This window comes from Mustela lutreola, chromosome 3 (genome assembly GCF_030435805.1).
Source record: "Mustela lutreola isolate mMusLut2 chromosome 3, mMusLut2.pri, whole genome shotgun sequence".
Classification (NCBI taxonomy): domain Eukaryota; kingdom Metazoa; phylum Chordata; class Mammalia; order Carnivora; family Mustelidae; genus Mustela; species Mustela lutreola.
In genome coordinates this window covers 126,707,506-126,851,684 of record NC_081292.1, presented here as the reverse complement: position 1 = coordinate 126,851,684, position 144,179 = coordinate 126,707,506, and the positions used below count along the sequence as shown (strand labels likewise).

Here is a 144,179-nt window from a genome sequence, read left to right as displayed (position 1 = left end):
GTGTGTATAAATATATATTATATATATAACATATATATTATATTTATACACAAGTTAACATCAAGTTAAATATATATAATATATATATAACTTGATCATGAGCCAGACATTGCTAGAAACAAAATGATGTATCATACATAACAACAATGATTTTTTTACATGCATAAGTTATTTTGTACTAATGATGCAAATGAAACAAAAGGGTTTGTGTGTGTGTGTGTGTGTGTGTGTGTGTGTGTGTTTTCCACAAATATGAAAAGCAATTAAAGAACTTTTTTTTTTTTTTCAAATTCTTTTGTCCCTTGAATTTTTCTTAAGTTCATCTAGGGTCTAAACATCATAGTAGCTTTAATGGTCTTACGTGGCCACACATAGGTACTCCTCTATATCCAATTAGACACAAAATAACCCAATAGATTAAAGGGGAATGGACTTTTCAATTTTAAAATGTGGAATATATATGAAGTACTCACTACAGTTGAATTAAATTCATAAATTGTCATAGTCAACAAAGATAATTTAAATATTCACATGAGTGGTTCTGAAGTTTCTGTTGTATAGCAACACTACATAGAACTTTTATATAAAAGGAGATTATTCAACCCCATCCTGAGATTTTCCAAATCAGAGATTTTGAGGCTTGTCCGAGATCCTGAATTTTTCACAGGCTCCCAAGGTTATTATGAGTTGGCACATGACCAAATCTGAAATATTCCTTTTGGTTTTCAACTTTTGTTTTAAAATTATTTGATGTAGACTCACTGTAAACTTTATTAATATTGACAACAATGGTTTGTTTGTTCACATATACAGATCGAGGGCTAGTATATGCTCTTTTTTTGTTTAATGAATTAAGTAAGGCTCATTTACCTCTGAAGTTCTCAGAAGGCAGATAATTTTTGGGTGTGTGACTTTCCTATGCATTTTCCCATTTTGCTTTCCATAGGTAAGCCTCACACACAAACTATCTCAATGGAACAAAAGTGTGGCTTAATATCAGAAAACATTAACTTGAAAAGCAAAAGCGGGCGCCTGGGTGGCTCAGTGGGTTAAGCCGCTGCCTTCGGCTCAGGTCATGATCTCAGGGTCCTGGGATCAAGTTCCATATCGGGCTCTCTGTTCAGAAGGGAGCCTGCTTCCCTTCCTCTCTCTCTGCCTGCCTCTCTGTCTGCCTCTCTGCCTACTTGTGATCTCTCTCTGTCAAATAAATAAATAAAAATCTTAAAAAAAAAGAAAAGAAAAGCAAAAGCAACATTTTGTGGGTGACAATTGCTGCAAATATTGATCCCTATAAATGTATTTATTCTTTGAATGTAAAATAAAAGGAAATGATATCTTAGGTATATTTATGGGAACATCACAATTTTAAGTTTGTTTTTACTATTTTTATTTTTTGATTGAAGTTGATAAAACTGTAAACTCATTTTTGCATTTTTAAGGAATTATACAGCAAGATCCTGGATATGCTTTATCCCTTACTGGCAACTTCTTATAAAATTATAGCAACATATTACAATCAGAAATTTGATACTGGTATTCGGATTTCCCTAATTTGTGTCAGTGTCATTGTATTTTTTAAAGATATATATATATATATCTATAAAAAATACATATATATATATATATATTTATGGTACTTTGGCACTTCATATTCTCTATCTTTTGGCACTTTGTACTACTTCTCTTTTATTTGTATTAAAATTAGAGAAGAGAATATAAGCTAACTTAACAGAACATGAGTACCCACCACTCATCTCTAATAATAAGGTCGAAATCCATTTATATATCTCACGTATTCATGCCCCTTTCTCTCCTCTCAGAGGTAAACATCATGCCATATTCAATATTTTAATATTGTCCTACATATATAGTGAGGAAAAAGTAATATGTGTTAAAGTTTTGCAAGTTTCAAACCTAAATAAGGTGTCATAAAAGCACCTATAGTATTCTGTATGTAAGCATAACTTATGTATGTACCTTGTTTGAGATTTGAAGTTATTTCCATTTTACTGTGACTACAGCAGAGGATGCAGTAGACACTCTCATACACAGGTAGATGTCAGAGAGTTTCTCTGAATGTATGAATAGTGGTGAAATTATCACATAATAGAGTAGGTACATCTTCAGCTTTCCTGAATATTATTAAATAGTTCTCTATATTAGCTGTGCATTTATACTCAAGAGAAGTATATTTGAGTTCCTGTTTGTCTACATCATTTCATTGTCTAACTTCTAAATTCTTTACCAATCAAATAGGCTCTGTAGTCATGCATTAAAAACCTTAAATTTCCACCTTTGTGAAATGAAAGAGGGATAAACGATTTCACAAGTTGTAATTAGGCTTAAGTGTGGAAATCCATGTGAAAGCACTTAGCAGTGTCTCACACTCAAAATGAATTCAAATGTTTTATATCAAAATGTGAAAAATGCAAAGTGTTCTGCTCTAAACAGGTAGATAAGGATATCTTGTTAGGTGATGTCATTGATGCTGCATAATTGTAGCTTCTTGCATTGGGGTTGATGGTCAAACATAGTATTTTAATAACAGTAAACTCCAGAAATACAGCACTGATTCTGACTGATCTGGGATCCTAACCAAACAGTACTCTTTCAATATCCCCCAGCCACCAAATTCACCAAAACAAAACAAACCTGTGATTTAGTTCTACCTTAGGAGACTTGAGACTACCAGGAGTATAAAAATGTAAAGATCTTGTGAGCACCTAGGAAAGCTGGTGTGCTAACAGAAACCGCACTCAGATGATGGGAAGACCAGGATGGGTGACTGAGTTATGATGCTACCCTGCTATTCTACAATCCTCCCACATCCAGAGAACATGCTAAGGACTTATTTTCTGGGGTACAAGCTAGGATCGATCTACAGTGACCTTAACGGCTATCTAGGATTGCCTTTAGTGTCCCCAGCAGAGTCTATGTCCTTTGAAGAGAGACATGAACTTCTAACAGAATAGATGTCTGGCTTTGAACATAAGGTTGGTGACTATTTGATTATAGCGCAAACGAGTAGAATGATTAGGAATTTCATGTATTTTCAAAGATGAGCAATAATGTCTTTGCTCAGAAATTAGCAGACGACTTCTGAAAACATTTACCTGGAGGTAGTCAGCAGACACAAGTGTAGGCTGGCAATATACAATTACTGTTAAGAGAATGGCCTCTGAAATCAGAAAGCTTTGCTAGCTGAGTACTGTGTGGTCTTGGGAAAGTTATGTATCCTCCCCTCTGAGCTTTCTCATCCTTAACAGTATTTACAAAATTAGTTTATTATGAGGATCAAGTAAGATATTTTACCAAAACAAAACTTACACATGCTAAATTGTAACATATCTGCTGGAAGGTTGTCTCTGAAGGGCAATGTCTACACTGTACTACAATTTCAGTCCATACTACATAATTCTGTGGTGACTTGAAAGTGACAAAAACTGGGAAGGAATCCCACCAAGCCCCATTAGAGTTCAAAATAACTTGGCCAGTTGTGAGAGACTAAGTAAGGGAGAATCGGTAAAGTGTAATTTTATGAATTCAAAATGTAAAGGCCTCAGAAAGAATGTAACAAAGGGAACATTCTGCCAGCTATCCCCATCGTCATGTCCCATTCATCATGAAGTGACCAGTCAGATTCTTGAAAGGAAATTAAAAGTATCCAGAACAGGGGTTTTAAGGAGATTATTGAAAGTATGAGTATTGTTAAAGGAATCCACAGAGAATGGGGAAACAGGAACTCAGGGAATAATGAGAATGAGAAGCTGTTATTTGGTTATCACCGGCTAGAACTGGCGGGGCAGGGTCTGGGGAGAGCTAGAACCCTGAAACAGGAAAGCCAGACAGGTGCTGTTGCTGCATAACAGTTTCTCAGAACTCCATTTGTACAAAAGTCACCTTGAGTACTCTTAGAGGGCAGATCCTAATTCTGCTCTGCGGTGGGGCCCAGATCCTAGAGTTTTAACAAAACCTCAGGTGATTTCGATGCTGTCTATCACATCCTTAGGCCATGTTGTAAGAAGCAAGGGCATTGAGAAATTTAGTCACTGCCACATCTAGGACATCCAAGCAAAGAAGTGTCTGAAAAAGAAGTACCCCTTAGTTTCCTTGGGTAAATTGGATTCAGAGTATTAGATTGAAAGTTCTTTTTCTTTATATAATGTATATTCTAAGACTCATTAAACTAAAACTAAAATAACATTTAAGAAAGCAAGCAGTACATAAAGAAAAAAGATGATTTCAAATCAGACTTGGGCGATTAGATGAGCTTCCTTTTTTCAAGACTCACTACAATTAGACTTACAGAAAGAATGGGAAATATATGCAACACAATACTGTACTGTCTATTTCTGGATAATGGAACATAAGTGATTTTTATTTTCTTCTTGTTTAGATTATTTTCTACTGTTTTTGTACTCAGCACGTATTGTAATTATTGCAGAAACTATGTAAAATACAAAAATGGACAAAGTATATGATAATGTTTAAATTCAAAAGTAACTTCCTGCTTATAGTTCTGTAAGTTGACAGAGAGATAACCTATAATATTTCAAGGGAAATATTTAAAACATAAACCACTCTATCAGCTGTATGTGTAAAACTTTTTTAGTGTCATAGTAAAATAAACTTTTGTATTATCAGATAAATCGTTGAAGCTGAGACTGAAAGCTTCAATAGCACTTCTCAGAGTTGTCAATAAAATTAGTACTTCAGAGAAAATGATCTGCTGGATAAACAAATACAATGTACCTCTAGTTACAGAGGATTTTTTTTTACCTAATCAGGCAAACGTGGATGATATTTATCTACATGGTAGAGAAAGAAAAGATTATCAGCTATTAACACATGTACCACGGAAAAGCTCTTTTCTCTCCAGCTGTGGGATTGTCTCAAGATTCAACATTTTGCACTCTGCTCTTCTCACCCCTTCACTTAAGCAAGGCAGCACTTATTATTGACTTAAGTCACTCCCGTACAACTGACATCTAGAACTCTAACTTTTGCTTTGATGTAACTTCCAAGTGTCATTACATTTCAGAGAAGTTTTATATTGTTCTTCTGCTAATGTCTACTGTTGAAAAAGAGAGGGTTTGAGGGATGGCTAAATAAATAAATAAATAAATAAAAATTCCTCAAAGAAAGATGCAAATTTATCTACTACTTTTCTAGATCTTATATTGGGAAATAAATATAAGTGAGATTAAAGCTGTATAAATGCACAAGAATCAGAGAATAATTCTCAATGGCAATATCTTCAAAGTCTTTAGAGAAAATGATTTTAAACTTAGGATGTTGTATTTAATCAAACTAATATTAAATGGCACAGCAAAGCAGACATTTCCAGAAATGTGAAGACTCAGATAATTCTGTTGTATGAGGCCACACCTGAAAGAAAATCTAAAGGTGGTACTTGGACAAAATAATAAAAATAATAATTAAAAAGTATAGAAAGCACAAGAAAGGTTGAAGAAAAAAAACTAGAAATGATTAAATATATAACTAAGACTAATTTTTTTGGTGCATAATGATAAAATGATTAATTTTCTAAAAGTAAAACTCTTTGATTAAATATAGGTGGTAGTAAGTGGAGGAAGGAAAATGAAAATAGGTTAATGAGGTTATTACATTATGGGAAGAGAGACTGTAAGGAAAAGATAAAGATAGTGAATAATTTAGATGCTGGTAAGTTCCTTGTTCTTGCTACTCTTGATCATTGTTTTGGAAGTTCAACATCAAGAAGACAAATTAGGATAAGAAAGTGATAAAGGAAAATGACACCATCATTATTTCTGGATAATATAGTAATATTTCTAGATGCTATAGCAAATCCCCTAGATACTGAGATAATTAACATGAAAACAGCTGGGAGGGATGAGGATGTTCAAGAAGATATTCGATACAAGGTCAAAGTTAAAATTAGTAGCTTTCCTAAACACCAAGAATGTGCAGATAGAAAATACTAAAGGAAAAGTGAGTTCATATACAAAGAAATAGCAAAACCAAAAAAAAAAAAAAAAAAAAACCCAAATCTATAAAAAAGCTAAGTGTATAAAAAATATGAAAACAAACATGCAAATTCTCAATTTAAAAAATGACAAAATATCCTTAAAGTTTTAAAAGAAAACAGAATAAATGGGGGAATACATTATGGTCCTAGGTAGGAACTTAAGTTAGTATGGAAATGCCTTTTTTTTGTAAAAGCAAATATCTTCTTCAGATTTCTCTCAGTCAATAAAAACAGGCACTAATGTCAGTCTTTCATAAAAGTGAAGTGGTGTGAGGCAAATTTTCAGAAAGTGAGGAAATACTCTCCATTTTCTGACATTTTTGCTACAAAACGTTTCATAGGAACTCTACTTTCAAACGGAGGAGGAAACCTGTAATGTGAACCAACTAAGCAGGTTATTTTTCAAGATTGTCAGCTTACACATAAGTACCCAGATATCTGTGTCTTCGATCCAAAGCTCTCATGTCAAAAACTCTGACAGGGGTGCCTGGGTGGCTCAGTGGGTTACGTAAGCCTCTACCTTCGGCTCAGGCCATGATCTTAGGATCCTGGGATCGAATCCCACATCTGGCTCTCTTATCCCCAAATCTCCAGGATCTCAGTTTGATGATTGTTTTCATTTTGTGTTATTTCTAAGAATTTCTCCACAAGATGGTGTGATTCCATGCCAGGTATTAGTTGAGAAGAAATTATAAGTTAAGACAGCATGGTGTCAGGCATCCATGAACATATGTTTTTGTTCTTGTTTTTTCTTTTCCTTTGATGGCAAAAGATAGCTTAACAGTTATACCTGCAGATACCCCAGCCTGAGGAAATAATAGGATGAGTGTTGGAGTCAACCATACTATTTGTCAGATTGCCCCCACCCCACCCCCGAGTCTCCACCCAATATATAGGAACTCTGGAAGTTGTAATTGTCTCTAAATTAATTGTTGGATGTCCATAGGGACCTCATGTGTTACTCCAGGAACTGCTCTTTCTTGTCAGCATATGGATTTTTTTTTTTTTCTTTTTTCCTCTACTGGCCCATTGTGACAATGCTTCCATTAATTGCCAGTAACTAAAGGCATCACATCAGTATCTGCATATGTTTTCACTGCTGCTGCTTAAGCTCATAGAAGCCAGATGAAGGCTGCTATTGCCTGAGGCCCAGATCATGGATACCTTGGCCAATAGCACACATTTTTTGTCCTGAAGAGATTATGCCATCTCCAGATGAGCTGCTACCAGGCAGGGATACTGTTGTCATAATCTGGATCTCACTTATTTGCCATTGCCAACTTTGCTTCAGCCATTAGCCCTTCTACAATGTTGAGACAGCACTGTCTGTGTTCATGGGAATTCTGGAGAAATGAGTCTTATTCATTTATTCTACTTCTCTTCAAAGGTCAGGCCTAAGTTCTCAGGAGATGGGTCAGGGGAGAGAGGGGTGAGCCACATCATTACTGTACTCTGAGTCACTCTCGAAGGACACAGCTATTGTTTTGGGGCTGACTCTACTCTCTTTTCCTTTAAGGGTGTTCCCTGTCCTAATACTCACATATCCAACAGTCCATCCACACTGACTAGAATGAACTCATTTGATCTGGTCTTCAGATAAATGTAGATATTCTTGAATTCTAGAATTACATAATATTCAAGCTGATTTCTCTATTTAAAAAAAAGAGGGGAAAGTAAATTTAGAAAACCACTGTGTTATATCTTTGTATCTGCTTTGTATTTCAGAAAATGATTTCCAGTAAGTCCTAAAAGAAAAAGAAAAAAAGAGAGAGAGAGAGAGGAAGAAACATGCATACACAAATACTAGCATCATGCTGAAAATAGTTTAAAAAAATGATGATTGTACATATATCAGTTTTATAGCAGAATTTACAAAATGGTGAGAAAAAAGCAGCAACAAGCCCCTCTGCCAGCGGGCTGCACAGCATTGACTTCTGCAGTGCTGGCGGCTCTGTACAGCAAAGCCCTGGGAAAGAGAATGGTGGGGTCTAATGTTAGCAGTGGTGGAGCAGCCCCCTAGGGAAGACCTATATGGATAACACAATAATAACTGCAGGGTGGACACAAGAGGTTACATGGCTGTTAGCTGCGTTCGAGAAATCAATTAGGTAGGCCACAGAGAAGTTTAAACTGGAAGAAGAGTTGTTTGATATTTTAGTAGATAAACTCACTAGGAAACTTGAAGTTGAGACTTAAAGAAAAGTGCTATTAAAAATTCTGGGAGGAACTGAGTCAGATGTTGAAAGGCATTTATAGTTTCTGTAAAAAGGGGTTGAGGAATGCTGTGTGGTTTTTTTTTTTTTTTTTTAATAGTAAAAATAGTGAATTAGAAATTAGGAATAGGCGGAGATATGAAACCAAATTTTCTTTCTTTGGGAGCGGTCATTCTCTGGTTTTTGGAAGTGCAATTCTTGAATAAGAATTTCTCTAAGCTGGGTCTGGGGAGGGTGGAGAAGTGCTTCTGAGGATCATTGGCAATCCCTAGCCTTCATTTTGAAAAGCATATAGATGGATGGCATTGGAGTCTGAGAATTTAGAACTGACTTAGAGTTTTGGCTTCCCTTGAGTTTTTATTTCTTCATCTATAAAGGAGCACCTAACTTTCAAATTTGTCATGGAAGTAAACAATGTATAAAATCACCTGACACTGATTTTTATTTAAAAACAACTATGCACCAAAAACATAATGGGTTTTTAATTATTTTATTTTCCTAAGTTAGTACTCAACACATTTTAAACTTACTAATATGTAAACTCTTCACCAGAATTCTTCAGTTATTATCATTTTTGGCACATGGAGCTTCCTTTCCCGCTATCGCATCATCCCAAAATACCTTAACGTACATCTCCTCAGAACAAGAATATTCTTCTACATAACCACGTATATTAAAATAGGAAATTTACCATTAATTCGATTATGTTTTCTAAGATGCATTCCATACTCAGTTTCCTCCCAGGATCTAATCATGTCCTTTGTAATAGGTTTTGCTGTTTCTTTGTATTTTGAATTTTTTGTCTTGTTTTTATGCAAAGATACAGTTGAGAATCACATATTAGATTTACTGATTCTCAGCATTTTCTAAATTAATAACATATATATTTCAAGACTCCAAACCTAATATCTCTCAGTTTGGATTTAGTCTGATTGTCTATAACATTTAAGACAAGCAAGGTGAGGGCACCTGGGTGGCTCAGTGGGTTAAAGCCTCTGCCTTCGGCTTGGGTCATGATCCCAGAGTCCTGGGATCGAGCCCTGCATCTGGCTCTCTGCTCGGCGGGGAGCCTGCTTCCCTTCCTCTCTCTCTCTGCCTGCTTGTGATCTCTGTCTGTCAAATAAATAAAACATCTTTAAAAAAAAAAAGAAAAGACAAGCAAGGTGAATTTGTAAATATTATGAGAATATCTCGTCTACATTTAGAACAAACAAGGTAGATTTGTTTATGTTCCCTACCCTCTGTTTAATCTTATGTATAACATTTCTCCACATCTGGGATTTCTATGAGCCTGGCTCCATAACCCCATACCTGTCCCTCTCTACCCAGCCTCTCCTGTCCCTTACTCAGAGGTACTAGAAACTGGAATGAAAATATTTTCTACAAATGGAGAATGAAATCATGCTCAAGATTTATCTTTCTAAAATAAATACATCTGTGAATTCTTCAGTATTTTTAATAATGATTCAAAGTGTTGGTGGTAGAGGTGAGTGAAGCTGCCAGCTGCATTCCTGTTTCAGGCTCCTTTGTGATGGGTAATGCTGTGTTCACCACTCAAAATCACAGCTTTCCCTACCCTACTCTTTTTGATTATGGGAAAATTGAGACTGTTTTATATTTCCATGACTGACTGAAGTCCCACTAATGTCAACTCTATATCTGCACTCAATTCCCTCATCTCTCTCTCTCTCTTTCTTTTTTTTTTTTTAAAGATTTTATTTATTTATTAGAGAGAGCGAGAATGAGAAAGAAGGTACGAGAGGAGAGAGGTTAGTGGGAGAAGCAGACTCCCTGCAGAGCAGGGAGCCCGATATGGGACTGGATCTGGGGACTCCAGGCTCATGACTTGAGCCAAAGACAGTTGCCCGACCAACTGAGCCACACAGGTGCCCTGCCTCATATCTCTCTCTCTCTCTCTCTCTCTCTCTCTCTCTCTCACACACACACACACACATGCACATACATGCCTTAGAAAATAATAAGACAGGGCGTCTGGGTTGTGTAGTGGGTTAAGTGTCAGACTCTTGGTTTTGGCTCAGGGCTGTGAGGTGAGTCCGCTTGGGTTTCTCTCTCCCTCTGCCTCTCCCCTCCCCTCAATCTCTCTCACTTTCTCAAAAATAAATAAATAAATCTTTAAAAAAAAAGAAAATAATAAGACAATTCATATCATTTCTTTATTTTGATAAATTTGTGTATTTTCTGATGGTTGATGGAAGATCTCATAAATGCCACAGTCATTTTTCTTAAAAAAAAAAAAAAAAAAAAAAAAAAAAAAAGGCCAGGCACCTGGGTGGCTCAGTGCTTGAGCCTCTGACTCTTGATCTCAGCTCAGGTCTCCATCTCAGGGTTGTGAATTCAAGCCCAGCATTGGGCTCTGTGCTGGGCATGGAGCCTACTTTAAAAATCAAATAACGAAAATCAAACCAATAAATACTCCTTGTCATTGGTAATTTTCCAGTTGTTTTTTATCTCTTTCTCCTGTCCCTTCTCTGTCAAACAAACTAATATTAAGTCAAATGCACAGCTAAAAATAAACTAAATATTGTATATTTATATGTATTTATATATATTTGAAATTATAGAATATTCCTCATTTATCAGTGGGCTATTTTGTAAAGAAAATTTGAGTATATAATATCAAAACTAGAAAAATTAATAATTAATGGATAATTTTAAGTTTTTTAACTGATGTATCATTGACTTAAACATTATATTAATTTAAGGTGTACCACATAATAATTAAATATTTGTACATTTTATGAAATGATTACCACAGTAAGACTAGTTAACATCCATTATCCTACATAGTTAAAATATTTTTTGATGAGAACTTTTAAAATATACTCTCTTAAAAACTTTCAAATATATAATGCAGTATTATTAAATACAGTTACCATACTGTACATTATATCCACATGAGTTATTTATTTTATAACTGGAAGTTTGTATCATTTAACCACCAATTTGCCCACCCCCCATTATCTATGGGTATATAATATTCCATTGCTTATACGTACCACATTTCCTTTGTCATTTCATCCATTGATTGATATTTAGGTTTTTTCCATGTCTTAGTCAATTGTTTTCTTTAGAAATATCTCTCAAATTAATCCATTTCTCTCCATCTCCACTACCACCACTTTTTTTCAAACTTCTGTAATATCTGACTTATTCACTAGCTGCCTGCTTCTACAGTCTCCTCTCCAGTCTATTTTCCATAGTACAGGCCATCTTTTTGAAATCAAATCTAATTATTTAAAAATCTATCTCCCCATGTTCACTGTAGAGCAATTTAATGGATTTATCTCATTTCTTTTGAGATAAAAATATAAATTCTTAAACAGGGCCTGTAGTTCTCAACATTTTAGGATCCTGCCTAACCCCTCTCCAGCGTTATCTCATACAGTGTGTCCCAAGTATCCGCCCTTCTTCCAGTTTCTTGAATTAGATCTTTCTCCTGCTATAAGGGTTTTACACACATTATTTTATCTTCTGAAAATACACTCCATTCCCTCCTGTCTTCCACTATCATCTGGATAAATGATCTCTGAAATTGTTTTTTATTTTTTAATGGTTGCTTCTTTAATGTTTAATTTAATTAATTAGTGAGGGAGTTAGTAAGATATAACTAGTTCAAAAGGGATTTCAATGAATACATTACACACATACACATACATGAATATACTTGTGTGTTGAGGAGTGCTGAAATGAATTTACCAATTGATGTAAATCTAATCATTATCTACAGGGCAACAATTGATTCTACTCCACTGGATGAAATCTGTTCGTCTTTCTATGGATATGAGTTATTTGTGTTACTATTGGTTTTCTACAATTTACCAAATGATGAAACGACTCAAACACAATGAAAGATGGACATAATCTGGAATTGTGCTCTAAACATGATTTCCAGTGAATTTTTATGCCTCTTTCAAAGTCTCATGAGTTTTCTTGACCAATTCCCCTATTCTAATCATAAGCTCTCAAAGATTATTCCTTGAGGTAATAAAATTAAGATGCCGAGATTACTAAATCCATTACTAATCCTAATTACTAATCCTGGAAGTTTTAATCCAGAATTTAATTAATCCAGGAAGAATTAATAATCCTACTAATCCAATTACTAATCCTGGAAGTTTTTATAAGGAATATCACATTTTTAAAGACCTGTGTAATTTTCTCTCCCAAGTCAAGAATACTAAGCCCAAGAAATCCCACTAGATTTTACCAGGTACACTTTAAATTTGGATGGATGCCTCCCTTTGAAATGGCTCCATATTTGCTAATATTCATGGTTTACCATGAAGTGACTTCCCCACCCCCCCAATCTCTATAAGTCTGGGTCCATTTCAGACCAAGTACCAAGTAAATCATGTACCAGGTCAGGTTCCCTGAAAGGACTTTGTTGGCATTGGCTGCAAACATAAACTAATCTTACCTTCTTAAAAGTGCATTGTCCTGGGGCACCTCGGTGGCTCAATCCTTTAAGCATCTGACTCTTGATCTCAGCTCAGGTGTTGATCTCAGGGTCCTGAATTCTATCCCCGCATTGGGCTCCATAGCTGGGCATGGAGACTACTTAAGAAAAAATTAAATGAGCATAATTCTCAAATAAGAAATTCCAGATAGGGTCTTGGTTGTACAATTATGTGCTGGTAAATGCAGGACAGATTCTTATTGACACTAAACAAATAACTATATTGTCAATATAATAAAAAGTAAGAGGATTTAGTAAGAAATTCTGGATCTCAGTGAGAATCAGATATAATTTTAAAATATTTTTATTTATGAAAGCATAGCTGTGGGTTCAAGATCATTTAAGTAGAAAGAGAAAAGGTATTCTTTTATATCCAGAAAAAGATGGCATTAAAAGATCAATAATATTCCAGGCAGATAATCACAATAAAATGTCTCTCATCAGCTTGTTCACTCAGGTACTTGAGCCTTCATCTGATGGATCTTTGGTTAGTAGTGTCTGCTTCTGTACTAAAATGAGTTCTGAAAAGTGTCAGTCCCCTGATACAGTGTAAAAGTTTTATTGCTGATGTCAGCTCAGAAGTCTTTTTTGGAGAATTTATTCTTTGAGGTATTAAAAGTTTGAAGTGCCTGATACAGTGATTTCCCAAAAGCTCTGAGGCTATCCTTGTTTGAAGACACAACTCTAACCTAAAGCATCTACCAGATGGGGCGTCTGGGTGGCTCAGTAGGTTAAGCTTCTGCCTTCAGCTCAGGTTGTGATCCCAGGCTCCTGGGACAGAGCCCTGTATCAGGATCCCTGCTCAGTGGAAAGCCTGCTTCTCCCTCTCCCTCTGCTTGCCTCTCTGCCTACTGTGTGCTCTATCTCTCTGTCAAACAAATAAATAACATCATTAAAAAAAAATAAAGCATCTCTAGTATTTGCCTTCATGCAAATACTAAAATAATATTTCATTGTAGATTACAGAGATTTAATTTCTGTGAGATTTGTTAGTGTAATCCAAAATACCAGAATGGTGGAGATGATGGTTCTCTTTCAAGGTAGAGCATATTTTAGAAGAATTTTGATTTGTATTTATTCAGGAAAACAGAGGATAGTCAACAATAACGCGGACACATCTCCACAGAATTTTAGGAATTTATGAAATATGTACAGTTTGTAAAACATGTGTATTAACAATTATACACAAATTTAACATAGACAAATTGCTGGTCTCTACTGATTTGACAGATTTTCCCATTTAACACTTGAACAATAGTAGCACAGTAAACAAACCTAATTACTGCTAGCATTTCTCTTTTTTACAAGGTGAAAGAATAAATACTTTGCAATTTTCCAGTGGACTCTTTGGTAAACTTCAAAGAAAAATGTAGGCATTGAAGTTATGCTGAAGCTTTTATATTTTAATTGTAATTATTATTATTATTATTATTGTTATTATTTAGTAGAGGGAGAGGCAGATGCAGATAGCAAATTTTCAACAGGCTCCATGCCCAGCACAGAGCCTGAAACAGGGCTTGAGTTCACAAGCCTAAGATCATGACCTAAGCCAAAATCAAGAATCAGATGCTTAACCAAGTGAGCCACCCAGGCACCCCCAAAACTATTAGTGTTTTTCCATATTTAAGATTGAGATTTAAGATTTAATGACTTGAGGAAGACAAACTCAAAATATTTGTCAGAAGATATCTGGACACTTACTAAGACAGTATCGTCAGTACCTGAAGAAGAGAGTAGTGGCTATCTACTTAATCATATTGATAAGAAAACATTTAACAAAATAAACATGGATGGTAATGTGATTATAAAGAGCCCTAGATCTTTCATAAGTAGGGAAACTTTTTTCTTTAATAACCAAGGACATGATTAATCCAACATAAAGCACATAAAATTATTCAGATAAAATATGGGATCTTTGCTTTTGAGGCAGATTAGGTAAAGGAGGTAAAAATAATATTTCACATAGTAGTTAATGAAATTAATCAGTAAACCAAGGATGTAAACTGGTAAGATTAAGTGACCTTTGACAAAATTTTAACATCTTTGTCACTTTTTTATTTAGTAGGTATTTTATACCAAGGCACATAAAATTTTTTTTCCAAGCATTCGCTTTCATTAGTCTCTTTCATAATCTAAACTAAACTGACATTTTACTTGTGAGGACAGTGGTTCTTGCTCTGGAGTCTGAGAGTTGAAAATTATTTGCAAAACAATACCAAGATGTTTTATGTTAACAGTGCATTCATCATTGTTATTTACAATGATTCAGTAAATATAGATTTTAATAATTTTCCAGTTTTAGTATCTAATAAATTAAATGTTGAAAGTTATAATTCCCATAAATGGAAGCTCTTTGGAATCCTTAAAAAGTTTTAAGAATTTTGGTTCAATTTTAGCCCAGTTTTAGGATGAAACTATTCTTTCTCTTTATAAAACAAAAGTGCACACACAGAGTTTGATTTCTTGGTCATTACTGCTGTTAGTATAGCTTCAACCACTTTTATTAATTACTACTTTTAACTGATATAAATAACTGCTAATTCACAATCAGGGCACAGGTACTTGAGCATGTGTGGCAAGTGACAGCATTTTAGCAAACCAACAGAGATCTTGAGGACAAACATCATGCCTTTCTACAGCTAAGCACATTAAGTTCTCCTGCTAGAAGTGTTAAATATGAGCCCTCGCATTATCCTGAACAAAACCTACAGCTTCTCTATAGCATATGAAAGTAAAAAAGCAAAATATTATATAAACTTAAAATTATGGCTAGGGATCAATGTAGAAGTATTCTATCTTAGAAATTATTTAGCTGTTTAGGTAACTTAGTTAAAAGAATATACTCAGGAAATCCACTTAACTGGATGTGTATTTACAATTCACTGAAAGTGAATCAATGAATGTAGTTTCTCTGTTAACTTTATTATGTGTGCAAGTGCCATAAAACAAGATCCAGAAAACCTGATACAAGCCTAGGGCCAATGTCATTGATTAGGGCATGTTCTCGAGTTTGGGCTTTAGAGAAAAATGACTGAGGATCATATCCCTGTTCTACCACTTAGTAGCATAAGAGAAATGATGCTAAGTTTTCCAATCTATAAAATAGTAGTTGTGCTTATTAAAGGAGTTAATTTTGCAAAATTGCTTAGAACAGTATTTGACCCATAGTAAATGCTCAGTGAAGGTTAGTTTTCATCATTCTCATCATCTTTAGCAGCATCAGCAGCAATATCCAAATTATCAATAGCAATAATAGATATTTTAGGAGAAAAAACTCTAAAGAACAAGTCCATAGTCTCTTAGAAATGAATTAAACCATTTTAAGGATGAAAACATGAAAATCAGAAGAATTAAATAAATCTCCCATAATTATAGAACTTGCTATACAGTGCATGGCCATCTGGGCTGTGTGGCACAAGTTTAGGAGGAAGATTCTTCAAGGTAGTTTTCTTTCCTCTTTCCTTTCCTTTCCTTTCCCTCGTTCTCTATCTTTCTTTCTTAGTTTAATAAAAAAAGAAAACAGTCATTGGAAAACATTTGTAAAATGCAAGAGGATCTGTAAAGAACAATTTAAAGATAATCCAGTTTATAATCTTCCAACCTTGAGATAACCACTCCAAAAATGTCAGTGTTGTTTTATTTATCTATCCCTTGATTATTACTATTTTTTCACAAAACTATTATTAGAGAATTCATAGTCCACTTATTTAATAAGCAGAAGAGTTGGAGGAGAATACCTAGCTATTTTGTTTAATACTAAACTCTTGGCGTTTTCAGTTGAGTTTCTCATATTTCAAATGTGATAAGCTGACTTTGCTTTTTTAGCTTTCTTTAGGGCATAATGGCCAACAGTTTGTCTTTTGATTCTTTATTTTTTACTTTACCATTGCAATTACCTTGGCTTTATAGAGTTTATACCTCTTTTCATTGAAATACATCACCCCATACACAAATACATTTTATTTTTTAACGTAAATTGTAGGTTTAGCTTGTCAAGATCCACAAATAGGCTCATTAAGGCTATAGTTTCTATCACATTGAACCTACAAATCTTGAGAATTATTATTTTTATATATTTATTTTTTCTAAGATTTAGAAAAATCTGGATTCTATTTTCTATTAAAATATACATGTTGGTATCTTCACAAAAGGTGGTTGCTTATGAAAACATATTGGTCCTATGGAAACATTATTAAAATTACTCTGGAAATAGTTTTATTTATTAAATTTTGCTACTCTAACTTCATTTTTTTTTTCCTGCTGTTACCACCTAACTAGTTACTTTTGATATGAGAAAAGTTACTAAAAAACCCACAAGTTTTCATCATTGTTACAATATTTCTACCTCTTATTTACATTTCATGATTTGTTCCCATGATCAGAATTTCCAAATCATAGATCTGGTTTTGGTTTTAGAGTTTCACTGATCAGTAGAGTGTAGGCTATGGATTTCAGATAGAACTTATGCCCAGTATTTCGTAGTGTTTCTTTAGTTGTTAAGATTTTATTTTTGATTTCTCCTTATATTTATTATATATATATACATATATATATATATATGTATATATATATGTATATATATATGTATATATATATTAGAGAGAGAGAGAAAAGGAGGGAGAGAGAGAACATGTGCACAAACTGGGATAAGAGCAGAGGGAGAGGAAGAGAGAATCTTAAGTAGGCTCCACACCAAGCACAGAGCCCTACAACCTGATCCCACAACTGCAAGACTGACCTGAGCAGAAATCTAGAGTCAGAAGCCCAAGTGAATGAGCTACCCAGGTGCCCCATCATAGTGTTGCTTTTTTCAACATTGGTATTAAATTTTATAATATTTTAAATATATATTAATATGTGCTTGTTGTAATGTATAATTAGGGATCAATTTCTTATTAAAATTCTGTTGTTCCTGGAATACATTCACTTTAATTGTTATGGATGATGAGAAATAAGTGATAGAAAGGAGGAATCTTTGAAAACTTTATGAGTTAACACAGTTTTTGTTGTTGTTGTTGTTGTTGTTGTTGTTGTTGTTTTAAAGGGAAGCACATCTTTCCAATGTAGTTTCACGGAGGAAAGATTTTATGCTAGGAGTATTGTTTCCTAATGGTCGGATTCTCTGACTCTTGGGACATAGCCAGATGTGGAAGCCTAATTGCTATAACCACAAAACCCACAAAAATGATTTTAGGCAGATAGTGAAGACTTTGGTGTATGAAGTCAATGCCGAGCATTTGTCACTGAATTATTTAAAGTGCTTTGGAAGCCAAAAATATTAGTAGTTGTGACTCAAGAATAATAAATGCATATTTGTTACTGAAGAAGAAATAGACTATAAAAGAACTTTTAAACTCTTGTTTTTTTCCCTGTTCATCTACACACAATTTTGCAGAAAGTAGGTTATCAAAATGAAACATTTAAAAATAAGTGAATATAATTAAATGAATCTTTCATTTGCCTTTTTAACTATACCCACATTTATCTATTTGATCTAATGTTCTTTAATTCATATTATTTCTCAGTCACTGCCAGCAGTAGAAACAGATTATATAGTAGCTCAGACAGAAATACAATGAGAGCATTCTAATTAGGTTTGGTGGTTGTGGTGGCATGTTTGGGCCAGAGTGGAGTGGGAGGCAGGTGGGGAGGAGGGTAATGGTATTCTAATCTTAATACAAAGAGTTCTGGACATGATAACCCTTTTACTTTTCTTCTTTCCCCCCCTTACTCTCTCCAAGACAAGAAAATCTCTTTAATATACCTACTAATATTTTTTAAGACATACTTTAGTAATAGCCCACTTCTGAGTTTTAGTTAAGAGTAATACTTTAAATTTTATAGCAAAAATTGTTTATATAACTTAAAGCATACACTATTCTTGTTTCTTAGATCTATAAGTTAGATTTTAAGAAAGTATGCAGGCTTACTTTCTTAAGCAATGTTTTGTAATTTATGGAATATCTTCATTAGATTTAGAGCTAAAAAGTATCAAGTATTTAGAGATTTAAAAAATGTTTAGAGATCATCTAGTCCAACTTTACCTGTGTTCCCACAGCAAAAAGAAGCAGAATTGAGGTACCCTGCTCTGTATGTGGAACTTTTAACCATCTCATTCATATGTATTTTGTCTTGTGCCACGTGCTGATGTAATTTCACCACAAACAAATAACGTGTTATGTTTACTTACATTGATGAAGTCTGATGCACACAGCAAAGATTAATAATTATAAATGTTAACCCCCTCACCTAAAATACTATGTTCCTGTCTCTTACAGGTATTTGAGAAAGAGGTCTCTGCTACTCTATCAGTACTAAGTAGTACGAGTTGTTTTAGGAATTGTTACAGGCATCTAGGTTCAGTACCTATTAAGGATAGAAATGAATTTGATGATGTATTTTAATTTCTTAAAAATTAAAGTATGTGGAAAAAACATACTTTAAGGATCCCCTCAAGCTCAATCAGATTGTGACATATATTATAATAGTTGCAATCTTCTTATTTAGATGTATATTTTTCTAAGTCTATTAAAGAAGACTTTAAGAGTATAACATGATCTAATGTATATAAAATGTTAACTTAAATAAGGCATTCAAAAAATAGGTTTTCCATCCTTGTTTTCCTAGTTTAATTACTATTAATATTAATTTACACACTAAATGTTAAACTTTTAGTAAGATATTTCTCCTTTTTTACCTGAAATGAGGAATTAGAAAAGATTGAGGTTTTTCTTTTCATAGAGAATTTAAGGTCGATTCTGCAATTTTCTTGAAATAGCCAGGAATTTAAAATCTTCAAGTGCTATGTTTAGGATACTCAAAGAATTTGGAATTTCTTCCTCTTTGGGGCGGCTCGTTGGTCTACTGGGATGATTCTCGCTTTGGAATTTCTTCCTCTTTTATAGACTGAAGGGCAGGGGGTTGGTGTGGGAGAATTTACTATCAGAACTCTAGAAGACTTTATAGAGAGATACGTTTCCATTATTTGGTAAACATAATCAATTATGCCACTGGGGGAAAAACAGCTTTTTTGATACATTTAATGGGCTAGTTCTTCAATTCAGAATGCATTATGTCTTCTACCAGCGACAACACCTTAAGGAAGGAATATCCATCCCTCTTTCTTGCAACGAGGCTTTACAGTGTACAGAGTAAAGGTGAGAATGGACATAACTGTCTTATTCCTGACAGTAAAGAAACACTCTGTTTTTGTCCCCTTGAGGATGGAGGAGTTTCATATATGGCCTTTATGATGTTGAGTCATATTTCCTTTATCCCTACATTGTTGAGGGTTTTTATCAAGAATGGATACTGCTCTTTGTCCAAAGCTTTTTCTGCATCTATCAAAGAGGATCATATGGTTCTTATCCCTTCTTTTACTGATGTAGTGTATCACATTGATTGATTTATGAATATTGAACCATCCTTGCAGCGTAAGAATAAATTCCACTTGATCGTGATGAATATGTCTTAATATGATCTTAATGTACCATTGGATTTCATTTGTTATTATTTTATTGAGAATTTTCACATCCATGTCCATCAGAGATATTTATTATCTCTAATAATAAACCTGATGGACAGGTTTATTATTCTCCTATTGGTCTATTATTCTCCACTAAAAAGTTGGTTTTTGGAGTCAAGGTAATTCTGGGCTCATAGGAGTTTGGAGGTTTTCCTTCCATTTCTATTTTCGGGGACAGTTTAGGAAGAAAAGGTATTAACTCTTTAAATGTTTGGTAGAATTCTCTTGGGAAGCCATCTGCCCTGGACTTTTGTTTATTGGGAGATCTTTTATTATTGATTCAATTTCTTTGCTGGATATCAGTCTGTTTGAAATTTCTATTTTTTCTTATTTCAGTTTTGGTAGTTTATGTGTTTTTAGGAATTTTTCTATTTCTTCCAGATTGCTCAATTTGTTGGCGTATAAGTTTTCTTAATACTCTCATTGTTTTTTACATTTATGTCGTGGTGTGATCTCTACTCTCTCATTCACGATTTTATTTATTTGGGTCCTTTCCCTTTTCTTTTTGATAAAAAAAGAAATGAGTGTATCAGTTATATTAATTCTTTCAAAAACCAGCTCGTAATTTCATTGATCTATTCTAGTAGGGTTTTTTTTGTTTGTTTGTTTTTTGTATCATTTATTTCAGCTCTAATCTTTATTATTTCCCTCCTTTCTGGTTTTGGGCTTCATTTGCTGTTCTTTTTCTACATCGTTTAGGTGTAAGGTTAGCATGTATTTTTGAGGTTTTTCTTGCTTCTTGAGATAGGCCCATGTTGCTATAAGCATCCCCCTTTCTCTGAATCCTCACCAACATATGTCATTTCCTGACTTGCTAGTTTTAGCCATTCTGAATGGTGTGAGGTGGTACCTCACTGTAGTTTTGATTTGTATTCCCTGATGCCAAGTGATGTCGAGCACTTTTTCATGTGTCTGTTGGCCATTTGGATGTCTTCTTTGCAGAAATGTCTGTTCATGTCTTCTGCCCATTTCTTGATTGAATTATTTGTTTTTTGGATGTTGAGTTGGATAAGTTCTTTATAGATTTTGGATACTAGCCCTTTATCTGATATATCATTTGCAAGTATCTTCTCCCATTCTGTCAGTTTTCTTTGGTTTTATTGGTTGTTTCTTTTGCTGTACAAAAGCTTTTGATCTTGAAGAAGTCCCAGTAGTTCATTTTTGCCCTTGCTTCCCTTGTTTTTTGGCAATATCTCTAGGAAGAAGTTGCTGTGGTGGAGGTAAAAAATGTTGCTGTATTCTCCTCAAGGATTTTGATGCATACTTGTCTCACATTGAGGTCTTTCATCCATTTTGAATCTATTTTCTTGTGTGGTGTAAGGAAATGGTTCAATTTCATTGTTCTGCATGTGGCTGTCCAATTTTCCTAACATAATTTGTTGAAGAGACTGTCTTTTTCCATTGGACATTCTTTCCTGCTTTGTTGAAGATCAGTTGACTATAGAGTTGAGGGTCCATTTCTGGGTTCTCTATTTTGTTCCATTGATCTATGTGTCTGTTTTTGTGCCAATACCATACTGTCCTGATGATTACAGCTTTGTAGCAGAGTTTGTTTAAAGTCTGGGATTGTGATGCTGCCAACTTTGGTTTTCTTTATTCATTCCTTTGGCTATTTGGGGTCTTTTCTGTTTCCATACAAATTTTAGGATTATTTGTAATATTTCTTTGAAAAAAAGTTGATGATATTTTGATAAGGATTGCATTAAATGTGTAGATTGCGTTAGGTAGCATAGACATTTTCACAATATTTGTTCTTCCAATCCATGAGCATGGAACATTTTTCCATTTCTTTATGTCTTCCTCAATTTCTTTCATGAGTACTTTGTAGTTTTCTGAGTAAAGATTCTTTGCCTCTTTGGTTAGGTTTATTCCTAGGTATCTTATGGCTCTGGGTGCAGTTGTAAGTGGGATCAACTCCTTAATTTCTCTTTTTTCTGTCTTGCTGTTGGTGTATAGAAATGCAACTGATTTCCATCCATCGATTTTATATCCTGACACTTTACTGAATTCCTGTATGAGTTCTAGCAGTTTTGGAGTGAAGTCTTTTAGGTTTCCATGTGAAATATCATATCATCTGCAAAGAGTGAGAGTTTGACTTTGCCTATTTTGTTGCCTTTTATTTCTTTTTCTTGTCTGATTGCTTAGGCTAGGACTTCTAGCCTGCCATGTTCCTAATCTTAGTGGAAAAGCTCTGTTTTTCCCCACTGAGGATTATATTTGCTTTGGGTTTTTCATGGATAGCTTTGATGATATTGAGGTATGTACACTCTATCCCTACGCTGTGAATGGTTTTAATCAAGAAAGGATGTTGTATTTTGTCGAATGCTTTTTCAGCATCTGTTGAGAGTATCATATGGTTCTTGTTCTTTATTTTATTAATGTATTGTATCACATTGATTAATTTGTGGATGTTGAACCAACCATGCAGCCTAGGAATAAATCCCACTTGGTCGTGGTGAAAAATCCTTTTAATGTTGTTGGATCCTATTGGCCAGTATTTTGATAAGAAGTTTTGCATCTGTGTTCATCAAGGTTATTGGTCTGTAATTCTCCTTTTTAGTGGGATCTTTGTCTGGTTTTGGGATCAAGGTAATGCTGGCCTCATAAAATGAGTTTGGAAGTTTTCTTTCCATTTCTGTTTTTTGGAACAGTTACCGGAAATAGGTATTAATTCTTTTTTAAATGTTTGGTAGAACTCCCCTGGGAAGCCGTCTGGCCCTGAGCTCTTTTTCTTTGGGAGATTTTTGATGATTGCTTCAATCTCCTTACTGGGTATGAGTCTGTTCAGGTTTCCTATTTCTTCCTGGTTTAGTTTTGGCAGTTTATTTAATTATTTATTTATTTTTAAAGATTTTATTTATTTATTTGACAGACAGAGATCACAAGTAGGCAGAAAGGCCGGCAGAGAGAGAGGAAAGCAGGCTCCCTGCTGAGCAGAGAGCCTGATGAAAGACTCAATCCCAGGATCCTGAGATCAGGACCTGAGCTGAAGGCAGTGGCTTAACCCACTGAGCCACCCAGGCACCCAGTTTTGGGGGTTTATTATATGTCTCTAGGAATGCATTTATTTCTTCCAGTTTTTCAAATTTGCTGGTGTATGTGTCTTATAATTGTTTGTACTTCTATGGTGTTGGTTGTGATCTCTCCTCTTTCATTCATGATTTTATTAATTTGGGTCCTTTCTCTTTTCTTTTTGATAAGTTGGCCTGGGGTTTATCAATCTTATTAATTCTTTGAAAGAACCAGCTCCTAGTTTTGTTGATTTTGTTCTACTGTGCTTTTGGTTTCTATTTCATTGATTTCTGCTCTTTATTATTTCTCTTCTCCTGCTGGATTTAACCTTTCTTTGCTGTTCTTTCTTCAGCTCCTTTAGGTGTCGAGTTAAGTTGTGTACTTGAGACCTTTCTTATTTCTTGAGAAAGGCTTATATTGTTATATACTTTCCTCTTAGGACTGCCTTTGCTGTATCCCAAGGATTTTGGATGGGTGCGTTTTCATTTTCATTTGTTGCCATAAATTTTTAAAATTCTTCTTTAATTTCCTGGTTGACCCATTCATTTTTTAGTAGGATGCTCTTTAGTCTCCATGTATTTGCATTCTTTCCAACCTTCCTCTTGTGGTTGAGTTCTAGTTTCAAGGCATTGTGGTCTGTAAATACACATGGAATGATCCCAATCTTTTGGTACCAGTTGAGACCTGATTTGTGACCCAGAATGTGATCTATTCTGGAGAATGTTCCATGTGCACTAAAGAAGAATGTGTATTCTGTTGTTTGGGGATGGAATGTTCTAAATATATCTGTGATGTCCATCTGGTCCAGTGTATCATTTAAAGCCTACATTTCTGGGCACCTGGGTGGCTCAGTGGGTTAAGCCTCTGCCTTCAGCTCAGGACATGAAAGCAGGGTCCTGAGTGGAACTCCACATTGGGCTCTCTGCTCAGCAGGGAGCCTGCTCTCCCCAACCCCTTCTGCCTGCCTCTCTGCCTAATTGTGATCTCTCTCTCTGTCAAATAAATAAATCAAATATTTTAAAAAATTAAAAAAAATAATAAAGCCTTTATTTCCTTGATCTTTTGCTTAGATGATTTGTCCATTTCGGAAGGGAGGTATTAAAGTCTCCTACTATTATTTTATTATTATTGATATGTCTTTGATTTTTTTATTAATTGGTTTATATGATTGGCTGCCCCCATGTTAGGGACATTTAACATTTAAAATTCTTAGATCTTCTTGTTGGACAGACCCTTGAAGTATGATATAGTGTCTTTCCTCATCTCTTATTATAGTCTTTGGCTTAAAATCTGTTTGATTTGATGTAAGGATTGCCACCCAGCTTTCTTTTGATGTCCATTAGCATGTAAATTGTTTTCCATCTCTTCACTTTAAATCTGGAGGTATTTTGGGGTCCAAAATGAGTTTCTTGTAGACAGCATATTGATGGGTCTTGTTTTTTATCCATTCTGAGACTCTGTGTCTTTTTTGGGGGCACTTAGCCCATTTACAGTCAGGGTAACTATCTAAAGATATGAATTTGTGCCATTGTATTGCCTATAAAGTAACCTTTTTGTATATTGTCTCTGTTCCTTTCTGGTTTGTTACTTTCACATCTCTCTTTGCTTAGAGGAACCCTTTCAATATCTCCTCTAGGGCTGGTTTGGTGCTTTCAAATTCTTCTTGTTTTTGTTTGTCTTGAAGCTTTTTATCTCTCCTTCTATTTTCACTGACACCCCAGCTGGATATTGTATTCTTGGTTGCATATTTTTGTCATTTAGTGCTCTGAGTATATCATGCCAGTCCTTTCTGGCCTGCCAGGTCTCTGTGGTTAGGTCGGCTGTCAATCTAATATTTCTACTGTTGTATGTAACAGACCTCTTGTCCTGAACTGCTTTCAGGATTTCCTCTTTGTCACTGAGACTTGTAAGTTTTACTATTATAGGACAGGGTACGGATTTACTTTTATTGATTTTGGGGGGGGTTTCTGTGCCACCTGGACTTTGATGCTTGTTCCCTTTGCCATATTAGGGAAATTCTCTGGTATAATTTGCTCCAATATCTTCTGTCCCTCTCTCTTTCTTCTTCTGGAATCCCAATTATTCTAATACTGTTTCATCTCATGGGATCACTCACCTCTTGAATTCTCTCTTTGTGGTCCAGTAGTTGTCTCTTTTGCTCAGCTTCTTTATTCTCTGTCATTTGGTCTTCTATATCACTAATTCTCTCTTCTGCCTCATTTATTCTAGCAGTAAGAGCCTCTATTTTTTATGGCACCTCATTAATAGCTTTTTTTATTTCAACTTGGTTAGATGTTAGTTCTTTTATTTCTCCAGAAAGGGATTTTATTTCTCCAGAAAGGGATTCTATAATATCTTCCATGCTTTTTTCGAGCTCAGCTAGCACCTTGATAATCATCATTCTGCACTCTAGTTTTGACACATTACCAATGTCCATATTGATTAGGTCTCTAGCCATTGTTACTGCCTTGTTTTTTGTTTGTTTGTTTGTTTGTTTGTTTTGTTTTTTGTTTTTTTTTGTGGTGAGTTTTCCTGCTTTGTCATTTTAAATGCAGATAAGAATAGATGAATGAGAGAACAAAATACTATATTTCCACCCCCCTCTCTTCCCTTCCCTAATATATATATATTTATATCATATATATATATATATATGAAAACCACACTGTCCCCGTGAGGGCTCCATCCCCCACTTAGCCTCTGGAGCAACTTCCCTCAGTGAAGGAGACTCCTGAAAGGTCTGATTTTGTGGTCCACTGTTCTATCCTTGCCGTGATCCAGCCCCTCCCCCTGTAGTCTATCTTCCCAAATGTTGCCTCGGATTCACTTTTCCGCAGGTCCTTTCCTCTGGAAAGTGGTCAATTTTCTGTTCCTAGAATTGCTTCTCTTCTCTTCTCTTTCCTGTTGAGTTTGTAGCTATTCAAAATGGTTTGATAAGTATCTAGCTGAACCCCTGAGACCTGACCCTGATGATATTTAGCTCTCTAACTCCTCCACCATCTTGCTCCTTCCTCTAGTAGGATGTTTTTTAACCTCCATGTATTTGTGGTCTTTCCAAGATTTTCTTGTGGTTGACTTCAAATTTCATAGTGTTGTGGTTGGAAAATATGAATGGTATGATCTCAGTCTTTTTCGGTTCATTGAGGCCAAGTTTGTGACCAAGTATGTGATTTATTCTAGTAAAATTCTCATCTGCACATTCAAAAACAATGTGTATTCTGCTGCTTTAGGATGAAATGTTCTGAATATATCTGTTAAGTTCATCTGACCCAGTGTTTTATTCAAAGTTATTGTTTCCTTTTTGATTTTCTGCTTGGATGATCTGTCCATTGCTGTAAATGGGGGTTAAAGTCACCTACTATTATTGTATTATTATCACTGAGTTTCTTTATGTTTGTTATTAACTGTTTTATTTATTTGGGGTCTAGACAGAGTTAGAGAGTATTATACTAAGTGAAATAGGTCAGTAAGAGAAAGACAAATACCATATAATTTCACTCACATGTGGAATTTATGAAATAAAACAGATAAATATAGGGGAAGGGAAAAAGAGGGGGATTCAAGCAATAAGAGACTCTTAACTATAGAGAATAAACTGAGGGTTGATGGAGGGGAGATGGGAGGGGATGGACTAAATGGGTGGTAGGTGTTCTATGTAAGTGATTAATTGCTGAATTTTACCCCTGAAACTAATATTACCCTATTTGTTAACTAGCTATAATTTAAATAAAAACCTGAAAGATAAAAACAGTGAAAATGTTTAACAGTGTATTGATTCTGCTTCCATTTAATTTTTAACCTGTTAATTAATCTTTGTGTCTTTGTTATTTAGTAGAGAGCATGCAATATTATGATCACTCAAATAGATTAGTTAAACTGAACAGAGACTCTATGTGTGGTCAGAGTATCTAAATGGACTTTCCTTTTAATAAAAAGCCAATATTTATATTCAAAAAAATGAACACAAAATGAAAATGAACATGTTTGTATCTGAATTGCTACAGAGGTAGAATGATCCTGATTGAATTGTAAATAATTGCCAATATTTCATAAAAGTTTTCAAGCTTTTTTTTCCAAATTACATATTTGTGTCTTTGAGACAGTTGCCATTTGTATTAATTTTCCTCCTGTTATTTTATGTGCAGTCATATTTTTATTTAAAATGTGGTATGTTTTTATTTGTTACTAAAGATAAGCAAGGAAAAAAGAAGGAACTTAAAATATCCTGATTGTTGTTATCCTCCTTCTACCTGAAACACATGAATTAAGGTGTCTCACAATTATTTTTCTGAGGTCTATGATTAAAAAGACCTACATTTTAATCTTTTCACATCAGTAAGCACTATTTTTCAAATTTCTCATCATTTCTCTCTTTCTCTTAAAATTAAAAAAATATTGCTAGTAACTGGAAATAGGGCACAGATATCCAGGAAATGTAATTTGGCAATAAATGCTGTTTTGAAGTACACTGCATGGTTTGTGGATAAATATTTCTTTAATGCGTGTAATTACTGGATCAGCAGAATAAATGTGGTCATGTCCTTGTAATTAATACATTGTCAAAAGTTCATTTAAGTATAATAATTTTACTGGGAAAATGCTGTCTATGTGTTTCCTGCAATAATTTGTTAAATTAAGTGCAATAAATATAAAATTACTCTTAGAAATATATTTATTCTTTTCAAGTTCTTTTTCTCTAGGTGTCACATAATGCTTTAAGAAACCCTTCCATACATCCCATTTATCTTAGCCCTTACCTCATAAATTACAAATTCTCAAGAAAGAGTATAGATTGATACTAAATATCACAATTAATTTTTTAAAATTAATTTCAGCTTTAAAATATTGTAACATACCATGTATTAGAGCTTAGATTGAAAATATTTCACCACTAATTATGCAAACTGCCAAATGGTCTTGCCCTTAATAGAGAAAACTAGTAAAGCATGGCCATTTCCTTCTTCACTCAGTGAACATTTATCTGTGGAGGATGGAGTCACAGCAACACAGAATTCTAGAGCTGGAATGATTCTTAGTGATCACACCATGCAACTGTTTCATTTTATAGTCTTGTCACATTTTCCAAGCCCTCCACAGAAGGATCCTGGGCTCTGCTAAGTGAAACAGCTATGGGCACTCAAGGAGGACATGATAAATTAAAGGTGCTTTCTTTATAATGTTATGGCCAAGGGGATGCAGGGAAATATGGTTTACATTGCCTGACATTTTACCTGTATTGGGCATGTAGCTGAAAATTCTATAAATAAAGGGCAGTGAGGAAACAAGAGATATTCAACAGGGTTGGCAATAGAATGTGCTGTGAGGGAGATACTGCTTTGAGTGGTATATAGCTAGCACTTTTATTTTTTTCCTGCTTTACTAAGCTAATTGATGTAAGAGAGACAAAAGACACACAATTTTAAATGTGTGGTAGAGGGTGGAGTAGGTGGAAGAGAGAATGGACATTTGCTATATCAGCATGTATTGATAAAATTTGCCCACTTGAAAAATATGCAGAAACTATTGTTCTATATCAGAATTTAAAATACTATACAGTTTTGATCAGTTTTCCTATGGATTACTATCAGCCTTTTAATAACCTTACTAATCCAAAATCTACTCCACTTCAGAGAATGCAGCACCTTTGCAATTAAATCCAGCTCTTCCTATTTTAATGATCTACCTTTCCCTAGCACAGACTACCCATGCTCAATAATTCTTCCAAAGTACCACCAACTCAAATTTACCATGTATACTTGATGTTGACTAAAGAATGTTTAGTAGAATAGAGTTATAGGAACTTAGTGAAGTAAAAAAATATCCTTAAAATCCAATATTAGGCACTGTGATATTTAGAAATATATTACAGTTTCCTATCTTGGAAAACATCTCACTGATTATATCTTTTTTTTATAACTCTGGCTTCTTCACACAAAACTTGGGTTCTTCATTCTCATTCAGTGCTTCTGTATCTCTTCCTTTGCCCTTACTCCCTTTTTATCCTGAGGTGCTTCTGGATATTCTTCTCCTCTGGAAATTCTTCTCCTATGATGATGTAGAATTATTCAATTCTCTCTTCATATTTTCCTCTTCTCCAAGATCACATGCTATTGGGCTCATATTACACACTGAAGAGATATCCAGCAAGTTGCCTAAACAAGAAGCTGTATGTTTTATATAAATTATGTTGCTTTCTAATTATACAAAACCAGCATACTATTTTCTTGTATAATTTTTTTTTCCTTCTTATCACTGAAGTTTTTTTATTTGAGTACCCATAGGAAACATAAAATGAGGGCAAGAGGGGAACCTTCACAATTATTTGGAGGAATTTAAAATCTAGTTGTGAAAAAACATGGACAGATAGATAATAGATGATAGATAGATACCTAACTGAGAAAGAGAAAATAACCAGACTTGTAATTATAAACAAATAAGCATGATGTAATGTATTACAATATGAATATATGAATGTTCAAAGAATAAGGAATTCAGAATTCGCAGACTAAGTTGGTAGAACTTTTTTGGAGGATTTGGGGCATATTCTCAACCCTTGGCCTTGGGCCAGGAGTGTTGTTTTTAAATAGATCCACTGAACTGAGGTAGTTTAACCTCAAATCCTGGTATGGGATATGATAGTGGCATGGGCAATGTGCTATGGTCATTTATTTGCATACATGGTCAAAACATTACAAAAGTAGTGTATTTTAACTCTTATTTGTTAAAACTGCTGTCTATTCCTTCTCCCATGTCCTCTCCATTTTATTTCTCCTTCATCCAGTGGTGGTGAAGGAGCCGTAGGCCATTTGGAGATTTTGCTCTGGGGAAGTTTGTTTGAAGGTACATTAATTGGGGTTTAGTGGGTTATGTTCATGTTTCAAAGATGTGTTTCTGTAAGGTTGTCAGATAAAATTCAGGACATTAGTTAAATTTGAATTTTAGAATAATAACAGATTAAGGTTTTAATGTATGTCCAAAAAACATCTGTTGTTCATACGAAATTTAAGCTATCTTGTCATTCTGTATTTTGCCTTCTAAATTTTGCTATCATACACTTCTATGTTTGGTTTCTGCTAATCATTCTGGTGCAGAAATGCCATCAGATATGCTCTTCATCCACTGTGCCTACTCTGCATGCCTCAGGTGACATTGCAAAATGATCAAGTGTTGTGCTTTCCTTACCCTGAAAGAATACAGGTAATGGAAGAGAAACAAGAATTTCCAGAATTTCCAAAATCAGAAGCTATTCCATGGATATTTTTCCCCCAAATCTACAGTTCATATTTTAAAAAAATATATATATATCTGACAGAAAATTCCCCAAATTTGACAACAGCCCTAGGAGTTCACATGCTCTTCCCAATAATGAGATGCGATTCTGAAAGTAAGTTTTCTAAACTGTTAATTTAAAAAAAGTCAAATAAAAGAAGAAAAATATAATTATCTCTTCATTGTATAAAAAATTAGAATAATTAAGAAATTATAGTTATATAAAGGGATGATTCAAGAAAGTACCAGTCAAAAATATAGGGGAAAATTATCACAATTATGGGCCAGAAGTTAATTGGTAAAAGTATTATTTTTCAAAATGTTGTGTAATTACTATATTCAACATCTTTTTGAAAATGGCATTTTGGTATGCTTTTTCTTTCTAAATAAATATTTACATATTTGGGGCACCTGGGTGGCTCAGTGGGTTAAGCCTCGGGTCGTGATCTCAGGGTCCTGGGATCAAGCCCCACATGGGCTCTCTGCTCAGCAGGGAGCCTGCTTCCCTCCTCTCTCTCTGCCTACTTCTCTGCCTATTTGTGATCTCTCTCTCTCTCTCTGTAAAATAAATAAATAAAATATTTAAAAAATTTTACATATTCATAATTTTGTGCCTTTTTTCTTAAAGAGGGTTCCCCAAACTCTGAAGCTTCGTGTGATGTCTTGAGACTCATCCAGAGGGTCATAGAGTTATTTTCATACTGTATTTATTTGGCCTGTTTTCTAGGCCTTGATTCTTCCAGTTTTAAGAAAATGAGCAACTGTGATTTTGAGTCAGATATCAGCTACTGTGGGAATGATGATTGGGAATTATTTATAGAGTCAGATTACCTGTTTTCAATCCAAGCCCTTTCTTCATTTCACTTTTATGACCTCAGGTAAATTGCTTAGCTCCTTCTGCCTCAGTGGAATAAATAAGATTATGCTAGGACTAAGTGAAAGGATACATCTGATACCCTTAGGGGAATAGTTGACACATAGCTTAATGTTTCATTAAATTGTGAACAATATTATTACTGTTATTATCAGTGTTATCATTAGGCCAAAAATTCACCTGATTTAATTCATTAAAAGGCAATAGGTATAAATGGGAGAATATTAGGCTCCCAGTCTCATGGATCATTTAAAAGTTATTTTATGAGGGGATGCCTGGGTGGCCTAGTCTAAGCATCTGGCTCTTGATTTTTGCTCAGGTCACGATCTCAGGGGTCTGGGATCAAGCCCCGTGTTGGCCTCTGTGCTTAGTGCTGAGTCTGCTTGTTCCTCTCCCTCTACTCCTCCATCCACTCACACTCCCTCTCTCTCCCCCCAAAATAAGGAAAATCTTTAAAAATAAACAAATCAATCAATCAATTAATTTTAAAAAGTTATTTTATGAAAGCATCTACCTAATGATAGACAGGCTTTAATAATGTAACAAAAAGAAAAATGTGTGACCTCAAGTGTCCCCACCATGGGGCACCAAATAAGAACCATCCTGAAATTTATAGGGTTATGTTCATATGTATTTGGTCTGTCATCTGGATTTGGAGTTCTTCAAGTTTTAGAAAAAAGAGAAGCCATGATTTTGAAGTTGTTGCCAAGTACTTATGTTCAAAAGGTAGAAGTTTTGTAAAGAAGAGTTTCTTCTCAATATAAGGGAGAAAAAAATCAGCATTTGATTCTTTCATAGTGTCAAAGTGATTCAAAATAAAATAATAACATTGAAAATTGCATTTGTTCAAATCCCACTAACATCACATCCACAATTGGGCCATATAATCAACTTGATTTTCACAAGGAGAAGATGGAAATTGTCCACCAATCCAGATAATCTTGGGTATGTTCTGCAGTTATGGGAAATGAAATACTTGCTAACTCTGAATGCTGCTCATAAACTTCTCTTACATCCATTAGTTCAGTGTCATGATTTGAGGATAAGCATTCAACACAGAATCAAGTGTATACTTGAAGCAAATGAAAAGTAGTAACTTTACATATAAGGAAACTATCATAGATATTGAATAAAAACACAATAGGTTTGTGTGAGATCAAGTACATGTTACAGACTGAATGTGTCTACCTGAAATTCCTGTGTCCAACCCCTAACTGCCAGTATGGTGGAGATGGGGTCTTTGGGAGGTAATTAGATGAGGTCATGAGGGGGGGGGGGGTCCTCCTATAAAAAGATGTATATGAAAACACAGTGAGAAGTTGGCCATCTGCAAGCCAGAGAGAGGGCCCACACCAGGGAACCAGATGAGCCAGCACCTTGATCTTGGACTTCCCAGCCTCTAGATCTGTAAAATATAAAGTCTGTTCTTTAAATCATCTAGTGTTATTATAGCAGTCTGAGATGACCTGGGAAGTATGCATTGAAAATTATCCACTACTAATTTAGGAGATGGTTTCATTAAACTCTGATATGTTATCATTCTTTGTGTTGATGACCTGTGCTAGATTTCCCTGCAGTGCTAGATTTCCCTGCGGTGTGCTCTCTTCCATCATGTTGCTCCTGATATGCTCTTCCCCTTAGTGTAGAATTTGTCCAAGTCAAATGTAATTACAGAATCTCTCATCCCACTGGATTCTGAGATCTTTTAGGTCCCAATTTCTCTGAGTCCCTTGTGCCTACTACATGTTTTGCACAAATTATGCTTTTAATAATGTTTAAAAGAATGAGATGGAATATATATGTTTTACTTTCCTAACATTTCATTTGGCTACTTTCTTATCTTTTGGACTGCCAATAATAGTTACATTATAGTTATACAAATAATTCACACTGGACCTTTCCACTGTTATTTAAAGTCCTCAATCCCATTTTGAATAACTCATGTTTACGGTTTTACAGAATGCATATCTAATACCTAAGCATACCAAATAAAGATGCAATGCATGTGAGGCACAACTAAACATTAGGCAAGGAAGAACACAATAGATCCTTGATCTCAGAATATGTTTCCAAATTTCCAGTGAAGTTATGGAGAGTGGAATGTTACCAGGAAAGAGTATTTCCCCTTCAAGTCTATATTTCACTTTTCTAAGTGTTTACTGCCCTGGATCACCACCATTCTCAAACACATATTGAAGGAGCACAGAGTTCTTTACTGAATCCCAAACATCGTCAGCACACGGACAAATGCTTAACTAAGGCTCACATCTATCATTCTGCTTGGTACATATGGTAATTTTCTCTAAATTGGCTGGTTTTCTCAAGCTACTGTATCATCCTGAGATATTAAGTTTTTAAATTGGCTCTTCCCACCTCTTTTAAAGTTAGATGGCTGATTGCTGTCACATAATTTAATGATCTAGTCCAATCTATACAATGACTGTGTAACATGGGCAAGATAATTGTAGATGAATTGCATGCCATTAATCAGTTGGCTTTTTGTTCTTACATGTTCCATTGCTTATCATTCAAGGAAGAAAATTGTCTTTTGACAGGAGTCCCATTGCAGCCTTTTTACTGTCCAATAACATCAAGGCTGAGATTTCAAAAGATAAATGAGAATGATCTAAGTGGGGCGGGCAAGGACTTAGTTTAAATACCTGTTTATCTAGAAATTATTTTTGGAGAAATTAAAAATTTGCCTGTACTGTTTGGGGATAGGTTGTATAAGGCCTGTATATTTTGAAACATAGAAACAGCTTAAGTAAAGTAGATTTTCTCATTTGAGATTCATCAATTTATGCAAGAGACTAGCCTTTGTTGGGAGACAGATAGCACCAAAATTCAAACTCTTGGTAAGCATCCCCATTCCTCCTACCCCCAATAAACAATGACTGTATTGGCAGTGGAACTCTATCTTAAGTGATAGGTCCCGCTATCTGTCGTCATTCTACTTTACCCCCTCACAGGTGGGAAACATGCCTTTTCAATCATTGTACTCCCACAGCTTACCTCAATTATCTAGAATTTATTAGATGCTCAATTAATGTTTCTTCAACTAACCCAATCTATTTTTGATCTGCTACTGGGGAGATAAATGAACATGAGCTGTCTGGTAGGGAGAGTCAATACAGTGAAGAACATAGTGACATTTCTAATTGTATAGAAGATGTCATTAGCCATGTGAATGCAAAGTAAAGTTCTATCATGTAATGGTTAGCATCCTGGACTCAGAGTGCAAAGTAAAGGGCCCAGTTACACTCAACATGTGTTATGGAGTTTTAATTAAATTTTATTTAATCTTTAAGGGTAACATCAAAATCAAGTAAGATTTCAAATAATCTTTTATTAAACATTATATCTATGTCATTCCATTTACATACATGTGTTTATTAGTTATATAAGCAAATATATGGTTTTTTTTTTTAATCTTTTTAGTTAACCCTAGACTTTATCAGTTAAATTCCTAATTGAACCACTTGTAGTAAATTACTCCTCTGACACATCTCAGTGTAGGGACCAGGAAAGGAGATGGACTTTGCTTGTCTCATAGACAGATTTTCTTGATGTTGTACCAGATGTTCTTAAATGTACTCTCTGTTCTTCTTCTTTAAATGTTTCCTCTTGTATCCTCTGGGGTAAAGATGTTTCTATGGGAATGACTCTCAGGAAAGTGTGCTTCTTGATGATAACTTGAAGGCAAACTCTGTTGTGAGGAGACTGATGGCCCTAACATTTATGGAAGCAAAGTTAAAAATCTAGAGGAAAACATTGTTACAAGGTTATTTCAGCGTCAATAAAATATTTATTTCTTTTAAACAGAAAATATGTGAACAAAGAATATTTTCCACATGGTATTTATTTTATTAAAGTCATTAATTAAAAATTTAGGCAGAAACAAATGCAAATAAATAAATCAATAAATAAAACAATTTCTCCAGTCTTTTCTAGCTGCGTCTTCACCTATACAAATCTTTGCTTATTCATAACTCCTATTGCTTTCTCTTCAAACTTTCATTTTCGTATAAGCTATAAGATGGCACCCCTTGATGAAAACCAGATGTTTTTTTGTTGCTTCTTTTTCCTTTTAAGAGTGTTTGGATTTTTTCAGTACAAGGCATAACGCTCTTTTTAATAAGCAAGAACATGGCTATGACACTTAAGTGAAAACAGGGCAGAGAGGCTGGCAGTCATATAAGGAGAGCTTCATCAAACACCAGGACATATGAATGTGTAAGAATGAATGATCAGAAGTGGGTTTTAAATCAATTTTATCTTCACCATTTTAACATCAAGAAGAGTTGTTAGTTGTAAACCAATTGTTATGCAACTTAATGAACTAATTAGGAAAATCAGTTGCAATAATAGTATTGGTACAAACTGATCTGAATATAAAAAGTAGAATTAGAATTCTAACACAAAAGTTTTCCAAGTAGAGAGACTATATAATACTGCTGATAAGATCTGTTTTTTGTAAAATTAATCATAGGCAGTTCTTCATTTACTGCATTTGATTTCAATAATCCATTCTTCTCTAATTGTGATACACCACGTTTTTTACTTGTGTGTATCTGCTATGTGTATATGTCTTGTGGTCTGCCAGGATTGTCTACTTAATTTCTTAAATGACATTGCATAAACTGGCTCCAGTATTATTTTTCCTATTCCTTTGCATCCTTTAATAAACGAATGGCTGTCATCCAGAGATATAAAATATCAAGACCTCTGCTCAAAAACCATACTTGGACTGGTAATAGTGCTAAAGCTGCCTGTTTGAATCACAAAACTAGAACATTCTGGAGCAAATTCACAAATTTGTGAATTTGTGAACAGAAGAGAGTCATATGAATATTGCTTAGACCATTTTTAATATGGGACTTTCCAAAGATGGAATCATAAACTCCAGAAGATATATGTCAGTTGTCATTCCTATCTTTGTTCCCTACATTGTGCATTTTGGATATAAACAAAATATTTTCCTCAGAGGTGATAGGGTAATTTTTCTGATAGTTACACAATTTTATATCTTAGTGATGAAATATTTATGCATGCATCTCAAGTTATCAGTTATAAAAGGAAACTATTTAACTATAGTGGACTAATGGTACATAGGGAAAATGGGTGTCAAAAGGAAGTTTATTATATCTTCCAAGTACTGCTTTCTGTGATAAAATACAATTTGTATGATTGTGAAATAGCATTGTTTATTTTTCCAGTCAAAAAGTCACTGTCAAAAGTATGTTCGGTAGGAAAAAAATGGCCTTAAAACAAATGTATCATAGGGAATATCTAGGTTGTTTAAAAAAAAAAAAAAACACAACAACAACAAAAAAAAACCTAGGGCAGCATGTTAAAAATGAACATTTCCAATACAATTTGTCACCCATGCATAAATCTTGCTGACATTTTCAGTCACTTTAATAGCCTGCCCATTTTATAAATCAGTATGAACTTGCACAGTTGCAAAAAGTGTGTATTTTGAACATCTCATTTGCATACTTTACCAAAAGCCAATGAGGCAGTGGGAGCAGCACTAGTGATCATAATACGTGTTTGGGGAAAGGCAGAGAAATCACTAATGGCTTTGCCTTTAGGGATTTCTGTACTCCATAGGGGACGAAAATGAGAAATATTTTTCAAACAGCAGGGGTAAAGGTTTTAAAACTAGAAACACATGGAGTGATAAAGATGTTAGTGCCACAGGGCGCATAGCAGGAAAAATTTACAATGTAAAAACTGTAATTTCAGCATTAGGAAGTAATAATCGTGTTTCATCATTGTTATTAAAGCATGACCCTTAAAGTCACATAAATTAGATATAAGTTTCAAGAGAAGTTTATTAATCTTTAGCAGGAAAATATTAGGAAAGTTTATTATCAGATAAGATTTTCAGGGGAAGACATGTTCTTTTGATTGTGTGTGTGTGTGTGTGTGTGCATGTGTGTGTGTGTGCATGTGTTTCTCAAGGAAGTGTGTATCATTACAAAGTGTAAATAAAACTTTGCTCGCTGTTATCCAATGAGTATTAGTAATGCATACGGATGCATTGTTCTATTCTTTTAACTTAGCAATTTGAGAACATTATGTAATATACAAAAAGAGGACACTGACTCATCCAGAATATTTCTATTTGTCCAGAATAGAAGAGTAGATGGAAACTAAATCATACTTTTCTTAGATGACTATAATGGTAAAATAATATTGTTAACATAATTAAATAAATTAGTAAAAAATTTTAGGCTTCCTGGAATATTGGAAAAATTTATATAATTAAAGATGAAGTTTTATTCGTAGCTCTGTGACAAAGTCGATGAAAATCTACAGCCAAGAGAGGGTTGAATATAGAGCCTATAATTATTAGTGGACATTAATGAGAAAAAAACAGTTTATTTAAAGAAGATAATTTATTTGATGGTGAATATGTTGATTTGGAATGAAACATGTAGATTATGGGTAAAATATTATTTTTACAATTAATATTTTTTTCAAAGGTCTAGCTTTAGAAGTTATAAACTAAACATGAATCTTTGCATAACCATTTACAGAAAATTCAATACTGCCACGTTAAGAGAGAAAAACTTGTTTGTGGATTAATTGTTCAATTTTCTTTTTATACTCTGTTTTAACATTTATGGAATAGGATGATAAGTTGTAAAACACATACATAAAATAATTTTAGGATATACATTATAAACATAGACAAACCAAATACATTATAAACATAGACAAACCAAATTTGTATTAATACTAAATCGGAAATACACATTTTTGTTTACAAGTAAAAATTTGTTTGTAAAAAATAGAGAAAATATAAATAAGCATAAAAAGTAACTATTTTCTATGACATAAATATAGCTACTTTTAACATTCTCATCTGCAATATTCCTGAATTCTAATTATATATATAATATTACACATAAATATTATATATATAAAATCTTATAATTTTTGTTCATGTAAATTATTCTAGAAAAATATTTTTTAATATATGAGTATTATTATTTTTTGGCACATACAATAAATGCGCTATGTATCAGCAAAGTATGGCAAAGTAGAAAGCGTACGGAATTTGTCAGAATGAAAATTTAGGATCATTATATTAATGAATGCAAGATTCTTCCAATAAGATAGTACACTTGTGGAATACAACCGATCTTCATAATAAGTCTGCTACTGGTTTATTTAATAATGCCTTCTTACTTATTATTCTGCAGTGACTAATTATTCTAAGTGTTTTGTGATATACTCAAAATGCTTTCAGATATGAAGGTGATATTTTTCCTTTTTCAAAAACAGTAACCATCAACAGGAGCAAGTTGACTGAAAGTCCATCTTCCGCTGCAGAATCATTAAATAAATATTTTTTATTGTGTTTGTTAATTTGCTGCACGAAAAACAAAAGGAGACCCAGTGCTAGGAAATTCATGAGAGATAAGATGAAGAAACTACAAGGATTGAGAAAATAACCATTCTCATTGTGCTCAACTCTTTTTAACTAGATGGAATATAGATATAGGAACTAGATTATAGTGAAAAGAAACAGAGTGAAATTGGATTGTTCAATGTTTCAAAGGAGAAGGACATTGTACAGTCTGTCTTAGACATGGACAGAGTGAGAGAGAAATAATGAGAGCAGAAGTAAATAGGTGAATCCAGAGAACTGTGGTGCTTCAATGTTAAGTCATTGGAAAAATAAATCATGATTAAACCAGCACAAGAAGAGCACCAGGAAGCTGTAAATAGCAAGTGTAAATTAAGTTCAGACTTTTGCTCATGTTTAAGGCAAGTAGAACTGGAAAATAAGAAATAATGAAGAATGAATTCTATGCTTTAAAAATAAGTAGATGGGATTCCTTTCCCTTGAGAAATCTTTTATGTTTTCTGAAATTGGCTATATTCTTTCTATTTAATACATATTATACTATTTCAGTGAAATGTTCATTCTATTCAGCAAAGTGTGAGATCTTAAGTTTGGAGAAATTTATGTTGGAGAAAATAAATATCCAGATACTACCCAGTACTGTGAAAGCTGTTCTAAGGATTAGTCAGCTTTTGCTGGGTTATGTAGTAGTAACAAATGACCTTCAGATTAACACATTTTTTTTAATGATATTACATGTTGTTCAATTTTGTATTTTATGTGTCTGACTTACATTCATTCTGGGTTCCAGATTGAAAGATCACTGAGTGGAGTTGTTAGGCTATTAGTCTGGGATAAGCTATGCTTTTACTGTCATGGTTATTGGTTGCACTTGGAATGTAACTGCCCAGTCAGACAACTTAATTTCTAGATTCTCTTCAGTTAAATCTGGCCATGTGACTGAGATCTCTTCAATGGAATATTTGTGAGTGTGATGTCTGCCACTTCCATGTCTTTTTCCATAAAAAATGTCTGCATGTGCTCCTTCTTGCTCCCCCTACCTTCCCTGAAGGTGGAAAGTAATGAATATTCTATCATTGCAAATCATATGTTGAAGTTGGAAGAGCTGCTATAGCCTGTGACTGAATGGGGCAGAGCCTTCTCCTTCCCTAAGTCCTCCCAGGAATACCTGTCCTGTACTGTTATGTGAAAGAGAAAGTTAATCCTATTATGTTTGAACTACGACATTATGTATTTTTATTTTACTTTTCCTAATACATTCTCTTCCTCCTAATAAAGTTTCTTCTTAGTCATTACAGATATTTTCTATAGAACAGGCATTTTCTGTTTCTTCCCTGCTCAAAAAACCTTCAGTGATGTCCTACAGTGATTCCTTAGAGTAAATTAAGAATTCTTTGGCTTACCTTTCAAAGCTCTTATCAAATATTCTACCTTCTTGCCACTTCCCTACTATACATATACTTTAGATAACAAAGGCTTGCTTAATTTCTCTAATACTACACATTTTTCAGCTTCTGTGTCTTTAATTATTCTGTTCTTTCCAGTAAAGCACCTCATGTTTTCTGAAAAAAACTATTGATTCTTTAATCTGCCATATCCTGCACATACTGCTCTCTCAATCCATACATTAAGAATTACTTGTGACAATGAAATTTTTTATTAGCATATACCATGTATCACATAAATTATTCCAAATACAATTTTTCTGTATTAGGTCATTTATTCCTATAAAAGAGAGATTGTTGGGGTACGTGGGTGGCTCAGGTAAACATCGGAATTTTGGTCTCAGTTCAGGTCATCATCTCAGGATCCTGAGACTGAGCCTTATGCCTGCAGGTTCCAGGCTCAGCCAGGAGTCTGGTTTCCCTCTCCTTCTGTCTCCTAACCCCCTGCTTGGGCTCTCTGTCTCTTTCTAAATAAAATAAATCTTAAAAAACTTTAAAAAAGGGGTGCCTTGGTGGCTCAGTGAGTTAAAGCCTCTGCCTTCAGCTCAGGTCATGATATCAGGGTCTTGGGATCGAGCCCCACATCGGGCTCTCCAATCAGCAGGGAGTCTGCTTCCCTTCCTCTCTCTCTGCCTGCCTCTCTGCCTATTTGTGATCTCTCTCTGTCAAATAAATAAATAAAAATCTTAAAAAAAAAAAAAAAACTTAAAAAAATTGTTTTCTCTTTGGCTGGATATTCCCATCACAGTACCCAGCTTTCAACAAGTATTTATGTCATCGTTATCTTCCTTTCCTTCTCCTTCTCCTCCTCCTTCTTCTTGAAAGAGAGAGCACTGGTCTGCATGCAGTGGTGGGGAGGGACAAAAGGAGCAGGAAAGAGAGAATCTTAGGCAGCCTCCACACCCAGCATGGAGCCCAACTGAGGGTCCATCTCATGATTCTAGGATCATAACCTGAGCCAAAATCAAGAGTTAGTCCTCCAATTGCTGAACCCTCCAGGTGCCCTAGTATTTGTGTCTTTTAATTGTAAAGACTATATTGAAAGAAAATTGAATAAAATTGATTGGCAGATACTATACTGTCCATGGGTAATATTTTGTCACTATAGACCAAAATAAAGCCATTTTGGGTTTGAGCTGACCCTTAACCTATATGTCAGCAGATCATGAAAAGAGTGACAAGATCAGAATTTGGCAAAACCACAGGACTCCACTTCCTCTGGCAGTAAAAGCCACAAGGCTGGACATTCTTAAAATTGCTCCCTTTGAATAATTCCACAGCCCCAAGGCAACGGAAAAACTGACAATGTGAATGATAAATCCAAAGGTAAAGAGTAAGCCCCTCCATATACAGCTAACTAATTAGAAACAACAACAAGCTTATAAAACCCTTTGTTGGAGGCAAAGAGGGGTCCCCTTTTCCATTGGGGAGGAGAGACTGCTACTTCGCTGTGAAATAGCTTCTTTGTTATTTGTATACTTAAAACTTTGTCCCTTATGCTGGGCTTGTTCTTGAATTCTTTTTAATGTCATGAATCCTCTTGGCAAGGGATCTGAGGCCCTCCCTCTCAAAATCTTGGCCCATCTTATATCAATATTGCGTTGATTGGTAAAGATGACCAAAGGATATAGTATGAATTAGAATAATACCTTAAATTTTGAAAGACTAGATTCTGCATAATTAAATGTCTCCTCTTGTCAAGAATTTTGCCCAGTCTTCAAGGTATGGATACTATGTTTTGAATCAAAAGGGAACATATCCATACCGGGGGTGGGACACTCCATCAATGAAAGGGAGAATTTATATATTTAATATTGGTCTCCCTATTGTCACCACATAAATTTTACTTTCTCAACTCAAGTCAGATATCTCAATGATTTTGTGAGTTCATCTGTGGGTCCTGAAGGATTTGGAGCTTAGAATTTATTTGAGATATCTGCCAAAGTGATCCAAGTCATGACTTGTTAAGGGATATTGTCTCTTTTTCAAATAATTTAAGCTGTTATTCTGTAATTCCTTAGGGTTTTCAGAATCTTACTCTTACTTGTAGTTATTTTTTTAATAGATCTTCATATTCTTTTGTGTGACTTATAAAGTAGATAATACAATATTGTAGAAAAAAGAAGAGCCTCATTGACTTTCTTATTTCTGTAAGCATGATTACAGAAAACTATGACAAAAAAAATTGGACGTAACTTGTGAAAAAGTTGTTTTTTTAACAGAAGTCTTTTACTGTACATGAATTATTAAGAAAAACAAGTTACATTTGTTTACTCTCAGCTTTTTCAAAAGTAACAAATCATAGAATCTTTTACAGGTTATTAAGATAAGCAAGAAATCAAGAAATTATGTAATAACTATGATTATTCAGGAAAATAACAGAATAGGAATAAATTTGTAATTACTTAATGGTAATGGGTTTTTCAAAATTGAGATTTCCAAACAGATTACATATGGCAATAACAGAGTTATCTGACTCTCAAGTTAAAAGTAGGCTAAAATGTCACAGATCTTAAAGTTTATGAGACTCAGTCACAAGAGGTCAATATGGACTTGAATTGTCAATCCTGATACTGGCTCTGTTCAATTAATTTTGTTAAGATATGTGAATAAAGGTAGAACACTCAGTAATAAAATTTGCACAAGTAATTCTGGACTAATTTATTAATACAATGGGCAGAAGTTGCTGAATTTTATGGATCATCTATCTAAGAATCCATAATTCTTTCTGTTTATGTGGAGCACATAACTGGCTACCTGCAGATGATTATTTAAGGAGAAAGATATACTTTTTGAATACATCATTGGCATTTATCCTATACTAGTATTTCTGAAAACAAACTATATTATCCAACTCTGGTTCAATTGAATAATTAATGGATTCATTCAAATGTATTAGATGTAAAATATATATCAACAACATCTCAGGTTTTATTTTGTTTGTTTTTGTTTTTGTTTTATAAATAACATGACCTTTTTAGGGTAAGAATCACTAAATCATTAGAAAGAAGAACAATGAGTTTATGTTTATTGGCCACAGTCTCAACTCCTGGATCAGTAAAAAGCTTTGGGCTAATTCTGATAACAAGTCTCTCCAGTTTTAAGGGTAGAAGCATATCTATAAATACTTAGAACCTGAAAAATTTCTAAGGAGGAATGAACTGCTCTCTCAGCATCTTCATAGGAAACAAATGGCACATTCAAACTGAGATTATTCAATTAACTGATAAAGAGATTAATTCTAAGGATCAGGCAGAATTTAGGTAATCCTCATGGGATATTGGGTAACATGAATTTGGTTGGGGCATTGGTGACTCTGCCCCACCTAGGCTTTAAAGAGCAAGAGGCCATGTTTGCCAAACTTAAAGACAGAAGAGGCAAACTTGAAGGGGCTATGCTGGGGGTAAATGCATCACAGGGGCTAAAATACACCAGCTCTTGTGACCCTGAAAAGCACTCCTACTGTGGTTCCCTCTGCTGCCCTATCTCCAAAACTCAACAGATGAAACAACTAGAGGCCTGAGGAGAAATGAGCTCATTCTGAAAGTCTGCCTGTAAGGTCAGCCTCAGAGGACAAAATGAATTAGGCAGAGGGAGGATGGGAGAAAAAAGCCATCTAGCCCAATGTTTATACCTATTTTATGGAAGAGGAAACTAGAAAAGTCATGGCTAGTAAATGGCAGAGCTAGGATTCAAAACTAGGTTGGCCTGATTCAGAGCCTTGCTGACTTTGCAGCAATGTCTGGTGAATGGCATCTTCTCTCAAGGGACTTTCAGTATTGTAAAGGCTAACCTACAAAGAAGAGAGCGGTGCAGTGTGATCAATATCAAGATGTCAGGTACGTTTTCCAGTCTGTAGCCATGGCTGTCCTTTTTCCCCTCTAAGGTGCAAAAGGGGGTGCCATCCTCTAATTTTATCTAGGAATGGGTTTAGAATTGGCCCTTGCCCAGGTGAAAATTATGAGAGGGCATCAGAGGAGCATCCCATCCCATAGTAAGTGTTGCAGGGTTCGTTTAAAGATGGTGGTGGTTGCAGCAAGTCAAGCTTCTGGGTCCCATACCTTCTCTATCTATGACCTTTATCTAGAACCATATTTTTTGTTTTGGCATTTGGAAGAATTCCTGGAGGCTACGAGTATTTGAATTAAAGGATCTTTGCTATTGTTATTATTATTGTCATTGTCTTTGAAGATCCAGGTATTGTGAATTTTATCTCTGCTGATCATACTCATACTTTTATTCTAAATCTAGGATTGCCATAAAAATACACATTTTGTCAGATGGCAGAATTTAAAATGATTAGAAAGTACTTTGGAAAAAACGAAGGCTGCTCTTTCTTCTTAGCCCTGCATGTGTGGAAATATTCTGTAAAACTCCAGTGTCAGCATCCAAACATAAAGGACGCCACTGTGTATTCATAAAACCCCTTATACTATGGGATCATTTTCAACCGTTGTCACTGTGTTACAAAGGACAGCTTAATAACTCTGGTCTAAACTCTGTGATTACATACACTCAGATGCTAATTTGATATAATTGAGTGTGCTCTTTTGTTTGATTCTACATTCAGTTTATGTTTAATACGGGAAGACTGTGTTTAGTAGTGGTTATCAAGGGTAGAATAAGCCCCACAGGTGTTCCCCCAGAATCAAGCTTCCAAGTCACCTTTTCCATTAGCTGCTAACATTGTTAATATCTGAGGCAGCTGGTGTGGGAATGAGAGAAATCTGTAGTTCCTTTACTTGGGACAAGATTTATTTAATCCAGATCTGAATGCTCTATTTCTATGGCACATCTGTTTGAGTGGCACAATGTATGCATTTTTCTTTTTTTACTTAAACATTTTCAATTTTGTAAGATTATCTATAAAAAGATGCCTGATCATTTCTTGGTCTTCTCCTATGAATAATTTAATTGATAAATTCCACAAATATCCCACAGATATACTTTGTCACCAAAAGTGTGATGTTTTGAGTTGTATTAATTCTGAATGCTTCTGTTTTTTTCATAATTTGTTTTGAAATTCACAGTTTGCAATTTCACTATCGTAGCAGGAGGTAACAGTAAAGCTTAATCTATTACAAGTAATATAATCATTGTTTGAATAAGTTCTTTCAAGAATATCACCTATCACCTAGGTTTTTGTTTGATTTCTCATTATTTATTCATTTTTCCTCATAAACATAAGAACATATTGTGGTTTCAAATTGATTGTTATATTTGTAAAAGGGTAAATACATATTTATTATATAAATAGGTGAATGCATACACACACACACACACACACCCCTTGCCTAGAAATGTTGAATTTTATATTAATACCATTCCTTATGAATTTTGAAAGCATATGTCATAGTAGATTGTATTTTTATTTGAAATTATTTATCGTTGGACAAAAAAGTACATAGGACTTCAGCCCATTTGGGGAGCTTGATCATGTGACACTTTAGCCAATCAATGTGATCAGAATTAACAGCCATTACATCTGAGAAGAAGGTTTAAGAAGTATTATGTGGGTCTTTCATCTTCTTTCTGCCCATGAGAATGGCACATCCTAGATGGAGACTGCTCCTTTAGATGGCTCCTTTCATCCTAGATGAAAAAGACACATAAAGCGGAGATCATCTCCAGTTTCAGTGCAATGCAAGCAAGATATAAATCTTAACATTGTGAACCATTACATGGTTTGTTGTAATTGTTAGCACAACATACCTAGGAAAAGATAACTAACTGATTATAAATTGGTACCTATAAACAATGCAGTCTAGCAGAAATCCCAAAATGTATGGCATTTACTTTAGGGCTGTGGAATGGAGGTGTGGGAACTCTCAGGAAAGACAGGAAAAATGGACAAACTTTATCAAATGGTGATATATTTGGCAAATCTGTCTCTTATGATAACTTGAAAGGCTGATAATGTACTAACAAACTTGTAGTTTGAGATGAAGAAGTTGGGAAACAAAATGTGACTTACAGGACTTGGTTGCTTATGACAGCATTAAAGAAGATTAAAAGAAATACATGAACTTAACAAAATAATGGAAGGAACATGTGGATCTAGAAATTTCTCAAATTGCAGGATTGAAAGATACAACCATTTATTTTCTTCAACCACTAAAAATAAAATTGACAAATGCTTTGAATAACAAAGACTTACTGAAGTTTGGCCTAGGGCAAAGATGGAATCATGGAGGCTACTGATTTGCCTTAGCTAAACTCCAGGACAAGATTAAATTGGCTCTCATAATTTTTTTTTTTTTAATTTGGACAAAATGGCTTACAGGGAAAACAAAGAAACAAACAAAAAAACAAACGATATTGTTTTTCTACTGAAAACTGATAATCTTAAGGTATTGACAACTAAGCCTAGGGAGAGAAAGGTGTATTTCAGAAAGAATTATAGACATGTTTACTGGAATATAGAGCTTATTAAAATCATAAAGATGAAGATTTGAGAGGTTTGTACTGCCAAATAACTCCTAGACTGGACCAAAAAACCCAAATATAGCAAAAAAATAAAATAAAGCAAAATGAAATATGAGAGTTAAAATGACACTGAGCCCCCATTTATGGATGAGATGCATCTGCTAACACAATTAGGCCCCCAAGAAAGGCATAAATGTAATACTTCTTTAGATGTGTCCAAGGGAAATGAAAAGGATCTATCTGAGAAGCAGCCATAACCAAGAAAACGTGGTGATATAATCAGAAAGCAGAAATAAAGAGTAATTCTGGAAATTTATTTATCCCTAAAGTAGATGGACACTCCAAATATCTTCCAGGAATAATTTCAGGTTTGCTATGTACCAATTATTTTATGCCTCCCATTCTTCTTTTCTGTTGCAGGCTTAATTGAAATTAACATGTCCCTGTGCTACTGCTAAATGTTTGGTATTCTATGGTAGAGGTTATTGTAGGATAACTTGTTTTCGTAGTTCACATATCTTTGGATCAACAGTAGCCATACTGTTGATGTAGAGACATGTATAAGACCTTAGACTTGAGTCTCATGTCATGATTAGTTGGGACTTTTTTGAGATGACGTCTTTGGGAAAGAATGGGTTTACTTTGTGTGCAGTTGGAAGGCAAGAGAATATGTTACTAAGAGGATGAGATGTAACAAACTGTATTTATTATTACCATTTATTCATGTTACTTCAGTAAGAGGATCCTGAATATCTTCCTATTTTCAAGTGAATAAAGGTGAATCTTTCTGGAAGCCTTTACTTCTGTGACCCACTGATGCGAGGCATAGCTAAGTGATTTAATTTTGCCAATGTGATAAAAGCTGAAATGTCCACACCATATCTGAGTAGAAATTTATGAGCCATGAAGTGGGTCAACCATTCTCTTTTGCCTCTGTCTTCAGAGCAGTATGTCCCAGAATCCAGATGCCCCTTCAGCCTGGGTCCTTTACTAAAGACGAGAGAAGCAAAGAGCCACATCTGACACACACACAGCAAACATGCAAACAGAAGTGAGAAACAGACTTCGATTATTAGAAGATACTGAGCTTTGAGAGGGTTACCTATTATATACCTAAATTATGGAATAATTGTGTGTTACATGCATATTTTAAGCTCTTTTTTCATTTCCCCTTTTTCTTGGTAAGAGTATAAAAGGATGATAAAGGCATTTTCCAGTGAGATGTTAAGGAAAAAAGCTAGATATCACCTATAGCCATTTGGATGTGTGATAGGGCATATAGTAGGGAAAAGAGATATAGGGCCTCTGGTTTCTTAATTCCACAGTTTAGGACATAGGAAAGAATGTTTAAGTAAAGCCTCAAAGAGGAGGTTTTATCCTTTCAGTTGTTATACAATCACTGTGTCACTTAGCTCTCATTGACATTGATTAACATACTTATTATTGAATTGAAATGTAACCATTTTTTTGATCAAGGCGATGTGTTCCTTCACTTTGCATGTTTTCTTCAAAATAGTCTCAGCTAATGTTAAGATTTCTTGCCGTATGAGTTGTCCATACAACTCATCTTTGGCATTTTTAGTAGCTCATGCATTTTGCAAAGCAGCCTTCTTACTATTTTCACTTTTTGATAATGTGGTTTATAATGAGGTTAGCTCATCTACCATACTGAACTTGACACAAAGAAAACTAGAATAAAATATTGGTCCTCAAATCTTAAGATTCAAATTGTACTATTGCAACATTACTCAAGAATGTACATTAGGAAAAATTGTCAGAGGCTTTTAAGGTGTCAGAAAGGGCAAGATCTGCATGGATGAATTATAAGAAAATTTTCTTTTTTTCTGTTATACCAAAATATACCACAGAACAGTCTGTTCCTGTATTGTTGAGCCCAAACCTCAGAAATAAGAAACCCTAAAGCTTTCTAAAGCACTTCCCTATTTATGTTGGTTTTATTTCTATATGATTATGCTTCTGAGTATGTCTTAATTCAGTCAAGCTTCCATCTCATGTATCTGTGAATTGTCATACCAGTCCTGTGCTTGACTATACAGCATGTAAAATTGTGAAATTTTTTAAAAGATTTTATTTATTTATTTCACAGAGAGATCACAAGTAGGCAGAGAGGCAGGCAGAGAGAGAGGAGGAAGCAGGCTCCCTGCTAAGCAGAGAGCTCGATGCAGGGCCCTGAGATCATGACCTGAGCGGAAGGCAGAGGCCCAACCCACTGAGCCACCCAGGCACCCCTGAAATTCAATTTCAATATAAATTATTTTATGCGATTTAAGAGTATTAGTAGTTTTTAATGGTAAAAGGAAATTGATTCTCAAAATAATACCAAAAAGGAAGTGTTTGTAAGAAGGATTAAAGAATTCCTATGGTAATGTTAACACATAATTTATTGATATGTATTGATAATAACAATGATAACATCAACTATTTTTATAATCCTTATTATATGCCAGGACTAATTCTAAGTTCTTTACATGTGTTAATTTATTTAACCTTAAGAAAATCCCAAGAAGTGGCTATTTTACAAATATACCGATTTCATTTTATTTTAGAAGATTTTATTTATTTATTTATTTGAGAGAGTGCAAGAATGCACATGTGCACAAGCAGTGGGAGAAGCTATAGGAGAGCAAGGAGGCTAATGTGGGTTTTGATCCCAGGACCCTGAGATTATGACCTTTGCTGAAATAAGTGTTGGATGCTAAACCAACTGAACCACCCAGGTATGCCCAGATATATCTATTTTAAAGATGAGGAAACTTAGGCATAAATAAGTTAAGCAATTTGGTTCCTGGACACACAGCTAGTAAGTGGTGAATTTATCAGGCGGTATAAACCAGAGCCTCTCTTTTAAAATTTAATAGATTGACAAATTCCAACATTAAAATTTTGATTACTATTTAGATTTCTCAGTCTTCTATTAATAACACCATAAACCATAGGCTTTAGAGTTTCATAAGGAAAAGATCAATAGTTGGTTTGGTATTAATCCCTAATCTAAACCTTATTATTTTGGTAGAGATAATCACCAACGTTTTTGTTTATTTTCTATACAGTAAAGTTTGGTTATGGTATCTCAAGTTACTGGGTATTTTGTTTATGGGTCTTCTTAAATTAGGAGACTCTAGAAAGGCAAGAAGGATGATATATTTATCTTGTTGGCTCTATATCATCAATGTCTGTCTTTGCAGATTCTTGTAAGTAAAGGACCCCACCTCATTACTTATGTAGGTTCTTTTTTTTTCCCCCTAGTTTCTAAGTCAGCTCTAACATCTGGCTTGAAGAGTTGTTTTTGTTTTTGTTCGTCATAGATGAACCATGCATACAAAATCACAGTATCTCAGGGCAACTTCTCTTGAAACATTCAAAGTATCTGTTATTAAAGCAAGACGTAAATAGGTATTGTTACATAGCCAGACCCAGTCTGAATTTTCTAGTCACTCTTCTATATTCCCAAAAACCCACATCTTCTCAACCTTGTACAAAATTCTTGCATCATCCCTATGGCTATTTTCAGTATTGCTTACTCAGTCTCTTTTCTACCCAGGCCTTTGGTTCCAGATTCTCTTCATTTCTCTTCCAACTAATGGAAGTTGCAGATGTCTGCAGTTGCTTTGCCCCTGGAAATTCATTTAGTGCAGAAGCACAAAAGACATCTGATACATGTTTACAGAGTTGAATTGAAAAGTCCAACAAAGATTTTTCTATGAAGAAATACATTTAATCTAAATTTGTTTGAGGACAGTAGGGTTAGATAAATTGGTAAAATTATAGGAATTAAATGGTTTAGCGAGTTTAGCAAGAGGATACTCTACAATATTTAGTTATCAATGATTAAATGGACTTTAGTGATATAAATTAGATATCCCTGGGTCTAAAAATGTATTCCAAGGCACCTGAGTGACTCAGTCCATTGAGCAACTGCCTTCTGCTCAGGTCATGATCCCAGGGTCCTGGGATTGAGCCCCACATTGGGCTCCCTGTTCCATAGGGTGTCTGCTTCTCCCTCTCCCTCTGCCTGTTCCTCCCCTACTTGTGCTCTCTTTCTCTCTGTCAAATAAATAAATAAAATCTTTCAAAGAATAAAAAAGAATGTATTCTATTATAAAATAACATGTGTATCACACATTTGGCCAAATTGTTATCAAATAGAAACAAACATTATATTTATGGAGTATATGTTTTTTTTCTTTGTCTATGAGAAATGAGCACTTGGAGAAGACTAGAGGAATGGGATTCATGCAAAGAAATTATTTTAAAAATTGTATAAAAGCAGTTAGTTCATTGATGATCAAGGAAGGATTATCAGTTTTCATGATTAGGCCTTGAATTCTAAACCAGTACCAGCAACGGATGGGCTTTTGTTGTAGAGATTAATAAAATGATTAAGGCATGTAAAGTAAATAACAATGATGCAATTTATAAATAACCAATACACAGCAAGTTAACATAACAGTATAAAAAAGAAAAACACAGCAGAGGAAAGGTACAAAGTAAATGATCTTTGTCAGCCCCTGGAATAAATGCTAGTTAATGAAAGGTGGGTATGAGAAGGGTCTGGGAAGGAGCAGAGCTTGGAATTCTTCTTTTCACATTATTTACAAATTGTGAGAGAAAGTCTATGATAGAGGTAGTATCTGGAAATAATATGATTATATTTCAGGACAGCAGTTATTTCAGGGATACAAAATAACCTAGGTTCTGATGGACAAGAGAAGTGTGGCAAAGGCAGGCCTTAGCGAAACTGGTATTTGAAGCTCAGGCTGACAGTTGGTGTCTGAGGAGGGGAGTAAGGGGATTCTAGTCTTGGGCTGTGATTCAGGTTCAGGAATCCATTTCCTCAGAGGGAAATGCAGCTGAGTTTTGTACCTAGCAGGTCATGAACCGGGACTCACATGACTTTTGCCCATCTGAATCACCTGGTGGAACTTTAAAATATCTAGATGGCCGGGACTTACCACCAACCCAATTAAATCGTAATTTAGTTTTTCTGGGGTGACTTGGAACATTAGTTCATCCACTGTTTTTGGCTGTTGGCTGTTGTTTGTTTATATTTTGGTTTTAGTTAGTTTGGTTTTGTTGTTTAAGTTCCTGGAGATTCTAGTATACAACTGGGATTGTGAGCTCTGCTTTATAGTGCATACAGAGTACCTGGAGATTTTGTGGAAATGAATATTTTGATTTTAGACCTGAAGCATGGCCTGAGATTCTGTATTTGTACCAAGCTCCCAGGTACTGCTGGGTCATAAGGTCTGTCTTATGACCTAACACTTAACACCAGGGAAGAAGGTTCCCTTATTAGAACCTGGAGAAGTCATTCTGATGAGCTCACATTTCAGAATTACAGTAAGAGGGGAATGGGACACAGCTTAGCTTTAGTTCGTCCATCTGGTCTGTGCTAGAAAAAGTTTTAAAGTCAATCTTCACAGTAGTGTTTCTCATTCTTTAAAAAAATATTGATCCCTAAAGGGCACTTGGCTCACCTCGTGATCTCCACAAACAGTTGTATCTTGTCAAGCTTTGTTTTTTGAAGTTTGTATTAGAACTTGATAATTTCTTTACAAACTATACAGGTTTTTTTGGATATGCTAATATTCTATTTCTTGCCACTCAGCTCTTTATCTCTTTATATTTTGTACCACAAGAACAGAATTTGTTTCCTATTTCTTTTTTTTTTTTTTTTAAAGATTTTATTTGTCAGAGAGAGAGCGAGCAAGCACATGCAGACAGAATGGCAGAATGGCAGGAAGAGAGAGAGAGAGAGAAGCAGGCTCCCCGCTGAGAAAGGAGCCCGACATGGGACTCGATCCCAGGACCCTGGGATCATGACCTGAGCTGAAGGCAGCCGCTTAATCAACTGAGCCACCCAGGTGTCCCTTGTTTCCTATTTCTTAAAAAAAAAAAAAAATTGAACATTATGTGACAAGATATTACTACGCTTCATATTGGAAGTGTGTGCTTTTTTTTTTTTTTTAAGATTTTATTTATTTATTTGACAAAGAGGGAGCACAAGTAGGCAGAGTGGCAGGCAGAGACAGAGGGGGAAGCAGGCTCCCTGCTGAACACAGAGTCCAATGTGGGGCTCCATTCCAGGGCCCTGAGATCATGACCTGAGCCCAGAGGCTTAATCCACTGAGCCACCCAGGCACCCCTGGAAGTGTGAATTTTTTTTTTTAATTAATTTTTTATTTTTTTATAAACATATATTTTTATCCCCAGGGGTACAGGTCTGTGAATCACCAGGTTTACACACTTCACAGCACTCACCAAAGCACATACCCTCCCCAATGTCCATAATCCCACCCCCTTCTCCCAAACCCCCTCCCCCCAGCAACCCTCAGTTTGTTTTGTGAGATTAAGAGTCACTTATGGTTTGTCTCCCTCCCAATCCCATCTTGTTTCATTTATTCTTCTCCTACCCACTTAAGCCCCCATGTTGCATCACCACTTCCTCATATCAGGGAGATCATATGATAGTTGTCTTTCTCTGCTTGACTTATTTCGCTAAGCATGATACGCTCTAGTTCCATCCACGTTGTCGCAAATGGCAAGATTTCATTTCTTTTGATGGCTGCATAGTATTCCATTGTGTATATATACCACATCTTCTTGATCCATTCATCTGTTGATGGATATCTAGGTTCTTTTGGAAGTGTGAATTTTTAAGTCATTTTAGTAATGGCAGCTACTAGATCCATTTCTAAAGAATTTTGCCATTCATGTTTTTTTTTTTTAATCATACTAAGGAAGACTTAATCACCACCAAAAATGCAATGTAATGAATGATTTCTAGAGAATTACAATAACAAATATTAGAGAAATCAATTTGTCAAAAAAGGAAAATTTGCTCTTTTTGGCATCACAGCCATGTTTTTAGGGAATCCTCTAGGGTCATAACATGCTGATAAAATGTGCATTATTATCACTATGCTCATAGATACTTTTTCAGTACATCAGAGTGAGCCTTCTAAATTCTCCTATTTAAATAAACATTCATTGTAATTTGTAAATTAAGAGATTGTATTTGGCATATTAGAAAGCCTTCCCAACACTCTTAGTCTACCTACTTGCTCTTTGGGGTTAGCTGAACAAAACAATAATTTATCAAATCTCCTGTGTGGTATGTCTGTTTACATGAATTTCTTTAATGTTTTTTGCTCATATGTTTTTGGGATTTGAGAAAATATGTGTACATCTTAGAATAGATTTGATCTCTTTATTAGTAAGATATGTATTGGTTTTCTATTGCTGTGTAACAAATTATCATTTTAGGGGCTTAAGGGAACACAAGTTACAGTTTGGTAGGTCAGAACGGTTTACAGGGTCAGGTTTCTTTCCATTGGTGAACTGTTAAGTTAAGCTGTTGTTTAGGGCTATGATCTCATCTGAAGCTTGGCATCCTCTTCCAGCTTCCCTTGTTGCCAGGATTCAGTTGATTGCACTTATATGACTGAAGCCCTCAGCTCTGAGAAGGCTCCTACTGTTCTCTCCCATATAACTCCAAAATGTGGCTGTTTGCTTCATTAAGGCCCATAGGAGAGCATGTACGGCATGTGGAATATTTTTGACTTCTTGATTCTGAACATTAGATCTTCTTTTACAGAGCTCATAGGGGTAGGTCAGGCCCACAGTTAATATTCTCATTTTTTATTAACTTAAACTGATTGGAAGCCTTATTTATGTCTGAAAAATCCCTTCCCCTTTTCCATATAGCATAGTCTAAAAACAGTAGTTTTAATAATCTCCCCAAACTAAAGGGGATTATCCAGGCACCTTAAGATCTAATGGAAATTGATTTGCTAGATTTGGAACATAAAGCTTAAGACCCACCACCCTTTTTCCCTTCCAATTTCTACCTGTTAGAATGAGAAAGTCTATCTTATGCCTGCTCCACTATTGTATCTCAGAAGCATATTATTTGTGTAGTTTGAAAAAATCACAGCTAGAGTGGAATTTGGATGAATTGGACTTCAAGTCTCACACGTATCTGATTAAGAGGGTACTTAAGTGAGACTGTGGACTTCAGAATTAATGCTGGAATGACTCAATGATTTTGGAGCTTTTAGGATGGAATGAATGTTGTATATATATATATATGTATATATCTATAAAGCTGGGATGCCTGAATGGCTCAGTCAGTTAAGTGTCCAACTCAATTTTGACTGAGTTCTTAATCTTAGGGTGATGGGATTGGTTGAGCCCCATGTCAGGCTCTGCGCTCAGCAGGGAGTCTGCTTGAGATTCTCTTCTTCTCCCTCTCTTCCTAACCCTCTCCCACTATCTTTCTCTAAAATAAATAAATAAATCTTTAAAAAATAATAATAGTAAAATAAGATGCCATTCCATTATTCTGTCTTTCATAATTTCTGTTCTTATCATCTTTCAGTTTTCGTATAACAAAATATAATGTATCTGCTTTTCTTTTAGGTGTTTTTAAGATTTTCTAATTTTTTATTTTATTTGTTATTATTATTAATTAATTAATTAATTATTTTTTGTGTGGTTTTATTGTTGTAGCTTTCTTGGTATTTATCCTTAGATTTTGCTGATCTTCATGATTCTGAACTGACATCTTTCAAAATATTTGCAACTCCATTACCATTATGTCTGTAAATATTATACTATGTTCTCTTTCTCTTCTTTCTCTATGACTCTCATTACAGGTATATTAGAATTTTTAAATATTTTACGTGGCTTATATACTCTGTTCTTTTTCCCTTATCTTTTTTCTTTTTATGCTTTAGTTGTATATTTTCTGTTAAATTCTCTTTCAGTTTATAAGTCCTGTGGTTTTCTGCTTGCCATCTGCTGTCCCACTCATCCATTGAGTTCTAAGTTCCAGATATCTTATTTTTTAGTTATAGAATGTTTGTTTTTATTTGTTGCAATATTCTGTTGAAACTTCTTTGCCTTCACTTGTTTTTTCCAAATTTATTCTCTATTCTCTTAAACATTATGACCATGTATATTTCAAGGTTTTGCTTGCTAATTCTCCTGTTTAATCTATTGGTAAATATCTTCTGTTTTCTCTTGATTTTCTAAAGTCTCCACTTTTTCTTAGCTCTAGAATATATGTATACTTTATTGTTTGCCAAATATTATGTGTAAAGGAAACACAGAAGCTCAAGTTATGGTTTCCTCCACCTGAGGGTATTCTCTTCTCTGTCATATAGATAAGAAGGGGTTGAAGTCTCAATAAAATCATGACTAATTTGTCACAGAAACTTGGTTATAGTTTTACTGAGACTCATTCTTTCTTGTGTTTGTCTTTTCTCTTGGGAATGACCCTCTTGAAATTTTTATCGAAAGCCAAGGTTTCCCCTATGTCTTTACCTTTTTGAGATTTCAGCAAACTATGTTTTACCATCTAAAGTTTCCCAGCTCAGCTCTCATGCTTCTAAACACATGCAGCATTAAAATCTGGCTAATATCTTGAAGGAGAAGCCAGCCAAATGTTTGAAATTGTTCACTCTCCTAGCAAGTCTTTTTTATCTGATGTCTGTAGGACATTGAATGTTTTATGGTGCTTTTTGACCTTCTAATTGAACTCCTAATCTTTCTTCACTCTCTTGAAATTCCACTATATATATATATATATATATATATATTTTTTTTTAAGGAAACACTGGCCTAGTGATGAGGCTTCTTAAATATCTAAACTGTTATTCTTTGTTATTCTTATACTATTTGAACATTGAGACTTTAGTTGGTTTCTTTATGCCTGCAGAGTATGTAAGTTTAGAGTAAGCTTGAACATCAACTGATCACTAGGATATGCCCTTAATTTGGCAGATTCCCCTTGAGAGAAATATCTGATGGACATTAAATCTCCTTGGAATGTTCTCAACTTTCTGGAATTTTAGTTCATCTAATGTTTGTTCTTTTTAAACTTAATGCCTATAAGGCAGTAATCTCTTTTACATTGGCTGAAACAACCAAAAAAACTAAAAGACAACCTACTGAATGGGGGAAGTATTCACAAATGACATATCTGATAAAGGGGTATATATCTCCCAAAAAACAATAATCCAATTTAAAATGGGCAGAAAACATGCATAGACATTTCTCTAAAGAAGACATACAGAAGGCCAACAGACACATGAAAAGATGCTCAACATCACTCATTATCAGGGAAATGCAGATCAAAACCACAATGAGATAACACCTCACATCTGTCAGAATGGCTAAAATAAAAAACTCAAGAAACAACAAGTGTTGCCAAACATGTGGAGAAAAAGGAAACATTTTGCAGTGTTGGTGGAAATGCACACTAGTACAGCCCCTGTGGGAAACAATATGGAGGTTCCTAAATAAAATTAAGAATGGAGCTACCCAACCATTCAGCAATTGCACTACTGGGTATTTACCCAAAGAAAATGAACAATAGTAACCCGAAGGGATATATGGCACCCCTATGTTTATTGCAGCATTATTTACAATAACCAAATTATGGACATAGCCCAAGTGTCTGTCAACAGATGAAAGGAAAAAGAAGATATGGAACACACACACACACACAGAGTAGAATGTTATTCAGCTATAAAAAAGAATGAACTCTTGCCATTTCTTTTTTTTAAAGATTTTATTTATTTATTTGACAGAGAGATCACAAGTAGGCAGAGGGGCAGGCAGGGAGAGAAGAGGAAGTAGGCTTCCTGCTGAGCAGAGAGCCCGATGCAGGGCACGATCCCAGGACCCTGAGATCATGACCTGAGCCAAAGGCAGAGGCTTTAACCCACTGAGCCACCCAGGCACCCTGAACTCCTGCCATTTCTAACAGTATCTAGAGAGTATAATGCTTAATAAAAAAAAAGCTGGTCAGAGAAAGACAAATACCATATGATTTCACTCATATGTGAGATTTAAGAAAGAAATAAACAAAAAGGAGTGGGGGAAGACAAACCAAAAAAGCAGACTTTTAACTACAGAGAATAAACTAATGGTTAGCAGAGGGGAAGTAGAGTGGGGTCATGGGTGAAATTGGTGAAGGGGATTAAAAGTGAACTTATCTTGGTGAGCACTGGGTGCTGTATGGAACTGTTGAATCACTATATTGTACATCTGAAATGAATATAACACAGTATGTTAACTTTGCTGGAATTAAAAAAAAAGTGAAAATAATAATGAAAAAATTAAAAAATAATGCTTGTGAAAATGACCTTTGAAGGTATTCAGCTTTCTAAAATTGCTTCAGTGACAGCATTGTCTGTTATAGCCTATTACATTCTTCTCATAATGGGAGTTCCCAAGTTAGCTTCTTTTCCTTCTTAAAGCGAGATTTATTGAAAATACAATTTAAGGGGTGCCTGGGTTGCTCAGTGGGTTAAAGCCTCTGCCTTCAGCTCAGGTCATGATCCTAGCATCCCGGGATTGAGCCCCGAATTTGGCTCTCTGCTCAGCAGGGAGCCTGCTTCCCCCCTCTCTCTCTACGGGCTCTCTGCCTACTTGTGATCTGTCAAATAAATAAATAAAATCTTAAAAAAAAAAAAAGAAAAGAAAATACAATTTAAGGGATGCCTGGTGGCTCAGTCAGTGAAGCGTCTGCCTTTGGTTAAGGTCATGATCCTGGTCAGAGTCCTAGGATCGAGTCCCTCATCGGGCTCCCTGCTCAATGGGGAGCCTGCTTCTCCCTCTGCCTGCCACTCCTCTGCTTGTGCTCTCTCTCTCCCTGTCTCTGTCAAATAAATAAAATCTTAAAAAAATAAAAAAAAATTAAAAAAAGAAAAAAAATACAATTTAAATACAGTGAAATTTACTCTTAGTATGTGCTTTAATGAACTTAGACAAATGCAAAAGCCATGGAATTACCATCACAACCATAATAGAGAAAAGAGAATATTTGCAGCACATCATAAATTTTCCCTGTGTACTTTTCTCACAATGACTTCTTTCTGCAACTAGCCCCTGGCTGGCATTAAACCATTTCCTTCCTTATAGTTTTACCTATTCCAGAATGGAAATACAATATAGCATGCAGTCTTTTGTTCCTCATTTCTTTCATTTAGATTAAGGTTTTATAGATTCAGTCATATTGTTGCATAAACAAGAAAGTTCATTTGTTAGTACCACTCCAAGTGTATTTCATTATGGATGAGTTAATAGACATTTGTGGTGGTGTTAGATTTGGTGATTATGAATGAAGTCCCTATATGGGGACATATGTTTCCAGACTTCTTGGAATGGATTGAAGAGGCTTTGGTTGCTTCCAGCTAATAATTGCATATAGGTATTTGAATAGACAAGTTTTTATTTCCCTTGGCTAAATATCTAGGTGAAGAATTACTATGTTATATAATAATAAGATATTTGACTTCATAAGAAATCGACAAACTATTTTCCAGCAAGGCTGTATTATATTTTTAATCCCCACTAGCAATGTGTGTACAAGTTCCACTTGCTCCTTATCTTCACCAACACTCAGTTTTTTCAATTTATTTTAACCATTCTAGTTGATATGTAGTGGTTTTAAATTCTACTTCCCAAATATCTAACAATATTGGGAATCATTTCATTTGCTTATTTACAATCTCTATTTTTTTCAGTGAAATGGTCATTTTTTGCCCATTTTTATTGAGTTCTTTGACTTATTGAGTTGTAAATATTCTTTGTATCTTATGAATTTATGTCTTTCATCAAATATACTTTGTAAAGATCTTCTCCTTATCTATAGGTTGTCTTCACCTTTTCTTATAGTATTCAGCACTCAGCTAAATTTTACCCAGATTCTTAATCTACAGAAATTGTGAGATAATAAATATTGCTATTTTAAACTACTATGTCTGGGATAATTTGTTATGCAGCAATTGATAATTAATATGCCAATTATGCCATCACCTTTTGTTAAAAAGTTTATTTTTTTACTGTTGCATTACCTCAGTAATTTGGTTGAATTAACCATAGTCAATTAACCATAAATGTGTGAGTCTCTTTCTGAATGCTTCCCCCTTCCATGTATCTATATGGCTTTCCTTTTACTAAAGTACCATATTTTGATTACTGTTACTGCATGGTGTGTAGTTCCTATTTATTGCTGTTACTGCAGTTCCAAAGATTACATTTTGGGAGCCACTGCTTTATAAGAATTTTGAGAAAGAGAGTGCACAAGCAGGCAGGGGCAGAAGGAGAGAGAGAGAAAATCTTAAGCTGAGCATGGAGGCTGACACTGAGCTCGATCTCATGATCCTGAGATCCGGACCTGAGTCTAAATGAAGAGCCCAATGCTTAACTGATGGAGCCACCCAGGTGCCTCAATAGCCACAGCTTTAACAGATGAAAAGCCAGGTGTACTTTATTAACTACTAGAGGTTTAAATTGCTGTGACTAATTACTTGCACTTGTGAGCTTGTCAGGAAAATTGATCTAATTTGATAGGGACCACCTCAGAGGATGCATGGAAGGTTACATAACCTCCTCAACTGCCCCAACAGGAACTTAGATAGGATCCAAATCCCTCAAATGCCCTTTCTTCAACATGGGACAACCAAGAGTTGGGCCTCCTCACCATGGTGCAGGCAAAGGCTTAACTTTTCAGAAACTACATTCTTGCTTGTATTATTCTGTACTATTCTGTTCCCTCCTTTATCATTTTTCTCTTATTTACATGTTTTTCCTGATAAACATTCCCTGAACATCTGAAATTAAATTCCTGCTTATGCTCTACTTTTAGGAAACGCAACTGAAGACACCCAAGAATTTCATTCATGCATATTCATATCCATTCTTAGGGTACTTTTGCTCAAAGGTGGTGGAAGAATAACAAATACATGAAAATTCTGTGGCACAATAGTCATAGACTACTATCTCCAGATTTTATCCAGAAGCTCCATTTTACTGTAAGTTTGTCTTCAGGTTAAATTTTTTTTTAAATACTTTTTTTTTTTCTGATTTTATTTATTTGACAGAGAGAGACACAGTGAAAGAGGGAACACAAGCTGGGGGAGTGGGAGCGGGAGAAGCAGGCTTCCCATTGAGTAGGGAGTCTGATGCAGGGCTTGATCCCTGGACCCCAGGATCATGACCCGAGCTGAAGGTAGACACCTAATGACTGTGCCATCCAGGTGCCCCTCTTCAAGTAAAATTTAAGAAATATTAAATAATTGGTGCGTCTCATGGAAGAAATAAGAAAGAACTTTCTTGCCACAGTGATTCCCTAAAATCCAGTTAATGAGACAGGTTAAGGGGAATGTTGTAGCTTTTGAAATATGGCCTAGTAGGAGAGGACATAGAAAGTAGTATTCTTTTCATAGCCAATATCTCTTTCAAAGTTTTGATCTGCAGTCTCAAAATTTCAGTTTCTATTTCTTGTTGGAGATCTGCATATTCACCCTTTAAAAGAAGTAGTAAATTCACATAATGTCAAAATGGTTAGGAATGTTTTAATGTAAAGATATGTTATCCAGATAATTAACCTGAGGTTTTGAATTCTTTTCTGTGTACCTGAGACATAATGATTTCACAAATTCAACTGTGAAAGTGGTTGATTGATACCTGTCACAGTAGAAAATTCTGTGCCTCTAACTTATCAGAATAGCTCTCACACTGAGATATCAACTGTGGGGAAAAAGGTAAGCACTGCTGGAACACAAGGAGACTAAGGTGAAAAACAAAGCACAATTGAAGTATAAGATATTTTTGTGGTTAAATATATATTTGATTTTTAAGACAAAAGCATTTCTATAAGAACTAGACTATCAAAGGGCAGGTCTTAGATTATTCACAATGTGTTTTAAAAAAGGCTTTTGCTAAACAACAACAAAAATACATTAAGATAATTACAAAAGTTCTAATTATTCTTTCTTTTAAAAATGGCTTGTCTGCTAGGAGTTTAATAGGTGAAAGGATTTTAAAGGGGTTATAGAGAAATTGTTACAGTAATCATAGAAGGAAAAAGTGCTGAAGGTATCATGGATTCTCATAATTAAACAGAAACTTACAGCTCAATTAAATTTAAGCATCATTATGCATAAAACATCAGTGAGTACCAAGAGACTAATAAAAAGAAGTGCTATTGATGTTAATAGGCAAAAGGTAAGGATCATGTAGATTGGACCAAGCATTGCAGATAGAGTCAGGAGAAATGTGAATGATACTAGAAATTAAAACTCATTCCTTTTTCTAATAGGTGTATGGATATATTCTTGACATAGAAGAGTTCCCTACTGTTCCAGATTTTTTTTTAAAGATTTTATTTATTTGGGGCACCTGGGTGGCTCAGCGGGTTAAAGCCTCTGCCTTTCTGCTCAGCAGGGAGCCTGCTTCCTCCTCTCTCTGCCTGCCTCTCTGCCTGCTTGTCATGTCTGTCTGTCAAATAAATAAATAAAATCTTAAAAAAATATATTTTATTCATTTATCTGAGAGAGAGAGAGAGAGTGAGAGGGAGAGCACACACAAGCAGGGGGAGCAGCAAAGGGAAAGGGAGAGCAGGCTCGCTGGTGAACAGGGAGCCCAATGTGGGGCTTGATCTTAGGACCCTTAGGTTCATGACCTGAGCTGAAGGCTGAGTACCCAGATGCCCGTAGAGTTGTAGATTTTTAACTCAAGTTTAAATGAACATCATGAATAATGATTTTTATTTTGAATGAAGAGTTTGTGCTATGAAAAATATAATGTAAATATGTTTATATATTTATGTGATTTATTTGGGAAAAGGAAGATAAGTGGTATAAATGGCTGCCAAATCATCTACCTTCTAATTCAGTCTTGTAAAACAGTTTTTTTTTTTAAGAGATTGAGGTTAAGTTATTCCCAAGAAGGGCCGTTTAACTTTCAGGATTCATGACATAAACACATTTTTATGAAACATATAAGGTTAAATATTTTCTTTGAAAGAAAGTTTGGTTATTATATAATTACAAACTCTTTCTTTTTAGAATAGCTAACACCATGTCAAAAAGGAACTTTATGATTGACCCTTTATACATAGGTAGGTAGATAGATAGATATAAATATATCTTATTTATCTGCCATCTGTGTCTTTTCTAACTTATATAGGTGTATCTTATCTACGAATCTTTATCAGTGGTTGGGATTTCTAGATAAGAATGTTTGATACTTCTGGGTCTTAGTGTAATCATATGTAAAATATGGAAGATGGGCTACATGATTTGCAAAGTCCTTTTGCCTTTTAAAAGTCTTTGAACTCTGATAACCTTTAAGATCATTTCTACCACAAGTTTTCATGAATATCTAGTTCTTACAAATGGGGTTTTTTTGGTCATAGAAAAGAAATCTTTTGCTTAATCAAAGTGTCTTTGGACATAGTCAGTCAGTGTTAACCAGGCACCTGAGTGTGGCATTAATACATTATTGGAATTATATCAACAGTGAATGTCTAACTTCTGTCTGATTTTTAATCTGGAAAGAAGTCATGTAATTCATAGTATTCTAAGATGTACTATGATTTCTACATTTGTACTGAAATATTTTCCTCGATGCTTCTCCTATCTTGGGCAGCTTTTTTCCCCCTAATTTTTCCTCCATCCCTGTAGTATTATTGATGCAACAATAAACATGTGGGCTTTGAATAGACTGAAGTCAGAATCACTTCGGCCTCTTGCTTTGCTCTGCCCACATTAGGGAATCTTTCTTTTTGTTTTACTCCTTTTGTAGGCTCTCTGTCCCTCTTCAAAAGGACAGATGTCTTCATTTTTTTTGGAGAGGCTCCTTCTGTTACAGGCGTCTGTGCTAATTTACTGCCATAAAAATTGAAAGAGGTTATAGAAGAAATATGCTCAGGTAAACAAAGTGTACAAATTTCATCTGGAGAAAGAATGCTAGTCAAATATCCAAATTATTGTCCTGCAAAGACAAGTGTTAAGGTTCTGAATTTGATGTAACAAAAGTGTCTACCTGATCTACTGACCAACATAACAAAATTACAGCAATACTCAACTTTGTTTAGCTTTCTGCTCCTTCTGTAATGTTTACAATTCCCCTTCATTGTTTCTTCCTTCTTATATATCTCTCCCTCACTTCATTCTCTTCTTTCTTTAATTTTTTGTGACCTGACATGATTTCAAAGAATTAATATTATAATGGACTCTGGAGAAAAAAAAAAAATCATTGTATCACCTCAAAAGGGCAAATTTAACTACATTTTACCTTATGTTCACATTGTGTGTATGTTACAGTGGGAGAATTTTTTAAGCTTTTGTCTGTGCTCTTATTTTACTTTTAACCAGATTAAACTTATAGTTTTAGATTTCAGTAGCTCAGCAAATTTCCTATTGCTGTGTCAGTTATTCCTCTTGTGGCTGAAGTTTATTCTGATAGAAAAAAATGTGGCTTTCTAAACTGGTAATTAATTATTAAGTCATATAGTTAGAGATTTATTTGTATCTCATGAGTAAAGTTACAGCTTGGTTAGTTTTGACTTTGATCTCATATTTCACATTGACTAAGTAACCTAGAAAATAACACTATTTTTTCCAGAAAAAAATCTCCTAAGGACACCAAAAAGGATAAATATGTTATTTGGTTTCAAGATGGCATAGGCTTAGATTTGCATTCTTGGAGCATTACTTCTAATGATCTGAAAGGACATCCAAGTTTTGGGACTTATAAATTATCCTCTGACTGCATACTATTGCAGATTTCCTTATAGGTGTATTTTTGTTTTTATCTTAAAAATTTCAACATATTTTACTGAGGTGTAACAGAGACTAAAAATAACTAAAACTATGAAATTTTGAAAAAAAAAAAAACAAAAAGTCTTTCAAAAGGATTAGGTTGAAGGGCACCACAAAGCTCTAAAGTTGTCTGGAAATAGAAGGGAGGGACACAAGTTCATGCTTATATTATTATGTTAGGATTTCAGTTAAAATCTACAAGGCACAGCTCTCACATATTCACAATGAAAACTAATATTGTCTTATACTAAAATTATTCAGATTTTGCTAAAGACAAAATACCAACATTTTAGTAAGGTGCTATTTTTTTCCACATATATAGAGATATATAGGTAGATATCTGTATATATATATATATATATATATATATATATATATAATTTAACCATTCTTTTTCTATATAAATTTCAAGAATAATTGAAAGAAACACCTATCAGAATGAAAGCTAATTTTATTACAAATAAGTTATACACATTATAAGTTATACAAATAAATGTAACAGATTTTAAAATATTTTTAGTAATTTGTTGTTTTACTGAGGGATAGGCTTTGCATTTGAAAGTTAAAATAGTATAAAATTATAGTCTCACCTAAAACCTTTGGCTCCTATTTTGTCATATAAAATATTGCTATTCTTATTTTTTTTTTTAATTTTTATTTTTTATAAACATATATTTTTATCCCCAGGGGTACAGGTCTGTGAATCACCAGGTTTACACACTTCACAGCACACACCAAATCACATACCCTCCCCAATGTCCATAATCCCACCCCCTTCTCCCAAACCCCCCCCCCCCGGCAACCCTCAGTTTGTTTTGTGAGATTAAGAGTCACTTATGGTTGCTATTCTTATTTTTAAATTGGAAACGTTTAAAGTTTATCTGAAAATTCAAAAAGGTTAACATATTAATTTTCAAAATACCTTCCCCTCAATATAGCCCTGTTTTTTTTCACTGTCAGAAAAAAAAGCTACATACTATTTCCTCATTGTAAATGACATTAAAATGAATCATAGGATGATATTAAGAGTCCATAACATAAGAAATGCATTACCAATAGTAAGAATTTTCTTTTAGATATTTCGTGGAATTTTTTTATTATAATCTGATTTTTCTAATATTGAACTTCTTTTTTTCTTGCTTTCTTTCTTTCTCTCTCTCTTTCTGACTCCAATATATATGCGAGTTATCACAGATACTTAAATTTAGATCTTATTAAAGGATTTTAGCAGTGATTTATATGGAGTTATTAATAAAGCTATTTGGATAATCAATTTAATCAATCTCCTCTTTCCCCCTTCTTTTTAACTCATCACCACCTGACAATTAAATTTTATCAATTTTAAAACATTATCTATCTAGAAGAAATGTGGTAGGGGAAACATCCATGGTAAACATAATGCTGTTTTTGAGAGTTATTTGCTAACTCTGTGCTGTATCTTAGATGCATAATCTTGTTGATGATTTTGAATAAAGTGATTTGATATTTCAAATATAGACAGTGAGTTTAATTTCTAAGCAGGCTGCCCGCCAAGCAGAGAGCCCGATATGGGGCTCGATACCAGGAACCTGAGATCATGACCTGAGCTGAAGGCAGAGGCTTTAACCAACTGAGCCACCCAGGCGCCGCTGTTATTACTTTTTTGCTATTACATTCTTACCTGGTTCTTAAAAATACTTACTATGCAAAAGAATAAGAATCTTGTTTCCTCATTTCAATTGCCCTAATTTCACAGCTGTATAGTGGGAAACATGTTGAGGAGAAGTATTAAAATATTTTAAAACCACATGGGATTATTAAAAACTGGAATGAATCCTCTGAATCATTGAGGCAACTCAATGTTCGTTCATCAGATGCTTTTCTTTAAAAAGGAAAACACATGCACACACACACACACACACACACCTCCATACTTTACTGGAAACCTATAATTCACAGCTGTTATTTCAAGCAATGTTCCTAGAGAATGGTCAGAGGAATATACTGGAACATTGGAAGAAGAAGAAATTAGCCAAATTCATCATTTGCGTTTAATTTTGCATTTTCATTCAATTAATTTCCCTTACTTGTCTAGCAAGACTGAACTCCTCTTAAAAATCATAATTCCTTTCAGCTCAGTGTAAATTATGATGCCTGAGAGTCTTAGAATATGAATAATGTGATCTATTTTGGGGGGCTGCTGTCTAACTGTTATTTTTGGATGGGAAAAACAAAAGCATTTCATACACTCAAAGCAAAGGTACTAAGTGTTGAAAGTAATCAATGACTTCCTTTCATTTCGTCTAAATGACAAGCTTAACAATTGTCATAGAACTCACCAGTGCATTCTGGAAATCTCATCCTGTCATCATAAAACTGACTATAGCAACATCTGTCTAAAGCTGGACAGAGCCTTGGTGACCCTGTGCTAACATTGTATCCCTGGTGGTCAGAAAGCAAGCAAGAAAGGTAAAAGTAAAGAAACATGTAAAAGCTTTAAATGACAGAAAAGTACTCTCAGAAGGAAACCTTTTCTTTCTTTCTTTTTGTTCATAGCTGTCAGAGAAATTCTCTGGACGTATCTTTGCTTTCATTGAACAAGAATCAAAACAGAATTTTATGTCATTATACAAATAAAATTAGTGATGAACTTTCAACTCTTTTTGCCTTTTTCCCCACTACCTTCCTAATTGCAATATGTGGCAGAGTTTACTGTTTGTTCTATTAGGATTATATGTAGATTTGACAATATTATAACATAAGACACATATTAACAGATGATTGAGGGAAACAAGAAAGAAAGAATGGATCTTCATCTTGTCCCTCTTAAAGCCAAGAGATTTTATTTTCTCTCTCAGTGCCACATGGGGTTGGCACTGATATATCACCAGGTCCTTTCTTTTTCTAGAATGTGCCATTTCACCTGGCCTAGAAAAATGAACTCTTGCCACCAGAAATTTTTCTCAGCAATAATAAAAATAAATTAAATGTATAGATATACTAGTTCTGTCTGATCTATTTTCTTTAAAACATTACTATTCTATTAAACTTACTATTTTCTATAATTTATCTCTATGTACATTTTTCTTGGACTTTGGAGGCCTCATATCACTGTAAAACTACTTAGATTTTTTAAGAGTTCAGAGAAAGGGAGTGCAGAGAAATTCTGTTACTTGTTCTATTTTGAACTTCTAAGTCGTAGATTTCATCTCTTCTTATTTATCTGTGAATGAATGAACATAACTTTTGTCAAGAGGCAGATGATTGAATAATAAGGCAAATTACAAAGCTCAATACACTTCTCTTGACCATCAAACAAATCAATCATTCTGGAGCACACTAGGAAAAAACAAAAGACTGATCATTGAAATTTTCAGACAGTGTTTGAGTGCCTTAAACTATAAAAAGGATTTTTTTTTTTTTTTTTTGCAAATCTGGGGGAAATGTACCTTACAAATATAAATCAATTTACATAACATACTTTCTCAGCTTTACAAATATTAAAATGAACAGAAATCTTAAGCATGGACTATCTCTAGTTTGTTTGTTTTTAATTTGCCTATAAACATTCGGGAAAGTTCAGAAAACTCACAGATACGACACAAGTTTTTAGTTCCACCCCTTCTGCCTCAAGTGCACAAAGACGAAGCAGTAATCTATCTAGTTTATTTCTTTGAAAATGGTGTTCTTAAAGTACATCTTGCAGATAGATTATCTATCCCTCACAGCAAAGCTTCACAATGGGAGTCTAATAATTGCTCCTTTTCTAATTTCACTAAATGAGTTATAATTATTTTATGTCTGTTTTATGGTTACTGAATAGTATTAACCTAAACTCTAATTATAATATAACTTTCAAAGAAATGTATGGACACCAAATTGATGAACAGCCAGCTTATGTAGGAACATCCCATAAAGCAGAAACACAGCTAATAGTTTTAGGAATAGCATGCTAAAATTCAGGAACACAATTCATTTGTGAATTAAACAGGATGTGAATTCATTGAGTTTTTATCTTCCAAGACTAGATAGACAGGGACATGCAATTGTGATTAATACAAATAAAATAAATTTACAATTAAGCACAAAATTGCCATTTTCCAATATGTTTGAAACCAATGATAGATAATTTAGTCCCATATCATACTCATACTGTGAGTATATAGTGGCCATCCAGTCACTTGGATTTATAGCAATCTTAGCGAAATAAACAGTATGTCACTAAAGCAGATTGTGTTATTGAGGGAAGCAATTTGCCTATGATGTTTTAGTAAAGGCAATTGCTATTTTGAAATTCTTCAAGTAGATATTTTAATATTTTAATAAAAGAAAATTGATTTTATCTATGGATTTATCCTAAAGGAAGGGAAGAAAAAATATGTTCTTTAATTTAAAAAAATTCTTTAAGTACTGAAAAATAACTTTTAAGGGAAAAAATACCTTAATATTTGAAAAACATTTTTTGAAATGTTTCCATAAGTAATAAATTAGAGAATATTCACACACAAATTGACTAGATTCCTTATGCAATTAAGTCCATTATTAATTTAAAAAGTTTTGTTTTATCAAAATAAATGGCAATCCAAAGTATTCATCACTTAGTCCTTACTATTTGTCCACAAATACTGACTCATATCCATATATTTAATTCAACATGTATTTAATTTTATTTCTTTAAATTTTGAATGGACAATGTTTATAGATTTACAGTATGTTTTAGATATTGAAGATAGCATCTAGATTTTTTTTTAATCTCAAAATTTCTAAAATATACAAATCAAATCATTAAAGAGGTTGAACATATTTTGGTCACTTTATGTTGAATAGAGGATGGGGTTTATGCTCAGTCTGAAAGAAGCAACTGGAAAGCTACCTCTCAAAGTAAAACTTTCAATAAAAAAAAGTTATAAGGCACATGCTATTTTATTTTTGTTGATTAACAATATTAAAATGACTCTATTAGCCATCATGAATGTACACATGGCATTTGTAGATTCCAATTCTTAATTACTACTATGTGTGGAGCATTGACTACTATTTCTAACAATAAAAATATTAAGAATAACAGCCATTATTTGATAGGTATTTATAATGAATCAGATAAGGACATTGTAATGATTATTTTATGAGGAACATGGTAAACTAAGTATTATCAATATCAATGTTATATGGATGAAAAACCCAGGTCTCAGAAAGGTTAAATATTTTACCATAATAGCTTAATTGTTGGTGCTGAATATGAATCCCAGAATATTGTTTCCATTGTCAGCAACCAACATATTTTCAATCCGGTGACTAAAAAAAAATCACATCAGTCCTTCCTAATGTTTTTCTAAGCCTTCCATATAGAGTTAGTTGTTTCCCAAAAGACTATTCTAAACTCTGGTACAATCCACCAATTATTTATTAAAGACTTATAATAAGCCAAGTACTGGTACCTATGAGAACCAAGGTAATAAAGCATCATCCCTTATCCTCAAGAGGTCTCTGAGCTAGTTCTAAAGACTGATATTAAATTTTTATTTAATGTGATAACCCTGTGAGGGTTTCTACAGTGAGGATATGCAGCACAAACTGTGGAGTCTAGAAAATACTTCCTGTAAGATATAATGTTTGAACTAAACATTTAATAGTCGAAGAATAGTTGTCAAATTAAAGAAAGTCAGAGGCTTGGTATAGGCAGAGGGAACTTCAAGATGAAAGCTTAAACCCATTATCCACTCAGAGGTTAAAAGAGATATGGAAGGGTTGTATCTTGTTTTTTTGTTGTTGTTGTTTTGTTTTCCTTCACAGATTGAGAAAATAAAAATGTGAATAATAGGTAAAGGCTGAGAAAGGATGCAGTGCTCTGATCCCTTGTCATTTAAAACTCTGTGTAACCTTGAAAAATGACTTCTCAATTTCCAGTCTGTATCCATTTCCAGATTCTTCATTGTATAAACTAATCTCATTATTATAATTATTATTTAATTCTTAGAATAACTGCTATAACTTAAAGTATGTTGTTAATGTACAAGTTGAATTTTGACTCATTCCTTCATTTTACCTTGCTCCATTTCCGTATGGCTGGACAAACTGATTTGAAGTCTGGGTCCTGCGTGCCTCTTTTTAAAATTTTAATAAAAGAAAAAATTCTGTTAATCCACACTATAAATGTCTGATATTGGTTTTAAGACATAATTTGTTTTTGGTGTGACCTTTTGATCTTTTCTCAGTTCACAAGACTTCTTAAAATGAGCTTATTTGAATGGCTAATAATTTGCTTAGCTAACAAATTCCTGTCTCCCATTATATCTCCTAGCACTAAGCAACCTATTGATACACTAGAAAAATAATTTGATAAAGAGTTCCATAATATCAGCACTTTACACTACTAGCCTTCTCTCCCGACTCCCCAAGATACAAAGTGAGCTAGGTTATTTTCTCTTCTCTAGATTGGCTATAAAACACTATCTGAGTCTCTTGAGTTTATCATTTTTGCTCCCTTTATACCAGTTGAACATCCTTATAAATTCAAAGTGGGCTTCAATCTGTAAAAACTTTTTTTTTATATATATTTTTTATTTATTTGACAGACAGAGATCACAAGAAGGCAGAGAGGCAGACAGAGGAGGTGGGGGAAGCAGGCTCCCCACTGAGCAGGGAGCCCGATGTGGGGCTCAATCCCATGACCCTGAGATCATGACCTGAGCCGAAGGCAGAGGCTTAAAGCACTGAGCCACCCAGGTGCCCCAATCTGTAAAAAATTTTTAACATGTTAAAAACAATCATGTTATTTTTTATTCCTTATCTTGAGTTCTAATCCATAACGTAAAGGTTTTATTTTTGTTACTGTTATCTTAACAAACCTTGGTATACAATGTGAGAAACCATTCTATAGTTAAACATTTGCTCATCTCTAGTGCAAAAGTTAAAAATTTCTGTTAAATGTGCCATCCTCTCTCCATGAAGTAGAGGAGACTTCATCTGTTTGGGTTCCCACTTTATCTACAGCAGTACACTGAGGCAAATTTATGTTTTGGTTCCATGTCCTAAAATTTAATAGCGAAAAATATTATGTGACTATGTGCTATTAAACATTGTATTTGTACTGAGGGGTACTAGGTAGAGAAAACACATGAATCTGAAGTGCTGATATGGAAGTGCCATTGTCTCATTCTAACATACCCTCCTATACCCTTTTCGTCTCCATCCTCTAAATACGATCTTCATGCTTTGGTAGAAGAATGAGTAACTTTGTACAACTTAGCCTTCTAAAAATGACAAGCATAAAACCAGGAACATTGTCTCAAATTCCTATGTACATAGATAATAAAATTACACAATTTTACTGGAAGAAGACATTTTCTCAATGGTATTAAATCTCATTCCTAGCCAGGACTACTATGAAATGGAGCCATCCATGCAGCCTGTGACAAAATTGACTGATCTCTTTTTCTAGAATGAATATCCTTCTCCAGCCAAGGGAATGGAATGTTCCCACCTGTATATGACAAATTTTGCTAATCTGCTCTATGAGCATTTATTAAAATGCAGTCTTAGTTTAAACTCAGGAATATTCAATAAGGCATAGCACTCACCCAGCTTCCCAAAGAGACTGCAATTAGCTCAAGATAGATGTCATTTTTCTCAGTGCTAAGGGATCTGAAATTGCCTCATATTTATTTAGGGGCTCAAATTTTCAGTTTATGAAAAAACAAACCAGAGGAGGAAGTATGGTTTAATAAACTGAACAGAGCTTCAGGGGTCTGAAATCTACTACTTAGCTTAGTCCAGTGACTGCTCAATCATTAATCAATTATGAATATTTACCAGTAAGAGAAGAGAAGAGATCTGTATCTTTTTCTTCATGTAATAAGGCATTTAAGGAAGTTTAAAGGACATAATTGTTGACCATTTGAGTTCATATTAATTCACTCTGTTTTTTTAAAAGATTTTATTTATTTATTTGATAGATAGAGATCACAAGTAGGCAGAGAGAGAGAGAGAGAGGAGGAAGCAGGCTCCCCACTGAGCAGAGAGCCCTATGCGGGGCTCGATCCCAGGACCCTGGGATCATGACCTGAGCCGAAGGCAGAGGCTTTAACCCACTGAGCAACCCAGGCGCCCCGTATTAATTCACTCTTGAGGGAATCTGATAATCATATCTTCATTATAGGACTGTTTCTATTAAGCACACTTAGTATGTATGTTCATATAGTTACTAAGATGGATTCATGACTTTTTGGCATTTTGCATACACCTAACTATTATTTCTTAAAAGGTTAATTTTGTTTGTTTCTTTGCTTGCTTTTCACCCTTCAAATATATTACTTTCTCTTCTACTGCGGAGTACAGAACCATCTGTTGCATGAATTTAGGTAGAGTGATTCTTAAGATTGTGGAGTGGTGAGGCCAACAGTATTCTAAAATCATCCCTACCTCTGCCATTGAGTTTATGTGTGACTATGAGCAATAAAACCTCAGCTTCTGCACTAGCAAAGTTGGAGAAATACTCAACAGCACTTTTGATTGCTATGAGCACTAAACAGGGTAAAATATGTGCAGTCTGGATCACTATATTTGACATATAGTAGATACTCAATAACTATTGACTAAGATTATTATCATCATTTGCCCAGTGGCTTCTGGAGCACCCATTTCTTCAAAAACATTGAATTTTCTTAAGTGCCAAAAGAGAATTTATAATACTTTTGTTTTTAAGAGGTCATGATTATCTGTTCTGACCTACTAATCTTTTATTTCTAATGTAATTGAGGAAGTAACTTTTTCCCATTATTGTGAGATCACTAGTAACTAAAAACATATAATGTTCATTGAACTCTAAAGTACTCTTCTGGTGGTCCTTTTTGGAATTTAATACCTGAGTTTCAGAATGTTTTAATACTCACCATTTTTACCCCATATAATTTTGTGTCTATCATTTTCTGTTTGTTCTCATTGGTATTAGAACACTGAATTATTATTCATAATTTAGTGCTTTACCATTTCTTGTCAGTAATTAACTCATAAGAATTTATTATATGTCTGTGGATGTTAGAGTTAAACTTCACAGTTGGAAGGATTTTCATTCATTTAGTTCAATGACATATGGTAAGCCCCTAGGTTAGTGCCTGGCCAAAGTAGCTGCTCAAAAATTTTTTAAATGAGTACATAAATAAACTAAATTATATAAATATTGGGACAATTACACAATATCTAAAGCTGTTCTAATTTTAAAATTGTGAAGATTTAGTGCTATTTGAACTCCCACTGATTTCTAGATTTCCAGCTTGATTAGTAACTTTCATGTAGAATTCTTTTTTGGCTTGTTCATCATATTAAGACTATTACTCTTTTCAGCTGTCAGACTGATCTTTTGGTCATTGATTTATATCCCAAACTCCCTTCCCTCACAATATATTTCTAGGTTACTGATGTTATTCCTGCTTTTTGTTTTGTTTTGCATTGTTGTTGTTGTTTTAAAGATTTTACCTATTTATTTGAGAGAGAGAGAGAGAAAGAGAGCATGATTCAGGGTTGGGGGAAGGGCAGAGGGAGAGGGAGAAGCAGACTTCCTCACTGAGCAAGGAATCCAACTGAGGGGCTTGATCCCAGGACCTTGAGATCATGACCTGAGCTGAAGGCAGACACTTAACTGGCTGAACTACCCAGGTGCTCTGATTTTCTTTTTAATATGCTTGACACTTTACAGTTTACTTCAACATAGGGTCCATCATTTAATTAAAGATATCCTAAATCAGCCCAGACCTTTCCTTCTTTGAGTTCCAAGGCTGGTCAATTATTGGTGAAGTAAAATTTCATAGTTTATAATTCTCTTGGCTTCTTAGAAATACATCTATCTTTAATTTACTTCATATTTTCCCTTACATATCTCTTAGATGTTTGAATCTAGCTCATTTATCTTCAACATCTTTCCTAATCTCATAGTACTCAAAGTGGAATCCTTTGTCTACATCATTCAGTATCAACTAGGACACTGACTTAAAGATATAAATTACTAAATTCTTCCTAAAACCTACTGATTCCATGACAAGGGAGGTGGGTATTCAAAAATTTTGACTTTTTACACAAAAAACTAGATGATGGTTGAGGCAAAGAAAATTACCTAACTCTATTCACATTCAGTCACCATGGTCGCCTGAGTTGTAATTTCCTATGATAATTCCCTGCCTGAATTTCTGTGAAATTTATTTAAAAAAAGTTCTTTTTCATCAGACTAAACATTTTTCTTAAGATGGAATGTGTATAAATGTATACTGATAGAAGAATGACCTCCAAAGTGGCCATGTGAAGATGTCTACAGATCTTCTCCCTAGGGAAATTGTCATAGCTAGTGAAAATTACTTTTAGAGATAACAAAAGTCTCTGAAAATTTCCCTAAAGTCACAAAGAAAATGAAGAAATACTTGACCATGAAAATATACATTTCAGAAAGAATAGCAAGAATTTTTAGCATTCAAGTCATAAATAGCTACCTTCCTCTCTCTTCCCAACTCAGGATGATAGAAACTCTGTTCTTCACAGGCATCCAAGAATATAAAGGCCTCTCTCCTCTCAGGTCCTGGTCTAGAGAGATAGTATGCAAGGGGAAAGGCAGGACATGAACATCCCCTCAGCTCCAGGTTGCAGATGTTCTTTTCTGGGCAAGAGCAGCTGAGAGGTCTGGTACTTTCTTTTTCCCTCAACTTCAAATTGAAGGGCAAAAACTCTACACCAGGAGCAACCGGCTGAGAATACAATGACTCTTACTGTATTTACCCCAGCTTGTTTGCAGTGCAGAGTTTTAATGCACAGAGAAGCAAGTCAAAAAGACAACAGGCTTTCATACCTGTCAGATCAATGCCTTGTTGATAGAACAGTGGTCTTACTCTTGCTGAACTGGGACACTTTCCATGCTGAGAACAGTGTGGCTGAGATTTGATGCAGGGGAGAAATAGACAATAAAAATAGAGATCTCTGACATTCTATCTACAACAGTTGACTTTATTTTGAGCAACATGGGGAGAAGTTCAAGCCTAAGTATAGTGTTGAACAAAATGGAGAATATGGAAATACATAATCAGGAGAAGGCTATTCATGTATATAGAGCAGCAAACTCAACTATAAAGCAGCAAGAAGACAGGGGAAAAAATAGCCAAGAAGAACCCTATTCAAATACTACTTCTGCAAAGGGGCCCACATTTAATTGGATCAGAATGTGGAGCAATAATGTCCCATGGCATTATAAAAAAAACAATAGAGCAATTAGCCCTTAATTAGAGGAGGCTGATATCTGGGTGTGATACCAAATGGAGCTGCAAAACTTAAATGAAGGAGAAACAGTCTAGAGAATTCTACTAAAGTCAATGCCATCCTTAGGTGACTGTGCATGGCTTCACCCTCTGAGGAGAATTATTAAAAATTACACACTGAGGTGGGAAATAGATGATCAGTATCTAGAGTTCCTATGATATGTTATTTGAATTGTCCAGACTTAAAAACAACAAAACATGCAAAGAAACAGGAAATTATGACACAGAGGGAAAAGTTTGCCAACAGAAACTACCTTTATTTCTAAAGGTGCAAATGTCAGATTAGCAAAGATTTCAAAACAACTATTACAAATATATTAAAAAAAAACTAAAGGAAATCATGCTTAAAGAAGTAAAGGAAGGTATGGTCACAGTGTCTCATCAAATAGAGAACATTGAAAAAGAGACAAATTCTTAAAAAAAAAAAAAAAGAAGTGGAAATTCTAAAGTTTAAAAGTAAAGCAAACAAAATAAAAATTTACCACAGAGGCTAAGTAGTAGATTTCATCTGATGTATGAAAGAATTAGTAAATTTAAAGATATGTCCACAGAGATGAACAGAAAAGAAAAGAAAAAAGAAAAGAAATTGAACAGTCACAGAGAATTGTGGGTACCATTCAGTGAATCAACATATACATGTTAGAGGAGAATATGAAATTGTATTCTCAGAATATTCATATTCTCCACAGCAGAGGAGAATATGAAAAAAAAAGCAGAACAATATTTGCATGGGTAATGATTGATAAATTCTCATATTTGATGAAAAATATCAATCTGTACATCCAAGAATCTCAACTCCAAGTAGTAAAAGCACAAAGAGATCTTAACCCCAAACATCATAGTCAAAATGTAGAAAAGATAAGAAAATATCAGCAAAGAGATAAACAACTCATTAGGTAGAACTGAGACCCAGTAAGATTGAGAGCTAACTTCTAATCAGAAACAATAGAGCCAGAAGATTGACGTATTTAAAGTACTGAAAGAAAAAAAACATACTTGTTGGTCAAAAATATTGTATCCAGCAAAACTTTCAAAAAGGGAAAATAAAAGTTAAGAAAATCCCAAATTAACAAAAACTGAGAGATTTTGTTGCTAACAGACTAACCTTGACAAAATAAAGAAGGGATATATCCCAACCCATCCTCTGAAGCTATTATTACTGATATCAAAACTGAAGATATGCCAAGAAAACTACAGAAAAATATCTTTTATGATTCTAGACACAAAAATTCCTCAACAAAATACTAGCATATCATATCTAGCAACACATAGAACATACAGAAAGGACTATACATCATGCTCAAATGGGATTTATCCCAGGAATGCAAGATTGGATCAATGTGAAAATCATTCAGTATAGTACAACTTATCAACAGAAGGAGGACAAAAAGCACATCATTACTTTAATAGATGCAGAGAGAGCATTTGACAAAATATAACACCATTTGATGATAAAAACACTGAACCAACTAGGTAAAAGAAGGAAATTTCCTCAACCTGGTAAAGAGTATCTTCAAAAAAACTTATAGATAACATCATAATTAATAATGAAAGATTGAATTATTTGCCTCCAAATAAGGAACAAACAAAAATGTCCCCTCTTGCCACTTTTATTCAATACTATACTAGTGATTATAGTCAGCCCAATTAGAAAATAAACTGAAACAAAAAGTACCTAGATTAGAAAGGAAGAAGTAAGATTATTTTTGCATATGACATGATCTTATAGACAAAAAAATCCTAGGGAATCTGCTTAAAATCTGTTAGAATTAATAAACATGTTCAACAAGTTGGTAGAGTATAAAATCTACATACAAAATTTTTAATCATATATACTAGCAATGTACAATCCAAAAATAAAAGTAAAGAAACAATTTTATTTATAATAACATCAAAAAGAAAAAAATAGTTATAACCTATATTCTGCAAAAGAAATGTAACACTTATGCTCTAAAAACTGCAATTAAAGGAGGAAATTAATAAATTGAAACATATCCAATGTTCATGTGTTGGAAGAGTCAATATTGATAAAATGGCAGTTCACTCAAAATTGATCTGAAGATTCAATTCAACCCCTATCAATACCCCAGTTGCATGTTTTCTCTCTCTCTATATATTTTGCACAGATTGATAATTTGTTTTTAAAATTAACATGGAAATGCAATGTATTCTACATTGTCAAATAATCTCCAAATAAAGGCACAATAGAGAATTCATATTTCCCAATTTCAAAACTTAGGACAAACTATTTTTATCAAAATGATTTGGTAGTGGCATAGAAGACTGGAACAGAATTGAAAGTGAAGAAATAACATTTATACATTATAGCCAATTAGTTTTTAATAAAGATGCCAAGCCAATTCAATGTGTGGGGGTGGGGGTGGGAGGTGATAATATTTTCAACAAATAACGCTGGTTATCAGTGTGCAAACGAATGAAGTTGGGCACTCTTGTTCATGCCATACAAAAACTAACCCAATATGCATCATACCTAAAAGAGAGATCAAAGACTATAAAACTCCTAGAAGGAAATACAGGCAAAAGGTTTCATGACCTTGGATTAGGCAATGGTTTCTTCATAACCAAAAGCACAGCAATATAAGAAAAAACAGATCACTTGGGTTTCTTCAAAATTATTGTGCAACAATGGCCATTATCAGAATGTGAAAGGACAACCCAAGAATGAGAGAAAATATTTGTGAATCCTATCTGGTAAGTGACTAGTACCCAAAATATATAAATCCTAGGCGAACCTGGGTGGCTCAGTCATTTAAGTGTCTGCCTATGTCTCAGGTTGTGATCTCAGGGTCCTGGGATCAAGCCCCGCACTGACTGGGCTCCCTGCTTCAACAGGGAGGCAGGAAGTCTTCTTCCCCCTGTCCCTTTGTGTGCTTTCTCTCTCAAATAAATAACTGCGAAAATAACTATATATATATATATATATTCCGTAGTAAAAAGACAATGCAGTTTAAGAACAGGCAGTGATCAGAATATATATTTCTCCATAGAAAATATACAAATGTTTTTTGTATATAAAAACATAAAAAGATGTTCAACATCATTAGTCATTAAAAATGCAAATCAAAATCACAATGAAATAATACTTCATACCCACTGGAATGGCTGTTACAGACAATAACATTTTTGCACTTTCTTTTAACATTAAATGTTTAAATTTCTTATGACTCAGCAGTTCCAGTCCTAGGTATCTTTATAAGAAAATGAACATTTTGCACTTGAATGTTCATTGAAGCAGTATTCTTAATAGCACAAAGTGGAAACAATCCAAGAGTTCCTTAACTGATGGATGTATAAATATGTGATGTATTAATACAATGGAATGTTACTTGGCAGTAAAAAGGAGCGGAGTACTGATTAAATGCTACAACATGGGTGAAACTTGAAAACGTATGAGAGGAAAGAAGCCAGTCACAGAAGACCACATATTTTATGTTTCTCTCTATATGAAATGTCCACAATTGTCAAATGTGTGGTGACACATGTTTTTTAATAATTGCAAGGAGCAGGGAAGGGAAGTTTGGGAGGTATGGGGAGTAACTGCTAGTGGGTTCAGGGTTTCTTTTTGAGATGATGAAAGTATTCCAATATTAGATTGTGGTGATAATTGCACAGTTATTTCTGTGAGTATATCAAAAACCACTGGTTTTAAAATTAAAGTTGGTGAATTATATAGTATGTGGACTGTACCTCCATAAAGCCATTAAAAGGCTTGGATTGAGGGAATGGTTGTATAGCTCAGTAAATTAACTAAAAATCATTGAGTTATACAATTAGTTAGAATAGTGAATAGTATACTCTGCAGAAAAACTCCTCAAAAATAGTTGCTTTAAAATTATATGAACTATTAATGACAGTTAATTTAGCTTTAGAAGATTTATTTATTGTGATAAGGAGTGGTAAATGAAGAATTGGAAAGGAAGAAAGTTGCTGTAACTTAACACAGAGAATCCTTCCTGGGACTGAAATAAAATCCTGGCTAAGATTTGTTGGAGTATAATCATCATCATCATCAACATCTACAGATGCTTTTCTGAATGTGTTTGATATTTTTGCTTCCTGCTCTGACCATATTATCCTCCATTTTCTCACCATATTGTAAATTGTGTAGGTATGTTTTGCCCATATTCTGAATAAGGCTTTTCATCATACTTATTCATACTGAATTCCTTTGCTATATATGTTTGCAGTTGACTTCAGTTTTACCCTCACTTTAACTTGAACCAAAAGTCTGCATTTGCTGTAGGTGTGTTTTTAGTTAAATAGTAGAATAATGATAGAGATAGTGACAGTAAGTAGTTAATTTTCATTTTATGCTTACTGTCTACTGGACAATTTCTATGTATTAGTCTTCTTAATACATCTAACACAAAAGAAAAGTAATGTTAACTCTGAATGAAGAAAGGAAGTATAGTCATCACTTGGAACATCTGATTGCTTTGTAAGTATAAATCGCATTATTTTCACTGTACTGAATGCACTATTTCTATTCTATCATACATTCTTTCAAGTAAACAAATCCCACATTTAATGTAGTTCAGTTGTTAATCAAACCTTGATATTTCTTTGTCACCAAAATCATGCATAAATATCTTTGACTAGTCGTGTGTGTGTGTGTGTGTGTGTGTGTGTGTGTGTGTGTTTGGGGGAGGTAGTGTTTAAAGGTGGTCAACATGTCATATTATATCATTTTCTCCCCATAATTGAAATGTAAAGACCAACAATGAAGGCTCACCCACTTTTATGTCCTAATCTATTTGAGTTCAAAACTTTTCCATCATGTTCTTATTTTCTATTGACTTTTTGGATTCCAATATTCATGTTTTAACTTTGAATTTTCCCCCACTGAAAACCCAGGGATTCCAGTGTATCTGGTCTGAAATCTTCCTCTGCTCAGCAATTCCACCCTTCCGGTCCCCTGTCTATATATTTTTTTCCCAGTGTGACTGCTTGTAGTCTTTCACTAATAGCCTTGAACCCCACTCTGTACATATGCTGGCTGCTAGCCATCAAAAACATAGCTGGGGGTGGCGGGGAGAGAGTGAGCTGCCATGTTAAATCGCCTCTTTCCCTCCCTCTGGGAAAGGACCTTAACCTCAAGCACTTTCAGTCAATCACAGTCCAAGAGAGAACCTTGAAAATGTTCTGCAACACTGATTGGTTCCATAAAATATGCTGGCTGGATGCAGAAGTTGAGTTTCTTTTTGCTTATTTTATAATAAAGGGCAATGCATGTGCTGTATTCATAGTAATTCAAATCTGACACAAATAATACAGCAAATAATTACAGTGACCTTTAACTCACCTCAAATTTAAACAAAGGTTAAGCTGCCCTTTACTAAAGTAAATATTTTCTGTAGTCAAATAAATGCAGACACCTTTGGAGAGCAGAATATATTGCCAAACTAAACGAATCTGAAAATTGTTACAACAGAATAATTTCAAAACATAAAGAATGCAGAACTCTTCAGCATAAACAACATCCAGACATGCCGGCATCTGCCATTATTAATTTACGTTCCCATGTTTCCAATGGGCTTCCCCCATATGTTTGCTGGGAACTGTTGCTTGAAATTTCTGTCCAGGAGGACGGATATCAAAGAAAAATATTAAAAGAAGAGAATTTAGCTCTCCTTTCCCTTCCCTGATTCAGTAAGCAATCTATGTTTTATTCTATAAAGCTGAACAAAGCCTTAAATGTTTAAGTGGTTACCATCCATGTTCCAACTCTTAAAAAATAAACGCAGAAGACAATGCTAACTCAGCTAAGGAAGCAGATGATCAGTTTATGGAGTTCTTATACAAAACTTTAGCTGTTGGTCAGATAAGGACCAGGTGTATTTTTGCACATTTTAATTTGTTTAGTCTATGTCTATTTTAAATAGCACTTAAAAAGGAAAGAAAAAAAATTCAAGGGTGGACTATGTTATGTATACCTAGTCTTTAATTTTAAAAGTTTATTTAAAAAAATAATTACTCTCTTACTGGAGTCCAAATACTAATGATATGTTGACTGTGAAAAACAAGTCATCAGCTTGTTACTGCAATTGGTAGCACCTCCAAATTCTGCCTTCATTAAAATAAGGCCACCTGATGTAATTAGAAGTAGCATGCCTATAATATTTTTGGTCACATTTTAAATTACATGTCTCAAATAGGGATTAAATTTACATTTAATAGGACAATAATTGTATGTTAAAAGCAAAACGAAGTTTATTTCTTTTTGTTTCTCTCACTGCAGCTTTGCCAACTCTGTTATTAAGACCCAAGATGTTCTCAGAGACCTAAATTAAGGGGTTTATTTTTAACCAATTAAAAAAAAAATAAATGCAAAGTCCCAGATCAATAAAACCCTCTTCCAACATGTCTCTCCTAATTTTGACTCAGCAAATTTTTCTATGCTTCAATCCCTTTTTGAAGTTGTTGAAAAAACAGTACTGGGCTGTCTCCTTTCACACCAAAGGGTGAAAATCAAGATCTGAGGCTGATCTATTAATAACTTTGGGGAGTAAGTGTTTGTTATCTCACAGATTGTAGCTCCTCCGTAGATTCTTGCTCTCTATGAAATGGCTGACACTGACCTTGACAGAAATACATGATTTTGTAATGGGAGTGAGAATGAATTCTTCATGGAAGTAAAGAAACTCTGGAAGAGTACTGGACTCTTACTGTTGCTTGAATTCCTTATCATTCTGTGTTGTTTTATTATCTAACCTTTGATGAGGAATCTTCTTTCTCTATTTTTTTAGAGTCTTATAGTCTCCTGCAATCCCTAACTCCTTGACTCTCCCTCTCTTTTTCCTTTCTGTTAGAAGTTAATTAGACACTCAGGTGGTCAGGACCAGGGTCCCCCAATAAGACAATAGGGGGTCTGGACACCTGAGACAAAACTGCACAAGCATCCTGTTTTACAGCTTAGACAGGACCAAGACCATCCTGTCTAGCAGCCTCGGCAGAAGTGACTTTTGCAAAACATCCTGAAACAAAACAGTTAATCATAAAACATTGGTCACTATCACAAGTTGAGGCAGTTTGCCTCCAGATGTCATCCCAAAAGACCCATCAACACATGAACAGTATCCAATAGGTAGACAGGTGCATAATCAAAGCCCTGATTGGCACACCTGAGCAGTCAATCCACAGGGGGCCCAATCTCAGGATGCTCAAGATAGTTCCTTGAAAGTGCTTATAAAAACCCTTAGATTTGAACGCCCAAACCACAGCCCTCTTGGGTTCCCTCCCTCTCTGGGAGCTTTGTACTACCACTCAATCAACCAATCAACTTTGTTTCACTGCCCACCCCTCAAATTCTGGTCTACTTCTTCATTCTTCGAAGCAGCGTGACCAGGAACCCTAGACACCAAGGGAACAAAAATCCTCTAATGCTTCCTTTGAGGAAGAAGAAATTACCCATTGCCTTTCCTGATGTTTCTTTTTTCTTTTTTTCTTTAAGATTTTATTTATTTGAGAGAGAAAGAGAGAGAACACAGAAGTGGAGGAGAGGCAGGCAGAGGAATAGGGAGAAGCAGGCTCCCAGCTGAGCATGGAGCCTGACATGGGACTTGATGCCAGGCTCTGGGATCCTGGCCTGAGCCGAAGTCAGAGCTTAACTGACTGAGCCACCTAGGCACCCCATTTCCTGATGTTTCTTACCTCTTTCCTCCTCTTCAGAAACTTTCTTCCTCTTTGGAGACTTTTTTTAGAAAAAAGGTATATACTGCTCTGATGGATAGCTAGAGAGAGTATATAAGGAACAAATCCAAATCAAGAGATAAAAAATTGATAACATGTATTATTCACTATAGCATGGTACTTCTCTGTAAGTTCTGGGTTTGGGGGAAGATACTACAGTTAGGTTTAGATTCTTGACCCTGACAAAAATTGAAATATACCAACTCCTCAGAGGTTCTGATCTTCACGTCTAAAAAGACCTGTGAGATCTCCCACCTCTTATTGAGAGCAGAGGTAAAAACTAGAGTGCAGCCCTCCTTGGCTCCTCAAAATAGGTGGTTATAAAATTGAACTTGTGCCTTCAGGATCATGTCTTTTTATTGTCTTTCAACTTTCACATTACTTTTCTGTGAGTTTGAGTTTGTCTGTTTGGTCTATAATTACTTGTTTGCTCTTCTAATTCTTTGTCCATACGGATTTCAGTATGTACATACAGAGAACCTTACATATGTAAATAATCACAGAAGTATCTCTAATGCTTTTCTTCTGAGTCTGTTTTCCCTCTCTTAGGATGCAGAGTTAAAATGCAATTGAGTGCTATACTTAAAATATCTTTTCTTGTGTAAGATCATTTTCTTCCTTAAACAGAGTTTATACTACAGAGGTAAGTATGGAAAGACCAGGTGTACTAAAGCAATACACAGAATACTATTTTGGAAAATCATAGTTGTTTGGTTAAACTGTAAGTCTCATGAGAAACTGATTGTAATGTTTCCCAAAGAGGAGTAAGAGCCGTCACACTGGACAAGTGGAAGGATTTGCAAAAAAGTATTTGGATTTTGGATTTTCATGATGTTATGGCCTTTTTTTTTTTTTTTTTTTTTTTGAGAGAGAGAGAGAGAGAGCACATGTGCACAAGTAGGGATGGGTAGGGAGGAACAGAGGGAGAGGGCACTAAGGAGAGAATCGTAAGCAGGGGGCCCCATGCAGGGTTTGATCTCACCACGCTGAGATCATGACCTCAGCTGAAATCAAGAATTGGCCCCTTAATCAACTAAGCTACCAAGGCCCCCCAGTGTTACGGGCTTTTAAAGAGGGTATGAGAAAGAGTTTGTATAGCCATAAAGAAGAGATGGTATAATTGGTAAGGGGAGGGGGGAATGCCTCAAACTAAAGATATAAGAAGAGAACAAAAGAAAGTCAGCAAATCTGCTCAAAACAGCAAGAAAATCTGACCCCAAATCTGATCATTAGTGAATTGTTAGTTATGACTGGTCTGGGTTTCCAAGGTATTAGAATATTGCTGCTACATATACTATGTAACTTGAAGCCACAAGGGATAGGATTTGGAAGCCAGCATAGAGAATACTAGTTTTCTTGGAACAGCATGTAAGCCAGAGGGATGATAATCAGTTGAAATGAATAGAATTTTTTAAATTTTATTTTCAGTATCGATAATATACAGTGTTATATCAGTTTTAGGTGTAACAATATAGTGATTCTACACATTTTATATGTTTCTGAGTTCTCATGATGATAAGTGTACTCTTAATCCTCTTTACCTATTTCACCCATCCCCCACCTGCCTCTCCTCTGGTAACCATCTGTTTTTTTCTTTATATGTAAGAGTTGGTTTTTTGGTTTGTCTCTTTTTTTCTTTGTTCATTAATTTGTTAAATTAAATTTCACATATGAGTGAAATCATATGTCATTTGTCTTTCTCTGACTCACTTATTTTGCTTAGCCTTATACTCTTTAGATCTATGCATGTCATTACAAATGGCAAGATTTCTTCATTCTTTTTTATGGCCAAATAATATTCTATTGCATATATCTTCTTTATCCATTCTTCTATGGACAGACACTTAGGCTGTTTTCATAATTTGGCAATTATAAATAATGTCACAATAAACATAGGGGTGCATATATCTTTTCAAATTCTTTTTTTTTTCTGTTTTTAAAGATTTTATTTATTTATTTGACACAGAGTGAGATCACAAGTAGGCAGAGAGGCAGGCAGAGAGAGCGGGAAGCAGGCTCCCTGCTGAGCAGAGAACCCGATATGGGACTCCATCCCAGGACCCTGAGATCATGACCTGAGCTGAAGTCAGAGGCTTAACCCACTGAGCCAACCAGGTGCCCCCAAATTAGTGTTTTTGTAGGAATACATAGAATTCTTTAATGTGGGGTGGTAGGGATGAGTTATGTGGAGACAATCAGAGTAATGCAGAGAAGGGACCAAGATGTATTGTTTAAATGCAGTGATGAGAATATAATTGAGAATGAGATGATGCCAATGGTATAAACATTTCTGAGTGAGACTGGTGGAAAGGTCTTTCTGAGTTAGAGATAATCTATTTTTGCATTTCTGAAGACGTTCTTTTACCCTTCCCAAAGACATCTGGATACTTAAAATCACTTAAAATAATCTTGGGAGCATTTTCTCATACGTCCAAGAGAAATAATCATGCTCCTTTCTGTTACATCTGGGCTTTCTATACATTCTTTTAATGTGAGTTAGCATACCATCTTATAATTGTTTCAAAACCTGTTTGTTTCCTTTTCTAGAAGGGAAGTTTATTAAGATTAGGTAACTTTTTTTTTCTTTTCTATATATCTTTGTGAATAACCAAGTATATAACACTGTATTTGACATATTGTGGATGTTTAATAAATGTTAAATGGAATTTAATTTTGAGAACTGTCCTGGCTTTAACTAAAGTTGGCCACAGTGTTTACTGATACTAAAGATGGATGAATCCTTTGGTGGGGGCAGGGATAGTTTCCTTTGTTTGCATATCTGTATGGGCAGGAAGGAAGGGGTAGTATTCTTTGACAAAGACCCCTAAAAATAGTGTGTGTTAATGCTGTGCTTTATGCATCGATTGTGATTTCACTGCCATCAATTACTGGAGATGAGGTGGCCAGACAATTTGTGTGAGGAGAAAAGTTCCTCCCTTGCTAGAAAATATAAAGACTTCTGGCAGAAATATTTCCTGACTTCAGTCTTTTGTAAAACTACATTTCTTTTGGTGGTCTTGCATACCTTACTTCACACGTGATGTAAATAAATTTGGCTTATTTTTTTCTTAGATTTTTTTTTTCTTACTTTTTGCTTTGGCTGCTATGAAGCTCAATGAAGCATTCTTATCTCATCTTAAATAGTTTTGCTCTTTATGTACTTTGTTTCTTTATATTACCTCTCCCCAGGACTCTTCTTATATTTTAGTCCTTTCTCTCTTCACCTCAATTACTCTATCATATCATTGTATGATTTTTTTAATAGCTATCTTGAATACATCTGGGAACAAGGCAGGATATAAAGTAATTAATAAGTAAAATAAATCCAGGCACGTTAGCCCCACATACTACCCGCCTGCCAATACCACATAATACAAACCACATTGCACTGTTTAGAATGAATGAAAGCAAAGGTCTCGAGCTGGTGGCTAACAGGCAAAATCCTGCCCACTGACATGTTTTGTTTGGCCCACACAGTGTGTTTAAAATATGAAATACTTGCCAACCTTTAGGAATCAGAAAATTTTAAATGAATTCCCAGTTTTTCTTAAAGGGGCCTATATTCCGTGCAACGTGTGAGTGGTAGCACTCTTTCTCCAGTTCACCAGAGCCCCTGGTACACTATTTTGTTTCAGCTATATTGCCTGGCACTATTGTATTAATTTATATGACCGCTAGATATTATAAATATTTTGCTTGGGGCTGCTGCATGAATGAGATGAGCAATTTATTTAAATAAGTCATCATTTTTCAGTAGCTTTTTTATTTCTATTCATAAAATAATGGCAGAGTTCCTGTTGTTGCTTTTGCTTCTTTCAAACATGAAAAAGCCAACCAATATTTTGGAGCTTATGTCAGAAAAATTAGTTACTTATTTATAATATTTCTCCCCAGACATTGGAAGTCTCCTTATCAGGGAATTAATATTTAGGACACCTTTCCTATTTGAATCATAGTTCTAAGTCTGGAAATAAGGCTTTGGCCTTGCAATAGTTGTCAGAAAACTTCTGCCTTATAATCATGGATTGTAATGCTTTTGACCTGAAGTGAGGGTCCTAGTAACTCCTACTTAACATAATATTTTTAACAAGCTTGATTTTCTTTTCTTCAGTCCAGAGCAAAGTAGAAATATTTTTTATTAATTATTTTTATTAACATACAATGTATTACTTGCCCCAGGGGTACAGGTCTGTGAATTGTCAGGCTTATACACTTCACAGCACTCACCATAGCACATACCCTCCCCATTGTCCATAACCTAACTACCCTGTCCCTGCCCTTTCTCCCCCTAGAAATATTTTTTAAACACTGGGACTGACAAAACACATTTGATGCTTATGAGAAACTGCCTCCTGCAAAAGAACAAAACAAAACAAAACAAATAAACAAACAAAAAAAACCCTTAAAAATTTAGAATTACTACTTGGTGAAATTAAGTATTTTCATGAATGTTCAGTTATATTTCTATCTTTTTTTAAGGGGATCGGGCACCTACCATATTGTCCTGATCCGCTGCTGTGCTGGAGCTGGACTTCACTGGCTCATAACAGCAAATGGTATCTCTTTCCAACTCTGTACTCACTGATATAATGATTTTTGTTTGTTGCCAAAGATCTGATTGTTAAACGTTTACCTGCACATCACTGTATCCAGGGCCTGCAAGGCAGTTTTCTCCATATTTTTTGTACATTAGAATGTGCTGCGGGGCATCCTTCCACATTGAAGTACACACCTTCCAGTTTCCTCATTAGAAATCCCCTACCTAAAAAAGAAAAGAAAAGAAAAAAAAAACCTCATCTATTAAAACTCTTTTTATGCATCATCTTCCTTGTTGAATTCTTCTCCAATTAAAGACAGAAAACATTATTCATTATTTGTGTCAATCCTCTCCCCTTTGCATTTTATTTATCTCCTCATACTTTGCATTTTTCTATGTAGTGATTATTTCCATGAGATCAAGGACAAAATATTTTTATTCTCCTTAGAATATACCCTTTAGTGAATCATTCCATCCAAGGCCATAATGGTTATCCTCTTTAGATGGAATATACAGAACTGCTGAACCTAAATTGAATTGATCTCTTAGCAGATGAGTGACACGGACAGCCTTTCTTCTGTGGGGTTGTACTGTCAATTAATAAGGACAGGAAACTAAAAGGCAAAGGTGTAAGATGGGAGTAAGAAGGTCTCTAATCAGGCAGAGAGGGAAGGCACTTTGATTAAAGACTGAGAGTACATTGTTTTCTGACTCCATAATGGCAACCTGGCATGGTCTGGACGTTTATGTAAACATACCTGATATTTGGTAGTTGTTGTAGGGAAAAATGATTGGGTAAATTGTTTCTTAGCAATATGGAATGCTTATCCAGGCTCCCTATCTTTGCATTGCAGTTTCTCAAAATATAGCAACCTAAACTTTCTCTGTGCCTCACACAAATTGTGTGTGACAGGTCATAGTTATTTAATAGAGACTAATAGTCCTCATTCCCATAATCCATATTATTTAAATCCTCCCATGTCAGTCACTGTCGACTAAATTTGTATCCAAATCATTTTCATTCCCAGAAGTTAAATGTGACTCTGGCAAAAACATAGCTCTTATATTATTTGGTGCTTTTATTATTAAATAATTATGCTGAAGAAACTTCATTGCTTGTTACAAGCTCGGGATGTGAGGAAAATTCCAAAGCAAAGACTGCATCATTCTGTGGGCATTTCTTTGTCATTACCAAGTTGTTTTTCTTTGAATGTTCTTTGATTCTCCCCCGAAAGAAAGAAAGTCCATTCAGTAGCATCAAAGTGTGGATGTTTTCCATAGTGATCTGGATGGGAATCAGTAGCAGGGGGCTTCGCCTCAATGTCTGTGGTTCAAGGGAGGATGTCACTCTTCAGAGACAGTGTGAGCAATAGGGAAGCAGGGGAAGTTTCTGAATGACCTCACAGCAAGAGATGAGCAGTCAGTACTGTAATAATGGTTTACATTGGCAGGACTCCACTTCTGGGGTGGTCCATAGTGACATTGTCAAGAATCTCTTTCATTAGTACTTGAATACTTCAGGGACACATTGGTTGAAAGGTGAAAAGTTGGAAGTGCTGCTGTTTTTCATGGCTGGGGATAAGGAGAGCCCATTTAGGAGCTTATAAGAAGCTGTTTTTGAAAGAAAATACAAAACGCCAACACAATTTTTCATGAACTCTCAAATGCAGTGTGGTGCAGACTCTTGATTAACAAACTGCTCTTTCTCTCCTGTTGGAATTGTGGCTTCCTTTTGGTAGTGTGGTTTTTTGCTAGGAAATCTCAATTTACTAAGGTTGAGAGGTTAACAGTTTAGGCTACAGGTAACAGCAATTATCCGAACTGGAGAGCATATAGTATAAAATAACTGACGTGCATTTTAGCAAGTTTATTGATTAAGGTTTTGTGTTCTTTCTATTTATAGAATTGAAGATTTGTTTCATGGAATATAACAACCAGTGAAAACCTGGCACATTACACACTCTCTTGCACACATGTTATCTTCCTCTGAGTCCTTTAAATAGTAATGTCAACAACATTAGGGATCTAAACCAGTATGTGCTTTGTTGCAAAGGTTCATTTTAGTGTTTTAGATATTTTTAAGGGAAAATATAGGAAAAATTGATATCTTGAACAGGCATGATCTAGAGTAACTTAAAATTAATAGAACACTTCATATTTTAGGAGTAATTTACATTCAGTGTTCTGTCACTTCCAGCAAGCCTTGAAAAAAATCTACACTTGTCTGACTACTCTATATATCCATAAGCACATCCTTCCAGATTTGATTGACTAGTGTTTTAGTAATGCAAAACTTACCGATATGAAATCTTTAAAATTTATATATAACATTTTCAGAAAAAAAAATCTTTATTTTAATGTTATATTTTAGGTATCAAAGGATATGTAATTTAAATATATGGTTATGTTAGACAATCCTCTGTAACATTTTATTGTTCCATCTTTCCCAGCTTAACTTTTCTATCCATAAATATATATTTTATGGTAATAAATAGATATTTATTATAAACAGTTCAAACATTATAAAAACTTAATGCTGAAAGAAAATATTTCTAAATATTTCAATTCCAGAATAATAAATAGCTTGTATAGTCCTGTAAGTTTTTCCCATGGATTAAAAGTATGTAACAAGTTGTTAGATAAGTTACATTTAAATATTTAATAAGTTGCATTTAAGTATTTTTAAAGAAGTAGGTCTATTTTATGTAAACACTTTGAAACCTTTCTTCCCCCTCAAAATAAATAGGATATATGGACTTGTAGTTGAGTACATTCTATTTGTGTTTTTTTTAAAAGATTTTATTTATTTATTTGACAGAGAAAGAGATCACAAGTACACAGAGAGGCAGACATAGAGAGAGGGAAGTAGGCTCCCTGCTGAGCAGAAAGCCTGATGAGGGTCTCAGTCCCAGGACCCTAGGATCATAACCTGAGTGGAAGGCAGAGGCTTAACCCACTGAGCCACCCAGGCACCCTCTATTTGTATTTTTTAAAGATTTTATTTTTGTGTAACCTCTACACCCAATGTGGGATTTCAACACACAACCCTGAGGTCAAGAGTCACTCTATCAACTGAGACAGCCAGGAACTCCTATTCTATTTGGATTTTTAACATATAGAATCATGTTTACATATAGGATTGCATGCTTTTCTTTTTATTTATCATGATAACTAGAATAATTTCTTATTATTATGTAACATTTTCATGGCACTTTCTTTTAACTTTATAATACCCCATTACACTATTTAAAGTAAATGTTTAAAAAATGGAAAAGAACATTTTTATGATTTTGACATCATTTGAAATATCTTTTTCCTCTGCCTTCTCGCTTTTCCTCCTCTCCCTCTTTCTCCTTTGCCTTGTCTTCCCCTTCCTCCTCCATCTTCTTTTTCTAGTACTCTTCTTTTCCTCTCTCTTCTTTGCATTGAATTTTTCAGTGGGAAATACCGGGCCAAAGGACATGGACATTTTCAAGTTCTTATTATATATTAAATTAACTGCTCAATATATAATTTTAGCAACAATGTATGGGAGTATTTTTTCCCTGAAATTTCATATTTAGGTGATTTGATTGATGTTTACCTTTTGTAATTTATACTCAGTGGTAGAACATAGATCTTGCTAAGAGCTTCAATCTAATTCTCACCAAAATCTATTGATGTTTCCTATAAACTACTAAGTGGTTTAATATGGAGCAAAAGCATGGCTGCTAGAAAGCTAATGGTGAGAAATTATTCCCAGATTAGTCCTTCAGGTTTTGAGAACATAATTATAAGAACTTATAATTATGACAATTATATGGAGAAATTTAGAGTGTGTAAATAATTACTGCACAATAAATAAGCACAAATGGCAGAATTACAACTTACGATGTATGAAAATACAGCTTTAAGTGGCCTAACTCTTGGGCAGTGATGCTCTGAAAGGAACACCTAGGGAGATGCTGTGCAAGAGAGTCCTATAATGATCTGGAAGTTGGCTTAGGGGATCTGATTTAGTCATGAAGTCCTCCACAGGTTTTTTTTTTTTTTTTTCCCCCACAAGAATGTAGGATTGAGGAAAGGAGCTTTATCTTTGTTGTCATGTCAAAATTATCTGAAATTTGTTAATGGCCAAGTGGCTTTGCTTTGATTTTAATAAGAACCTAGGGGTGCCTGGGTGGCTTGGTCAGTTAAGTGTCTGCCTTTAACTCAGGTCATAATCTCAGGATCCTGGAATCTAGCCCCTGTGGGGCTTCTGGGTGAGCAGGGAGTCGTCTGTCCCTCTCTCTTTGCCTCTCCCCCTGTTTGTGATTGGATGAAGGTATACTGGGATTCAGAGACTTAACTGATGTAAATTACTGGCCTGCTGACTGTTCACTCATTGGTCTACATGCGATCTCAGATCTTACAGCTCTTTAGATGCTGAAGGTGCCTCAGGACATTTAGGTCATGTAGTCGGTTCTTGGACTTTCCCAATTTCATCACTGTTTCTGGGATCTATCTCTTAGAGGAGCATGGCAGGCTCCTTAATTTTGTTTTCACCTCCATAAAATTTCATAAAGAGCTGGTTCTCCTTTCATTATTTTTTTTTTTTTATTTTGATCTAACCTAAATCTGAATCTTTGTCATGAGTATAAGGCAGGACTAACATGATGCTATTAGTGGATTTCGAAGTCTAGCCATTGATATGAAACCTGCTAGGACACTTGAAGGAAGTATCTGAGTTGTAGAGATGTGAGAATCTTTTGAAATCATAGGACTTTAGAACTGGGAGTTACATTAGAAATCGTCTTGTCATTTTCCTCCTTCATTTTATTTATTTATTTATGAAAGAGAGGGAGAGAGAGAGCGCGAGCATGTGGAGGGTAGGGAATGGCAGAAGAAGAGAGAGAATCTTGATCAGGCTCCAAGCCCAGGGCATGGGGCCTTGATCTCAAGGACCCTGAGATCATTACCTGACCCGAAATCAAGAGTCATATGCTTAACTGACCGAGCCACCAAAGCACCCCTTTTCTTCTCATTTTAAAAATGATCAACAATATGAATAAATGGAACATTGAGCACAATGGACTGTATCAAATACAGAAGGTGAGGAAAAGAAGTGATGAGTGACTCTTCTGGTCATCCTCACATGTTTGATGGAGGAGTTACAACTCCTGTGAAAAAACTAATAAGTTACCCTGTCCTTTTTATAAATGTGGATGAATCTATGATTGTTTTATATTCTTTTTTCTCTTGAACATAAGACCAATACTAAGAAACATACAGAAGATAATGATTATTAATAAAAGAGGATTTATGTACATGATAAAGCCCAGTATATGTTTTCCAGGTTTTATAATCAGAGATGAAATACACATAGAATCCCTATAGTATAATATTATTAGATTCACAGTTTGACATGGATTAACTTTATCAATGTGTTTGCATTACAATAGTTTTTATTTTCCTTTCATTGGTTCTGTAAATACATGAAACATAGAGTAATATTTGACCTATCATGCTATTGAATTTATCCTATTTGAAATACTTGGATTTAAAAGCTAAGATTTTATTCATAATTAAAGAAAAAGGAGTTGTCTGAATAAAGATAACGCAGCTGGTCCCTGAGGAGTCTGGACTTCCTGTTTTGCTCAATGTGTGTCAAGGACAATCTCTGTCATTAGTATTTTCTAGATGATTTTTAGGTATTCCATAAAGTACCTTTTTATTCCATTGTGGTGTTCTATTGAAAGTTTTTTCTTCAGAAATGACATAAATATATAGAAAACAAAATATATATTGCATTGTATGTATATCTAACAAATTACATTTGAGTTTCCAGGATTTCAGAAGTAACTGCTTAGTATTTGTTAATGCAAATTGTTGTGTAATTAGGGTGTTCTGAACACTGAAAGGCAAAAAAAAATTTACCAAAAAAGGTGGGGGAAGAATTGATTGACTTGTTCTTTCTACTTTGTATGCTGACATTCCATGAGTCTCTGAGCCCCGACCAAGGTAAACTGATATAAGGATTAACTGACTATCGCAAAGGCTAATTTACAGAAACCACATGAGAAGTTCTGAGCACAGACAGTGCAGATAACAAAAATATTATCCACCTTGTTTACAGTGGAGTTAGTCAGTTTATTAGTTGGAGCGCTTCATTATGTATAAAAGATGCCAATGATAGTCTCCTAGTCAAAATAAACAGGCATAAAGTGTTCTGCATATACAATTTGTGGGGAATAGTTACTTTGCTATTTATTTAATAATTGACCATAAATGGAGTCAAAGTGCAAAGGGAAAAACTAAAAAAGCAGCCCACTAAGGGCTTTTTGAAAGATTGATAAATAATGTGGAATCTCAATTAGGCAGTAGAAGGAATGCAGATATTAAAAATTTGGTCAAGAATCTAATTAGCTGGAGGTAATTAAACAGTCTCACACGGGGTCATTAATCTTTTCCACAGACCTTTGATGTTTTGCACACTGTCTCCTAGTCATTAATAAAATTCATAACACTCCACTTTGTGCTGTTTTATCATCATGCTTTTTCTCTGTAAGAGCATAGACCAAGTGTCATTGTATCACAAGGGCCTTACTTTAGTTAATTTCTTTTCCTCCCCCCATGCTTGTTAGGATTAACCATTTAATGATCCAAACAAAAAGCAAACAGCACATTTAAACTTGTCCTTAACTTTGGTAAGTAATACAATTTCACAACTTTGTCATCATTATATTAAAAGAGAGAGAGAGAGAGAGAGGGAGAGAGAGAGATTTCTAATGTTCCCATGTAAATGTTTCTTAGAAATGGTAAATTACAGTGGAACTATATTTAGTTATCTAAAGATTTACACAATTGCATATTACAGCTGTAACTTTTCAAAAAGCAGAGTAATTATTTAATTAAGAAAAATAGTCTAAGAAAAAGAAAAAAAAGAAAAATAGTCTAAATGGAAACTGTGGAACATAAACTACACATTGAACAACAAAGGAAGAGAATGTCATTTTACTAGTTTATTCTGGTAAGTTTCAAAGTAATGCCATATTCAAAAGTAGCTGTGTTATAAAAGACAAGGAAAATACAAAGATTGCATTTAGAAAAAACAATTCCTGTGATTCAGAGGAAACATTTTATTCATTTTCATAAATGCAATGTTTGTATATTTATTCTCATATTTCAGTTTTTAGCCGAATGCATTTCTGAAAAAATCTTGTTTTACAGAATTGATTGTATTTGTAATAGAGCCTGTTACTCTAAAAGCCATTCTACCTGTTCTCTGGTAGATTGCGTTGATTAGCAGAGAATGCTAAATGAGATTGAGTAGTTCTGAACATTTCACTACAGAGAGAATGTTCTCACAATGATGACATAAGAGAATATGTAGGAAATGAGGTACTCATCTCAACACACCTGAAGAATTCATAAACATTTGTTAAAGAAATGTAAGAAAATTATATCTGCAGAATATCAAATACAGTAAATATTATTTTGTGTTAATTGATTGTTTCTGATAGGAAGATTGTCAAGCTATTCCCCTCCCCACAAAAAAAAAAAAACTACAGTCATATGTCTATTTAATGAAATTAAAATTTCTAGAAAAATAATCAGTTGCTTTTTAAATTTTAGGAGTTGTTAGATATTATCTCTTCTGGTATATTTTGTGTGGGTGAAATCAGAGCATACTTTCTTTTTTCAAAAATAAATGCTTATTTTTCAGATAATTAGCATTGCTCCTTTTAAAAAATGTCATATTTTTACCTAAACTAACACAAAATGTTTGCATAAAATGAAATTCTATATTTTGAAAATACCATTATAATAGACTGCCACATTTTAATATCTATACATACCTTTGTTTAAACACCAAAAGAAAACAAATTTAGAAAAGGAAAATATGTCACTAAAAATCATTAAACTAAAGCTCATATTAAAGAAAAATATCTGACTCTTCACTAACAGTGCATTATGTAAGATTGAGATACAATCCATTAGACATTACTATGAAGAGAAAAAGCATATCAACATCATGTACAAAAAGGACTTGCTTAGAAAATCCATGTGGAATCCCCAATCAAAATTAGAAACACCCACTCACATTGATTAAAATTTAATAGTGATTTGACTAATCAGTATGTTTATTCTAAGCAATTACATAGTAAGCCTAATTGTTAAATTTGTACAGCTTTGTTATTCTCGATCCTCCAGTGACATAAATTTAAAACAGGTTGAAGTTAATGACTAAAGGAATGTAAATAAAATAGTTAAGTGTTTTAAAATATTAATGGGCTTGATATCACACTGGAGTAACAAAAAGGATTTAGGTCACATTGTGAGCATCAGACCTGTGTATTGGATTCCGCACTTTTCGTTTATGGAGAAATTAATTGTCTCAGGTGAGGTCCTAAACTGTATATCTGTTTTTAAAGATATAGAGTAACCTTAAAGAACACAAAAAGTCTAAATGGAATTTACTGACACTATATTTGCATACAATATTAAATGGAGGAGTTTACATTTTATGCTATGTATCTTTGTGCCTATGTGTTTGTGTGAGCTGAAGTTATGTCATTTTTATTGGGTATATTTCATCCAGGAGATACCGTCTATTTTAGAGAAAAAAATGAGGAATGGACCACATATTAATGTAATTTATCATTATGTGGCATATAAAAACACATATAAAAAGCAATTTTAAAACATAGTGATTTAACTGTAAATAAAAAACCATGTATTTAATAATAAATAGCAGCAAAGTTGAATTTTCATGAGAAAATAGTTAAAATCCATAAATATTGAAGCATTTAGAAGTTTGTTGTTTTAATATTTAGGTGGCTTATATGCTTTGCTTGTGTTAGCAAACTGGATATGAATGTACGCTTTGAATCGTCTGCTCAGAAATTTAGAAACATATATGATTAAACAGATATTTTGTTAGATTTATCTTTACCTCTGTGGGGCCTTGAATTTTGATCTATTTCTTTAAGTGAAGAGGAACAAGGGACAAAAAAGGAGTTCAATAGTATGAGTGTTTGAGGTTCAGTACCACCTCCCAACTTCCTGGTTGACTGTAAGGTCATTCCCCAAACAGCAGGGCATAGGGGAAATCTACGATTCTGGAATCATTATATCATTTCCTGTCCTGTTTCCTGTCAACTGTTTCTGCCAGAAATGGCTAATAATGACCTATTTTCACTGAGCAATAGGAGAAGCTGAAGTAAAAATTAGTTAGATATCCTTCCTACATGTAGTTATAAAATCTGGACTAAAGAGGGCAGGAGATACTCTATAAAAAAAACTACAGAAGACCAAGGAAAAAAAAAAAAAGCCAAAAAACCCCAAAACTCTATGAGAAAGTCATTCATACAGTTAAGTACATGATAAACTGATTTATTTTCAATAAAACTGGTATAAATGCTTTAATTACTTTGATACCTCGATTAACTGGAGTTTCAGTGGTATTTGTAGGTAGTATGAGCTTTCCTTACACTTATTATTCAGCTTACTTATTTGCATTTGTATTGGAGATGAATGTTTTTTATACATTCCTTTAGATCATAGTTTCCTTCTGGATCTGTTAGGAGCAATGAAATTAATAGTAGCCTTGAACTAGGACACATGTCATTCACTTAGTTTAAAATATGAGGTCTTTTCTAATCCTTACTTCATCTTCAAACTTAAGTTTTAAAACCCATGGCAACATATGTCACAAATGGATTTCTCTCCAAATTAATGTGAATTTCCATGGATGTACTAGCTAAATAGAATTCTTATCTATTCAATGTAAATTCATGTCCTCTTATTTCCTTTTTTAAATTTTTATAAATTTATTTGGCAAAATTGAGCATCTGAAATCAGTCAGAATATTGAAATGTGGATGAATGATAATGATCATCAGGTATAGGTTGGTATTCAAAATACATTACTGAAAAAGAGACAAGCCAAACTACTTCTTTCTTTACTTTAAAGTGGTACACATATTTATTTTAATCCGTAGATCTCTAGTTAATCTGACATTTCCAAAAAAATTATAGATATTTAGATAATTAAGTAAACAGAGAAATAACTTACACTATATTTTTCATATGGCTCTTCTCCACTTTATTATTATTTGCAGAATACCAAATTATAACTTTTTAAAAATATATCCTTAGAAAAATACTTAACAATTATTGAGATACTTCACTTATTCTGGCAATAAGTATTTTTTTTCTAATTTAGTTTACTTTAAGATAAAATTTAACTTCTAACTATGAAGCATGTTATGTTAAATCATTATTATAATCCTTGTAATGGATCTGAATACCATTTTATTGACCAAATAAGCTTTAAACTTGAACAGCCAAAAGACAAAATCCAAGAGCTTAACGTTATTAACAGGCTAATACACTCAGGTAGCTAAAGATAGTCCAGCTATATAGAGTTAAACACGAAGTTTAAATGTCTGGAAAACTCAGTTGCTTTTGAGCAATCTGGGACAAATTTTGTAATTCCCCACCTCTCTGCACATCTGAAATAAATATAGGTCCTGTACATTTGGATCCTCCTAAGTAGTGGATACTTCTTCGAAGCAGAGACTAAGGTAAGCAGAGGCCAACCTTCTCTGGAACTTAGATGAATGCAAGAGGCTGCCACCCTCCAAATCACAAGGAAATGGGTTGTAGGCCACACTTGCCCATGTCTGTAAATAACTCTTTTTATATTGGGTCACTGAATCTGAGATACCTCCTTAATATCTGTCACATATTTAATTTTTCTGTCTTACAAAAAACAGATTTCTGCTTATTTGAAGAACTGAGGAAAGGGAAGCCATTTTCTGTTCTGGTGGAAAATAGCTTGCAATAGCCATGGTAATAATCAATGAGCTTATGGGTATGGATGACTATCACTGCTTTCATAAGTAATAAATTTCAAATCTCTAACAGTGAAAAGAGTATTTAAGGCAAGTTTTATCCTTCTATCTGTGGTCTGCATGTTATATTGTATGAAATTTCCAAAAATAAATTTCTAAAAATTCTACATAATTAAAACATTCTCATAACATTTGTTGATCATAAAGACTTAGAAACTGGTGACCCTTAGATTTCTGGATGTCTTGTGGGTTCTTTTGGGTTTGCTGATGTCCAGGTTGTTTCTGCATGACTTGGTGTCCTAGAGCTGAAACCTTCCTAGATTTGCACTTAAAAAATTCTTATGAAGTCTGGCTAGATACCTAGATGAAGGTCTTTATAGCAGTTTCACTGATTGTTTTAACACAACATAAGGTAATTCATCATATGCAGTACCATCTTGAAATTTACAGAATTATTTCATTTGCTGAGAACACATTATTCTATCTGTTGAAGTTTAATTCATTTCAGGTCAGAATTCATTGAGGCACACTCAGAAAATTTGAAGACAGTAAACCAATCTGTTAGAGTAAGAAAACAGCTATCTTAGTACCTAAGTTTCCTTAAATTACATGAATATAATTCCAGCAAGTATTGTTTTTTAAGAGGGATAAGAGAGGCAGGGATGATTTGGAAACTGCATTATCATTTTTTGCTTAAGTCAGAAACTCAAAGGATACACTCGGGATTGTTTCCTTAATGGTCCCTGGTTAACAGTGGGCAGGAATGATACTGAAAAATGCCCACGGAAGTTAGGCTAATAATCCTGCTTAAAAATTACATTAATTATATTCTTTTTTTTTTTTTTAAGATTTTATTTATTTAACAAACAGAGATCACAAGTAGGCAGAGAAGCAGGCAGAGAGAGAGGAGGAAGCAGGCTCTCTACCGAGCAGAGAGCCCGATGCGGGGCTCAATCCCAGGACCCTGGGATCATGACCTGAGCTTAAGGCAGAGGCTTTAACCCACTGAGCCACCCAGGCGCCCCCATTAATTATATTCTTGAATAAAAAATATCAGCCTGAATTTTAAACAAATGATATACAGTATAAGGAGGGAAACATTAACCAGGTTGTTATTTTACTTCATGGAGATTTTAAGTTACATTTAATTTTTAGATACAGTAAAAAATATATGATTTTTCCAATTTGATTCTTGATTAAGTATGATCATAAAGTAATAATATAGTACTATCATCAGTTACATCAAGTGTTTATAATTTTGTGAATCTCTTTTGCTCTCCTTTATCACTTTTTCTCTTGCTCTGTCTGTGTTTCTCACACAGCTCAGTTTTGCCCCCAGTGCTACTCAGCTTTATAAGGTGGAGAAATACGGCTTTTAATCCTCATGCAGTTTCACTATCTTTATCTGAAAAACAAAAAAGAAATAAAGATAATGCTTATTTTCACAACTGACTTGGCTTGTAGTTTTTGAGATTAACTCTATCCCAGTTCCTTAAGAAGGTATTGAGATATTTAAACAATAGAAAAATAACTGAAAAAAAAAGTATAACCACACCTTTTAAGAGAATAATACTGATCTAGATATATGAAATCTGAATTATTATTCAAAATCAGTCACAAGGATTTAGAGCCATTCCTCACATATAATTAATTTCCTTTGACTTGATTTGTACACAAGTTGGAACTGATGAAATTTAACACAAGGCCTACTTCAGTACTCAAGGCACTGTTTTTGTTCCTCTTTAGGTAGTCAAGATCCAATGTTAGGATAGAGGAAAGAGGAGGAGCCAGCATTATCAACTCAGTAGAACAATCAATGAAAATATTTTTAGTTAAAAATCAGGGAGTTGTGCTGATACTTTATTTAAAAATTTAAAAAATATAGCTTATTAGTTTACATTTTCCAAACTCCTGTGTGGTTTTCTATGAAAAGAGCATTAAATTTTGTTTTCATCCTGTCCTCTTTGAAACCAAAAAAAAAAAATGGTCAGTTCACCCCCCAGTTGATTGAAGTGGTATAAGTACTTTAAAAAATGTTACTAGGAAAAGGTGACAGTTCATGTAAACATGAGAGGACACTGAAATAAAAATATAGCTTATGATATTCATCTAACCAACATCTATCAATAACGCTTGCCATAGAGGACAATGGGGAATGACCTCGTTTTCCTTACTTTTTGAAAGATTTTAGTCTAGTTCTAAGTGTGTGCAATTATGTGCAATATATTTTGGAATATCTTTTTCTTTCAGACTTTTCTATTTCACCTCCTCTTCATTTTTCTTTTGACTGCCTTCCAGTCATCCCCTGAACTTTGTTTTATGAACTTCTAACCCATGATTTGAACTCTAATTCCCTAATTAGGGAATTAATTTTTAATTGGGGTTGGAATACAAGAAATGTTTGTTCTAGGGAATTGTTCTAATTTCTTTCCACCTTACCTCAAGCTCATTACCGTCAAGACATGTGCTTAAAATATGTCATGTAAAACGAACAAATAAACAAACAAACAAACCCCTAGAATTTGGTTGCCTTTTTTTTTTTTTTTAATCATCTAACTTTATGGAAAACAATGGAGAAGATTGGAGAAGTCTTACAACATCTGAAGAAAACATGAACTCAGAATTTGATGAGATGTTTCTTGGTTTTAGTAGGTTTGTCTCTACATGGTAATCTGGGTTTATTTCATTATTGACAATCATTACTTTTTTTTTTAAATGAGATCTTTGTAAACAATGGTTAAATTTGGTAATTTCCTATGATGGATTTGTGTTTCTTTGTGTGTGTAATGGCTTTTTTTTTTTTTTTTGGTCATTTTATTTTATTTTTTTTCCAGTGTTCCAAGAATCATTGTTTATGCACCATACCCAGTGCTCTATGCAAATGTGCCCTCCTTAATACCCACCACCAGGACCTCCCAACCCCCTATACCCCTCTTCCCCAAAACCCTCAGTTTATTTCTCAGAGTCCACAGTCTCTCATGGTTCATCTCCCTTCCAGCTTCCTCCAAGTCAGTTCTCCTCTCCTTCACCCAATGTCCTCTGTGTTTCACAAGTAAGTGAAACTATGAAACCAAATGATAATTGACTCTCTTTGCTTGACTTATTTCACTCAGCATAATCTCCTGTAGTCCTGTCCATGTTGATACAAAGTTGGGTATTCATCCTTTCTGATGGAGGCATAATACTCAATTATATATAAGGACCATATCTTCCCTATCAATTCGTCTGTTGAAGATCATCTTGGCTCTTTCCACAGTTTGGTAACTGTGGTCATTGCTGCTATGAATAGTGGGGTACAGATGGTTTAAAAATTATTCTCTGATGTTTATTTTTTTTTTTTTAAAGATTTTATTTATTTATTTGACAGACAGAGATCACAAGTAGGCAGAGAGGCAGGCAGAGAGAGAGAGAGGGAAGCAGGCTCCCTGCTGAGCAGAGAGCCCCATGAGGGACTTGAACCTAGGACCCTGAGATCATGACCTGAGCCGAAGGCAGCGGCTTAACCCACTGAGCCACCCAGGCGCCCCTGATGTTTATTCTACATGGTAAATAAGTTAATGGTAGTAAGAAAACACATTTTAGGCAGCAGGCCAGTGAACTCCTAAATATTAACAATTTCAATCATAATTTGATGGAGGCACCTCCAACTTCAATTGTTTTTTAATTTTTATTTTTAAATTAACTAACTAATTATTTTTATTGAAGTATAGTTGACATACAATGTTATATTACGTTTAGGTGTGCAACACAGTGATGCAACAAGTTCACGCATTATTCTATGCTCACTGCAAGTGTCACTATCATCCTTCACCATATAATGCTTTTACAGTACCACTAACTATAACCCCTATGCTCTAGGTTTTAATTCCATGAATTATTCTTTCCGCAACTGAAAGCCCCCACTCCCTTTCACCCATTTCACCCATCTCCTCCACTCTACTCCTCTGGCAACCATTAGTGTATTTTCTATATTTATGGGTCTGTTTCTTTTTTATTTGTTTTTTTGTTGTTGTTTGTTTTATTTTGGTTTTAGACTCCTGTATATGGTTTTGTAAATATAGGAGAAAGGTTTACTTTTTAGCCACAATTTCTAAGGAAAAATAAGCTTTATAAGTATCATTTTGTATGCATGAATTTATGTTCATCAAATTCATTTCTTGCTCCTCTTTTATTATTGTGACAGAGTCAATATGTGAAAATATTCTGTAAATTTAAGGTTATTTCAAATAGTGAGGTATTTTCAATTAAAGAAATATTTCAATTAAGAAATGTTTTGAATATTTGAATATTAAACTTCATAGTGTGTTAAAATATACATTTAATGATGATAAAGTAATTGAGAAGAAAACGCTCCACTGCATGTAAATTTTTCTTCTTCTTTTAAAAATGTAGTTTATATCAGCCTGGATATAGCTCAAGCCCTGATATCACACAAAAATAAAGCGTATGTCCAAGAGCATGAAAATCTTGCAGTGCGACGTTTTTTAGGGTTATAGCTTAGAAACAAGAGGCCAGATCTCCATTAAGTGAGCATTCTTTCATGTGATCCAAATCTCATGTCGGGTGAGATGAGTAGCTGTGCCTAAATAATTTGATGTAATGAAATTATATTCCCTGGAGTATAGAATTTTGGACCTATTTGGGGGATAAATTTAAAATTGGTCTACTTGATAATTCTTTTAATCTTTTTTGGTTTTCTCCTTTGTGATATTTACTAGTTGTTCCTGAATCTCACTATATAGATGAAATATTAAGTAAAACTTCCATTTTATAGCATTCAGCAAATATATTTGATGCTAAGTCAATCTAGAGTCAAATGGGCTGAGGAGTTTGGAACAAAAGAGTAGTATTTGCCCAGGAATTAAGAACATTAGAGAGGTATGAGTATTTCTAAGAGACTGATCACAATATTAAACAATCAGTATGAAAAAGGTACTGACAATCAGACTAGATACTGGTATATACTGGCAGAAATGGGTAGTGATATTTCTCAAAGGATTGGGCAATCTGAGATCTTCCCTTATATACTAGTACTAATCACATGGCAAGGAACTGGTCCACAGTATAAAAATAACTATTTAGAATTAATTTATTTTTCTTACAGCAAGTAATGTGATTACATTGTTTTTTAAAACATGGAAAATAACTATACATGCAAAGTTTTGAAGTACCTTATTTCTCCTATCCCGTGCTCCAGACAGTGTCATATTTGCTTTGGTAGTAGAAAGGCCAATAAAACAGGCATACCACGGAAGAGGTCATCATGGAGACATGGCCACAAGTTGACACACAAGCTGGACTCTGGCAATTAGAGGCTCCTCTCACCTTCCCTTGTCCTTGAAATATGTGCTCCCTTGTCTTCCCTCTTCCTAGAAGTTGCTTCAATAATATAGCCTTGACATAAAAATGTGTTATTGGGGCTATCTGGATTGGGTACATAACTGATCCCAGTTAAGTCCTCTATATGAACTAAGAGTCTCCTGGCAGGTGTAGAAGTCTACTTGTCTTGTGGTCACCCAGAGAAAGCTTCAGGACCAGTAAGTTCTCTTGCTTCTGAGTCTTCCACCTATCAATCTGGAGTGGTCTGCTTCTTTCCTTGGTCACCTTGCCCTCTTGTATGTAAGTTGATTTTAGATTATACTCAGACGCTTCTGAGGAGATTTCAAACTAACACATACACACATGTATATACATACACAGAGAAAACAAAATATAGTAAGATCATGCCTGGCATATGATGCTGTAGAAGAAACAGACTTCAGAGATAGGTGAGTCCAAAAGAAGCATATTTTGAGGGAATATAAATTTCAGCACCTAAAAAACAAACAAAAGTTTGACAGGAAATACAGCCAGATTTTCCTCAGAAGTACAGATTTGTAGGGGATCTGAAGAATATTTAAGGGCCCATTTTGTCAAACGTAGCCCTCACATTTCATTTTATTCCTGAAGGATGGTAGTTTAGATTAGTAGGTATTCATCTGATTTAGAAGAGCTGCTGTTTAGCCAACTTCAAGTTACAGAGTTTAAGGTATCATGCTTAACCAGCAGCTGGTATATCTTTAGCAGGAATAGATATATTCTGCAACACTATGAAAATTTAATTTGAAAGATTCACTCATCTTGGACAAAAGCTTTGAGATTTCATCTTCTTTGTTGACAGATCTTTAAATTCTGAAAATCAAGTTCTTAGTTCATTTCACGTGTATTTCTTTCTCTCCTTATATTTTTATGTGATGGCTTGGGAGGGCCTCTTAAGCTGCAATTATTTGGGCACATATTCTCTTCAATTCAAGAAATAAACACAGAAAATTAAGCTTGAATTCCTGGCTCCATGCCAACAACCAACAGTTCTTTTCAGCTCTTTTTCTGGGCTGCTGCTATAACTGGATAGATGATGGTGACTTTTAATGGCTGCTTTGGGGCTTGGGAAAATATATATATATATATATATATGTGTGTGTGTGTGTGTGTGTGTGTGTGTGTGTGTACAGAAAAGAAAGCTATTAAGGACAGAAGATTGTTGAAAGCTTTACTGACTTTCATGCTGTGAAGAGAAGAGGCCAAGATACCATATGCTTTTGATGCCTGAGGGTCACTAACCAAAAAGGGAAAGGCGAAAAATACACTCACATGTTGGGACTCTGATTTGAAATCATTTTTCTTCTTTCCATCTCTGGGTACCCAAATAGGGTCAAAAAGCCAGCACCTCAGTTATTTTGTTGAAAGGTTAACAAATGTTTCAACTTTCAGCACATATTCCCACAAAAGTGAAAACTAAGTAAGTTGAGCTTCAAGTCACTAATGCTTTCTTCCTGTTACAACTGTAGCCTCATGGTGAACTTTAGAAAGAGGTTCGAATTTTTCATAATAATTTTCCCCTGACATAAGTGGTAGATAATTAAACTAAATTCTTCCCCTCAAGAGTCAGGTTATTTCTGCAGTGGGATAAGTCAGAGTGGTTTGAAATGTGATCTAATGTTCAATCAAATGTTATCTCTTCTTTAAAAAATGGTATCCAAGTCAGTCATTACATGTATTGTTTGCATTTAAGAAAAACTATGAGCTCATGTTATGACCAATACTATCGTCTTGTGAAATCGCAAATGTCTTTTTTTTTTCTTTTTTTAATTTTAAGAAAATGAAAACAGTTCTTTCTGTGTGCCTCATGAAACTCTTTCGGCACCACCATTAATGATCTTGGGTGGAATGGAATTGAGATTAGTTAGAATAGCTACTATTGGACAACTGCCAAACATCAAAGCAAGGCAAACAAAATACGTAAACTCTATAAACATACTAATTTGGATTTGTAAGAATGAATTTAGTTTTTTAAGTGGAAAAAAGAAAAAACGTCTTGTGGGATAGGCTTTAAGTACTGTTGGGATTAAATATAATGGAAATGATTGCAAGGTGGGAAAACTATCATACATTATTATTAAGTATTAATTTATTCCTTGATTAAAGTTTAGAAAATATGTATTTATATTGCTTCTAAATTATGTCTATGTTCTAAATTATATGTATGGACTCAGGTAAATCATATCTGAGTCCATGCAATAAAAAATTTTCCAGATGCTTAAAAATGTAAAAGTTTGCATTGTATTTGAAGTCCTTCTTATACTTCACAGTTCCATGCACATGATTGTTAGTTATTATGGATCTGTTTACACATTTTATTGCCACTCAACTGAAAAAGATGTGAATTCTGTTCACAAAAAATAAAAGCATGTTTTTAAAAATAAAGGCCAGAAAAGCAACAAAATGGCTATTTCTGTTATTTTACTGTGTCTTGTTTGTGTTTGTTTGCTTATTTATTTATTTATTTAATCCACAGCTCTGTTTTTTTGGAGCTGATACATGTAGCTATGCGCTTACCTCACTATTGAAGAATGGTAAGTGTCTAAGAATGGTTAGATTACCAAGAGTGGTAATCTCTCTCAATATATACTTTTCCATTCTAGTACTCATTTGTCTGAAAGAAAGTAAATACCCATTCACTCTAATGACTTAACTTCAAATAAAAACATAGCTTTTTGAGCAGGTTTTATGTTATCTTGTTTTATACTCATTTTATTGTATAAGTAGGTGGAAAATATTATGGTTAGTTGTAAAGAAGGAAACTTAGACACATAAAAGGGAAGTGATCTTTTTAAAATCACAGAACTGGTTGAGGACTTATTTTTTCCTATGCAAAGTAAAAAATTAAGCACAGTGTCATCCTTATTTAATACCTATTTCAAGGTAGGTATACTATCTTCATATTACATTTGAGGAAAGAAAATGTTGAGTTATTTCACTTGCCCAAGTTTATGGAACCAGCAAGTGGCAATGTGAGATTGCTAAGGCTAACTTTAAAAGTCATTCTTCTTGGGGCGCCTGGGTGGCTCAGTGGGTTAAGCCTCTGCCTCTGGCTCAGGTCATGATCTCATGATCTCAGGGTCCTGGGATGAAGCCCCACATTGGGCTCCCTCGAGCCCCACATTGGGCTCTCTGCTCAACAGGGAGCCTGCTTCTGCCTCTCTGCCTACTTGTGATCTCTCTCAAATAAATAAAATCTTTAAAAAAAAAAGTTTTAAAAAAAGTAATTCTTCTTCAGCTGTATAAGGGTCTCTGGATTTTTTTTTTTTTTTTTTTTGGTATTCCAAATGGTCTTTTCAACTAGCTATAATTTCCTTCTTCCTTTTTTTTTCTTTTTTCTTGGTGCAGATTATGACTCTCAATGGAAGTCAGTTTAACACAGTCATAAGTATTTGTAGAGAAGTAGAAGTTGTATGCTTTATTTGCAGATGGTTAAGATATGTTTTATTTATATTTTATTAATTGCCACATTTCAAAAATCTGAGTGGTCTTTGCAAAGAAGTATTGCATCAAAGAATCAAAGAAGTATTGGATCTGTGCATAATGGATGGCTGTCATTGCAAAATGGAAAAAAAAAAAAAAGAAAAGAAAAAGCTAACCAGAATAAAATTTCAAGCTAAGCAAGGGATTTTTATCTTATTAAATATAAATTATGTTTGCATAATGTTCACATAAGTAAACATAAAATTATAATAATATAATATTGTTTTCATAATATCTAACAACCTTAGGAAATAATATATCATATATACTATTGATATTTCTGTGTCCCTTGTTTAAAATTTATTCTTCATCCTCTTTCTGCAACACCACAATCATGTATTTAGTATTAATCCATCTCACATATGGTTATGCACTTTAAAATATATGTATGTGTCAATAAATATCATGTAGTGTTATGTCATTATTTCAAAATATAAAGCCACCCTTTTGAGGGATAAGAACACAGGCCTGCCTGGACTGAGCTTGAACCAGGGCAACAGATAAAATCCCTGTTCCTCACCATCAACTGAGCAATTATTTAGTATCACAAAGAAAAAGCAAGAGTGGAGAGACCACATCTGTGACACAAGCATGTAAATAAAAACAGAAGCTCAGGATGGAGCAAGAGCTGTGAGAAATCCTTCTGACTCTGAGTTCAGCCAATAGAACCTCATCACTAAAGAAATTTGAAGGCTTTTGTGCTGGAAGTAGTCATGGCAAAATAGATAGACAGTCAGACAAACAAAACAGCTAAAACCTTGTACTACCAGCCTAAAAGAAATCTATGTTCATTTGCAGGCATAAATACTATTTTCTTCAGTCTCTGCAGTTTTATAAATTATGATCCACACTAGATGAAAAATTACAAGACAAAAAAGGATCACCCACTCTAAAGAAAATTATTAAAAGTCAAAGATAATGATCCAGATATCTCAATTATCAGAATGAACTTTAAAATAATCAGGATTAACATGTTAAAGGGGTGGGTAGAAAAGATGGCTATCATGCAGGAATCAATGGATAATTTTAACAGAGAGAAGAAAAATAGAAGAGTTAAATGAAAATTAAAGAAATGAAAGGAAAAGGTAACAGCAGTGGAAAAAAAAATTACCTTCAAAAAGCTTGCCCTCAAACAGCTGAGGAAAGTCATCAGAATTGGAAGTTAACCAATAAAATTACCAAAACTTAATCACAAAGAAATGGAGAAACAGTATCCAAAAGCTATGGTGAGATGAAAAACAAACAAACAAAAGAGTACACAATTTGAAATAAAATATCAAATTGTCTCACACATGTAATTAGAGTGATTTTCTCACAAAAAAAGAAGAGAATATGGAAGAAAAAAGGTTTAAGGGATAGTAGCTAAGAAATTTCTAACAATGATGAAAGATATTAAACCACAAAACCAAGAATCTCAGGGAAACCCAAGCAGGATAAACAGGAAGGCACACATATACAATCATACACATAATATTCAAATTTTCAGATTGCTTTAAAAAAAGATAAAAGGAAAATCTTTCTAGTGGTCAGAGAAAAAAATGAAAATAAGAAATACAGATAACACGTCCTCAAAAACTGTGCAAACCCAAAGACAACAAACTGATATTTAAAGTACCAAAATGAAACAAACAATCAAACAAACAAAAGGTCCGTTTAAAATCCTATGTCTCAGGGATGCCTGGGTGGCTCAGTTCAGTTAAATGTCTGAGTCTTGACTATCACGCAAATAAATAAATTTTTACAAAATAAAATAAAAATCCCATATGTTGGAAAACTATTTTTCAGAAAATAAAGGGAAAGTGTAAAGTATTGTTTATTTATTATTGTGGCTGTATATACTTTTGTTACTTGATTTACAAGAACTTATGTCTTGTAAATAGTTCTGTGTTGTTTTACATTACTTTTTTATCCATTATAGGGTATTTCATTGTATACATTCAATTTTAAAATCCATTATTGCTGATAGACATTGAAGTATTTTTTCTCTATTATAAACATTACTGAAGTAAGCATTCTTAATAAGTGTCTTCCAGTAAATTATGCATGAAATTTTCACTGTGTTATAGAACTAGATGTGGAAGTTCAAGTTAAAGTATATGTATTATGATTTTTTTTACTTTAGTAGATATCAAAAAATTGTCTTGCAAAGTGTTTAATCAATTTACACTCCTATTAGCAATGTAATATCATTTATAGTTTTCCCAAATTCTTTTTATAATATATAACATCAGGATTTTTAACATTTTGTCAATGTATTGAAATAGAGCTGGAATCTCACTGTAATTTTAACTTAACAGCTCCTTGATTACTAGTGAGGTTGAGAATCTTCCCTATACTTATGGAACATTTAATTCTTTCTTCTATTAATCAAGTACTTTAATATTTTACTCATTTTTTATCTAGTAAGTACAATTTTTCTTTGTCTTATGATTGGGAAAGAAGTTGTCTCTATATTCTCTACATTAATCCTCTGCATTGTTGAGAGGTTTTTGCAGCCTATTTTTCTACCTTTTTTGAAGTCTTTGCATGGAATATTTCAGTTTTATTTAAATCAGTGTAAAAATCTTTGACTCTTCTGGTTTTCACTGTCTAAGCTTTATTAAAAATATTAATCTCGGGGGGAGGAGTCAAGATGGTGGAGAAGTAGCAGGCTGAGACTACTTCAGCTAGCCGGAGATCAGCTAGATAGCTTATCTAAAGATTGCAAACACCTGAAAATCCATCGGCAGATCGAAGAGAAGAAGAACAGCAATTCTGGAAACAGAAAAACAACCTGAAAGGTGGGACCGGCGGAGAAGTGAATCCAAAGCGACGGGAAGATAGACCCCGGGGGGAGGGGCCGGCTCCCGGCAAGCGGCGGAGCAACCGCACACAAAATCAGGACTTTTAAAAGTCTGTTCCGCTGAGGGACATCGCTCCAGAGGCTAAACCGGGGCGAAGCCCACGCGGGGTCAGCGTGGCCTCAGGTCCCGCAGGGTCACAGAAGGATCGGGGGTGTCTGAGTGTCGCAGAGCTTGCGGGTATTGGAACGGGAAAGCCGGCTACAGAGACAGAGCCGACAGTAAGCTCGCAGCTCGGGGTGACCTTGAACCGGTCGCAGGCTCGGTGAGCTCGGAGCGCGGCCGGAGATCAGGCAGACGGGAGTAACTGGGCGCTGTTCTCTGAGGGCGCACTGAGGAGTGGGGCCCTGGGCTCTCGGCTCCTCCGGGCCGGAGACCAGGAGGCCGCCATTTGTATTCCCGTCCTCCAGAACTCTACGGAAAGCGCTCAGGGAATAAAAGCTCCTAAAAGCAAACCCGAGCGGATTACTCACCCCGGCCCCGGGTAAGGGCGGCGTAATTCCGCATGGGGCAAAGACACTTGAAAATCACTACAACAGGCCCCTCCTCCAGAAGAACAACAAGAAATCTAGCTAGGACCAAGTTCACCTACCAAGGAGTACAGGTTCAATACCAAGGAGAGCAGCGAAATTCAAGAGGAGGAGAAAGCAAAGCATGGAACTCATGGCTATCTCCTCATGATTCTTTAGTCTTGCAGTTAATATAATTTTTTTCTTTTTCATTTTTTGTTTTTTTTTTCTTGCCTTCGGGTAAAATTTTTTTTTTTAACTGTTACCTTTTTCTTTTTTAATGATTTTTTACTAGTTTATCTAATATATATATATTTTCTTTTTTACATTTTTCTTAGGTGTTTTCTTTTTTTTAATTCTTTTCTTTTCTTTTTTTTTTTCTTTTTTCTTTGTCCCTTTTTGAAACTCTTTTTATCCCCTTACTCCCCCCTCACGATTTTGGATCTCTTCTAATTTGGTTAAAGCACATTATCCTGGGGTTGTTGCCACCCTTTTAGTATTTTACTTGCCCCTTCATATACTCTTATCTGGACAAAATGACAAGACAGAAAAATTCAACACAAAAAAAAGAACAAGAGGCAGTATCGAAGGCTAGGGACCTAATCAATACAGACATTGGTAATAAGTCAGATCTAGAGTTCAGAATGACAATTCTCAAGGTTCTAGCCGGGCTCGAAAAAGGCATGGAAGATATTAGAGAAACCCTCTCAAGAGATATAAAAACCCTTTCTGGAGAAATAAAAGAACTAAAATCTAACCAAGTTGAAATCAAAAAAGCTATTAATGAGGTGCAATCAAAAATGGAGGCTCTCACTGCTAGGATAAATGAGGCAGAAGAAAGAATTAGTGATATAGAAGACCAAATGACAGAGAATAAAGAAGCTGAGCAAAAGAGGGACAAACAGCTACTGGACCACGAGGGGAGAATTCGAGAGATAAGTGACACCATAAGACAAAGCAACATTAGAATAATTGGGATTCCAGAAGAAGAAGAGAGAGAGAGGGGAGCAGAAGGTATACTGGAGAGAATTATTGGGGAGAATTTCCCTAATATGGCAAAGGAACGAGCATCAAAATTCAGGAGGTTCAGAGAACGCCCCTCAAAATCAATAAGAATAGGCCCACACCCCGTCACCTAATAGTAAAATTTACAAGTCTCAGTGACAAAGAGAAAATCCTGAAAGCAGCCCGGGAAAAGAAGTCTGTAACATACAATGGTAAAAATATTAGATTGGCAGCTGACTTATCCACAGAGACCTGGCAGGCCAGAAAGAGCTGGCATGATATTTTCAGAGCACTCAACGAGAAAAACATGCAGCCAAGAATACTATATCCAGCTAGGCTATCATTGAAAATAGAAGGAGAGATTAAAAGCTTCCAGGACAAACAAAAACTGAAAGAATTTGCAAATACCAAACCAGCTCTACAGGAAATATTGAAAGGGGTCCTCTAAGCAAAGTGAGAGCCTACAAGTGGTAGATCAGAAAGGAACAGAGACCATATACAGTAACAGTCACCTTATAGGCAATACAATGGCACTAAATTCATATCTCTCAATAGTTACCCCAAATGTTAATGGGCTAAATGCCCCTGTCAAAAGACACAGGGTATCAGAATGGATAAAAAAACAAAACCCATCTATATGTTGCCTCTAAGAAACTCATTTTAAGCCCGAAGACACCTCCAGATTTAAAGTGAGGGGGTGGAAAAGAATTTACCAAGCTAATGGACATCAGAAGAAAGCAGGAGTGGCAATCCTTATATCAGATCAATTAGATTTTAAGCCAAAGACTATAATAAGAGATGAGGTAGGACACTATATCATACTCAAAGGGTCTGTCCAACAAGAAGATTTAACAATTTTAAATATCTATGCCCCCAACGTGGGAGCAGCCAACTATATAAACCAATTAATAACAAAATCAAAGAAACACATCAACAATAATACAATAATAGTAGGGGACTTTAACACTCCCTTCACTGAAATGGACAGATCATCCAAGCAAAAGATCAGCAAGGAAATAAAGGCCTTAAACGACACACTGGACCAGATGGACATCACAGATATGTTCAGAATATTTCATCCCAAAGCAACAGAATACACATTCTTCTCTAGTGCACATGGAACATTCTCCAGAATAGATCATATCCTCGGTCCTAAATCAGGACTCAACCGGTATCAAAAGATTGGGATCATTCCCTGCATATTTTCAGACCACAATGCTCTAAAGCTAGAACTCAACCACAAAAGGAAGTTTGGAAAGAACCCAAATACATGGAAACTAAACAGCATCCTTCTAAAGAATGAATAGGTCAACTGGGAAATTAAAGAAGAATTGAAAAAAATCATGGAAACAAATGATAATGAAAATACAACGGTTCAAAATCTGTGGGACACAACAAAGGCAGTCCTGAGAGGAAAATATTGCGGTACAGGCCTTTCTCAAGAAACAAGAAAGGTCTCAGGTACACAACATAACCCTACACCTAAAGGAGCTGGAGAAAGAACAAGAAAGAAACCCTAAGTCCATCAGGAGAAGAGAAATCATAAAGATCAGAGCAGAAATCAATGAAATAGAAACCCAAAAAACAATAGAACAAATCAACGAAAGTAGGAGCTGGTTCTTTGAAAGAATTAATAAAATTGATAAACCCCTGGCCCGACTTATCAAAAAGAAAAGAGAAAGGAACCAAATAAATAAAATCATGAATGAAAGAGGAGAGATCACAACTAACACCAAAGAAATACAAACTATTATAAGAACATACTATGAGCAACTTTACGCCAATAAATTTGACAATCTGGAAGAAATGGATTCATTCCTAGAAACATATAAACTACCACAACTGAACCAGGAAGAAATAGAAAGCCTGAACAGACCCATAACCAGTAAGGAGATTGAAACAGTCATTAAAAATCTCCAAACAAACAAAAGCCCACGGCCAGTGGCTTCCCGGGGGAATTTTACCAAACATTTAAAGAAGAACTAATTCCTATCCTCCTGAAACTGTTCCAAAAAATTGAAATGGAAGGAAAACTTCCAAACTGATTTTATGAGGCCAGCATCACCTTGATCCCAAAACCAGACAAGGATCCCACCAAAAAAGAGAGCTATACACCAATATCCTTGATGAACACAGATGCGAAAATACTCAACAAAATACTAGCCAATAGGATTCAACAGTACATTAAAAAGATTATCCAGGGACGCCTGGGTGGCTCAGTTGGTTAAGCAGCTGCCTTCGGCTCAGGTCATGATCCCAGCATGCTGGGATCGAGTCCCACATCGGGCTCCTTGCTCCGCAGGGAGCCTGCTTCTTCTTCTGACTCTGCCTGCCACTCTGTCTGCCTGTGCTCGCTCTCTCGCTCTCTCTCTGACAAAAAAAAAAAAAAAAAAAAAAAAAAAAAAAAAAAATTATCCACCACGACCAAGTGGGATTTATTCCAGGGCTGCAAGGTTGGTTCAACATCCGCAAATCAGTCAATGTGCTCCATATCACTCGGCATCAGGGAAGTACAAATCAAAACCACAATGAGATATCATCTCACACCAGTCAGAATAGCTAAAATCAACAAGTCAGGAAATGACAGATGCTGGCGAGGATGCGGAGAAAGGGGAACCCTCCTACACTGTTGGTGGGAATGCAAGCTGGTGCAGCCACTCTGGAAAACAGCATGGAGGTTCCTCAAAATGTTGAAAATAGAACTGCTCTATGACCCAGCAATTGCACTATTGGGTATTTACCCTAAAGATACAAACGTAGTGATCCAAAGGGGCACGTGCACCCGAATGTTAATAGCAGCAATGTCCACAATAGCCAAAATATGGAAAGAACCTAGATGTCCATCAACAGATGAATGGATCAAGAAGATGTGGTATATATACACAATGGAATACTATGCAGCCATCAAAAGAAATGAAATCTTGCCATTTGCGACAACATGGATGGAACTAGAGCATATCATGCTTAGCGAAATAAGTCAAGCAGAGAAAGACAACTATCATATGATCTCCCTGATATGAGGAAGTGGTGATGCAACATGGGGGCTTAAGTGGGTAGGAGAAGAATAAATGAAACAAGATGGGATTGGGAGGGAGACAAACCATAAGTGACTCTTAATCTCACAAAACAAACTGAGGGTTGCTGGGGGGAGGGGGTTTGGGAGAAGGGGGTGGGATTATGGACATTGGGGAGGGTATGTGCTTTGGTGAGTGCTGTGAAGTGTGTAAACCTGGTGATTCACAGACCTGTACCCCTGGGGATAAAAATATATGTTTATAAAAAATAAAAAATTAATAAAAAAAAGGGAAAAAAATATTAATCTCTATTTTGTTTCTCTAAAGATATTTTCTTCTTGATGTTTTCAATTTTGCTTTTCAGTCTTAGATATTAAATATGCCCAGTATTTATTTTTAATGCTAACTAAAGTAGTGAGTAAATCCTTATTTTTTCTTACAAGGTGTTCCAAAATATTAGACCATTTATTCTCTACTAAGTTTTCAGTTGTATTCAGTTGTATTCAGTCACTTAAATTAAGTTTTTACATATATGTGCACTCATAAAATCAGCACTGCAATCAAAGATAAAACTGGTCTCCCAAATTTTTCGTGGCCCTCTGTAATTTCTCCTTCTAAACCTTCCTTCCCACTCTGCCCTAGACAACTGCTTCATTTTTTTTTCTGTTCCCCAGTTTTTTTCTTATTCTCAGTGAAGCCAGTTACATGTATAACAGGCTGGTTGAGGTTGTTCCACAGCTCACTAATGTCTCTGCATTTATTTTCAGTCTCTTTTATGTTTCATTTTGAAAACTTTCCATTGCAGTGTCTTCACGTTTCGTAATTTTTCTATTGCAAATCAGTCTGTTGTTAATTTTATTCTGTGTATTTTTCATCTCAGTTTACTTTTTGACTGTAGCCATTTGATTTTCCATATTTCATGTCACATTTAACATAATCAATCTTTACCTTTTTGAGCTTTTGGAATCTGTAAGTCATATAATTTGTTTTGATGTCCTTGCTACTAATTAATAAATTTCTGTTGAATAGCTATTATCTTTATTATGGGTCATATTTTTCTGTTTCTTTCCATATCTGGAAAATTTTTATTTGATATCAGGCACTGTGAATTTTACCTTATTGGTTCTGGGTATATTTTAATTTATATAAATATTCTGTAACATTATCTTGGCATGCAGTTAAGTTACATGAAACGGGTTGCCCCTTTCAAGGTTTGTATTTAAGTTTGTTGTTAGAATCATGATCAGGACAGCATTTAGTTTAGAGCTAAACTTAACTTATTAATAAGGCATATCCTTATGTATACTACCTGGGTATTCATGAATTCCAAGGCTTTTCTCATTTTAGCTGATGGAAGGCAAACTGGTGTTGGTTCAGGGTTAGCTTCAAGGATTGTTTCCTCCAGTCTTTTTAGATGGATATTTCTGGGGCATTAGGAAATTTCTGATCAGAAATTTTTATCAGTACTCAGATGAAAATTTAAGAGTCATCCCTGTAGTCCTATAGAACTCTATCTTTGAATAGCTCTCTTCTCTCTGGTCTTGTGACTTATCAGTTCAGGCTGCTTCATCCCCTTAGGACTAACAAATTTATTTATTTATTTATTTTCAAGTTAAAGAGACTACTAGTCTCCACCAGGATCTTCTTTTCCTGCTGCCTCTGTGATATTTTCTTAAGGCATTGAGTTTGAGCAATCAAAGGGCTCAACCTTTTTTATTTTCCCTTCTTGGGGATCACTGTCCTGCATTACCTAATGTCTGAAAATGGTTTTCCTACATATTTTTCAGTGTTACAGTTGTGTTAGGAACAGAGGATAAATCCATTTCCTGTTACTATTTCTTACTCAGAAGTGGAAGATCTCTAATTTTTAGTTTCTATATATGTGTGCTTCTGGTTCTGAATCATTGTACCATTTATGTATCACAGCTTAATTTCACATTCTCTTCCCATTATAGATTTATATTTGATAACATAATAGAGCAATTCTCTTTACTTTTATTTTTCCTTAAAATTAGATTCATTAATTCATAACTCTATTTTTATATAAAGTGTAAAATTAGCTTTCCTATGTTCATAAATTTCTGTTGTAATTTTGATTGCATATACATTTAATTTTGAGATTAATTTGAGAAATATAATAATATGAAGTATTCCTATTAGTGAACATGGTTTCTCTTTCCTACTTATTTAAGGTCTTCTTATCTTTCAATAAGAGTAAAAGTAGAATTTTCATTATGAAAGGTTTTTTTTAGTATTTATTTTTATTTTAGTATTTATTTTAGTATTTATTTTTTTAGTATTTATATTTTCAATTACTTTGGAAATCTTACATGCATTAAAATTATAATTTCTAATTGTTTTGTGTCTAAGGGAACAAGTTGAATTTTTTATTGTAGACCTAATAAAAAATTGCTAAATTTTCTTCCCTTTTTTTTTTCTTAAGCTTTAACTGGCATATAATATTATATTAGTTTTAGGTTTATAACATGATTTGATATTTGTATATATCACAGAATGATAACCACAATAAGTCTAGTTAACATCTGTCATCATAAAAATTTACAAAATAAATTTTTTCTTTTTTTTTTTTTAAGGATTTAATTTATTTATTTGACAGAGAGAGTGAGAGAGAACAAGTAGGGGAAACAGTAGTAGGAAAATGAAAAGCAGGCTCCCCACTGAGCAGGGAGACTAATGTGGGGCTCAATCCCAGTACCCTAAGATCATGTTGGCCATCTGCATGTCTTCTTTGGAAAAATGTCTATTCAGACTCTCCGCCTATTTTTTAAACAGAATTTTTTGTTTGTTTGTGTTTTTATTTGGCTATTGAGTTGGACGAGTTCTTTATATATTTAGTATATTAACTCATCATCACATATATGATTTGCAAATATTTTCACTCATTGTGCAGTTTGCCTTTTCATTTTGTTAGTGATTTACTTTTCTGTGTAGAAGCTTTTTAGTTTAATGTAGTCCCACTTGCTTATTTTTGCTTTTCTTGGCTTTGCTCTTAGAGTCAAATCCAAAAAAATTATCATCAAGACTGGTGTCAAGGAGCTTACCGTCTATGATATCTTCTTGGTTTTAGGTCTTACATTCAAGTCTTTAATTCATTTTGAATAAATTTTCTTGTATGGGGTAAGAAGGTAGTCTAGTTTCATTCTTTTGCATGTGGCTGTCCCGTTTAACCCATACCATTTACTGAAAAGACTTTCTATTCCCTATTGAATATTCTTGGACACATTGTCATAAATAAATTGACCATATATGTATAGGTTTATTTCTTGGCTCTCTGTTATGTTCCATTGATCTATGTGTCTTTTTTTTTTTTACTATAATACCATATCCTTTGGATTACCATAACTTCATAATATAGTTTAAAATCAGGGAATATATGCTGGAATAAGTAGAAGAGAAAGCCACCTTGAAGATGTTACCTGAGAGATGCCATCAAACTGCTCAATTAAAATAATTGCCCCAACTGGCTCTGTCACAGGTCATGAAATCCCCTTATACCCACTCCTTTAGCTAAAGTCGTTTAAGGCTCTTTATTAAAATATAGTATTATATGGACAATATAGAATGACAAATCATTTCTGACTGCCACTAGGGCCTTATTTCATGCTTGGTCCACTGAAAGAATCTTAAAAAAAAAATAAAATCAGAAAGTGTGATGCCCTCAGCTTTCTTCTTCTTTCTTTAGATTATTCTACTCTAAGTTTTTGAAGCACCATACAAAATTTAGGATTATTTGATCTATTTTTGTGTAAATGTCATTGGAATGAAATTTTCTTAGTAGTAATCTAGTCTAACTACTAGCCTAGTAATCTATATAGTCTATATAGACAATCTTACCTGTCTATGAAAATTACATATAAGATTATTACTTTCCATGTATATTCATTTTTTGGTCTTATAGTATATATTATACTAAGAAATGTTGGCACAATTGATATGTTTCTCTAATTTACTAAATTAATTAGATATGTTATAAGTTATCTGGAGTTGAAATACTCTCATGCCTCTATAATAAATCTAACCTGATCAATTAAAAAAATAAATTGCTAAACTTGAATTTATGGTACCCTATATAGTGTGGCAGTGTAAGACTGCCTACAGACCACCAACTGCCAGTGAGAATTATTGTCTATTCAAGTGCTATATTCTAAATCCACAGCCTCATTTCCAACAAGGCCAGCTTCACACCAGCCACTGTTCTTACTGACCAGTAATTAAACACAATGGTGGCCAGGCAAAAAGTAGAATTAAATCCCAACATAATTTGGTTGAGGATGTGCTGGGCATGATAAGGGAGCATAAAGACTATTCTTTAAGAATTGAAAGATTTAGCTGGAATATATTGGCAGCAATGAAAGGTAAACTTACTTTTAGGGCTAGAATTTTGAGACTACTTGGCCAAGAGGATTAGAATATAAAATTTTTTGTAGATGGGCTGTTTAGGAGGTGATTATCTCCTGAGGGTAAAGCCTTCAAGAATGGGCTCAGCCCTTATAAAAGAGAGCTTAGAGAACTCCCTCATTACTTCCGCCATGTAAGGAACACAGTAAGAAGTCAGTTGTTTATGAACCAGGGTTTGAACTCTCAATGGACACTACATCCAGATTATGGTGCCATAATCTTGGACTTTCCAGTCTTCTGAACTGTGTGAACTGTCACTCATACACCACTCTGTCTGTGGTGTTCTGTTACAGCAGCCCCAACTGACTAAGCAGATACTATGCAAATGGTAAGTACTATAACTTAGATGAGATTCCCTGGGGGGAAAAATTGCTCATTTTCCTGCACCATCAAATTTTTGTATACTCATTATTTTTTTTTAATTTTATTTATTTATTTGTGTGAGAGAGAGAGAGAGCACATGAGCAGTAGTCAGAGAGGGAGAAGCAGGCTCCCTACTGAGTAAGGAGCCCAATGCAGGGGTCAATCCCAAGGACCCCGGGATCATGATCTGAGCCTAAGGCAGATGCTTAGGCAACTGAGCCACCCTGGTACCCCTGTATACTTTATATAATTATATCTATTTGAAAACAAGATAGATATAGAGTACATGCAGTATTTTTAAGGATTTCAAAGTAAACGTTAAGACTCCAAAGAAATATGCTTTTGATAGACCAGTTCAGCCTGATAAAGCATAAACACACACAAACACAGATAATCTTACATATAATCCTTCTGCAAATTTTGCATGTGCACACATGCTTACACATACGCATAGCCCTATTAGTTTCCTGCTCTATCAGAGAAATTAGTTGAAAAAGTTAGTAAAACTCTGCCTTAAAATATATATTGAAATAATGACCCTCCCTTTGAGCCTAGAGGGTAAAGGCACACTACCAGATGTTGACCTAATCTCATTAAAGATAACATTTGTCCAATGAAGGAAGGCTGAGAATTTTTTACTGTAGGATTCCAAGTTGAACCTATATCAAATTTCCTAAAAACTAGATTACTGGGGCACCTGGGTGGCTCAGTGGGTTAAAGCCTCTGCCTTCTGCTCAGGTCATAATCACAGGGTCCTGGGATCGAGCCCTGCATTGCGCTTTCTGCTCAGTAGGGAGCCTGCTTACCCCTCTTTCTCTCTGCCTGCCTCTCTGCCTACTTGGTATCTGTGTCTGTCAAATAAATAAATAAAATCTTTAAAAAACCAAAAACAGATTACCTTGTTTTATGTTATTCCCTCTTACTCATTTTAACATCTACCCCTTACTCAAGTTTTTTTTTTTTTCAAACTATTAAAACAATATTTTTTTAATATAATTTTTTATTTTTTATAAACATATATTTTTATCCCCAGGGGTACAGGTCTGTGAATCACCAGGTTTACACACTTCACAGCACGATTCCAGCCTGTATCAGCTAAGACCATGTACCTACATATGGGCTAAAACCTTAAAGGAAAAGCAATGTGTCCAGCTCTAAGGAGGTGTGATGGTAACTATAATTAGACAGAGATACTCCAGTGGTATCTTGTTAACCAATGCTCTACCTGTGTCTCTTTTTTATATAAAGATTTTCACTACATGGTTAGTAAGTAGGGAATATGAGAGAAAGGCTACATGCATAGACTTAAAGCAATCACTGCCCCAGTATGAGAAAACTGAGACATAGATAGTAACTTCCCTAAGATCATCCAGATAATTAACAGCCAAGCTCTGATTCCAACTTGAGTCAGTTCAAACTCCCTATAACATGACATGACATCATAAGCTCTTTTTATGTTTACTGAAATATGTCATTCATCACCCAGACATTGGTTCCAGTCATATCCATGCAGGTAGCCCAAGTAAATCTCATCCTAGAGATAATCTGATAAATGCCTTCAGCTATTGAAAAATTACTATCAAGATTATTTATTTCACATCTTTATTTACCCAGGCTAAATGTTTTGTGTTTCTTCAGGCATTTTGCATATATTTTTTCTAGACTTTTCACTTTAAATGCAGTCTGTTAAGCATTAATTTCTGTTAAAGTATGATACCCTGAAAGTACTCAGTAGATTCCAGTGTGACATGATAAATACAAAAGACTATTTATTGTAAGTACTCTATACTTAGTATAATGACATGTCTTGATGTACTCAACACAGTTTTAGTTTATGCCTGTTATTTCAGAATAACAGAGCACCTCTCTTTCATTCCCTTCCTTTTTTTCCCTTTCACTCTGAAAAAAGACTGGTTTGGAAGATATACTATATGGTTATTCCATCTGTGTTCACATTTGCCTGGTTTTGTGTGAGTCATCCTATGTCATTCCTATTCTCATAAATGGGGATATCTTCTTCCTCATAAAAACCTTTGTAAGCCTCCTTCCACCTCATTTTTTCTATATTTCTGTTTGTATCTTTTTCCTTCTTGCTGCTTAATTTCTCATTCACATAGCCCGTTTCTTGGTATATCATCCTTCCTAAAACCCTATTTTATATTCTCCCCAAAAAGTTCCTATGTCACTCTCAAGTCAACAGGTTGATAAAACATTATTTGAGAGCATTTTAATATGTTCCAAGCTAAGGCTTTTGAATACTCTCATTATCCAAAATTAATATTTTGCATTTCTGCAGCCCTTCCAGAGAATCTCATATTAGGTTTTAAATAAGCACTGTTAATTGTGAGATGCTAGCATTTGAACAATTGCCCATTAGTGGAAAAAGATTTGATTTTGTTTCTGATTAGCATCCCATATCTTACATCCTTTGTATATTCCTTACCAGTGAGACCTGTCTTGAAGTGTCCATGCCATGTTAAATGTTTAGATGTTCCCCTATAATACAGTACATCTCCTATAAGGCTAATATCCTAACACATCATATAAGAAACAAAAGAGTATAGGTACTTGGGCTAAGCAAGATTGCTCAGGAACTAATGAATAAATAATGATATTTCATGAATAATTCAAGATGAACATCGGATGCCTCAAACAATCTTTATCTGCAAAACAATAAAGTCTTTTAATGTGACCATGTGACAAACAGTACAAATAGGAATGGGGTTAATTGTATCCTTGGCAGCATGTGTTACATTCCCACATTCTGCCTCTGTATGAGGATTTAATTCACAGGTGAGGCCATAGAATAATGGGAAGTTAGCAGGTTTCTTAGAAAAGTGTATAAAATTCAATTCATATCATAGAGAAAGTATTCTGACTTTACGTTTGCTATCATCAAAGCAAACATTTCCATACCAAGAAGAATCAATAGCTAGCTAATAAAGGAAATGTGGGGTAACAAAATGTCACAGCTCTGCCACTTACTGAGATTTGGGCCAATCACTTGACCTGTTTGGTCTGAAGTTATTCAACTGAAAATCGGTAACTACACTGACCTTTAACTAACCTTAAAGTATCTGCCACCTAGAAGGTACTATAGATTATTACAGTATTGTTTCTGAGGGTAAGTATCAAATAGCACGCCAGTTTCAAGAAATGGTTGTAGAGTATATAGGAATTTTAAAACAATGAAACTAACAAACAGGCCAAATGCAACAAAATAGTAAAAGTCATCAGGACACATCTAGGACTACATGAGAAATCAACTGGTCTCACTCAGTTTAGGTGTCCTTACTCAAATCTTAAAAAATCTTAAAAATCCCATCCTCTATACTTGTATAATTTTTGAATTACCTGAGCTGCAACATGTACGAACTATGTGACTTTACATCCCTAAGTCTAAGGGTCTCTATCTATGAGTTTAAAAATGCTGTCATCATAGGGTTTTGTAAAGATTAAGTGAGATAATACATGCAAACATCTTAACTATAAATGTTAACTATTATAATAGTTATACACACAGGTAAACACACATATCACCTACCCATATAAATTACCATAGACAAATATAACTCGTAATGACAATTATTTTCTACTATAGTAAACCGAAAAAATAGAACTGCAATAGCAAAGTGCATTTTTTTTAATTAATACTAATTATATTAGTAAGGAAAATTTAAGTAATTTTCAGTCCTTGTGAAGTTGCTATGAAATTGGGGTTTTACTTTCATTTTCATTTGCTTCACTGATGAATGATACATAACATTTTAAAAATAATTTTGTTATTTGTCATTATTCATGTAAATTTTTACACATTGTAATCTAATAAGTCCATTTCTATAAATATAACCAAGGGAAAAACCAGAGAAGGTACTAAAAGCTAAGGACGTATCTACCCACAGCAAAATTCTTGGCAATGGTAAAATAAACAGTGTTAATATTCATGTGGAGCATAATACAAAACTTAAATGATAGTATTAAAAATGAAGACACATAATGAGAAACTGGAAATCGAAAGTATTACTGTGTTATCTCTCCCACTGTAGGAAGAGTCATGTGAAAAAATACTGACATTCAAATAATAAAAATGCACTACTTTTGTTTTCTAAACAAAATTATGAAGGTTTTCTCATTATTTTATTTTCCAAAGATTTTTGTGATGTTGTTACATAGTTTTTAAATAATGAAATCAGTTTTGGATTATTTTACAGGAAAGATAATTTAAAACATTAGCAAAATAATAATAATTTATCTTCTGAAACAATTATGTTTTTAAACACTTACCATATGCCAAGCTCAGAATTTTCCAGTGCTGAAAGGAGGATCCATGGCTTATTGAATTTGAAGTGGTGTGGAAGTGATCTTTTAGCTGAACTGTCAGCTAGAATTTGTAAGTGCTTTCATATTCATTTATCTTCCTCAGAATCCAGGTAGCAAACTCATGGAAATGAGACTAACCCATGAAGATTACAAATCAGATCTTATTAGTGAAATTTATCTAAACTAGGTTCACACACAAACACATGCACACATAAAACCAGAAATAAAACATTTATCAAAATAGTCACATAAAAATTCTAGTCCATTTATTACATTGTTAGTAGTAAGACCACCTTTGGGGTGATACAATCACAGTTCAGTCCCAAGTCCATGGACATCCCATTGTTGGTTGCTCCAAGGAATCAGGTTCTCTTAACACTTCCTGAAATTTTAGGAGTTCTAGACTAATGCTGTTTCTTCTAGGCCCTCAAGACATGTTATCTCTTATTATTTTCTATTACATATCTTCTTTCATAGTTCAGGGGAAAAAAAAAAAAACTTATTGGGTTGTTTGTTTTTATGATGACCTTTTAGAGTTATTCAGAATGGTTATGTCCTCTATAAAGTGCTTGAATAATTTTTCCCTAACTTAAACTTAACAAATGGCTGAGAACTTTGAGTCTCCTATTCAATCCATGCTTGATAATACACGCACTAATTACTCATGACTCACTAAAGCTTCAGCAGGCCGTAGAAGATGTGTAGTTAAACATAACTAGTCATTAAGAGCTGCTTTGAGGTAGCAAGAAACATAATGCAAAGGATGGGTGAGTGAACTACTTCTGGGATTTTGACTGTTACCAATAATACACATTTTTCCCGACTTTCCCTTTTGCTTCACGTACTTGAAAACTGAAGTCTAGATTTTCAAGCAAATAAGAATTAGGAAAAGAAAGTGAGAAACAATTAGGAGGTACATATACATGTGTACATTTATGTTCTATTTATATACACAGACAATATATAGTACTATACTCCATTCCATAGCTGCATTGTAGTTGAATAAATGTTTACAATACTTAATTCGAAGATTTAATTGGCACTGTATTTAAGATGGTCTCATAGTACCTCAAAGACTATATTTTAAAGCTATTCTAACATGGTTGGGTATATATTCTTCCACCAATAGTGTTTGTCCAGGTCTTATAATCATAGGTGTTATGTCCTTTTTTTTTACTCAGTTGGATTAAAAAACCCTTCCTCCTCACACGTTTGAGAGAAATGTTAGTGATTATGGAAAAGAGAAAAGCTAGCAATTCTGCCAAAGAGAAAAATCTTCTTGTGGAAGAGTTAACTATTACTCAGGATAGTGGGTGATATCATCATTTTGTGAATCAGAACAGGCATTACTGTTTCTGTAAAACAATGGAACAGACAACACAAACAAAAGATTTGGTTTAATATTTCCACTTGGATATTTACTATTTGATATGTCTCATGTGGTTTCTCTGGTTTTTATTAATTATATCTTATGTATCAGATCAATCTTTATTCTTAAAAATCTAACAAAAATTATATCTGTTCTTAGGGAGACAGTTTCTTTTTCCCCCCAAGTTCTTTTAGAGCTATTCTAAATCTTGTTGTACAAGAAATCTCCCAAGTATGAAGCATAATTTGAAAATTGAGTTTCAGCAGAATAAGGATATGGATCTGAACTAATCTTCAAGAAAGTGGGCCACTACTTTCAATGCTGCCACTGACTCCATGTATGATCATGAACAAATCATGCAACTTTCATAAGCTTTATAGTCCTTGGCTTAAAGATGAATGGTTTCAGCAAGATAGTTTGTGTATTTTCTACAGACTTCCACCTTTTATAAATGTTTCACTTAATAAGTTTATGTCCTATATTATAAATCATATGCAGATTAGAAACCTGATGGGGTGCCTATTCTATTTTTTCTCCATATATACAGAGATTTATATACTAATATAATATTTTCTTGGATTATTTGAAACAGTGGATTTTTTTCCACAAATATGTGCACACAAATAGAATACATGCATCTTATAGAAGCTAGAGAGACTACATAAATAGTTATAATAATAGTTACACATGTATTTCATACACACACACCACACATGCAGACATAGAATGTACATACCTTATATACATATATTTTTTTCATTTACTCCCCTAAAATTTATATTCCTTTGAGCCAGAATCAGAACATGGCATCTATTTAACTGTAAACAGAAGTTGGCAATGAGAGTTAGTAAATAAGAATCTCTAATCAAACTCTGCTTCAGTGTTAGCACATAAAACGAATCTGGCAGGTCAGTGGGAATTTTTGTCAGATTTACTACCAAATGGATGAAAAATAATAGCCACTTATTGCTGGAATACTTGTGCTCATATCACATTAAGAAATAAAATTTTTACAGTGAAAATTTATTTGTACAATGGAAGTTAGGCAAGTGTGTTAGTTATACTATACTACATTTGTTTTAAGTATATACACTTTAAAATGGCATTATATAGGAATAGATAAGGTTAAAAGATAGAACTGATCTAAGGCCAAATTTTTATTAGCTAATTTTTATAGACAAGATAGAAGAAACAGAGATTGAGAAACCAAGCATGCGAACCTTATAAAAGTTACAGAAGGAAATAAAAAGTGAGATACATTTCCATTTGTTCATTTTGCTCATTTTCTTTTTTTTAATTTTTTAATGTTATCTTTAAAAAATATTTTATTTATTTATATGACAGACAGAGATCACAAGTAAGCAGAGAGGCAAGTAGAGAGAGAGGGGGAAGCAGATCTCCCGTCAAGCAGAGAGCCCAATGCGGGGCTCGATCCCAGGACCCTGGGATCATGACCTGAGGCGAAGGCAGTCTTTAACCTACTGAGCCACCCAGGTACCCCATTTTGCTCGTTTTCAAAGAGACTTTACAGAGTTATCCAGCAGTCTTGAGAAGTAAGGTTAATATAATCTTTGTGGATAAAGAAAATACACACACACACACACACACATACATATATTTTATATATGATATATATATCTTATATATAAAATATGTATATATTTTATATATAAGATATATATTTATATATAAAATATGTATATATTTTTTATATAAGATATATATTTTTATATATAAGATATATATATATATATATAATATATATATACATATTCTTTTGATATCCAGGAGTAAAACTTATTTGTTCCAGTTGCATGTTAGTGTATTTTAGTGCTGTCTGTGATAATTGCTGAAATTCAGTACTCTTTTTGTCATAATTAGTCTTTTAGTTTGTGCTTTTTATGGTAGATATCTTAAATGGTAATTAGAAAATTTAAATAGTCATATATAATAATTGTCATTGTCATGGTTAACTTATGTGTCCACTTGGCTAAGCCATGATACCCAGGTATATCTGGTCAAACACCAGACTAGATGCCACTGTGAAAATATATTTTAGATGAGATTAGCATTTAAATCAATAGACATCAAGGAAAGCACATCACCTCCCATAATGTGGATGGGACTTATACAATTAGTTGAACACCTTAAGGAAACAAAACAAATCAAAAACAAAAACAAAACAAAACAAAACAAATCCCCCAGGAAAGACAAAATTCGGCCTCAAGGCTGCCTTCCACTCAAGCAGCAACATCAACTGTTGCATGGGTCTTCAGCCTGACCACCTGCTCTGCAGATTTCGGACTTGCCATCCTCCACAATTCTATGAGCCAGTTACTTAAGGTAAATCAATCTCTGTTTCTCTGTTTGTCTCTCTCACTCTCACTCTCATTCTTCACACACATACACACATTTATCTATACACATGCATCCTATGCAGGTTCTGTTTCTCTGGAGAGTACTGACTGATGCAGTTATGAGAGAGGGTCCTTCTTGGGAGACATCCTGTCTCCTAACTCCCTAAGGATGGAATTGGGGAACTGTTAGTAGCAGAGCTAATCATAATATTTCAAGTGAACCTTGTATGGAACCCAGTCTCAAAAGCAGTTAGGACATTATTTAGGGATTTATGAAACACAGCTTTACCCCGTGCATTGTATCTCAAGCAAAATGAGCAATTATTCCTTAATGTGGAGCTTTAGTACAACTTAAACCATTGAGGAAGTACTCAGTCATTCCATTCTCCACCTCTAAGTTTAGGGTGGTATTTGTGGGAGAGGAATAGGTTGCAATAAACTAAAATAGAGTGGAAAATGTTTCAAGGAACCAGAAAAAAAGCATGCTGTCTTTTTTATTTGAGTATAAATAAATAGATTATGAACACATGCCTGAAAAACAAAAAAATAGTAATTTGAAAGGAAGATTCACTGTCACACCTTGTCTCCTTTCCTGTGTGATTTTTTTTTAGTTCTTTCTCTGTCAGTTACAAAAAATAATTCTATATATTACTTTTTGACCACTAAAACCTAGGGGATCATGTTAAAACATTTTCTACATGGAAGAGGATGAAGTGAGATGACATATATTACTTCCTACTTTGATTACTTCCTTACTTCAAGTTTGGTTACTTATGGTACTAATTTTTAATTCTTCTAACTATGTCTATATTTTAAGTGATAAATCAAACCTATTTTATTTTTTTTACTACAATCTCATCTATCTCCCATACTCTCCTTTTCCAGACACATTTCAATTATATATACTACTTTACACCATCAAATCTTACACCATATATGTTGTTTTGTTATTCTTTAACTTCATAGACCTCAAAAAATGCATATCTTATTTATATTATTGTTTTACCTATTATTCAGCGAAGAATCAAGTCATATATATTAAACATCTAAAATGTGCTGTATTTCCATCTTATTCTTATTTGATTCATCTTGGGAAACTCTGTTTTGCTTGCAATTTTAATCAGCTTCTTGGTATTTGTAATTATTTTAGACAAGAAATTTGCCTTCTTCATTATAAAACCAAGAATTTCCAGATTCTTACTCATACTTAAAAAAAAAAAAAAAACAACTTTTCTCTTTCTTTATGAAAACATTCAACAAAGAAACCTCTGACTTCCTATTCTCTTTTATATTGATTACATTTTAGACCTGTGGCCAAATTGTCAAGCTGGGAATTTTTATGTTTCTGGGTGAATTCAGTTTTTTCCTAGATCCTTATGATACTGAATTCCGTAAATTTCTTGCTAATTTATTGGAGGACACCAAATAAGTTTTTTAGCAAAGATATGCTAGGGTACAGTTTCCAACTTGTTGCAAATCTGAAATTCACTAATTTGCCTTCATACTTGGTTGACTATGTCATGGAGACTTCTTAGTTGCATTTTCAATTACTGTGCAAGTATATGCTTCAATGACACACTCAAAACCTCCAGTTTATTAACTCTTTTGCTTTGTCCAAATCCAACACCCTTTCTTTTCTCCCTTTTTTCCATATCTTTCTGTTTCTATATCTTTATGTCACTTTAGTCTAATGATCCAGCATTTTAAGAACATCATTGCCAATAAGGAACTTCCATCTTCTGTCTTTTCATCACACTTACTCAGCAAAAATTCAAACCTGGATGATCCCTGCTATCTTCGTTTTCTGCATCAATTTCTGAGTGTCTAACCATAAGTGAAGAAATTTGTATAACAGAATGTATCAGTGGCATCATAAACTTCTTAACATGGACCGTAAATGGGTTTTCCAATTTGTATTCTGTTTATTCAAGCATACTCTTGCAGCTGGATCCTCCCCATCCATAATTAAACAAGTTTAAGTCACTACCACTCTTGAACATACATTTCTTTGTTAACAGTTGTCAGATTCTCATCTTGGCTGCAGCCTTCTCTTGTGTGGATTTCAGCTTTTTCAACTCCAGTTTATTCTAAAGAACTTGCTTATCTATTCTAAGTCTTTCAAAAATTCATCAAATGATTTGTTTACGCTGTTCAATTCCTTCTTGGTGTAATGGACTTGATACATTTTCCATTCTCCTTAACAATATGCAGTGGGGATGAAAAGTAATGCCTATTTTCAGGTGACTATCTTATATTTAATACAGACTTAATACAGACTATCTTGCATCAGTGCCAGGCTATCTTGCATCAATACAGACTTAAGGGAAGTAACGAGATTATTTAGGCCAGACGTTCATTCTTAAAATAAGGAAACTGGTCAAAATAATTATGTGAAAGAATGATGTGATCAAAATATTTATATTAGGGTTGCTTTCAACTGCATCTAAATACAACTAGAGAGAAATGAAAATGGAGATTACCATAATGAAAATACAATTTTTTTTTAATTTTTGAAAAAAATTAAAAAGGCATGAAAATAATAACATTGGTTTTTATTTTAGTATATTGCAGAAACCAATTTCTACCCCATCATCCATCCCTGATACTCTTGTTTTTCTTTAAAAGTTAAGCTAGTCACACAAAAAGTTCCAGTTCAATTCAAAGTGAGGTATATTAAACAAGTAACACCTCCACAATAATCAGTTTTCCATTGAGTTTTTTGTATGTTTTTCCTCAGAACAAGCTCTATAAAGTATTTAAGTTTGGAAAGTACGATAAAGTTATATCAAAAAATTATGTAATTTGGTTAAGCATCACTGAGTATCCTGATATTTACACAAGACAATAAAATGATAACAAGACCTAGAATATGATTTAAAACACAAAGTGAAGGGACGCCTGGGTGGCTCAGTGGGTTAAGCCGCTGCCTTCAGCTCAGGTCATGATCTCAGGGTCCTGGTATTGAATCCCGCATCGGGCTTTCTGCTCAGCAGGGGCCTGCTTCCCTCTCTCTCTCTTTCAGCCTGCCTCTCCATCTACTTGTGATTTCTCTCTGTCAAATAAATAAATAAAATCTTTAAAAACAAACAAACAAACAAACACAAAGTGAAAACAGTATTGTAGACAGAAAATTTACTAAATAATACATAATTCAATACGATATTACTTCAGTTGGAGTAAACTTGTCATTTCTTCTTACATGACATGGCTATGTTCTATAGCATTGTGAGTCAGTTTCCTACTTAGCCTACTCATAATTTCATTTTAACAGTTGAATTATCTGGAAATAATTGACCATAAACAGGGACTAAGAAGTATTAATCAGCTCATTATGTGTCTCCATAGGAATAAAAATTTTGAAATAATAACATAGGGCCACCCGGGTGGCTCAGTTGGTTAAGCATCTGAGTCTTAATTTTGGCTCAGGTCATGATCTCAAGGTTGTGAGTTGAGCCTCATGTTCTTAGTTTTATAAAATTCTTGATCTTTTGTTAAGTGGTTTTCTTTCTCTCAGTTTTGAATACTTTTTAGGTTTTGTTACATAAGATGTACAAAATATTTTACATGCAACTTTTTAGAATTTTTTAAGGAAAATTCAGGAAAGAACTATACATTTTTAATTTTTAGATTTTAAACAGAGTTTCATGTATAAGATTTGATATTTTAAAAGATGCATTGACCTTTGATCATTTTAGTCTTTAAGAAATTGAATTTTAGCAGAGAGAGTCAATTATATGGTTTCACTTACTTGTGGAGCATAATAAATAACATGGAAGACATTGAGAAATAGAGAGGGAAGTGAGTTGGGGGAATTCAGAGAGGGAGACAAAACATGAGAGACAGGGACTCTGAGAAACAAATTGAGGGTTTGGGGGGTCAGGGGTGGGGTAAGCCTGGTGGTAGGTATTATGTAGGGCACATATTACATAAAGCACTGGGTGTGATGCATAAACGATGAATTTTGGAATGCCGAAAAAAATAAAATTAAATTAAAAAAAAAAAGAAATTGAATGTTTGCTTTCTCCTAATCGTCTCTTCTTAATTTTTCTTTTATTGTGTAGCTATACTTATTGTTCCTATTTTTAAAATAATATGTTAATTACAGTAGTGCTTTGGTGTGACACCAAAATAATATGAATGTAAGGAAGTATTCATGGGTAACTTTGGTGTTGATTTAGTAATGTCAACTCTAGGAGTCTGTGTATTTGTGTGTGTGTGTGTGTGTGTCTATAATATACAGTATATATAATACATATATTGCATACAAATTTTGTATCCTATATTGTGTATACATATAAATGCAATATGTATAGTATATATAGGCATACATCATGTTTTTGCTCTTCCTTTTATTGTACTCCACAGATACTGCACTTTTTCTTTTTTTTTCAAATTGAAGTTTTGTGGCAAGCTCATGTCAAGCAAGTATAAACACCATTTTCCAACACTAATTGCTCAGTTCATATCTCTGTCATATTTTGGTAATTCTTGTAATACTTTGTACTTTTTCATCATTATTATATTTGCATGGCTGCAATCTGATGATAAAACCTGAATGAGTGAATAAGTTTTTTCTTATGGATGAGCAAGGAAGGTAGTTTCTTGAGATGGAACCTTCTGGTGAAGATGTGAAGATCATTGAAGTGACAGCAAAAGATTTAAAATATTATATAAACTTAGTTGGTAAAGCAGTAGAGGGATTTAAGAGCAGTGACTCCAATTTTGAAAGAAGTTCTACTGTGTGTAAATAGTTCTCAAACAGAATGTATGCTACAGAGAGATATTGTTCATGAAAGGAAGTGTTAATTGACATAGATGACTTCATTTTCTTATTTAAAGAAATTGCCAAAGCCACCCCCGTCTTCAGCAACCTCCACCCAGATAGTCAGCTGTGTTCAACATTGGGGCTAAGACCCTCCACCAGCAGATTATGACTTGTTGAAAGCTCAGATGGTGGTTAGCATTTTTTAGCAATAAAGTATTTTCTAATAAGGTATGCTCATTGTTTTTTAGGCACAATGCTATTGCATAGTTAATAGAGTATAGTACAGTGTTGACAAGTTTTATGTGCACTGGGGAATAAAAAATTCATTCAATTCATTTTATTGTAATGTTTGCTTTATTATAGTGGTCTGAAACCAAGCTCATAGTATCTATTAGGTATGCCTTTATACCTGTTATATATCTCTATCTATATATATATCTATATCTATCTATATCTATATATGGAGAGAGTGAGAGAGAGAATTAACATATATATAGCATATGACAGCATATAAGTGTGTGTGTTATCTTATATATAGAAAAGATAAAAAAGAGATTAGAAACCATTCTCTTTTTTTTAAAGATATTATTTATTTATTTGAGAGAGAGAAAAAGAGGACATTAACAGGGGAGCAGTAGAGGGAGAAGCAGACACCCCATTAGAAGGGCAGGAAGCCAGACCTGAGGCTCTATCCCAGGACCCTGGGATCATGACCTGTGCCAAAGTCAGACACTTAAACAGCTGAGCCACCCAGGTGCCCTGAGATCTTTCTTAATCTATAACTATGGTATATCCTAGACTGAGTTTCTATGTTAATAAATCTAAAAAAAAATTCTCATTTTTATTCTTTGCTTTTTTTTGAGATTAAGTAGAAACAAATTAATGAAAACTTCTGATTATTTTTGGTCTTAATTACTATATTTAATATTATTCTATTAATATTGTTATTATACATTACATGTACAGTGTTAGTGGCAATTTTCACCTGTCCTTTTCAAATTTTTGTGAGTTAAGATAATTTATCCACAATCAATGCTACTTTTAGATATCTTAAGCATGGACATAGAACAAAAGCATTATGTTATTTTTATTCTGCATCATTCCCCACCCAATGTGGCATTTCCTTAAAACTGTTTTATTATGAAAACATTGTAAATGTTTTCAATGTGATAAGTTTGAAGTATTTTCCTATAACTCATTCCTTAACATCAACAAAAATTTTGAAAGATTATATGATTTTATATTACATTTTGTGTTATTATTTGTATCTTCTCTCTTATATATAAGTTAATACATTTTTTATTTTGCTTTTTATTATTTTGGATTAGAATTCAAAACTACTTCATACCTAGACTTAGGATAACTGTTGGTAATCTTTCCAAAGTGATATGTAGATTTTTTTTTTCCTTAGTCAGTTTTTTTACTCAGAGATCTGGTTATTCTCAGAGGTGATAGAAGCTTAAATATTGTGAGATAAATAGATAGAATTAGTAGTAATAACAGGTCTACATGCCACTGCTGATTAACTTCCATGTTTATATTTTGATACTTGGCTGTTCTCTGTAAAGTATAGGTCTGTTGTCTAAGTAAAAACTATATTGGTTTGCAAGATGAGGAGCTCCCCAAGTGAAATATAAAACTGGCCCATGTACAAAGAGTATGAGGAGAAATTCAAAGAAGGGGCAGTCACTCCAGATTGGTAGATAGTATGTGTAATAAACAAGTGAACTTGCATATGAGACTTGCGTGGGTGGCTGCAAGATGAGTACATCTTGCACCTAATAACCAGAATCCTAAAAGTCTATATAGAGGGCTTAACAGGGTTCAGCAATGTACACAATGCAGGCAGTCTCAACAACACATTACTATCTCAAGGTTGCATCTTTGAAATGGCTTCTAGTGTGGAAACAGTGAGCTGAACCTGCATTTCAAGGACAGGAGGGAGTAAGGAGGCTCTGATTGTCCTAGTCCTGTTGATAGGTCATCTGGAAATCAGGATCTCTTGCTTAATTCCTTCAACAAATTGGAAGGTATTATTTACACTGATGTAAACACATCACTTGAAAAAATATTAAACTAGTGATCTCATCTGATTAAGGAACAGTAGTACCCAAATGTGCATTTATGTAGTGTTATTCAAGGTCAATATGTGACCCACCTAGAAAGAAAAGTAGTGATGGAAAAATGCCTGTAAACTCTAAGTTATCATTAAAAGATAGAGGAACCAAGTACATAGATTTCTATGATTTCTCTTGCTATGATTTCTAGATTCTATGATTTTCTAGATTTCTAAAGAAGACATCCAAAGGGATAGCAGGTACATGAAAAGATGTTTAACATCTCTAATCATCAGGAAACTGCAAATCAAACCAATGAAATATCACTTCACATCTGTTAGAATGGCTATTATTAAGAAAACAAGAGATCAGAATACTGTGTTGGTGAAAATGTGGAGAAAAGGGAACCCTCATGTTCTATTTGTGGGCATGTAAATTGGGTTAGCCACTATGGAAAATAGTATGGTCATTCCTCAGAAAAATTAAAAATAGAACTACCACAGGCTGATTTATTTCACTTAGCATAATAACCCTCCAGGCCCACCCATGTTTCCACAAAGGGCATAATCTCATCCTTTTTTATGGCTACATAATATTTCATATCACACACACACGTATGTGTGTGTGTGCATGCCACATCTTCCTTATCCATTTATCCATTGATAGACACTTAGGTTACTTCCATATCATGGCTATTATACATAATGTTGCAATAGGTATGCATTTATCTTTTCAAATTAATGTTTTTTTTCTTCTTTCTGTAAATACCCTATAGGAGAAATATTTGGTCACATTTTATTTTTATTTTTAATTGTTTGAGGAGTCTTTATACTGTTTTCCACAGTGGCTACATGAGTTTATGTAAACCAAAAGTACACAAGGGTGCCTATTCCTCCACATCCTCACCAGAACTTATTATTTCTTGTCTTTTTGATTCTAGCCATTCTGATAGGTGTGAGGTGATATAACATAGTGGTTTCGATTTGTATTTCTCTGATGATTAGTGATGTTGAGCATCTTTTTTGGTGTCTGTTAGCTATGTGTATGACTTCTTTGGAAAAATATCTGTTCAAGTGCTCTGCCTATTTTTTATTGACTTGTTTGGGTTTTTCTTTTTGGCATTAAGTTGTGTAATTTTTTAATACATTTTAGATATTATCATTTCACTCATAGGTGGAATCAAAAAGTCAAAAAAATTAATAAACAAACAAATAAAAAGCAAAATCAGACCTGGAAATACAGAGAGCAAACATGATTTTCAGAGGGGGTGGGGTGGAGGGATGAGCAAAATGGATGAAGGGGAATGGAAGATACAGGCTTCCAATTATGGAAAGACTAAGTTGTGGGAATAAAAGACACAGTATAGGGAATATAGTCAATGGTATTGTAATAGTGTTGTATGGTGACAGATGGTAGGTACACTTGTGGTGAGCATAGTATAAGATTTAGAGAAGCTGAATCACTATGTTGTATACCTGAAACTAATGTAGCATAGTGTGTCAGTTATACTCAAATTTTTTAAAATTAAAAAACTTAAATGAAAATATAACTACAATGTGATCCATCAGTTCCAATTCTAAGTATGGCCAAAAGAAATGAAAATAGGATATCAAAGAGATATCTGCACTCCCATATTTATTGCATCATTCACAATAGCCAAGATATGGAAAAAAATTAAGTATCTGTGAATTTATAAAGATAAAGATAAAGAATATGGGACACACACACACACACACATATATATGGGGATGGCATATTATTCATCCATGAAAAAGAAGGAAATCCTGCCATTTGTAACAACATGGGTCAACTGTAAGAGCATTATGCTGAGTGAGACAAGTGAAACAGAGAAATATAAATACTGTATGCTATTACTAAATATGTCAAATCTAAAAAAGCTAAACTTCTAAAAATAGAGAATGGTGGTTGCCAGAGGTTGGATGGTGGGATGACTGGGGAGATGTTTAAGGGTCCAAACCTGCAACTAGTAGATACATATATCATGGAGATCTAATGCACAGCATAGTGATTATAATCAACAATACCTATTTTAAGCTTTATAGTTGGTGAGAGACAAGATCTTAAGTGTTCTCACTACAAAAAAAAAAAAAAAAAAGAAATAATTATGTAACATGACAGAGCTGTTGGCTAACACTAAGGTGGTAATCATATCGCAAAATATAAATATTACCGAATTAACACATTTAACACTTTAAACTTACACAATATGTCAATTATATCTCAATTTAAGAAAGGTATCTAAGATAGAAGCAAAACATTTAACAGTGACTAAATATCTCACCTATACTTCCATGTTCCATAGGAGGAAATAGGAAGATATGCATGGATAATTTAGAGCTGGCAGATTCCTTTCTCTTCTTGGAGCATAACATCAAGGAGTAGTTTAAAATAAAGGAAGTTTAAGTTTAAAATAAAGGAAGTTCCATATTCATTTATAAAATACAGGAACTGGAAATTGAATAGTTCTATACATTGCTATAAAATTTGTCTTATTCTGACTTTTCCTTGCACTTCAAATGCATTAGAATAGCACAGTATTTCTCACTTTGTGTTAATTATTGCATTCCTTATGTCCTTATATGACATTTCCATGTATATGCTATATATTACACACTGTATGCATATCTGTGCTTTATACATTTAAAAACGTGAATCTTTTCAATCCCCAAATATCTATTATTGTTTCTAAGCAATATCTACCCCCTCTTAAGAATTCCTTAAATTACTCTAAACCTGAGAGTTAAATTTCATTTTTTACTATCAAAACTATGTATGCTAATTCAAAACTATGATTCAAATAATACCCTTAAGTTTAAAAAATTAAGTATTGAGCCTAAAAGTTTTTTCCTATATAGGATTTTCACAAAGAAATTTCTGTAACATCAGGTTCCATTCTGAGTAAAATGAGGAAGGGCCAAAACATCTAACTTTGAAAACTAATGCTAACTGAAAAACTAAAAAGTTAAAAACAATGACAAACTATAGTTATTTTGATATTAAAAACTCCCAAATAAGGCTTTGTTTCAACCTGACTATGAAAATGGATAGTGGGTGGTTCAATTAGAGACATTCTTAGGATGGGGGTACTCAGTGGCTTTCTCATCTTCTTCCTCTAGTGATAACTGTTTATACCCTCAAATAAAGGAAGGGAGAGTTTGATTGAAGTTTAAAACCAAAGGAAAGATACCTTAAGTGCTGATTGAAATAAATGTGCCAGATGATATGAACAGAAAGGTCGGTAATTATTTTATGTTGCAAAGATCTCATTTTTGCAGTTCTAGAAGTCTGACTGGCAAACCATGGTTGTATCATTAACTGGAAATTCCTTTAGCTGTGGAGTAGGGTCAGAAGTAATCTCTTACTGTGGCTTATGCAACCTGACAATCATTGGAGAGACACTAATACAACACTTAATGAGGAAAATGATCATTTGAAAAGTGAAGTGGCCACTCTCCATCGCAATGCTAAGATCCACTTCTAATGCAACCTATCATTATTGTTGATATAGGTAAGTATTCCTCCAAAAAGTAATCAGTTTTTATATATTAAAGAAAAGATAATATTCAAAATGACATTTCAGTTTCTGTGTTTGTGAGTTTTCATGAAAATAAAAAAAAATTCATAATAAGAAGCTACCAGTACTTCTCCTCAATTTTAGTAAAATATTTAATTGAGAGGTGTTTTAAAGAGTTTATATACATGGCAAAATTGAGTCATTCTTAATGACAAATTAAACTTCTAATATTTAATAATTAAATGCATTTTCAACTTGATGCATAGTAATAGAATTTAGTAGGGATCAATAAAAATAAGTATTGCCCAATTCACCCATAATATACCAGACCTCCCATTCTTAACTCTTTTTCATATTGAGCCAATTACCAAGTATTAATTGAGCAGCTACGAGGTACCAGCAACATAACTCAACTTTCCATTCCACCTGTCCTCATACATGGTTTGCTGCAAAAGGAATGGAAAGACCTCTCCACTGCTTTTAACAGCTGTGAGAGAGGGACAATAGCAGGAATCTGCATGGTCAAGTCAGAATTAGAACCAATGAAAACAAGGAGAAAAATTAAATAGGATTTTTATGATTATGTCCTCATATTTCTCACCTGTCTGATTTGAGTTTCTGCCCTCCTTTCATTTCTGAATATAGCCTTCTAGGAAAAAAATTTCAAATAAGTTATACTATTAGGAAAATCTTATGATAAGAGTACCTCCTTATGATAGTGATTAGTCAATTGAGAGCAAGATATAAATTGATATAAAACTTAAATTGGAAGATATTTTTATAAAAGTAACTGTTATGATACAAATTAATTATATAATTCTTTTATATATTGTTTGTCCATTATATACAGAAATGACTTTTAAATCACTCAAATTCACATTGCCACATTAGGCAAGTTGATAAGAGTGCAGATTGAAAAAAGAGAAACTTTGCTTCATTTATTTTCTAGGATGTTCAGATTATTTGAAAGCTATAATTAGAGAGGGCTTCACTAGTGCAAAAACAAAACAAAACAAAACAAAAACAAAAACCTAAAAAAATTGAATAAGAAAGTCTACATTTAAAATTAGGCTTTGGGTCAACTTGATGGCTCAGTTGATTAAGCGTTTGCCATTGGTTCAGGGTCCTGGATCCTCAGAGTCTTGGGACCAAACCCCACATCAGCCCCACACTGGGCTCTCTGCTCAATAGAGAGCCTGCTTTTCCCTCTCCTTCTGCCTGCCACTCCCCCTGCTTTTGTGTTCTCTCTCTGTGTCAAATAAATGAAATCTAAATGGAAAGAGTTGACTTTAAAAATGACATAAAATTAGTCATTGATATTTAATAATTATGTGATCTTTTATAAATCACCTTAGCAATAATACCAATAATAAAACAAACAAAGAATAGTTAAAATTTGAATCACTGGACATTTATGGGAAAAATGGTATATAGATGTAAGGCATCAGAAAGTAATGTATGGCCAAGGCAGCAGAAAAGAGGTTTATAATAAGAATCTGGACTAGACTGGTACCATCAAGGTTTTTATGATAACTAATTGCAGTCAGAATGTTACATAATAAAGATTTTGACTCTTAGTTGGTGTCTATATTACTTATTCATTTGTGTGTCTGTTCAACTAACTCACAAATACTTTGAGGATATTCTGTTAAGTGATCCAGTGGAAGTTTCTGTATTATTCAAAGATACACTGTGTTCCAATGAGAACAACCACAATATCTCACTAGGGTTAACACTATTAAATCTTATTTCTAATTCATATCACAATCTAAAATCAGTCTGGCAGCTTTCCTTGACTATTCTCAAGCTATGCAGTCAAATGCTCTACCACTGAGCTATACCCCCTGTTCTCAAGCTATGATTTAGTTTGAGACTCAGGTTAAAGTCCTATCCCTGAGATGTGGCTGAAAAATTACTTAATCATTCAAATTACCAGTTCCATCATTTTAAATTTGAGGACAAAAATAGAAGCTACCTAGAAAGAAAATTAAATGAGCTAATGTGTATAAAGCAATTTGTACCAAATGGTACACAGCATAAGCTCAATTAATGTGAGTCATTATTTTTTCTGGGAAAAGTCAGGGTATAAAGTAATAATAAACCCATTCAGGAGATCTCAAAGCTTTTTCTTCTAACCTCTAGGAAGCAAAACCTCCCCCAGGTTTGCAGTTTCCCACCACCAACCTCTGACTCTCACCCACACAGGCCAGTTCACATTCACCAAGATTGCAGCCTCTGGTATCTGATTGTCAATATGAAAAGCTTTATCCTTTACACCCATGTTGTACTCTGAATATAGTGTTAGTGATTCTTTCTCCCTGTCATGCCTATTATTTCTGGAGCAGGCCAATAAGACCCTAAGATGTCTTGGCCTAACTACCTTTATTAATTCTTTCAGAGTAACTTTCTTGATTTTGTTTGTTTGTTTGTTTGTTTCCTTCTATCTGACTGGAGAAATCACATTGGAGATTTAAACATCTCAGGCTCCATCTTTTGATCAGACTAATCTTAAAGTTTGAAAGTCTCTTTGCCTTAGGTTTCTACCACCTTCCTTCATGAGGAAATGGATAAGACTAGCTTTTATGTTTTTCATTTTTTTATAGGGACCCAGGTTGGGAGACCCACCAAGTTTGATTCCTCATACAGGATTTCTAAGCTTTCATTTCCAGTCAATAAAATGGACCACAGCTGGAGGTATAAGGGAACAGTCACCTGTTTGACTCCTTATATTCAAAGACCAAAAATCAGGAGAGAAAAACAACAAACAAAACAAAACCTCCAGAACACAAAATTACAATTAAACAACAAAATAATCCATGGTGTAAAATCTATGAATGTGGCAATACTTTTCGGAAATCCAGGAAGTGGTAATTAGATATTATAGATTGTGACAACCTCAGATGGTCTTACTCAGTTTTTTTTTTTAATTTTAAATTTATTTATTTGTCAGATTGAGAGAGAGAGAGAGCAGAAGCAGGGGGAGCTTTAGGTAGGGAGAGAAACAGGTTCCCCGCTGAGCAAGGAACATGATGTGGGACTCAGTCCCAGGACCCTGGGATCATGACCAGAGCAGAAGGCAGATTCTTAACCAACTGAGCTATCTAGGCATCCCTTATTCACCTTTCTTAATGCTATGTTGGATTTTATGTTAAGAAAGCAAGAAACTGTTTAAACTCTATATCAGACTATACAGCTCAGTGAGAACTGTCATATCTTCACCTCTGTGTATACTTTATAAAGCTTTACTCAACCTTTGACACACAGAAAGTGCTTTATATATGTATGTGTTGAGTAAACATTCAGCAAACTTTGATCCTTGTTTGTTGCTTGCCAGACCTAGTAGTGAAGTGATTGGCCATACAGAGATCAACTTAGTAGCCACATACTAAATAGACTTTTTAAAAAGTGGCTCTACTTTGAAAATGCAATTTCCAAAAATATCTTATGATATGACAGAAAAAAAATCATTGAAGAACATTCGATTTTTAGCTATCTTAACCTTCAAACATGAAGGATGGAAAAGAATGGCAAATTATAAATGAAATACTAAGGGCACAGAAAGGAAAGAGGTAATACACCCACTATTTGCAGATGATATGAAACTATTTAGAAAGCCTTAAATTCTCCACCAAAAAAACTATTAGAACTAATAAATGAATTCAGTAGAGTCGCAAATTGCAAAATTATCATGTAGAAATCAGTTGTGTTTCTGTATATTAAAGATGAAGTAACAGGAAAAAATTAAGAAAATAACCCATTTACAATTACATGAAAAGAATAAAATACCTAGAGATAAATTTAACCAAGGAAGTGAGAGACCTGTACTCAGAAAGCTGGAAGATGACGAAATTGAAGATGGCACAAATAAATGGAAAGATAATCCATGATCATGGTTTGGAATAATTAATATTATTAAAATACTCATACTACCCAAAGCAATCTATAGATTCAATACAATCCCTATCAAAATACCAATGACATTTTTTATATACTGGAACAAAGAATACTAAAATTTGTATGGATGCACAAAAGACCTCAAATAGCCAAGGCAATCTTGAGAAAGAAGAACAAAGCTGGAGGTATCATGCTTCCTGATTTCAAAATGTATTACAGAGCTATAGTAATCAAAACAGTATGGTGCTAACATGAAAACAGATATATAGGTCAATGGGACTGAATAGAGAGCCTGGAAACAAACCCGCATATATATATGGTCAATTAGTCCATAACAGAGGAGGCAAGAATATCCAATGGGAAAAAGACAGTCTCTTTAATAAATGGTGTTGGGAAAACTAGACTGCTATATTCAAAGGCCTGAAACTAAACCACATACAAATAAGTTATACCACATACAAAAATAAACTCAAAATCAATTAAAAACGTAAATATAAGACCTGAAACATAGGACTCCTAAAAGAAAACATATGCAGAAAGCACATGGACATTAGTCTTAACAACATTTTTTGACATTTTTCTCAGGCAAGGAAACAAAAGCTAAAATAAACAAATGGGATTACATCACACTAAAAAGCTTTTGCACAATGCAGGAAACCATCAACAAAATGAAAAGGCAATATATTGAATGGAAAAAGATGTTTGCAAATTGTACATCAGATAAGAGATTAACATCCAAAAAATATAAAGAACTTAACTGAATTTAATATCAAAAAAACAAACAGCAAACAAATAAGACATCCAGGTGACCAACAGGCACACACAAAAAAAATGCTCAACATCATTAACCATCAGAGTAAGGCAAATCAAAACCCCAAGAGATATCACTTAATAACTGTCAGATTGGCTATTATCAAAGACAAAATATCAAAATATCAAAGACAAAGATCCCTTGTACACTGTTGGGAGTATAAATTGTCTGACAACTATGGAAAAAAATATGGAGATTCCTCCAAAAATTAAAAATAGAATTTCCATATGATCTAGCAATTCCCCTTCTCTGTTTTTAATCCAAAGAAAATAAGAACACCAATTTGAAAAGATACATGCATCTCTAAGTTCATTGCAGCAGTATTTACAAGAGTCAACATATGGAAGCAACCTAAGTGTGTCCATCCACAGATAAAAAGAATGGGAGACACAGACGCACACACAAACACACACACACACACACAAAATGGGATATTACTAAGCCATATAAAAGAATAAAATCTTGACATGGATGGACCTATGCTAAGTGAAGTAAAAAGAGAAAGACAAATACCATATGATTTTATTTATATGTGGAATTGAAAACCAACCAGCCAAACAAACAAACAAACAAACAAAAAAACAGAAACAGACTCGTAGGAAGCAGACAGTTGGCTACCAGAAAGTAGGGTTAAGAAGTATAAACTTCCAATTATAAGATAAATAAGACATGGGGATATAATGTTTAGGACAGGAAATACAGTCAATAATATTGTAATAATTTTGTATGGTGACAGCTGTTAACTAGACTTGTCATGGGGATCACTTCATAGTGTATGAAAATATTGAATCCCTGTGAGATCATCATTATGGTGTACATTATTGATTATTGATTATATATAATAGATAAATATCACTGTGATATATATCATTATGTACACCTGAAACTAGAAGGATATTGTATGTCAATTATACTTGAATTTTAAAAAACCTAACAGGGAGTAGACTAGCCAAAATGTGAATATACATAAACATTAAAACAGCATATTTTTCACACAGTTTTTTTATTGAGGCATAATTGTCATATCACATTATATTAGTTTCAAGTCTATGACAAAATGATGGGATAAAATGATCACCACCATAAGTCTAGTTAACATTACATAGTCTTAAGTTATTTTAAAATTGACAGGTTAAACCATCAAAACAATTGCTCTGAGATCTTTTCCGAAGTTGTATTTCAATTTGCATGTTGTTAGTAGAGGATAATAGTGAAAAAGCCCAGTCCTAAGGCTGTAGATAACATAAAATATATAATCTTGCCTAGTGGTACATTCCGGCCAGAGATTGTTCAATAAAAGGAAATGAATATATACGAAAAATGTTCAGAGATAATTATGCTAGTTTTTCAGCCCAAATACCTTGGAATTTGCAAAGACAGCTCATAGACAAAAGGATACCACAAAAATTCAGTGCAATAGATTTCTCTATTCACAATGACAGGAGCATCTCTCTCAATATTACTTAGCTA

At 34.2% G+C, this 144,179-nt stretch overlaps 1 long non-coding RNA gene across 2 annotated transcripts; it reads right to left on the bottom strand.

Annotated features, from left to right (window-relative positions):
* Positions 1 to 45,603: 45,603 nt before the first annotated feature.
* On the bottom strand, positions 45,604 to 136,869 carry LOC131826986 (uncharacterized). 2 transcript variants are annotated; one of them, XR_009351837.1, is made up of 4 exons: positions 136,772 to 136,869; positions 123,886 to 124,054; positions 87,891 to 88,019; positions 45,604 to 45,798 (listed from the first exon to the last, which is right to left on the bottom strand). It is a non-coding gene; the product is annotated as an uncharacterized LOC131826986 (long non-coding RNA). The 2 variants fall into 2 exon arrangements; XR_009351836.1 differs by lacking the exons at positions 45,604 to 45,798; positions 87,891 to 88,019 and adding an exon at positions 99,218 to 100,015.
* Positions 136,870 to 144,179: the final 7,310 nt, after the last annotated feature.